Raw genomic sequence first — 125,918 nt, 5'->3', positions numbered from 1 at the left:
GCACAAGGCTGGTTCCTTCTTGTCAATCAAGTTCCACCTCAAATGACACTTGTGATCCTTTTCCTAACTACTCACTCTACATTACTCTCTTTTATTTCACATTTTCGATGTCCAACTTAAATTATTTTATTTATTGTATTTGCCTTCTGTTTTAGAATGAAGGAAAATTTTAGAATAAAACTTGTACATGCACTGATTACAACTAGGAAACAATAAATATATGAGAAAATATATCACATTCGTAACACTGGGGTGATGAGACCTGATATGTCTGATTTCCTTCACCTTTTTTTGATTTTCCAAACTTTCTGTAATGTCTTTATATTGTTTGATTAATTAGGGCACAGATAGAAAAACGTCATATGCTCTTCAGAACCCACTAGTTTCCTGGCATTTTTATGAAGAATTTCAGTTACCCTAGTCTTAATTTTCAGAAATTCTAACGACAGGTTTCATCAACAACTAACCTCAGAAAATCTCTTGGTTGAAAAAACATTTAAAAGAGCGCTTGGTATGATAGTACTCCTAATCATAAAGGATAAACTTGCACTGTGTCATTGTTACAGCTGCCAAATCACAAAACATAACCATGATGGGTTTTCCATATGTACACATAGCTTACTTTAAGACATATCAATGATCAGATACAATTTAAAAAGTTCTTAGAATTATTAGTCCCAATGCCACACTCGAGTGCATAGTGTAAAGGGCCCATTATTTATTACCTGTAACATGGGAAAAGTTAGTTGAGAATAAAAGTCTAAGGCCCAGGAATTCTACAATTTTTATTTTTAAAGTGGTATTTACAATTTTTAAAAATTAAGCACACCACAAAAGCCTAAGGTAATCCTACCTGGTTTTAAAACAGAAAAATCACATTTCTCTATATTCCCAGTCCTCTCCTGGCTCTTTCATATGTGTGGACCTTGGCACTTCTGCCCTCTCAGAGCTCTCACAATCACCCTCCATGATTTAATTGAGAGTTTCACCTATTTTTCAGCCACCTAGCCTCATCTTGATGGATAACTTCATTCACTTTTTCCACGAATAGTTATGTCATGCCTGTATGTTGTAGGTCCTGGGCAGAAACAAGGCATTCTTCCCCTCTTGAAACTTACAATTTACTGGGAGGAACAAGCAAAAACAAGTGAACAAATAAAATAAATTAAAAGCTGGTAAGTTCTAGGGGGGAAACAAATAGGATTTCTTGCTAAAATTGTCAGGGAAGGTCCTTCTGAAAAGGTAAATTGAGATTTGAAGCATGAGGAGTCAGCCTAGGATAGGAAAAAACAGAGTTTATTTGAGGGTTATTATGACTGGAACATCATAATCAAGAAGTTAAGTAGCACAAAATAAGATGAGTGTGGTTAGAAGATGACAGATCAAGCACAACATTTACAGGTTGTTTTTTATTTAAAGTGAAACTTGAGGGAATTCCCTGGTGGTCCAGTGGTTAAGACTCCGCACTTTCACTGCAAGGGTGTGGGTTCAATCCCTGGTCGGGGAACTAAGATCCTGCAAGCCACATGGTGGCCAAGAAAAAAAAAAGTTACATTAAAATTCTAAAAAATAAATGAATAAAGTGCAATTTGAAACAGCTGAAAGGTTTTAATCTGAAAAGTGACATATCTTATTTGCTTTTATTTTTGCTTTACTCTTTCCCTTTATTTACCAGTTTTCAAAATAATGAGTAGGTTCCTTAGCATCAAAAAGATATAAACTTTATAATCAGTTTGTTGATATTCACAAAACAACTGGCAGAGATTTTGATTGGGATTGTGTTGAATCTATAGATTAAGTTGAAAAGAACGGACATCTTGAGTCTTCTTGATGATATTGGGTCTTCCTGTCCATGAATGTGAAATATTTCTCCATTTATTTAGATCTTTCATTTCTTTCATCAGAGTTTTGTAGTTTTCCTTATATATAGATCTTGAACATACTTTGTTAAATTTATACCTAAGTATTTCTTTTGGTGTTAATGTACATGGCATTGTGTTTTTAATTTCAAACTCATTGCTGGTATATAAGAAAGCAGTTGACTTTTGTATAATAACCTTGTATCCTGCAACTTCACTAAAATCACGAATCAGTTTCAAGAGTTTTAAAAATGATTTTTGGGATTTTCTACATAAGTTATCATCTAGTATCCTTCAAAGGTTGTTTTTTTTTATATATATATCATTGTTAGTTTTACCTTAATCTGTTTCAATCTCTTGCAATTATTATTTTTACCAGTATATGATTATACCATGTGGGGCCAGTGGGCATCTTTTCCCACTGATTCTTGAATCCTTTTGACATGTTCTCAGTAGTCTTAGATGGCTTCACTGTTATCTTACAGCGAGATGTTCCAGGCTAGTCTTTCACATTTCTTGCCCCAGACTTGTAAGCAGCTTATTCTCCAAGGAGCCCTGATTCCTTTTATTGGTAGTTAATAGATTACCACACCACCTCCTAACCAGTTTCTCCAATTCCACTCAACTTGCTTTTATTCCATCCTCTATTTAAAAGCAAGGATGTTAAATAAATAAATAAATAAATAAAAGCAAGGATGATTTTAAAATCACACCCAGAATTGTGACTTCTAAATACCATTTCCCAATAAAAGGTTCCTTGGAGAAAAGAAAGACTCAAGAACAACTTCTGTATTTCAGGCGAAGACTGATGGGAAATATCGGTATCAGAATAATGAATATGCTGGGAAAGATTTGAGGGTACTATTAAATCACTATTTCAAAATGTCGGTGGTCTAGGGCTTCCCTGGTGGAGCAATGGTTAAGAATCCGCCTGCCAATGCAGGGGACATGGGTTTGAGCCCTGGTCCGGGAAGATCCCATGTGCCACGGAGCAACTAAGCCGTGCACCACAACTAAGTTGTGTGCCACAACTACTGAGCCTGCACGCCTAGAGTCTGTGCTCCACAACAAGAGAAGCCACTGAAATGAGAAGCCCGTGCACTGCAACGAAGAGTAGCCCCCACTCGATGCAACTAGAGAAAGCCAGTGCCCAGCAACAAAGACCCAACTCAGCCATAAATAAATAAATAAATAAATGATAAATAAATAAATAAGTAATTTTAAAAAAAGGTCAGTGGTCTAAATTTTATTTTAAAGATATTGTATAAACAGTGTTTCAAAAAATCCCATACACTTAGTAAGTGTTTACATTTCTTTGTATACTCTTCCAGTCCTTGTTGACTAAATCTACAATTTAAAAGTTGCAAGCAATATGTTCATTTTGCTTTATGGCCTGCATTTTTTTCATGTAAATAATTTGAAACCTCATCACTTTAAAAGATACTCAATTATGTTAACAGATAGCAATTCATTTAATAATTTTCTTATTTGGGGTTGAATTGCTTCTGATTTTTTATTGTTGTGTCTCAGTTAAGACTCTGGTTATAAGCAACAAAAAAGTGATTGAAGTTACTTGAAGTTGAAAGGGTTATTACAAAGATAGAGGGGTGTATCGTGGAGTCAAAGGGAAAAAATTCAGTTTGGGCATCTGGAAGAAGCCAGAAATTTGTCAGTCCATCCTTTATTTATCTCCATGTTTCTTGGTGAATCTGCTTCATTCTTCTTCTCTTACCCTGATTATCTTTCCTCATAGGGGAATAGAGTTATCCCATGGCCTGGTTCACTTTACCACACTGACCATCCACTACAGAGACTGACCTGCAGTTTTGCATTCCAGTTCCATATGCTAGCTTGCATTAAATCTGTTCCTGGTTGAATTGTAGATCAGGAGGTGGGATTATCCACTACACACATGGGGTGGGAAATGGGAGGAGTTCCTAGAGAAGAGGGATTATGGGTTGGACTGACCCCTAAAAGATATCACAACCTTTGAAGGATATGAATAATGCTGCTATGAACGAGTTTGTGGAAGTTACATTTTTATTTGTCCTTGGAGTATGTTCTTCAAAGTGGACTTACTGGGCCTCAGAGTGGGAACAGTCAATTACTTATCCTTAGACAATGTGACCTGGGCCATGCTGATGACAGAAGAGGAAATAAGGGTGCTGGGAAATAGTGGTCTGGCGACTCTCAAGAAGATCTTCCTTATCTTCGTGATATGGCTTTTAAGCCACTGCCTGTCCCACCCTCAGTAAGCACTAGAATGAATAAATTCTCTTCACATTCCTTTATTGGGGGGTGGGTCAGTAGAATTCATTGAACAAAAGAAATGAGAGGACGATAGGACAATACAATCCAATGCTCATGTAGTAACATCACATTCTTAAAGGGAGTCAAGAAGTCGCAAAATAATTTCTTCTCACAAATAAATCTATCCTTTCATCTTTCCCATTGGTCCCATTTTCCAGCCCTTTTCACATTTTTCACTTTGCTACCCTCTCTCTACTTTCTCCCCTCAAACTGAAGATCTGAACGCTTTCCCTCCAGAACACGGTACTAAGAAATACTTATTGGCTTAAACTATCAATTCCTCTGAGTAAATGATAAATTTTGAGAATATTGATTACCTAAGTACTTTACATTTTTCACATTTTTAACAAAATTACATTTTTTTTTTTTTAGTTGGGGTCAGAATTTTAATCTACTTTTGGATTCCTTACTTCATGAATTTGGAAACTGGAGTGGAGCCAGTGCAAGATTGCAGGAGGTGGGGGGAAGCATAGACTACAGAGAACCAGGATGGAGGACGTCCCAGGGTGACGCTGTCTTGGCTGACCTGGCTTAGTGGACCGTGAAGGGGCCACACACGGGAGCAAGCAGAGTGGGGACTCTGAATGACCAAGAGGGAATGACAAAATGGGGCCTCTGGGCAGGCAAATAGCTACTGAAACCAAGGGTCCTGAGTTGGCAAGAAGGCAGAGCTTGGAGTCCAAGTGTCCAGATAAGGGTCCAAGGAGTGGATGGAAAGCATGTCCAGCTCAAGGGGCCGGAAGGATAAGCAGAGAGGTTTGATTCCATACACTGGCATTGAGGGAAGTTTTTGCCATATGTTTTCAATACATTATAATGCCTCAAACTACCTTTTTCTTCACTCTATTGTAATGTTCCCGTGTTGCTTACTTAAAATTACACAGTTCACAAGGGCACTGTCAGAACATGATTCTTGATTCCAAGTCAGGAGTCTCCTCTGCCTTGGTTTTAAATGCAAGTGACGAAGAGGGCTGACATAGCCTGGCAGGTGTGTTCTCCTCCACAGCAAGGTGAGACTCTGCAGGTGCCATTGGCTGGGGCTGCAGCCCAGGAAGGGGCAGTGCCCCTGGAAGTTCCCTCAGTTCCTAAAGAAATTCTTCCACGGGTGCAATGGGGAGGGATGGGGCCCTTCATTATTTTACACACTCCCACATCATTTTAAGGGTATAAAGGAAATGGCAGCTGGCTTCTGAGTTTGCAGGGAAAAGTGCTAAAGGCAAATAAGCAGCTGGGACATTGTCTTGAAGTTCGTGGAATGAACTAGGCATTGATGTGTAATAGAGGGCCTAATAACTGTTCCGGGAACATTCCACCAGCACGTTAGAGAGATGGTTGGCCATTTGTTTTTTAAAATTCCAAGAACAGCAAAAGCCACTCTAGCAGTTTTAGGGGAATGCTGTGGGCAAAAATTACAAGAGAGGAGGGGGAAGGGGAGTGCATGCGGGCCATTAAGAAGCTGTCTGTTAGGGTAGTTTTAATTTAAAACAATATAAACATCCATTGTACTATAAAACAAATATTTTTGCAACATTTCCATCCCTACCTCCTTACATTGCTTTTTTCAGACTTTGTTAGAATGTAGGATGGGAAAATAATGTGAAGATCAGATAGAATATGGCTTGATCCCCTTCATCAGTATTGAGGGAAGTATTTGGCATGTGTTTTCAACACATTATAATTCCCGAAAATTGCCTCTTTTCTTCATTCTATTGTAATTTCCCTCATGTTGCTTTATTTTAAATTGTACTATTCATAAAAGATCAAGGCTTGCTCCAATGAATATGCTCAAATTTCTCACTCGACATAGAATCGCGTGTGTTTCTGTCTTCGTTAGTGACTAACCCCCCGAATACTTAATTCTTTTTTTTTTTTTTTTTTGTTGCGGTACGCAGGCCTCTCACTGCTGTGGCCTCTCCCGTTGCGGAGCACAGGCTCCGGACGCGCAGGCTCAGCGGCCATGGCTCACGGGCCCAGCCGCTCCGCGGCACGTGGGATCTTCCCGGACCGGGGCACGAACCCGTGTCCCCTGCATCGGCAGGCGGACTCTCAACCACTGCGCCACTAGAGAATCCCCTTAATTCTTAATAAATATTAAGTGGTTTATTTCCCTTTATGTTCTTGGCTAGAAATTACATAATCAGGCATACTCTCAAATTTTGCACCTTTTTGGATAATGTGCTTTTTGTGATAACAAATTAAAATAAATTTATATTCAAATGCTTCCTTCAATTCAAAATAGAAAGGAAGGGATTCTAGGATCTTCAAAACACTAGAGAAATGTGATGCTACAATGGAGTTGTGTCAAATGAAACCCTAAGAATAAACTGAGGAATGTTCTTCGGACCATAACCTCCGGAAGTGGAAGGAGAACTTTTAAAAAAGAGGAATACCTCAAAGGAGATATTATTAACCTTTTTAACAATCATTTCAATTACTTCAGGTTATGTACCATAACCTGAATCCATCAAAATGAACATAGTGGACTCTGATTTAACTAGATGGGACTACAATCTTTCAAAGCAATGAACTTCAACTTGTATTTAGTAGGATTTTTTTTTTTTTATTATGCTACTGACCTACTTTCAGATGTGGACTCTCAAATCCCAGGCCCCTAGGAGAGTAGGAAGAAAAGTTACTTGCTTATATTCTACAATTTATTACACTAATTTATGGTCCTTCAAGTCTGGGCAGGGGATGGGCTGTTCTTGTTTTATAGAAGAACCTTTTTGTCCTTCATTGGGGACATTTCCAGCAATTTAACAATTGACTCTAATAGAATCTTATGAATAAAACTAATGAAAACATGAAGAAATGAACTGTAGAGGCCAAACATACAGTGGCTTATTGTTCACTCTCTGGAGAATAGAAATACCTTCCCTCACAAGGTTCAATGGTGCAAACAGGAACTAACACTTGGGTTTCAATGAACAAGGCATTCAGGGTCAGGAGGAGGCCAGTACTGCTGACCTGAATCTGATCAGTAAGAATAAACTCCATCAACAGGTACAAGCAAAGAGGGAAACGTGTTTCAGCTTTTGCTGTGTTCAGATGATTTTTTTTTTTTTTTTTTTTTGCGGTACGCGGGCCTCTCACTGTGTGGCCTCTCCCGTTGCGGAGCACAGGCTCCGGACGCGCAGGCTCAGCGGCCGTGGCTCACGGGCCCAGCCGCTCCGTGGCACGTGGGATCCTCCCGGACCGGGGCACGAACCTGTGTACCCTGCATCGGCAGGCGGACTCTCAACCACTGCGCCACCAGGGAAGACCCAGATGACTTTTATAGTTGTTTTAAGAGAGAAACAAGTTACAGATCTAATTCTCTGTCGTTTGACCCATCTCCATGCTTTTTTTGAAGGGGGTACATACAATAAGTAGTGTTTTCTCTGTCACCAAGGTTAATCCTTAATTTGCCTATTCTCTTGGATCTTGGGGAGTAGATGGGAAATATGGGAAGGGAGAGTTGGTCCAAATGAAATACCTAGATGGTTTTTAATTACCAAATTCTTCATCGTACCAAGACTCTTATTAGAGTTGCCATCACAGAGAGACACAGGGCAAATCACCCCCCTGCCTTGGGTCTCAGTGTTCTCATCTATAAAGTGAGGGGTGCATGGGATCAGTGTTTCCCCAAGTGTGCTACCCATGGCACTGGTTATAGAGGAGATGATTTTAGATGGTATGTGGATAATTGCTTGAAGTTACGTATTTATTTACTAGCTTATAAAAACCTGTGATGTTTGTGAATATTACTGCTTAGAAGTAAAGTAGGTATTAAGTTTTTTTAAAAGCCAGAAAACATAAAGAAAAATATTAAGTAAATGCTATGAGGATATGCCATAAAATAGTGACATGTTATTCTTGAATGAGTAACATCTGGAAAATACTACACTGGATAATCCCCAAGGTATGTTTTAGCTCTGAGTCTAAAATGTCTATAATTGTTAAGCCCTTGTTCCAAAACTTGCTCACATTAACCATACTAGAGGAGCCAAAATTAAATAAAACAGACGCAGGTTACACAGCAGAAGTGGAAAGGAAGAAAAGCAAAGTGCTTAGATAATTCTTAGATTTGAGACTCACTGAAGAATTAAAACTGGATATGTTTCCTTTTATTTTGACATGGGATTTTAATGTAACTGTCTAAACAACTTCATGCAACACTCTCATGAAAGCCTTTAAAAAGACCCCATCTTGAATTATAATTCTGTAAATGTGCCCCAAATGTTTATATTATGATCAACACTGGTGCTCTAAAAGAGTCACAGATTCTGTTGTGGTTGCCCTTTAACTGCTTCCTGGAATGGAAAGATAATAACATGCATACCGACTTCATTTACTGAATGCCCAGCAACGGCCTTGCACTTTATACACTTTATCTTATGTAATCCTTACAACAACCCTACAAAAGAAGTATTATTTCCCTTATTTTCAGGTTAAGAAACTGCAGCTCTTTGAGCTGCCTAACTTGCTAACTATCTTACCCAAGGGCTCAGAGCTAGTCTGAGGTGAGAATTTTAAACAGTGCTACCCAGGTCTGTCTCATTTCCAGGCACACACTTTTTCTACAACATAAAAGCTTTATGTTAGAGTTTTAAAGATACGTCTCTCTCCCTCTCTCTTTCTCCACATGTGAAGTAAATAGGCCTTCAGACTTGACCAAGGAAAGCTTGTGGAAGAACTCACATTCTTGAAGAGTAGATCAGAGACTTAGGCTGAAGTAGCAAGTATCGGGTAGGTCATTTCAAAGAAATGTGATCCTCAGATGTAGAAAACAAACTTATGGTTACAAGAGGGGAAAGGGGAGGGGATGGGATAGATTGGGAGATCGGGATTGACATATACACACTACTATACATAAAATAGATAACTAATAAGGACCTCCTGTATAGCACAGGGAACTCTACTCAATAGTCTGTAATGACCTATATGGGAAAAGAATCTTAAAAAGAGTGGATGTATGCATATGTACAAATGGTTCACTTTGCAGTACAGCAGAAAATAACATAACATTGTAAATCAACTATACACCAATAAAATTTTTTTAAGAGAGAAAAGAAAATGATGGTGATCCTTGAGATCTGCCATCTCCGTCTTTATGGTTTCCGCCACATTCTGGGTCATTGGATGGAGACTCTCCTTCCTCTCTGAGCCTCTGTAGATAACCAGCCCTGCCCCTCAGCACTCACACCTGCCGTGAAAGCTGGCATCTTTCATGGCTGCAGTAGTTTTTCTTCCCCCGTGTCTTATCTGTCCATATCCCAGGGACAAGCCTATTCTCTCCCTGCCTCTCCACCAGCTGATAACCTTCAGCAGAAAGTGACCACACTGTCATACAAAGTCACCCCTTGACTTTCCTCCCCTTTTGTCCTCAAGGAGTCCTCTTTGGAATGCTCTAAGAACTCTAAGGAAGACCAATTATCCGTTCCTTTTTCTTCGAGAATTCTCTCTGTCACCCCAAAACAATGTGGGATCATATGGCAACCCTATTTTTACTCTTTTAAGGAACCTCCATACTGTTCTCCACAGTGGCTACACCAATTTACATTCCCACCAACAGTGTAGGAGAGTTCCCTTTTCTCCACACCCTCTCCAGCATTTATTGTTTGTAGACTTTTTGATGATGGCCATTCTCACTGGTGTGAAGTGATACCTCATTGTAGTTTTGATCTGCATTTCTCTAATAATTAGCAATGTTGAACATCTTTTCATGTGCCTCTTGGCCATCTGTATGTCTTCTTTGGAGAAATGTCTATTTAGGTCTTCTGCCCATTTTTTAATTGGGTTGTTTGTTTTGATGATATTAAGCCACATGAGCTGTTTGTAAATTTTGGAGACTAATCCCTTGTCAGTCACATTGTTTGCAAATATTTACTCCCATTCTGTGGGTTGCCTTTTCGTTTTCTATCTGGAGAGAAACATGGTCCAAAAGGATACATGCACCCCAGTGCTCGTTGCAGCACTGTTTACAATAGCCAAGATATGGACGCAACATAAATGTCCATCCACAGAGGAATGGATGAAGAAGATGTGGTACATATATACAATGGAATATTCTCAGCCATTAAAAAGAATGAAATAATGCCATTTGCAGCAACATAGATGGACCTAGGGATTGTCATACTGAGTGAAGTAAGTCAGAGAAAGAGAAATATCATATAATATTGCTTTTATGCAGAATCTAAAAAAAAAATGAACTTATCTACAAAACAGAAACAGGCTCACAGACTTAGAGAATGAACTTATGGTTACTGGGGGGAAGGGTGGGAGGGATGGATAGTTAGGGAGTTTGGGATTGACATGTACACACTGCTATATTTAAAATAGATAACCAACAAGGACCTACTGTATAGCACAGGGAACTCTGCTCAATATTATGTAACAACCTTAACAGGAAAAGAATTTGAAAAAGAATAGATACATGTATATGTATAATTGCAAAAAAATATCTTACAATCCTAGGGGGAAAAAAATCACTGAATTGAACACTTTAAAATGGGGGAATTTTATGGCATGTGAATTATATCTCAATAAAGCTGTTATTTTTTTAAAAAAAAACAACAATGTGGGAAGATCTGAAGTTAGAAATTGTGTCCCCTTTATCGTTCTGGGAAAAGTTCTTACATAAGTTAACTTAATTTTTTTAACTATGGTAAAGAAGTATCTTATCAAGTGGGGAAATAAAACTGAAAACATTTACACTACTTGGAAAGCAGTCATAGTCATAAAGGTGCTAAGGAGAGAAGGAAGCTCCCTCTGAGCCTACTTTGTTTAAAACACAAAGCCTTCAGTTACAGGCAGCTGACAGGTGCCCGTGCCCTGAGCAGTTGCTCAAGGGCAAAGAACCCAGCAAAGAAAATATGGATGTAAGCCCTCAGTTTAATCCAATTGTCTCTGCTATCAGCACCTTTCCCACTCAAGGCGAAGTCCTAAAGGAGGCCGTGTCTTCAGGAGACCTCTCTAAGGCCTGACCAACCCACCTATTGGTCTCGTCTGTGAGACTGCCAGATTTGCAGGTCAAAAATGGCCAAATATAAGCAATTCCAACCTATGCCTTTCCTTCCTACCTGGGGAGGTGGCCGCTTTGGCTCGTACCTGGTCTCTACCTCATTCCCTTCCAAGGGATATCTCTCCTGGATTGTTCCTTTGCAGGCCAGCGCCACATCCAGACACCATCTTTAGCTCGAACTGAACTGATCCCTGCACTTGGCCTGGGCAGGAGCTCTGCACTGCGGCCCCTGTCTCTGCCCAGCTTGCTTGGGAGAGGGTTTGAACTTAACAAGGACCATATCCTGAGAAAAGTAGGGGACAGGATGTTCCTCAGAGAACTCCCACTACTGGATAGGCTCCGAGCTCCAGAGCCCACTTAGTACACACATACACCCCAAAACACAGAACCCCTCACCCTTACTACAGAGAGAGCACACTGACATTTTCTACCTTAATTTTTTCTATTTCATTTTTTTAAATGCCGGTAAGCACCCACTAAGTTTATTCTGTGCCCCACGAATGGGTCATGACCTACTTTTAGAAAAATACTCAGAGAAGGAAGGCCTTCTGGATAAATTCTTTGAATACAAATGAAAACCCATAAAAAGGGGCACCGCTGGAGGCTTGCTTTCCTGAGTGCCATGACCTAGCCCTTCTGGTCCTGCCCCACTCCTTTTGTCGCTCTGACTCAGGGTTTCCTGATCAAGGGGGCTCAATAGCTGCTTTGGGAACCTTGACCTTCCCTGCTCATGCCTCCACTCCCCAGCTCTGAGCCAGGCTTCCTGTCCGGAGTTTCTTGCCCCTTGAAAATGTGTGCATGGCCATGACATGAAATTGAAGCTTCAGAGAGTCGTCCATCTGTCATTTTAATGATTCCATGTTTTAATCCAATTTTGAAAATTCAAGCTGTAATTGGTACAGTTTTTCTTAACAAACACACACACACAAACAAGGAAGCCCAAGTACTAACATCATAACTGTCAATTGTGAAAGAGATTGAGAAATGGCAAAATTACACTTCCAAAGTATCTTTTTCAACATCTGTTCTATTCTCCAAGATTTAAAAAATCAGAATTTTTCTTCATAGCTTTTATTATAGACTGTGTTATTTATTGGTGGTTATTTGATTAATCACGATCTCCTCCACGAGTCCAAGTTCAATGAAATCAGAAACTATTTAGCTCACACCCCAGTACCTACCCCAATGCTTCCTTTATAGCAGGTTTCAATAAATATTTGCTGAATTAATAAATGAATGTTTCTTTTAAGAAGACTTCGGTAAGATTTCTTTCTCTACAAAGGCTTTGAAATTTCTCTCATGTCTTATAAACTGGGATATCTAATGTGAATTTGTCACAGAATCAAAAAATACATGCACGGCCCTACAGGTTCGAGTTATCCTTATACTCCCAATTGGGGCATCATCCTCCCAAAGCAAACTCATCAGGATCAAATGCCAAACAAAACTTTCTGATAATGATAGCCGCATCTATCGCACACCTCATGATAACTCTAGGAGGTGAGTACTGTTATTATCCCCATTATACAGAAGAGGAAACTGAGGCTCAGAAGGGCTTCATCTAGGTCTCTAGATTCTAAGCCATTTTGCTTTTATACCACCCTTTTATGTAACATCTTATCTTTTTTTTTAAGTGTTTTTTCTCTCCATCCTTCCGAGAACCTTTTGTGCAAAGGGAGCATTAAAAGATGTCATGGAAAAGGAATGAGCTTTAAAATCAGGTTATTAAAGAGAATTGTAATGTCATAATGGAGTGGCTTCTTAAAGATGCTTACACACATTCTGAAGATGCCATTTGAAAAAAATTTGTCTTTTCTTAATGCAAGTAAATGACCCACCTTTCAAATAATATCATTACTGCCTGACCTTAGGTTATATTCTTTCAAATATAAACGGATGTCACAGTAACTGAGAGGAGAAGTAGCTGGCTCTAAAATAAAACACATTTAAAAATAAGGAATAAGAAATAATAATTTGACTACAGTGTGGAAAAAGGTGCTTTAAACAGTTTTGTAAAGTTAAAAGAGGGAGATTTTATTTATCTAGAAGTCTACCTTGGAGCATGGGAAAACTTCTTGAGGTAAATTTTAATCTGAAAGCTCTATGCCTCTCACCTTGTCAGTTTCCTCTAATTGAGTGGATAGATGTGTAAAAGGTGTTAAATGGGGCTCAGAGGAGCAGGGTATAAGTTTTCTGAATTTTACAAAAGCAGTGGCAATTCTTATTACTTTTCTCCAGGTTATTTGTATTTCGAAAAGACACATATCCTGACACTGTTTTGTCTCTCATAATTGATAATAGTAGTGGCTTGCTTTAAGAATTTGGCCAGCAACAAACCCTGTGACCATCCAAAGATCCCAACAAATGCTTAGTAAACAAAAGCTGAAGTTGAGATTGACCTCAGCGAGCACTGGGCTGAGAGGTCAGCGAAGATTGATCCAGGTTTCTTCTGCCGCTTCTCTTCCCTTGCTCCATCCCACCTTCGACCTCAGGAACTAAATTGAGGTTTTTCTGCTGGCTCATGGCAGGAAGGTGCCAATAATGGAGTAACAAAATATTAGCTGATAACATTAAGGCAACTGCTCCCCTGGATTTCCGCCCAAATCCAGTACAGCTGGGGTTTGGACAGCTGCCAGGGAAGCCATGGTGGTCCAGCCACCCAGAGAAACAAACCCCCGGAATCATGTTTAGGTTCAAAAATCACAGTGGGAAATGAGGCAGATAAATAACGCGGCCTTGATAGCCAGTTCTGATCTTGTTACTTAGAAGAAGTTAGGGAAATAAAATGAAAAATGGATTTTAGAGTGATGGGTTGGTTATCTGGTAATATTGAAGGAACAGTGGAAAAAGAATTGCACACGCTAATGAAGAATACCTGTTACTGACTCTCCCACACTGCCTCTCTGCGTGGCTTGGGGACCTGGGGAGTGCGCGTCTGCCCAAAAATATATACCTGTTGAACAGAAACTACAGAAACCTGAGTTCCTTTCTTTCCATGTCACATGAAATAGATTTTTTTCATTCTTTTAGAAAACTATAATAAAATAGCAATATAAACATTATAATTTTTTAAAAACCATGTAAATATCATAACTTGAACAAAACTTCATTTTTGCATGTTACCTCCCACATGAATAGTTCAAATATAGTTACACTCATAGTGTATTTATACAGAAATATTATGCAGAGATATTTAACAGCAAATAAATCCAACCACTTGAATAAAAACCTGTTCTTTGATCTGTTGACTGAAATTTACTACAGACATTGCCAAATCTTTTACTTCACAAGTTCTGCCTAAGTTCTTCTATTCCTCTTTCCTTCCAGGAATGAAGGATCCTGCGGGACCTTAGACATTTTGCTTGACTTTTGAACTTGTGCTGTCCGTGGAATTTTAGTTTGTAACCCAAACTTTATACACAGCTGGACTAAACAGAGCATTTAAAACCAATGATCTTTGGGCTGTCCCAACTTTCCATGTGGCTTCAGCTTCTGCCACTTCATTAAAATTTCTCCTCTTGAAATGAATGATCAACTCCACCTTCTCAAAATACTCTCCTGACTTCACATCCTCCTGGTGTCCCTCCTACTTCTCCAGCCACCCTTTCTCAGGTTTCTTTGATGACTTCTCCTCTTTAATTTAATTTAATTTAATTTTTAATTTTTATTTTATATTGGAGTCTAGTTGATTAACAATGTTGTGTTACTTTCAGGTGTACAGCAAAGTGATTTAGTTATACGTATACATGTGTCTATTATTTTTCAAACGCTTTTTCCATTTAGGTTATTACAGAGTATTGAGCAGCGTTCCCTGTGCTGTACAGTAGGTCCTTGTTGGTTATCCATTTTAAATATAGCAGTGTGTACATGTCAATCTCAAACTCCCAATCTGTCTCTCTCTCTCTCCTCCTCTTTAAATGCTGGAGTTTTCCAGGGTTCAGTCTGGAGCCCTAATTTCATCAATATCCTCTCCCCAGGGCAGGTCATCTATTTCCATGATTTAAATACTTCTCCAAGCCCCTCCTTTAAGCTCATATATCCCATACATTCACCTGACTTATCAAACTGCCTCCTTGCCTTTTCCCTTGTTTAACTGAAGATTGAAGATGCTGGTGGAGACAACCACAGAAGAATCTTAGAGCATGACCGTACTTTAGAATTCAGAACTCTCCTCACCGGCACCTCCGACTCAGTGTCTCCCAAATAAAACTCTTGACTCAACCCAATGCCCACCTCAGAATGTTCCCTCTTCTGGTTTCCCTTCATCTCATTGAGTTGTACCATCCTCCATCCAGTTGCTAAATCGGAAAGGCCCTGTCACACTCCCTCCCTCCCTCCCTCTTTCTCCCACTTTCAATGAATCCTGCCATTTCTCCTTCCTTGATTATTTCTCATCTTCAGCAGTTTCTCTCCACCTATAAGTCATTCTCCACTCTTTCCTGGATCACTGCAGTAGTGTACTAACTGACTTCCCTGTTCCCACTCTTGCTTCCTGCCAAAAGATAGCCAGAGTAATTTCTTAAAAACACAAATTGAATCATGATACACTATCGTTTGACAACCTTAAATGAATTACATTTCCAATAAAATCTTGACTTCTTTCATGGCCTATGTGATCTGGCCTCCTCCCTTTTCCTATCTTGTCCCACCTGTTCCCTTGCTCTCAGCCTCACTGAAGTCCTTTCTCTAATTGAATATGCCAATCCCTTTCCTGCTTCAAGGCCCTGTACTTACTCTTCCTTCTGCTCAGGACCCTGCTCCCCCACTCTGCTTGTCTACCTTCTGTTCATTCTTCAAGCCTCAGCTTCAGTATGACCTCCTCCGAGAGGCCTCCCTCTACCTTAATAGACACACACACACACACGCACACACACACACACACACACACACACACCATTAGTATCCCATTGCATCTTTTCATTTATACCATATTTAATTGTGCATTTTCTCTTTATCTGTTTATTGACCATCAACTGCTTCTGCCACTTATGTTTTCACTAGTTGATCGAATATTAATATTTGTTGAATGAATAATTTACAAAATGTGAACACAAGATAATTGGCTTTAAGAAGGAGGGGAAGACGATTTAAACTTTCAAAAAATTTTGAAAATTTCCGTTGTTTGGAATCTAGGTTTATAATCATTTGACACTTTAAGCCAATAAAATAATTTTAAGTAACAGTGCTGTCCATAAATTGACCTACAAGGCAAGAAAGGCATTGATTTGTATATTTGTTGGGAATGTCTAACTGAAGATCAAGAATACTGTTGGAAATAATCACAGAAGAGTCAGTCAAAGAACATGACCATCCTTAAGGATTCAGAACTTCCCTCTACTAGTGTTTACGGGAAGAGATAATGTCAAGAAAGGGGTTAGCCAAGGCTGCTCTTGTTCGATTATCCGTCACCATAAAGAAGTCATTTGATCTGACAAAATGAGTGACAAGAAGGTTTTCTCATCATGGTTATCATCACAGGTTCAGATAAAACATTCAAACATCTAAGATTCTCTCAGAGTTAGGGATCCTTTCCTGGTTTGTGAAGAATGCATGTTCTAAAAACATCTGTTTTGAATTCCTTCCATTTTGATAAATTGGCAAGCAGTTTAAAAGATCACGTAGCATGAATTAGCCAGTCTATTCAAATACTTTGTAAGAAAGGAGTCTTTGGTCAGTGACGTTATGGAACTAGAGAGCAAGTTACCTGTACACTGTTCTTTTATTTAATAAAGATAAGTGTGCAAATTTTTGATCGCCCACCATGAGAGGAGAAATGGACAGGAATATTCACTGCTTGAATGAATTAGGTGTCTATAGTAATAGCAGTATATTAGCATGTATCTACTGATGAAGGAAGGAAATAGTTCAGGTACAAAATCAAGGCTGGGGAGAGGTGGGCTGAGAGGCCAGGCGGGCCCTCCTAGAGCCTCTCAGCTTTTCCTTTATTTATTTTTTAACTTATTGGAGTCTAGTCGATTTACAATGTTGCATTAGTTTCAGGTACATAGCAAAATGAATCAGTTATACATTTACAAATATCCACTTTTTTTTTTAGTTTCTTTTCCCATAGGTCATTACAGAGTACTGAGTAGAGTTCCCTGTGCTATACAGTAAGTCCTTATTAGTTATCTACTATATATATAGTAGTGTGTATATGTCAATCCCAATCTCCTAATTCATCCCTTCCCCACCTCACCCCTGCCCCCCGGTAACCATAAGTTTGTTTTCTACACCTGTGACTCTATTCTGTTTTGTAAATAAGTTCGTTTGTACCATTTTTTTTTTAGATTCCACATATAAGTGATATCATATGATATTTGTCTTTTTCAGCTTTTCCTTTAAATGGAATAATCCCCACAGCAGAAGTGGCACATGTGCCTGTGGTGCATGTAAGTCTACCACCCCAGGGAGCAAAGATGCCCACACCAAGAGCAGAAGCTGAGCAGAGCCTACACAGAGCAGGTGCAACAGCAAACACCAAGGATTTCTGAGCAGGATAGGAGATTTGTTTTAAGGTAGCACTAAAACTAGAAGTCGTAAACATCCTCTTTACTTCTCTGAGAGCTTACGGGGACAGCTCAGCACAGAGCAAAGAATCAGCTGAGAGGGAGGGCGGAGGGAGAATTTCCTGGATAACAGGGGGCCGCCGCAGTACGTGAGCCCCGGGAGGAAACACTTGCCTCTGCTCCCCACGTAGACTTACTGGCCCAAGGCAGAGACATGGCTGACGAAGGCTCTGTTCTTAAAAGGAGCACTTCAGGCAACTGCAGATGGAGACGGGAAATTAATGAAACGCCTTCGTGCACGGAAATAACCATTCTGATGACGACAAGCATGGTTAAAGAACATCATGAAGTCTAGTAGGGGATTACTTAATGAAAACATCCAGGGCAAGAAAAGGAGAAGATGCTGACAGGCCAACACAGACACAGTGACCTCAGTGAAATCCCCTGTGAGGAGGGATTAAAAGTTAACTCTCGAACTGTTCGGAATATTTTTATAGGTTTAGTACATACACATTTTGGTTGGGTCAACTATTTGGGTCAACCATTGGGTTAACTAGTTACCTCTATATTGTCAGTTGCCAGAGTATAGATTCAACAAATCTCTACTTATTTGAGGGTCTTTATAAAGACCTGAATTTTTTAAAAAATCGGAGGCTTTGTTAAAGAAAGAAAGCTGTCCTCCATGAAGCCAATTTTAATTGCAATCAAGGTTCCAGAGTGGGCAGACCAGGTCAGCAGCATCCCTTAGAGAACAGGGGTGGGAGGGGACGTTTTCCTGCCAAGGTGGGTTTTACTCCACACTTGCAGGAGTGGATGTTAATGGAACATGGGTGCTTCTGATCCTAAAGGGAGAGGTTGAAGAAGTAAGGAAAAGGACCAATGGCAGGTCCTTCTTACTTTGCCATCTCCTTGACTTTTGTCTTTCATCCTTCCAAAGACTGTGTTGGTCCACTAGGCTGCAGTCTCCCAAGGCCACTGGTGGCCATTGCTGGGGACGGCACCAAAGGTATTATGCCATTCATTTCCGAGGAGTGATGACTGAACCGAGAGTTAGGAAACGCGATTTGAGTTCATGATCTGTCTCAGCAACAAGCTGAGTGACCCTGCTCAACTCTCCTGATCCTTTCGCATCACTTCATGGTCTATTCCTGCTGACAACATTCTCCCCCTCAGATTGAGAACCTTCTCTGGATCGACTCTACCTGCCCACATGTTCTTTGGCTCATCGCTTCCTGAACTCACCCCAGAGAAGCTCTCAGTGGGTCGTCTTTCCAAGAAAGTCTCTTTCAGCTGCAAAGGATCTGAGACTTTTCTCTGCTCCATATATGTTCCCTGTCCCCTCCCCTCATACCTACCTATCAAAGTCAGATCCAGAACTCACCCGCAAAGATCCTCAGAGCCTTTCAGAATATTTCCTCTGTCCTCCGGAGTTATTTATGTGTCCCTCTCCTGCCCCTCCTTCATTGTGGGTTCCTCAAAGGGGAGATCAGCTCTTCTTTGCCACAGCCTGTAACAGTTTGCTTTGCTGAGTCTGTCAAATTGCTTTGAACAAAATAATTCTAAGCTTTTATTAAATAAATATCACTGGGATAAATGTAAAAGAACTTCTGTTTAGGTTATTTAATATACACACAGCACATTCTCTTAAGTGTTTTTAAAAATTTCTTTGTTGAAGGACCTACTGTATAGCATAGGCAACTATACTCAATATTTTGTAATAATCTATATGTGAAAAGAATCTGGAAAATTCTTTGGAAATCTGGAAAATTCTGGATCACTTTGCTGTACACCTGAAACTAATACAACATTGTAAATCAACTATACTTCAATAAAAATTCCTTTGTTGAGATATAATTCATATACTATACAATTCACTCATTTAAAGTGTACAATTCAATGTTTTTAGTATATTTACAGGGTTGTGCAATCATCACCACAATCTAATTTTAGAACACTTTTGTCTCTCCAAAAAGTAACGCTGTACCCATTAACTATCACTCCTGCTCTCCCCTCCACTCAGTCCCTGGCAACTACTAATTGACTTTCTGTCTCTATAGATTTTCCTATTCTGGACATTTTATGTAAATGAAATCATGTAATATGTGGTGTTTTATGATCTAAGCTTTATGCTGTTGAAACATTCAGAGATTTCTCTTTTTAAAAGCTTGGCTCCTTTAAATAAACCTCTGGCAAAATCCACCCTAGAAGGCAGAAATCATGAATCAGGCAGGAAGAACACCGAGTGACCTTTCTAAGGGTACTTGTATTTTCACAGCGAATAGCAATGCCATCACACAAATAAATGACTCTTACTTAAGGGGAAAACACTTTCAGCAAATGTAAAACACATCACAAGAGCAGTTGTCCTCTCCCAAGGCTGACTCTCACCTCTGGAATCCTCTGATCCTCCAGCATACCCTGACTGGAGAAAGTGTCAAGTTTTTGAGCAGGGCCAAAACTTCACTATATACCTTCTCACTAATAGGACGAAGTACAGTTTTTCAATAATCCATGAAAAGTTTCCTGAGAATGTAACCCATCCTCTTAGGGAAATAAGAGTAAATCTTTATTGCCAATTTCATGGATCTTAAGATGCACATTTTTTCACATTTCAAGGTTCTTTCAGTTGGGATGCACCTTACAGTTGCTGCTGGTCTGGTGGCGGCCGTGAAGGAGTACTTGTCGCTGCTGGCACAAGTACAGACCTGTCACAGCTGTTCGTGGGGCATTTCAACTGAGATATGTGCCTGGTTGTCACTACCTGTGCTGCGTCCCCAGGCCACTTACAATGTCTTCAGAAATTTACTCTATGATTTGACTGACGTTCTACATAAACAGGGCTCCCGACCACACAGAGGATGACGTTACGTGAAGAAAACACAGATATTGTTGACTGAGGATGAAAAGTGATTCAGAAGACAGACTCTGCATGCAAAAAGTTTTAGGAACACCCCAACCTGCTATTTTTCTTTTTATTTGTGCACAAGAGTGTTGTGTGACTTTTTGAAAACCCTGAGTATGTCTGAAAGAGCATTTTCAAACTGACTTTTTAAAGCTTGTGTCCGAGTTTAATTAGCAGGTATTTGTTTCTTGCTTAGTGGTACCTAAAATAAGGATACATTTTACGATCTGAAATCCTGCATCTTAAATTCCATCTATCCCTGCTGTGTTAGACCATTCCCTGCCCTTTGTGAACGAGGGAAGAGGCTGAGAAACGGAGCCGAATTCTCAGCGAGCCAGGGGGCTAGAAAAGCGAGTCTTTCATAAGGAACTCCGGAGGTTGCTTCTCATGCCCCCGTGCTTGTACAGAGAGCAACAGCCACAAAGATCTGCTAGACACAAGCAAGCCAGTATGCACAAGGTCCAAATGGGATTTAGTTTTCAGAGTGCTGGCTGGCAGCCTGGAGATGCTCTGTAAGCTCCCGGAATCCTCCAGAGGATTGCAGAACTCCATGAACTGTAGGCTGACATCATCCCTGTCTGGGCAAAGGCAGGACCAGCAGCCACCCAAGAACGGGCTTTCAGAATCCCTAATGAATTAATCACCATACAGCAGAGCAGGAGAGGAGCTAGCTCATGCTGTCACCCCGCCTCGCCCAGAGGTTCCACCTCCCAGTCACCAATTAACTTTACTGTCGCACCTGCCTCTCGTGCCAAGCTCTCCCATAAAGGCATGTATCACCTTCTGTTCTGCTTTTCTTACTAAGTGTGATTCAGAAACCAACAGTATCATTTTAAAAGGCACTTTCAGCCGATCCAACGACGCTCCCAGGCACCTTTACACGGAATGAGTGAGCTCCTCCGCATTTCCTTCTGTGGCTTTATTCACGATGCTGGACCAGAAGCTCGCTGCTAACTGGGGCCAACTTGTTGCTAACTTGTTTCTGTGCTGGGCACTATTTTGAGGGTTTTGTACATATTACCTCATCTAATTCTCACGAGAATCCTGTGAGGCAAATACTGTTAGTACACACGTCACAGATGAGGAAACTGAGGCACGGGGAAGTTAAGAAACTTTTCCAGGGCCACCTGGCTCCAGACAGAAGGGATGAGGGTTTGAACCCAGGCAAGTGGCTCCAGAGTCCATGCTTCTAACCACCATTACGCTTGGCCACGAAGAAAGATGATCAGATTCCTCACTTTGCCTTTTTGTAAGTAAGGAATGTGAAGCTTAGCTAGTCCTGTGGCTTCACACCTTTAAAATCTGTCTTACTTAGAACTCAATATATATAAAGGATCCAATCAGAGATGCCCTGCTTGAAGTGGGGGCAAGGATCTGTAGGCAATGCCCCTGTCTGGCCATCCTGCCACCCCTGAGGTAGCCTTGGGCATTTCCTGGGACCCCAGGGGCTTCTGGAAAACCTCTACCTAAAGGCCTCTGCTTATTGACAAGTTACCCAAGATCTCAGGGAAGCACCTAACTTCCCCAGGCGGCAAAGCTTGTCTCAGGCAGACCGTGGGCTGGGCCCCCCTCTCCTGCCCAGCTCCTGGCTCACTGGCCCGGCCCCAGCACGCTGCCTCTGCATGTCCGTTAGAGCTGGCCACGCTGCGCTTAACGAGGACAAACAAATGTGCTCTTCGCATCGAGTTCAAGTGGGAACGATGTGACCATCCTGCTCCTGGTTAGTAATCCTTTCTCTGGAAAGATCTAGGGGAGATGCTGCAGAGATTTAAACATAAACTCCCAGACAACAGCAGCGGGTTCGCAGGGCAGTCCCCCAAACCGGGGCGGCGGGGTGTTTCTGCTTTTGACCTCATCTCAGTTAGACTCATCTTCAAGGGAATTTCTTCTCCGCCTATTACCATTGTTTCTTCCCAGATATTGTTTGGAAGTCTCTCCTCCTAACCTATCCCTAATAAGAGAGGGGACAGAAATCCGAAACCACCGGAGACATTGTGAAGGGCTGGTTCCTGTTGGTAGCATCTCTTTTTCTGGGAACTATAAACCCCCAACTTCTTCTGTATGGATCACTTGGTATTTGCAGGGAGCCCACAAAGCGTCATTGTTTTTGAAAGCGTTGCCGCTTGAAAATGAATCTGTGTCCTTTCCTTGAAAATGAATCTGGGTCTTTCCTTCGCAGCAGGCGCTATCAAGACCTTTCCCGAGGGCTCAACCCAGGCAGATGGAATCATTGGCTATGAAGTAATAGTAACATACAATTACCACTCTGTATTTTTAAGTTCATAGAGGAATGATTCTTTGATTGCAACACTTTCCTTTGTGTTCACTGAACGTTTGTCACCTGACCTGGTCATATAAAAACTTTTTCAGAACTCAATCACATGCATAAAAAACCTTGGCAACCCTGCATCCCTTTCTGGCCTTCTCTGATACTGTTTCGATAACTTCAACAGTGTGATACATTTACGTAGGACAGAAGAAAAGAAAAAGGAATTCAGTTTTTGCTCAATACAGATTTTAAAAATTCCATTTTCCTCTCTGAATAGATACATTATGTTTAGTCAAACGCAACCACAGTATTACATTCTGCATCTTGAGGCCTCTTTAGATATGTCTGTCTTCATCTTTCGTACGTGCAGCCAAGTTACTTATGCTCACACTTGATTTCTCTCTGGAAAGAATGCCATATTAATCATTAAGAAATATGAATTCCCTCTCATTCTGGCTTGAGATCAGGGAGCTTTCAGCCATAACTTGGAAAATCGTGGGGAAAGTAAGCTGCTCAGTTATGAAAGACATTATTAATGTTGGAGGATAATCCCTGTGCTTTATGTCAGGGTGGCTATCTCCTTGGCCCTCACTCAAACCTTAAGTCAGTAATCTGGGGTCGAGAATGAGCAGTGGGTAAACATTTTTTTTTGTCCAGATGCAACCAAGTGTAAAAGAAAAAACCCCATATTTTTCAGAAGATATTCTACTAACAATAAATGCTATTAAAATTGACTCATTGCTTCCAGTCATTTTTAATGCAACTGCTCTTCAGTGGAGCTTTTTCAATATACAGACATGATGCAGTTTCCACGCAAGACTTAACTAGGTTGGAATCTTTTGGGATGTGACCCAAGCAGTGTGTCAAAAAAGCTTCACAAGGACTTCCCTGGTGGTCCAGTGGTTAAGACTCCGTGTTTCCTCTGCAGGGGGCGCAGGCTCCATCCCTGATTGGGGAACTAAGATCCCACATGCCTCGCAGCATGGCCAAAAAAACGCCCCCAAAAAACAACAAAAAAATTGTAAATCAACTACACTTCTTTAAAAAAACAAAAAGCTTCACAATTTTTTTTCTTTTTTTTCGCTGTGCCTACCCTAATTGGCTAAGAGCAACTTCTCTCAAATGGTTTATTTTTGTATTGAAAAATTTTTAAATGTGTAATTTACGACATGATGACTATAACACTGCTGTGTGATATATAAGAAAGCTGTTAAGCAAGTAAATCCTATGAGTTCTCACCACAAGGAGAAATTTTTTTTCCCTTCTTCTGTCTTTTCTTTTTTAGTGTATCTATATGAGAAGATGGATGTTAGCCAAACCTATGGTGGTAATCGTTTCACAATATATGTAAATCAAACCATCATGCTGTATACCTTAAACTTATCCAGTGATGCATGTCAATTATTTCTCAATAAAACTGGAAAAAACATTTAAAGCCCTCCTGGAACTTTTTGCAATGTTTTATTGATTTCACTGATGGCAAAATTAATTTTGCCGGTTAAAATACCACAAGTCCAGAAGATGATTTGAAGGGTAAAGTTGACAGCAAATGATACGTGGGGCTAGGCAGATGGGATGGAAAGTTTGGGGAGTTCACCAAGTTTCAGTTTGAAGGAAGCACCGTTTGTGGGGATTAAAAATTCTTGCCATCTGCTGCTGACCCTGTGCAAGACTTGATGCCAAGCCAGCAGCAGACCGGTGCCTCCTCACCACCAAATACTGGCGCGGCCACTGTCACTAACAGGAAGTCTTAAGTATAGAGGTCGAGCACCAAGCAGACTCAGCAGGGCCTCTTACCTGCGTAGGTGTCCCCTTTCCTGGAGAGGATCCCTGAAGCCTTGGGGTCCACTGACCATCCATGGAGTGGACCTTCCAAAGCTGCCCTCCCCATAGCATGAGAGGTGCAAGGATAAGAAATAGTTAAACAAAGTATAAAAGGTAGACTAGAATGTACCAAGTTTAGGTTAATATATTGTAATTTCATATCTCTGAAGTCATTTTACACAAAGCACATTTTCTCCTGGGTAAAATGACACCCTTTCAAAATGGCAAAACCTAAAATAAGGAGGAATCACAATAGGCTAAATCTACTCTGAGTTATGGTTTTCTGTGTGCAGATGCCTGTCGTGAGCATCTTGTAAAAATCAACCACTATGACTGTTCATGCCCAGGCTCTGCAGATTTTACAAATACATGGTAACGCAGCCGCCTCTCGAAGGGCAGGCTCCAGCCTGATGTTTGCACAGCCAGCAGAAATAATTTCTTGCAGGAGATAGAATGTCATTGTTTAGCAATATTCCATCAAAGGAAGCTGCACCCTCAGCCACGCATGCTGTCTATTTCAGAGGACATGGTTTCCCTCCCCCCACTGCTTCCCTTCAAGTTACTAGGCAGCCAGCAGGTAATCAATGCCTTTTATGCAGGATGGCAGAGGAGATTCTGTAGGTCTCTATATTGGAAATATTTATCATGTGAGGCAGACATGAGGTTTAAAAAACTAACACGTGTTGTATTTTCTTGTTTATCCAAGTTAATCGCCTTCAATACAGAAATGTTGAAAAATACGAAAAAAAATCATTCTTAATTCAATCATTCAAAGATAACCATACTAATATCTTAGTGTTCTTTGCAGCCTCTTACACAATCGGCATTACAGTCTATATTCAGTTAGTAGCCTGCTTTCTCATCTAATATTATATTGCGCACTCTGGACATTTAGTTGCTCCTTTTTTTGTAAAATTTTTTATGAAAAAATTTTCAGTGAATCTCCTTGTGTGTAATTTTCTGTCTATGTTTCTGATTATTTCCTTAAGGTAGATTCCTAGAAGTGGGATTTCTAGATCAAATGATAGAAATGAACATCATGGCATTTAAACAAAGATTTTCTAGGTTAACTGGAAAACACACCACTGTGTTTATTTGTTGTGTGCGACTGTTTCTGGATCAGGAGAAACACCTGCCATCAGCTCTTCGCATTCCAACCCTTTTTTGATGCTGAGTTAAGGTTAAGGTTAGGGTTAAGGTTAGGGTAGGAGGTTTGTTGCTTCCTCTAGAGAACAGTTGATTGAATGGCAGGACCCAGCTAATTAGCGTCTGTTAGTCCCTTCAGACTTCTCATGAACGATATAAATGGGATCCCTTGCTCTGTGCACTCCAGTAGGATCAACAGATGAGAGACTGGCCACAACTGGAGGGTGAAAGGACAAACAATTTGCATCTTTATCCCCGAGGCTGCCCCCTGAAGAATTGCTGCAGGTTGGCTGCATCCTCTTTTTTATCTTATCTGCATTTTTAAAAATTGTGATAATAAAAAACACATAACATTTACAGTTTTAACCATTTTTTTAACATCTTTATTGGAGTATAATTGCTTTACAATTGTGTGTTAGTTTCTGCTTTATAACAAAGTGAATCAGTTATACATATACATATGTCCCCATATCTCTTCCCTCTTGCATCTCCCTCACTCCCACCCTCCCTATCCCACCCCTCTAGGTGGTCACAAAGCACCGAACTTATCTCCCTGTGCTATGCGGCTGCCTCCCACTAGCTATCTATTTTACATTTGGTAGTGTATATATGTCCATGCCACTCTCTCACTTTGTCCCACCTTACCCTTCTCCCTCCCCATATCCTCAAGTCCATTCTCTAGTAGGTCTGCATCTTTATTCCCATCTTGCTCCTAGGTTCTTCTGACCATTTTTTATTCTTTTTGTTTTTCAGATTCCATACATATGTGTTAGCATACAGTATTTGTTTTTCTCTTTCTAACTTACTTCACTCTGTATGACAGTCTCTAGGTCCATCCACCTCACTACAAATAACTCAGTTTCGTTCCTTTTTATGGCTGAGTAATATTCCATTGTATATATGTGCCACATCTTCTTTATCCATTCATCTGTTGATGGACACTTAGGTTGCTTCCATGTCCTGGCTATTGTAAGTAGTACTGCAATGAACATTGTGGTACATGACGCTTTTTGAATTATGGTTTTCTCAGGGTATATGCCCAGTAGTGGGATTGCTGGGTCGTATGGTAGTTCTATTTTTATTTTTTTAAGGAACCTCCATACTGTTGTCCTTAGTGGCTGTATCAATTTACATTCCCACCAACAGTGCAAGAGGGTTCCCTTTTCTCCACACCCTCTCCAGCATTTATTGTTTGTAGATTTTTTGATGATGGCCATTCTGACCAGTGTGAGGTGTTATCTCACTGTAGTTTTGATTTGCATTTCTCTAATGATGAATGATGTTGAGGATCCTTTCATGTGTTTGTTGGCAATCTGTATATCTTCTTTGGAGAAATGTCTATTTAGGTCTTCTGTCCATTTTTGGATTGGGTTGTCTGTTTTTTTGATATTGAGTTGCACGAGTTGCTTGTATATTTTGGAGATTAATCCTTTGTCAGTTGCTTCATTTGCAAATATTTTCTCCTATTCTGAGGGTTGTCTTTTGGTTGTTTATGGTTTCCTTTGCTGTGCAAAAGGTTTTAAGTTTCATTAGGTCCCATTTGTTTATTTTTGTTTTTATTTCCATTTCTCTAGGAGGTGGTTCAAAAAGGATCTTGCTGTGATTTACGTCATAGAGTGTTCTGCCTATGTTTTCCTCTAAGAGTTTGATGGTGTCTGGCCTTACATTTAGGTCTTTAATCCATTTTGAGTTTATTTTTGTGTATGGTGTTAGGAAGTGTTCTAATTTCATTCTTTTACATGTAGCTGTCCAGTTTTCCCAGCACCACTTATTGAAGAGGCTGTCTTTCTCCATTGTATATCCTTGCCTCCTTTATCAAAAATAAGGTGACCATATGTGCGTGGGTTTATCTCTGGGCTTTCTATCCTGTTCCATTGATCTATTTTTCTGTTTTTGTGCCAGTACCATACTGTCTTGATTACTGTAGCTTTGTAGTATAGTCTGAACTCAGGGAACCTGATTCCTCCACCTCCGTTTTTCTTTCTCAAGATTGCTTTGGCTATTCGGGGTCTTTTGTGTTTCCATACAAATTGTGAAATTTTCTGTTCTAGTTCTGTGAAAAATACCATTGGTAGTTTGATAGGGATTGCATTGAATCTGTAGGTTGCTTTGGGTAGTAGAGTCATTTTCACAATGTTGATTCTTCCAATCCAAGAACATGGTATATCTCTCCATCTATTTGTATCATCTTTAATTTCTTTCATCAGTGTCTTATAGTTTTCTGCATACAGGTCTTTTGTCTCCTTAGGTAGGTTTATTCCTAGATATTTTATTCTTTTTGTTGCAATGGTAAATGGGAGTGTTTTTTTAAATTTCATTTTCAGATTTTTCATCATTAATGTATAAGAATGCAAGAGATTTCTGTGCATTAATTTTGTACCCTGCTACTTTACCAAATTCATTGATTAGCTCTAGTAGTTTTCTGGTTACATCTTTAGGATTCTCTATGTATATTTGTCATCTGCAAACAGTGACAGCTTTACTTCTTCTTTTCCAATTTGGATTCCTTTTATTTCTTTTTCTTGTCTGATTGCTGTGGCTACAACTTCCAAAACTATGTTGAATAAGAGTGGTGAGAGTTGGCAACCTTGTCTTTTTCCTGATCTTAGTGAAAATGCTTTCAGTTTTTCACCATTGAGGACGATGTTGGCTGTGGGTTTGTCATATATGGTCTTTATTATGTTGAAGAAAGTTCCCTCTATGCCTACTTTCTGCAGGGTTTTTTATCATAAATGGGTGTTGAATTTTGTCAAAAGCTTTCTCTGTATCTATTGAGATGATCATATGGTTTTTCTCCTTCAATTTGTTAATATGGTGTATCACGTTGATTGATTTGCGTATATTGAAGAATCCTTGCATTCCTGGGATAAACCTCACTTGATCATAGTGTATGATCCTTTTAATGTGCTGTTGGATTCTGTTTGCTAGTATTTTGTTGAGGATTTTTGCATCTATGTTCATCAGTGATATTGGCCTGTAGTTTTCTTTCTTTGTGACATCTTTGTCTGGTTTTGGTATGAGAGTGATGGTGGCCTCGTAGAATGAGTTTGGGAGTGTTCCTCCCTCTGCTATATTTTGGAAGAGTTTGAGAAGGTTGGGTGTTAGCTCTTCTCTAAACGTTTGATAGAATTTCCCTGTGAAGCCATCTGGTCCTGGGCTTTTGTTTGTTGGAAGATTTTTAATCACAGTTTCAATTTCAGTGCTTAGTTTTAACCATTTTTAGTTGCACAATTCAGTGGTATTAAGTACATTCACAGTGCAATCATCACTACTATCCATTTCAAGAAATTTTTCATCACCCCAAACAGAAATTCCAGACCCATTAAACAACAGCTCTTCACCCTCCCGGCCCCCCACCCCAGCTCCTGGTAATCTCTATTCTACTTTTAGTGTCTATGAATTTTCTTCCTCTAGGAAGTTCTTATAAGGAGAATCATTCAATGTTTGTCCTTTTGTGTCTGGCTTATTTCACACAGCAAATTGTTCTCAAGGTTTGTGCATGCCATAGCATGTATCAGAATTTCATTCCTTTTTAAGGCTGAATAATATTCCATTGTCTGGATATACCACATTTTGTTGATCCACTCATCTGTTGGTGGACATTTGAGTTGTTTCCACCTTTCGGCTGTAGTGAATAATGCTTCTATGAACATGGCTGTACAATGTCTGCATCTTTTTTCAAGGCTATACATCCTGTCCAGTAGTCCTGTCCATACAGCTATCCTCTGCTAGTTCCAATAACACTCCCTTTCCCTTGGCCCTTTGGGCTTAGGGTGGTGAGGGGTCCCTACTCTTGCTAGTCTTGGGGCTCTGCACCATGCCTTGTGGGCTTCCCTATACCCTAGCCATGCTTTGGTAATTCTCCCTTGATTAATCTTTCTTCGAGTTACCCAGTTTGAGTGTGACATCTATTCCCGGCCAGATCTGACTTTCACTAAACTTTTGCTACAAACTCTCTCCACTTTAGTCCTGAAACAACTGAACACCCCTCAAAGAATTCCTGGGCATATGACTGCTCAATACTGACAAGCACCTGGACATTTAAAATAACACTGATGTCCAGGCTCCTTTCCACTTCAATCAATTCAAAAAATCTAGTTCTAGGACCTGGAAAATCTTCATTTTAAAGAAGTATTGCAGTGATTCTAATGCTGTTGGTCCAAAGTCCAACATGAACCCCCAGCAACTGGGACCAATGGTTTGTAGCCCTGAATCAATGCAGTTCTAGGTCCACTTTAGGAACTTAGGCCAGCATTTCTGAACCACTATAGCCAAAGTATATGGAAGTGAAGATATTTGAAAATTAATCACATTTCATTCACGTGCACTTTCTAAATTAACTTTGTTTTATATTGGGCTGCCTTCCAAATGGTCAGCTTTTAGGAAGGAAGAACAGAATGGTTTTCATACCCAGAAATTGTCTTCTAAGCTGCCAACATCTTGTCCACTTTTCTCCAGGGGCTGTCTCCTTGCACCTTAATCTTTTTACATTCAAGATTCTGTAGCAGCCATAAAGGGCTAAGATTGACAAACTACCAGCATCCAACCTTCACACTTCCAAAAGCTGCTTAATTCTCAATATTCCTCGCAGTATATTTCTCAAGGTATACAAATCCAGCTGTCCTGAAGCGTAAGGTTAAAAGCCACACCAGACAGCTACAACTACGTTACCAGTTCCCCCGGCCCTCCTGGCAAACAATAGCTGCAAAGTTAAATGATGCTCAGAGAGAAGTCGGGGCTGAAAGGCAGCTCAGAAAACAGGCCTTATCTACCCCAATGTTTTGCCAAAGACAATGACAAATTCAGAGTCTTGAATAAGTTATATATTCTTTGCTTATGACTTCATTTTCATTCTCAATCCTTTGAGGTGGTAGTTTCGGGCAATTCATTTAACTTCCCTCATTTTCAATTTCTTCATCTACCAAAAAGAGAGAAAAAATATTTTTCTGTACTAAAAAGCATCTAAGGTCTCAGCAAATTAAAAATTATTCAGTTTGCAGTTCCATATTACACAGGAGGAAATGCGGTGCAGAGGAGTTTAAATGATAGCTCTAAATTCAAACCGCTCTATAGTAGCAGGGTTAAGCTTCAAATCCAGACCTACTCGTGTTTTGCTTTGTTTTGTTTGGTTTTTGATGTCCAAATTTCATTTTATTTTTAATAATAGGTAGGTATTACATTTACATTTAAAAAATCCCATTTTGAAAAATAACTTTAGGAATAGAGTGCTAGTTTGAATTTTATGTTGATATAAACAATGTACAAGGATCTCTTTACATGAGGGCCTTCCCATTTTGATCACTGCCTTAGCCTTCCTCTGGGTCCTAACAGTATAACCACTTTTTGTTTGTTTTGTATTGGTTACTAATGTATGAAAGTAGATTTCTGCTCTACTTTTTTTGAATTTGGTCTCAAATTTAAATGCCCCACTTTCTTTTGCCTAAGTGAATACACGATCAATTCCTTTTTCCTGCCCAAATTAGTCTCTTTTAAAGCATGATCCAGAGAAGGGATAGAGGAAATGTTTAAGTATGATTTGGTTAAGGTTGTCTTCTGGGTAGCTTTTGGCAAAATTAAGAGCCTTTTTATATTCAGAAACTTGATGGTAAGCCCTGCCGGTTCTTGCTTAGTTGATGGGCCAAAACGAAGCCAGTCAGAGGTGCAGAGGAATTTAATTAGCTATAAAACAGAACAAAAACAAAAAAGAGTGAGAAATCAAGCAAACAAGAACAGGATGCTGTGAGTGCTAGCCTCCCCCTCTGGCTGGTGAGACAGTGGGAGCGTGGTTGAGTTGGTTAGTGCGGCCCTGAGGTTTTAAAAGATGAAATACCTCCAACCTTAAGTGAGCTGGACAGGAGCTAAGTGCAAGGGAGGTGTGAAAAACAACGAGGAGGCCCATGTCTGGTTCACTGTGGCATTCGGTTCAGGTTAGACACCAAAATAGCCTGCAGTCCCGTGCACAGCACCAGTGGCCAGATGTGAATGCTCTGCGGGGCTGAAAAACGGTCCTTTCTGGGGGCGGATGACTTTTTCCAACTTATCTGCACACCTTTTTTTCCCCTTCATCTTTGAGATAAGAATTTGAATCACTAAGTTTCTTTGCTGCTCCTTAACTCAAAAAACCAATAACTTTCATTTTCTAAGCATCTTTCTAGATTCTGCAGGAGGCTGCCCTATAACTGACTCAGTGCTTTCCTAATATCCTATGAACTGTTGATAAATTGAGATTTTAATGTTTTGTATTTCAATGTGACAACATTTGGGAATATCCTAGTTGTCTTTTGAAGAACTTGATCCAAAACACTATCATAATCTCTATAGCAAGCTGCTTTTTTGAACCAGAAGTAGTTAAAGATAGATAACTTCATTTTCAGTACATAACATACAACTTCTCTTTACTTCAAAATCAGAAATAGGTTTCTACTAGGGGGAAAAAAAAACCCTCTCTTTCTCATCAGGCAGTGGTTTAAGAAAGCGTTCTGCAGATTTTCCCAAAGCAAAAACCATACTTTCACTTCTGCAGTGAGCACAGCCTTTGACCAGCACTGAGATGTCACTAAATTTGCAATAATTTTCAAACACGCCACACCCTGGCATCGAGTTAACAGTTGGAGTCATTGGCAGAGGCAGAAATCAGACGCCAGTTTTTGGCAGTAAGGAATGGGTAGAATAAAGCACGTAGGACAGCTTGCTGGAAGCCAGGTGTTGTTTCAGTGCAGTGTCATTGTCAGTTTCATTTCCTAAGGGTTTGGGGCTGATTGGACAGCACAGTGAGCCCGCTGTGATCACAACACCTTCACGTTGCCATGAATACCTGAAATAAGAAACAAATGTTCCTTATACTCTTCGGTAGATTCTTTAAAGGAATGTCATTTTGATTGTAGCAAGGAGTAAATAAATGGCTAGTAGAGGTACGAGTGAGTCTGTATTGACAGGTTATGCAGGAGGAAGTGACAGTTCTGATGGCCAGAACCTGCCCCCTGCATTGAACAGGGGATGTAAGGGACACTCGCACGTTTTGGCCCTGGACTGGCAGGTCTCAGGGTGTGATGCCAGGTTTGCTGTGTTGTGTCAGGACAGGGGTCTTGTTGAGAGCACAGGGTAAGACCGTATCCCCGTGGGTGAAGAGAGAAATTTTCCTGGCATGGAGTGGGGAGGGGGCGGGGATTGGTCATTCCCAGGGAAGGAGGCTGGTCCTCGGGAAGGAGCTAGAAGTGGGAGGGCAGGGCATGCGGACAGGAAGGGCAACCCCTTCCTCTCAGGGCCTCTCCCTGGCCTAGGGCCAGGATTTAGACAGAATTCTGCACCGTGGAGGCCACTTGGGGGCAGGGTGTCGAGGCTCATGCTGGGCTCCAGTGGATATCGGAGCACATTGTTACTCTCTGCGGCTTTCGTTTAGGCTTGCATTAATGACTTTAGCTCGGTTGTGGCTGTGGCTGCGAGGAGTTAAAGGTAGGGTGGTTCATCTTCTCCTGGGTCAAGGGGGAGCCTGTGTTACAAGGGGGTACTCCAGTCTCAAGTGGGACAGTCCCAAAAGGATGGTGAGCATGGGAAGCAGAAGATGGCATCTGGCCACCAGCCCCGGTGGTGCTGTTTCCTCTGCTGCCCACCTTGGAAGCAGTTTACATGGTAGTTACCCATCGGACCCTTGAGCAAGACTTTGTGGGTTTATGTCTCTGTCTGTTGCTTATTGGTTGCTGACCTTGGGCAAGTTAGCCTCCTCTTGGCCTCAATTTCATTGTCTGTGAAGGGGGGATGCAACAGGTTGGTTGTAAGGATTAAATGAGTTTATTGGGTAACATGTAAATACTACTTAGGTGTTAGCTTTTCTTGTAAGATTAAGGATACTGGTGGATTTCCTTATAACAAGGTTTCTCAGGATCACTGGTGAAATGCGTGAGCAGCTACAGAAGGCAAGGCCAGCGGTTAAGGGGATATGGGAAGACGATCGAAGAAGAGGACGATGTGGCCGTCACATGGCAATGAACAGGAAATGGTTTAAAAGGATACCCTGCACTGTCACCTGCAGGAGAAGTAGTCATGGCACCCCTGTTTCTGCCCAGTGCAGGGGTTGGGGGGGAGAAGGACAGGGGTGAGGCTTCAGCCTAGACTTAGGGTCCTTGATGGTAACAAAAGGAGTTGATGCAAGGAAATCAACCCCCCCCCCCCGGCCAGTCCCCGCCATGAGATGAAAACTCTATATTTTATGACACAGTCTTAAGCACAGACTCCAAACATATTTGGTGTAGCCGCTCACGGAGGAGCTGATGAAAACCCTCAGTCATAAGGGGAGTCTGTTTCGCTCTGGTCTGCTGGCTGCTTCTCGTGACACGTAAGGTCTGCTGATCCCCCGCTGGATGAGTTTCCCAGGGCTGCCATAACAAATGATCACAAACTGAGTGTGGCATAGAACAAAAGAAGGGTGTTCTCTCACAGTTCGGGAGGTTGGAAGTCCCAGATCAAGGGGTTGCCAGAGCCGATTCCTTCTGGAGTCAACAGTTAAGGTTCAGGATGAGCTCAGCGACCCCCTCCGAGCCTCCAGCTGCCGACGGAACTTTCCACAGGGCCAGACTGTGACAGTAATAGGGTGCCTCTGGTGAGCTCAGGGTTTGCACAGAACAGCACGAGGGCAAATGCTGGAGGCAGGGTGTTGGGTGAAAAACCTTATCCACGTCTGTTTGTGCAGCTCTCTCCACACCAAACTGCTAAGCCTCCATCAGGGGGTTGCTCCGTCTCCTCAGGGCACAGGTGGCCACAGAGAAGGACAGGTCCTCTGCGCATAGCCCCAGCCCAAGCTCCTGAAGTCTGGCCTGGATCCTGGCATGAAGGATGACCCGTTATTAGATGCAACCGAGAAGGACATTCCAAGCCACTTTATTTTCAAATGGGCAAGAGCAAATCAACAGCCTTTCCTCTTCATCTGGCAGGGTATTTTCTTCATGCAGCAGTACTTAGCAACGGCTTCATCCGTCCTGATTAGAGCTGCTATTAGTGAAATGATTCCTCAGCACCATGAGTCAGCTCAGATCCTGACAACTGTAACCATTCCAGATGGTGAGAACATCAGCGACGATAACGGTCCTACCTGTCAGTGTCTGCGGTACATTATTCTCGGAACCACGGAGACAGACGCAAGCTTGTAGCCTGCAGAGATTTACAAGGTGTGGCTGCAAAGTCACAACACCGATTGCACTAGCCACAGGTGGAAATCAGTATTTTTTTTTGGTTTTTTTTCAGAGTCACAGCTCACCAGAGGGGCCTGAGCACAGCACCAACTGTGAGAATCAGAGAACAAAAAGACTCGTGCGACCCAGCAAAATGCCAAGGAAGAAGTAAGAAACAGGTGCTCAGACTGTCTCGGGGACCGTACTGGGGACAGGAAGGCTGTTTCTGGGCTTCTTTCCTACTGTCACCTCAATAGACTAGCAGATCTTCGAGGAAAACACAGGCGTCCAATACGTACGTCTTTCGGTGTGAAGAAAAAAAGGCCCCACTGCTGTTGCTCACGGGGGCAGCAAAAAGCCCAACATCCTGGCATATCGGTTTTTCAGGGGAAGATATGCTGAGTCAAAGAGAAAGAAAATCAGTTTTTAGAATGCATGCAAATGACTTCACGAAGCTGTTTGAGTGAAGCAGGTCCCACCTCCCCGTCCCCACCCCCCCACCCGAATATCTGGTTTCTTTGGAGAGCTGTGAGCGTGTACTAAGCACAGCTAAATTCACTTTAACAATTTTCAGGCTTACGTTGTAAAACATAGTCCTGGGCGAAGCCCCATCATCGCTACGGCAGAGCCAAGCGTTCGTTTCACAATCGGTTGTTTAAAGTCAATAATAGATCAAGCGAGCAACTGCTAAAGAGATGATGCGTTGGCTTCATTCCGTGTTGTTACAGAGCCCAGCATCCGGAGTTAATATACACACGGAGATGTTGGCAGACGCCTCCTTTTGGTAATAATCTTCATTTTTATGAATGGCTCATTTATTTTTTATATGTTCCTCTTTAGCCCTGCCCTCATTTCTCCCCTCTGTACCAAGCCCGGCTCCCAGGACTCAAAGGTAGAAGAGGAGACATAGCTCCATCTGCATTTTAATGGAGACAGTGAGCAGGCTGCTGCTGACTGCAGCTCCACAGCAGTGAAAAACAATGAGGAAAAAAATCAGGAAAACGAACGTGAAATTGGTCTCAGAAGCGCCAGTCAGCTGGTTATTTCCTGAACCTACACCCTGCGCATCTTTGTAGGTGTTCGCTTCAAATCCAGTGGGTGACTCATCGTTACAGCGCGTTCTCTCCCAGCTGCTCACCTCCTGCAGGGGGAAACTTTATATGCACAAGGCGTTTTATCTTTTTCTTCTAATCACCCGAAGACTAAAGGAGCATAGTTACTCGGTCAGAAAAAAAAGTACAGCCCTCAAAGGAAAATGCATTAGACCTTTGCCTTGAAGGTGATTGGGGCCGGGTGTAGAGGGGCTCGCAGTGGCTCCAGCTTTTCTTGCAATTGCCTGTGTGTTTATATCAGAGCCCCCAAGGGTCTGTTCATGGCTGTTGAGCTGTCCTGTATTTTTTCTGCCCACCAGGCTCTCTGCTTTCCCCAGATTTCTGAATGTTTACCGCCAAGGAGGGCATGAGGCTGCCCTCTGTTATTCTCCAGAGCACGGATTTCTCTTTGACTGGTCCCCCCCACCTCTGCACAGCCCTCCTGCAGACCAAAGATGCAGATGGGCAAATTGAGAAAGGGATGGCTAAGCAGCTCTCTGGGGTCATGAGCTACAGCCAAGGGAGAGTTGAGACTCCTCAAAACATACAAGAAGTGGTAGGGCCAAGGGTAGGACTTTGGCTGCAGAGTCGGACTGCCCTGCCTGGAATCCTGGGTCTTCTGCTTAGTAGCTGTGTGACCCTCAGTCTCTAGAAAGTGAACACAATCATAGTTCCTCTCGCAGGGGGTTGCTGAGAGGCTTAAATGACTTAGTGCAGGTAGATCACTTAGACTGTCACCTGGCACAAAGTGAGTTCTAGCCACGGTTGTTATTTCAACTATTGTATTAAGCAGTTCCCACTTTAAATGCCCCAGAGCGCCCAATGGCGCCCATCACCCTAGATCAGCAATAAGAAGACCTCGTCGGGGGAAATGAAGCCTCTCCCCCCCGCCTCTCAGAGCCTTCGTGAAGGGAGCTGGTCTCTGAAGGTGATTGCTCCTGGGTGCTGATGGAGCCGTGCTTGTGTTTTCCTCCGGGTGAAAAACTGAAAAGATCTCCTCTCCCAGGACTCACGGTTGGTCATGCCTCACTTGTGTTGGTATCTCATCAAGTCCTGGGGGGCTCACTTGACACTGTGGGGTGCTGTCAAAGCAGACCTGCAGCCGGAGCACTCACACTTTGAAGCAGTGTGGGAACAGTTGGATAATGTAAAAGGCAGCCTCTGATCAGGCCTCCCCATCGTATGGTGGGGATGGGAGCGCCCGGGTGCTCAGGGCAGAAAAAGATCAGCGCAAACAGCTCGGCCCTGGAACCGTAACACCTGCCCTACAGACCGCTCTTCTCAGGGCTAACAGGCTCCTCTCTTCCCTTCTCTTTCTCTTCCTCCTCTTCTTCTTCTTCAAGAATTTATTTGAAATATGTTTCCGAGGAAGACCCAGCATATTGAGGTGGTATCCAATATGATGTCACAGTGGATTTCACAGTGTGGTCCTCAGGTTCCTGCTGGAAAATGATCTGGTGTGCTCATTAAAGCTGCTGAGGGGCTTCCCTGGTGGCGCAGTGGTTGAGAGTCCGCCTGCCGATGCAGGGGACGCGGGTTCGTGCCCCGGTCCGGGAAGATCCCACATGCCGCGGAGCAGCTGGGCCCGTGAGCCATGGCCACTGAGCCTGCGCGTCCAGAGCCTGTGCTCCGCAACGGGAGAGGCCACAGCAGTGAGAGGCCCGCGTACCGCAAAAAAAAAAAAAAAAAAAAAAAAAAGCTGCTGATTCCCAGGACTATGAATTTTTAAGAAACTGCTCAGATGCTTTTTATGCACAGTTTAGTGTGAGAACTGGTGACTTGGAAGTGGTTTAATCTAGTGTCTTGATATTGCAGATGGGGAAACTGAGGCCAGGGAAGGGAAGCAGCTGTCCCAAAGTCACCCAGCTAGCTAGTGGTAGTTGCAGAAGTCCGTAGGAGAGGAAACACGGGAGTGTTCTCACCGCAGAGAGGACGTCAGGCTCTCCGGATGAGAGACCTTCCCAGACAAGCAAATACAGAGTTCTGTTTCCTCTCCAGCTGGCATCCAGTCCTGGCCACATCCATAGGAGACTTATTGCCATATTTTACAACAGACGTAAATTCTGTGTTTCCAAATAAAACTCAAATCCAGTATATGCCCAATGAAAATAAATTAATTTTAATGAGGATCTCACAGTGTTTATGGATTTTGCATGTTTCATTTAGTAGTTTTATGCTATTTTTCCTTGAGTGTTGATATTGAATTGATGAAGTGTTTTTTTTTTAAGATAGGAAAGAAAAGACCATAAATATAACTGTATTTCCCAGCCTTTTATATTAGACAAGAAGTACTAATGCTAACACAAAACTATGTAAAGTAGCAAAGAGTAGATCATGACGGAGTTGGGAAATGTCAGGGATAAAGGGGGAAGGTGGGGAAAGCATAGCTACGATACAGGTGTCTGTATCTTACCTCCAAGTCATGATGCTTTAGAGACTCGTGCGTTTGTCATCAAATTGGAAGTAATTCAAGGCCAGAGTCTGTGACTGTTGTCTTCTTTATACTGTCCTGCAACACTAAGCTCAGCCTCATGGAAACACTCAAAATATGTTGCCCGATGAATGGAAGAGGGAGTTGAGGTGAAGGTGAAATAGTGGGAGAGGAGATATGTGAAGGTGAGAAAGGAAAATGAAATCAAGGCGTGGAGAAAGCCTGTATAGGATTGGTGTGTTTGGAAGGGGATCGGTGTCACAGAGAAGAGTGGCATGGTTTGGCAGGCAGGCCACAATGAGTCCAAGGAAGCAGAGATGCTAGTAGGACAGATGCGGAGAACTGGAGTGATGGAATTTAAGGCTGAGGCCCATGAGAAGCTACCTATCCAGCTTTACATTGAAAGCATCTCAGATGGCTGGCTGGCTGGCTGGCTGTTCTCATTTCATTCATTCATGTTTTATTTATTCACCAATTCATTCAATGACTCCAAAAAAGATTTGTTGCTTTCTAATAATACCAATAATAATGACTACCAATTGTGGACTGCCTACTGTGTGCCATTCCCCCTTCACACAGCAGAGGAGCTGGGGCTCAGAGAAGCTGGGTGACTAGCCCAAGGTCACACAGCTGGGATTCAAATCCAAGCCTGCTCCCTGCCAGCTCTCCTCTGAGTCACTATAAAGTTGTTTAAAGTGAGCCCTTATTCAGGCAGGTTCAGGTGCAGCTGCTAGGAACTCTTCCCGCTGACTCTTCCTCACTTCTGCCCAGCTCTGCCTCCTACTTGCTGTGTGATGTTGGCCAAGTCCCTTCGTCTCTAGGGGTCGTCTCTTCATCAGCAAAATGCGGGGACTGACTAGGTGATTCCCAAACTTCCTTGTTGCTCTAGCATTCCATGCGTCTGTTACTGGACCCTCATGCATCTCAGCTGGGCAAACATTTATGAAACCTCACATTCCTCTCATGACCTCCATGGTCTCCTCTAGGCTGTTGCTTTGTGTGGTAGAATCAGCCCTCATGCACCTGATACACATTATTCTTAGTAGAAGAATCCTTGACTTTCTTCAATGTACCAGTGCGCGCATCTCAAAGGCTACATTCCCAGCTTTACTTAAAGCAAGAGGCACCTCTTGCCTAAGCTTTGGCCAATGAGATGGAAGTGGGTCGGGCTTTCAGGGGAGTCCATTTCACCTCCCTCTTCTTCCTTCCTGCTGCCAGAAAGACAGCTTTGATGACTGGAGCCCCAGCAGCCACCCGGGGACAAAGGCAACTCTGAGGATTGAATGGTGGCACAGGAAAGAGAGGGAGACTGTGGGCTCAGGGGACCATGACCCACCAGACCAGCCCTGGACTTCCGACCTCCAGACTTCTTTTAGGAGAGAGAAAAGTAAGCCTTTACAAATTTAAGTCTCTGTCTTTAGATTTTATTTTGCTCTATGCTCGCAAACTCTCACAGATATACCTACAAACTCTTCATTCTTTCTCTCTTTCCCTCTAGCTGTAATATTTCCCTTAAGTTGTAGTGTTAAATTTGCTACATCCTGCTGGACAAATTCATGACCTGCTGGCCCCTACAAATCAATATGTACAATGCCGGATTCATAATCATCCCTAGAAACTTTTTCTCCTGTTCCCTTTTGCGGTAAGTGGCAGGGCCACTTTTTCTGCCACTAGTGTTCAAAAGCCTCCATTCCTCTTAATCAGTTATCAAATCCTGTAGTTTCTCCACTCATTGATCTAATGTTTTGAGGGCATATTATCTCAAGAGATGCTTGGCACTGGGGTACGATGGTAAGCCAAACAGATATTAATCTATTCTCGTGATGCTTACGATCAAGGGCAAACATTTATCTGTTCTCATGACGCTTATGATCAAGGCAGGCATCAGTTGGAAAAATAAAACACAAACAAGCAAGTGTTACACACACAGAAAAAGGTGCTGAGGACACACAGTGAGGGCCAGGGAAGGCTTCGACTGAGCTGAAACCCAAAGGATGAGTGGGACCTTGGGTATGGGGGCCCAAGGAAGGAAGGGCAGAGGACAGTCCATGAGCTGAAAGAAGGCTGTTGACTGAAGCACCAGGAGCCTTGAGGTATCCAAGAGGCAAAGGCAGGGTGCAGGCATATCAATGACTTTTTTTTTTTTCGGTACGCGGACCTCTCACTGTCGTGGCCTCTCCCGTTGCGGAGCACGGGCTCCGGACGCGCAGGCTCAGCGGCCATGGCTCACGGGCCCAGCTGCTCCGCGGCACGTGGGATCTTCCCGGACCAGGGTACGAACCCGTGTCCCCTGCATCGGCAGGCAGACTCTCAACCACTGCGCCACCAGGGAAGCCCTGCCAGCATTTATTAAACACCCATTGTGTCTAAGTTATTACATATTCCAAAGGCTACCTGTATGATAATGTATGAGATGTATAATAATACACTGAAGTTGCAAAAAGTACTTTTAAACGAAAATGAAAAATAATTTGATAAATAGAAAAGAGGACTTTACTAGGACATTTTAAAAATTATGGAATTAGTATAGATATCACTGCCTGATAGGTAAAATTGTGTGATGTTAATTTAGCAAGTTAGTAGTCATAAATTCAAAGTCATAGTTTGCTATGTATTGATTAAAATGTTATAGTACAGACATAATCTTGGCACTGCCCTGCAGTAAACAAATGTATCCTGTGGAGATTCAATATCTCATGTGTAAATATTATTAGATCTATATTTAATGTATCAAAACTTATTATAGATTTTCATATTCACTGCTATTACATTTTAATAAACTTTTTTTTTTTTAGTTTGGAATAAACTTCAATTTCCAGAAAAGTTGCAAAGATAGTACAAAGAGTTTCCATATGTACTTCATCTAGTGATAGTACCATAATCATGATATATTTATCAAACCAAGAAATTATCATTGACTGCAATGTCATTTTCTTGAATGACCATCTGTAAAAACCTCCTGTCCTTCAAGATTCTGCTCCAAGTCAACTCTTCCCCTGAGGTGTTGCCGGCTTTCCCATCCCAAAGCCATCTTTGCTCCTGTGTCTCTGAGCTCTGTACCTGCTCCTTACCAGGAACTTGTCACTCTCTGCATTTGAGCACAAGGCTTATCACCCAAAACACCTTGATGGGAGGATCCTAGCTTCTCTTCTGCACCCAACAGGTCTCACTGTGCCCCATTGAGAGCAAGGGGCTCAGCAAATGGCAACTGAAGGAACAGATGAATGAAACTCAAATAAGCTTGCAAACAGCATCCAGGGTCACACTTCGCAAACTTTCTCTGAAGTCAAGAAAAATGGCACATCTGCACGGCGACCCTGGTGAGATGCAGGCTGATTTCGGAAACAGATGATCTGGGTTCAAATCCCAGCTCTACCACATACTACCTGTATGACCATGAGCATTTTACCTCACCTCTCTGTGCCTCAGTTGCCTCATCTGTAAAATGGGGATAATAATATACCTATCTGGTGAGGTAAGTGAGTTAACTCACATGGACACTTAGGAAAGTGCCTATTACAGAGGAATTACTCAATAAAATCTTCATCATCACCCTGTCACGATGACTTAGAAGGACTCTCCCTTTGTGAGAAATGCCTTCTGTGACCCAGTGACCTACAAAATGGCACCTGGGGACAGAGCCCTGGGCAGCACGACTCCCCACAAGCTGTTCATCGGGGGCGCCTCCCAGCAACTCTGTAACTTGACGAAATAAACCTGGCAGGTCTTTCATCTTGTTTCATAGACTTCCAGTTTGTGCTGTTTCAGCCTGTGGACTGAACTCCTGAAGGGCAGAGACCATAAGAGCACCAGCCAGTACTATACAATCGTTAACACACACCAGGCACTCACTGTTCAGAGCATTCACCAAAAAAATCTCATGAGGCAACTAGGACACAGAGAGGTCAGGTGACCTGTCCAGGGGCACACAGCCAGCATGTCAACCCAGGTCATCTGGCTCCAGGGGCTCTGGGCTTTACCAGGCCCCTCCACCTCCCCTCTGCGTCTCTAACACCTGGAGCATAATAGGCACTCAATACATGTTTGCTGAATGAAGGAATCCCAGTGGAAGGGAAGCCTTCCAGTATTTTCTCTATACAGGATTTCTGACTGGCTTACTCTCTCACTGACCCTTTTTTTAAACTCTCCAATAGCAGCTGGAGAGTGAGCCTGCCATTTTCAGGAAACCCTGCTCGGCTGCTCGAGGGAGTCACCCGCGATCGCCCCACCAAGGTCCACCCCCAGCCCTCTTCTCACTTCCTCTTTCTTAGAAAGAGGATTTTAACTGGAGTTTATTTTCAATAACTTTTTACTCTATCAAAGTTGTGTGTATTCATTGTGGAAACTTTGGCTGCTGCAAAAGTGCATGAGAAAGAGAATTTTTTTTTTTTTTTTTTTTTGGCAGTATGCGGGCCTCTCACTGTCGTGGCCTCTCTCGTTGCGGAGCACAGGCTCCGGACGCGCAGACTCAGCGGCCATGGCTCACGGGCCCAGCCGCTCCGCGGCATGTGGGATCTTCCCGGACCGGGGCACGAACCCGCGTCGCCTGCATCGGCAGGCGGACTCTCAACCACTGCGCCACCAGGGAAGCCCGAGAAAGAGAATTTTAAATGGAGAATATTTTTGCTCTTTATTCAAAATCTTCTTCAATGTTAAATGATCCTTAGGGCAAGAAAATGAAAAGAACCCTAGTGATTAGATATTATGCATTATGGGGAGAGAACATCTTTCCTGGTCTGCCTCAGTCTTGTTTAGCTTCTCAGGGTCCTGACGATCGCCTTAGCCTCCCCTGCTCCTGTCCTGAACAGTAACTTCATCCACAGGGTCTATACAGAGTTCCAGAAAATGCCCTGCTTCTCCCATAGTCTCCAAGGAGAGAGAGGCGAACTGCCTGGCTTACAGGAGAGCATGTAGAAAAATCTATATATTCTGCCTTATGGAGCAAGTTTTTGAAGGTCTCTTACCTTTTTCTTTTTTTCAGTATCCTTTTTCCTACCTACAAAAAAATGGTCCTGGTCATGTACACCTAAATATAGTCAGTCAGCTTTGCAACTAAGTTTCAAAAGACATTTATGCAGCAAGAATATCAGACCTAAAATTAGGATTTTTCTATGTTTTGGTTCCTAATAGTTCTGCCTTGGTTAATGAAAACTTACCCACTCTGTTCTTTTTTTTAAAAAACTTATACTACAAAGGTAATAGATATTTACTGCAGAACATTTAGAAAAGACTTTAAATGCACAAAGAAGGATGTGAAAAGCATCGGTAAATCCACCATCCTGAGAACCTGGATGGTTCTGGAGCTCTGACTCTCTGCATGGATAAATGAGTGGAATGGAAAAGAAAAGCATACCTAGTAGTAAATAACTGTATACTTGGCTGGGCCCGGATGCCCTTCATCTGGTTGCCACGCTCTGATTCCCCTTGGAAACTGTTTCCCCCGCATCCTCTTCTCCTCCACCAACCAACTAACCAATCAACCAACTAGTCAACCACCCACCTACCCATCCACCCATCCACCCAAGCAACCAGTGCATGCACACACATGCACAGACTTCAGCTTGTGGCCAGAGAAAGAAATGTCCATCGCAGTCAGTCCCAATCCCCATTTTCACGGGGTTAGACATAAAACCCAGATGGTCTAAAATACTTCCTTCTGGGGGACTTTTCTTAATTTGATGCAAGGAAAGAGATTCCCTTCTACTCTGATGGACAAGATGGAAAGATGAGCTCCCTGGAGCTACTAGCTGCAATCGTTATAGCCCTGTGGAGAAAGTTGGTCTCAGAATGAAGGATAGAGAGAAAACTGGAAGCCTGGTTGTGTTGCAGTCCCCGGGCTGGCGTCCCTCTTTCCAGACACTCCTGGCACTGGCTGTCTTCCTGCCTTTCCCCAGTTTGGGTCCAGGAGTCCCTAAGTTTCTTGGTCTGGGCCAGTTTGAGTGGGACATTTTCTTACTGGAAACAACAGTCTTGTTTAAACAAACACACCAACATTTAAGAAAAAAATAAATTAGGAGAAGTATGTTTATTAAGGGTAATTTTTTTGTTTATTCAAAGGAAAGCATTGGGCCTTGCCCTGTCCACACCTCATGTCACCGCTCTGGATCTGGCCAGAGACATAGGTGGCCTGCCCCCTCCCTCAGGTGGCCCTGTCAGCTCTGACAGGAGTCGGGTATGAGCCCTGTGCTGTGGGGACACTAATCCTAGCCCAGGGTCTGCTGTTCATGCTGTCTCCCTGGAGCTGGTGTCCCTCACCTGACAGGGAGGGTGTGCAACTCTGGCGAAGAGAAAGCATTAGCTCTTCGGTGTCTTTCCCGCCCTCCCACCATTAGGCCAGGCTGACCACCACTCCCTGTGCATCCAGGGGCCAATAGAGGCAGGCTGTGGACATCTCGGCTCCACTGTGGAATCACCCAGAGCCCCTCATCCCACTCCCATCCCTTTCTAGCCCACTTCTAACTCCTGCCTCTAATCTGTGTCCCAGGCTTTGACTCCTCTCCTGCCTTTTTTTTTTTTTTTTTTTTGCGGTATGCGGGCCTCTCACTGTTGTGGCCTCGCCCGTTGCGGAGCACAGGCTCCAGACGCGCAGGCTCAGCGGCCATGGCTCACGGGCCCAGCCGCTCCGCGGCACGTGGGATCTTCCCGGACCGGGGCACGAACCCGCGTCCCCTGCATCGGCAGGCGGACTCTCAACCACTGCGCCACCAGGGAAGCCCTCTCCTGCCCTTTTTTGATCTTCACAACGAATCCTGGTTTCTCCTGTTTAACCAGAGAACTCCCTAAGAATTTTTTCTCACATTCTCCCCCAACCCCCAGCCCGCTAAGTTCTCCTTGCTCACTTCCCAGCCCCACTGAGAACACAAATCCTGACATTAATCCCTGTGGCTGCTTCCTCAGGTATATCTATCCCAACTCCCTGAAGATGGAAGTTGGGTCGTATAAGCACAGAGGAAGAATGGAGGTCCATCTGGAATGAACAGGGGCGGGGATACATTCACACCAGGTAAAAAGTCATCAGTCACCACTTGGAACGAGATGGAGACATTTCTGTCCAGATTCATGGAAGTGTGAAATGAATGGGTCTCCTACTTTACTATCTCGCCCCGTCAACTGGCTTGGCTGCCTTCACCGACATCCGGCGCTGGCTGGAGAACATCTCGGCAAGAACGTATAGCACCTCTTATCTAGTTAATCTGTCTTCCTGCCCAGAGAAGAAACAACCCATATCTTGTGCTTGTATCATCACCTTAAATAGATTATTTACTCTTTGATTAATAAAACCTGTATTTCTTTTCTCCATGGACCCTCCAGAGGGCAAAGAAGAGAAGCCCAGAGCTGAGGCAGAAAGAACTGTGGAGAGGATCTTAATGATCTGCTGGGCTCCTTCCCCAGGATTCCTTCACCCTCCAAATTGGGGCCACTTTATCTCCTCCAGCTCCACTTGCTTGTTCAATTATGATTGTTCTCTGCCTCCTTCCAGAATAGATTTAAGGTAGCTAAAAATAAAACACACATACAATAGGACAATTTCAAACAAAGATAAAAAGTGATATCAGAATCCGCTAGATGGAAGGTGAGAAAAAACAAACTGGGAAACTTGGAGAGAAAATGGTGATGGAAATTGAGTAATTCTTTGGGTTCTGCTCTCTCTGCTGATAAAGACTGACTAGGTACCAGAGTAAGGGTAGTACAGTGACGCTTAGCTCAGTAGGCGATTGGTTTTTGCATGATTATTGAGCATCTACTAGTGCAAAACACCGTTTGGGATACACTTGCCTGAGAGTCTTATCCTCAAGGTGTTCACAACCAATCCGGTCCCGTCATAACCTTATGTACTGACAATAGTCATAAACTTCTATGTGTCTGACCCACCCACAATCTGTTCTGTGCCACAGCTCATGCCTCATGAAGTGGGTGAAACCAGTTCTACCACCTACCAAAAATTATTGGACCAGGGATGTATGTCTAAGGCAAAGACAGCCATAGGGGCACTGGCTTCAAGAGATGTCATATATTCCTGAGGACACTTGATGTGAGACCACCTAACATATTTCCTCTGTAATGCTTAGGGCTACACCAATTTGGGCAGATCGTATTTTCCAAAGATGCCTACAGCATATCTCTTATCTCACTTGTCTTCTCACAATGTGACCTTGGCAACCCTCCCACTGAGGGGTAGAGTGTATGTCCTCTCCACCTTGAACTCTTTACTGTCTCAGAGTATGACAGAAGTGATGGAATGTGACTTCTGAGTCCAGCTTAGTTGCGGCATGCACGTGGGATCTAGTTCCCTGAACAGGGATCGAGCGTGGGCCCCCTGCATTGGGAGTGTGGAGTCTTAACCACTGCACGGCCAGGGAAGTCCCGATGCTTGGCTATTCTGAAAGCCAGGATGACTGTGACTGTGAAAGAGGTGATATTTCATGCTATTTTAAATTCTTTCAAATTCTAACATCAACACCCATTCTTAAATTGATTTTATTTGTTTAGTTTTGGCTGCATTGGGTCTGCTTTGCTGCGCGCAGGCATTCTCTAGTTGCGGCGAGCAGGGGCTACTCTTTGTTGCAGTGCGCAGGCTTCTCATTGTGGTGGCTTCTCTTGTTGTGGAGCACGGGCTGTGGCACGCGGGCTTCAGTAGTTGTGGCACGTGGGCTCAGAAGTTGTGGCTCACAGGCTTAGTTGCTCTGCGAAATGTGGGATCTTCCCAGACCAGGGCTTGAACCCATGTCCCGGGCATTGGCAGGCAGATTCTTAACCACTCCGCCACCAGGGAAGCGCCCAACACCCGTTCCTGAGAGTATCTGGGCACGTCTCTCCATTGCAACCTTCAAGAGCATACCTGCTATCCTGCTGACCTCAGCTTCAGCAAGTGGGAACTTCATTTTTTTTCCCAGATGACCAAACCCTTACTAGTACCTGGGTCCAGAAACTAGGCTTTTTCCTTTTCACCCCTATTCTAAGACCTGGCCTTTTTTCTCAGCATGATACACCATTTCCACTGGCTCTGGGGTCTTGCCTTTACTGCCATGCTGCAGCTTCTGTTATTTATCTCAGGCAGTGCCCATCTTCAGGCCTCCTTGACAATGATTAACACCTTCTGAAACATTTTCCTATTGCTTATAGTGGGGGGAGGCAGTGTCAAACAGCGGTCTAAAGAATGTGCTTTGCAGTTGGGGAGACCTGAAAAGTATACTGTGAGCATTAAAATGAGATGACATATTGTTTATCACCTATGGCCAGGATTGCTACTCCATCAAATGCCCAATATTCTTTCACTGCTTTGTGAAACAGAACTCTCACTGTTGGGTGTGATAGGTTCCAACCATAGAGACTACAGTTCCCTGCTGCCTTCCAGATGCGTTGGCCAACGAGATGCAGGCCGAGTTGTTTCATTGGGCTGGTGGGGAAAAGTGGCTGACCTAGTTTGGAGCCTCACCCTCGCCCTGGTTCCCTCACTCCCCTTCTTGTGAATATCATGCTGGAGCTGGGGCAACCATCTTCGATCACATGGTGACCCCGTGGATGGAAGCTCAGAACTGATGGACATGGGGGAGTGTCAGCAGAAGCCCGGGTCCCAGATGACCATGGAGTTACGATACCAACTTACCTCTCTACTCCTTCATGTGTGAGAGAAAAACCATCTTGTCAAAAACAATTTTATTAGAGGCTGAACTTAATCCATATCTGATACACATAATAAATGCTAGTCGAAATTATTGTTCTCTCTAAGCATCATTTCCCTAACTCTGTGAAACTGTGGAAACTGTGTGCTCTTTGGGGCCAAGTCATCTCCAGGCAGATCGGTCCCATCACTTCAGTTGCTCGGTCATTCAAGTTAAAATAAGAAGGAAATCCACACTGCAGCAGACTCTAGAGGCCTATCGATGCCATAACTGACCAGGTTTACTTTATTTATTTATTTAAACAGTTGGTACTGTTTAAAATATATATATATATATATATATTCTTTTAATTTGACTGCACCGGGTCTTAGTTGCAGCACGCAGGATCATTGTTGCCACATGTGGGATCTTTAGTTGCGGCATGTGAACTCTTAGTTGCGGCATGTGGGATCTAGTTCCTTGACCAGGGATCGACCCCGGGCCCCCTGCATTGGGAGTGTTGTCTCTTAGCAACTGGACCACCAGAGAAGTACCTGACTAGTTTTACTTTAATTGGGACCATGAGGAGGAATCTTTCTGCTCATCATTTGTCAATGTACTGACTAGTTTTTGTGACCTGCAAGAATGCATCCCCATTCAAAGAAGTCTTCGTGTTTTCTACGTCATGAACTTGCCAGTCGGCCTTGCTGTAATTGTTACAATGTCAAGGTGTGGAAAATGAGATTAGAATTAAAGGCATGAAGAAAAGTGAGTAATCAGGAAAAAGAGAAGGTTTTATCTCTAAGATTTTTCCATTTTTACTAAAAATATTCTTAAAAATTACATTCCCATAGACAATTAAAATTTTATTCCTCAACTTAAAAACACTTTGTAAGAAAGAAAAAGACAAGAATGGGTAATAATACCTTTTTGATATGCAGATAATCCAATTAATTTTTCGTCTCGACCATTTTGCATAAAGCATGTTCAATTTCATGAGAATTTTTTGCATTGATATTGCTTCATTTATTTTAAAGACGTATATGGATCAAAAGAGTACAACTATGAAGGTAACAATCCTTTTTAATAGTCATGGAAGTTAAGTTAAAAGGATTTTCCTTTAGAAAGATGCATAATTCACCTCTTTATACTAAGTCATCAACATTTTAGTAAACAAATATCTTATTTTCAAATAAACATTTATTCTAAATATTGGTATACATTAATTACCTGCATATTAACGTAGAAGGTATTCTTTTCTCTTATCTTGTAGAGCTTTTTTTTTTTTTTTTTTTTTTTTTGCGGTACGCGGGCCTCTCACCGCTGCGGCCTCTCCCGTTGCGGAGCACAGGCTCCGGACATGCAGGCCCAGCGGCCATGGCTCACGGGCCCAGCCGCTCCGCGGCATGTGGGATCTTCCCGGACCGGGGCACGAACCCGCGTCCCCCGCATCGGCAGGCGGACTCCCAACCACTGCGCCACCAGGGAAGCGCCTTGTAGAGCTTTTACAATTAAATTTAGAAATGCTTTTCAGTCTATCACTGCTGAATGAGCAATTTGGCGTATAAACATATACCAAAAACCGTGCAGCTGAGAATAGAATAATATATATATATATATATATATATATATACATGTATACCTGACATTTATGAAGCCATAAGTCATAAAGAAAAAAATATTATTATATATATCATTCTCAGCATGCAAGGTAGGAGAAAAAACCTGAAACCTTCAATCACTCTTAAAACTTTGATAGTTTTGCAAATCAGTTGCAGTCATCAGCAATGGGACCACTTCTTGTATGAGGCTTACAAGGTAGAATTTATACGTTGGTGGGACAAAAGCCAAGTGATAAATATGACATCTGATGATGTTAGTGACCTCCTGAGGAAATACTTTACGTTGCTTGAAAATTGAGAACATCTAACACAGTATGTTTTTTACATTAATCTCACTTTTAACTTTAAAAGCAAGATATACACATACTAAATTATTGCTGATCTATCAGATTGTTTTTTAACTTGTTGAATCACTACAATTCTTGTTCTTTCTGAAAGCTGACATTTATTAAACATGCAGTTTTCCCATGTTCCTTATGTTATTTATAATTTCAGGGGTTTCACCTAAGTCAGACTAATACAGTGATTACTCTCAACTGATCTTCTTTTCTTTTTTTAACATCTTTGTTGGAGTATAACTGCTTTACAATGTTGTGTTAGTTTCTGCTGTATAAAAAAGTGAATGAGCTATACGTATACATATATCCCCATATCTCCTTCCTCTTGCGTCTCCATCCCACACTCCCTATCCAACCCCTTTATGTGGTCACAAAGCACCAAGCTTATCTCCCTGTGCTATGCGGCTGCTTCCCCCAGCTATCTATTTTATATTTGGTAGTATATATAAGTACATGCCACTCTCTCACTTCGTCATACCTTACGCTTCCCCCTTCCCGTGTCCTCAAGCCCATTCTCCACATCTGCGTCTTTATTCCTGTCCTGCCCCTAGGTTCTTCAGAACCATTTTTTTTTTTTTTTGGTTCCATATGTGTTAGCATACAGCATTTATTTTTCTCTTTCTGACTTACTTCACTCTGTATGACAGCCTCTAGGTCCATCCACCTCACTACAAATAACTCAATTTTGTTTCTTTTTATGGCTGTAATATAATATTGTATATATATACATATTATATATACAATGTTCCATTTATATATGTGCCACATCTTCTTTATCCATTCATCTGTCGATGGATACTTAGGTTGCTTCCATGTCCTGGCTATTGTAAACAGAGCTGCAATGAACATTGAGGTACATGACTCTGAATTATGGTTTTCTCAGGGTATATACCCAGTAGTGGGATTGCTGGGTCGTATGGTAGTTCTATTTTTGGTTTTTTAAGGAATCTCCATATTGTTCTCCATAGTGGCTTTTACATTGGTAAAAGTTGGTGGCTTTTACATTCCCACCAACAGTGCAAGAGGGTTCCCTTTTCTCCACACCCTCTCCAGCATTTACTGTTTTTGGAGTTTTTGATGATGGCCGTTCTGACTGGTGTGAGGTGCTACCTCATTGTAGTTTTAATTTGCATTTCTCTAATGATTAGTGATGTTGAGCATCCTTTCATGTGTTTGTTGGCAATCTGTATATCTTCTTTAGAGAAATGTCTATTTGGGTCTTCTGCCCATTTTTGGATTGGGTTGTTTGTTTTTTTGATATTGAGTTGCATAAGTTGCTTGTATGTTTTGGAGATTAATCCTTTGTCAGTTGCTTCATTTGCAAATATTTTCTACCATTCTGAGGGTTGTCTTTTGGTCTTGTTTATGGTTTCCTTTGCTGTGCAAAAGGTTTTAAGTTTCATTAGGTCCCATTTGTTTATTTTTGTTTTTATTTCCATTTCTCTAGGAGGTGGGTCAAAAGGGACCTTGCTGTGATTTATGTCATAGAGTGTTCTGCCTATGTTTTCCTCTAAGATGTTATAGTGTCTGGCTTTACATTTAGGTCTTTAATCCATTTTGAGTTTATTTTTGTGTATTGTGTTAGGGAGTGTTCTAATTTCATTCTTTTACATGTAGCTGTCCGGTTTTCCCAGCACCACTTATTGAAGAAGCTGTCTTTTCTCCACTGTATATCCTTGCCTCCTTTATCAAAAATAAGGTGACCATATGTGCGTGGGTTTATCTCTGGGCTTTCTATCCTGTTCCATTGATCTATTTTTCTGTTTTTGTGCCAGTACCATACTGTCTTGATTACTGTAGCTTTGTAGTATAGTCCAAAGTCATGGAGCCTGACTCCTCCAGCTCTGTTTTTCTTTCTCAAGATTGCTTTGGCTCTTTGGGGTCTTCTGTGTTTCCACACAAATTGTGAAAATTTTTGGTCTACTTCTGTGAAAAATGCCATTGGTAGTTTAATAAGGATTGCATTAAATCTGTAGATTACTTTGGGTAGTAAAGTCATTTTCATAATGTTGATTCTTCCAATCCAAGATCATGGTATATATCTCCATCTGTTGGTATCATCTTTAATTCCTTTCATCAGTGTCTTATAGTTTTCTGCATACAGGTCTTTTGTCTCCTTAGGTAGGTTTATTCCTAGGTATTTTATTCTTTTTGTTGCAATGGTAAATGGGGGTGTTTCCTTAAATTCTCTTTCAGATTTTTCATCATTAGTGTATAAGTATGCAAGAGATTTCTGTGCATTAATTTTGTACCCTGCTACTTTACCAAATTCATTGATTAGCTCTAGTAGTTTTCTGGTTACATCTTTAGGATTCTCTATGTATAGTATCATGTCATCTGCAAACTGTGACAGCTTTATTTCTTCTTTTCTGATTTGGATTCCTTTTACTTCTCTGATTGCTGTGTGTAAAACTTCCAAAACTGTGTTGAATAATAGTGGTGAGAGTGGACAACCTGGTCTTGTTCCTGATCTTAGTGGAAATGTTTTCAGTTTTTCACCATTGAGAATGATGTTGGCCGTGGGTTTGTCGTATATGGCCTTTATTATGTTGAGGAAAGTTCCCTCTATGCCTACTTTCTGGAGGGTTTTTTAACATAAGTGGGTGTTGAATTTTGTCAAAAGCTTTTCCTGCATCTATGGAGATGGTCATATGGTTTTTCTCCTTCAATCTGTTAATATAGTTTATCACATTGATTGATTTGCGTATATTAAAGAATCCTTGCATTCCTGGGATAAACCCCACTTGATCATGGTATATGACCCTTTAAATGTGCTTTTGGATTTTGTTTGCTAGTATTTTGTTGAGGATTTTTGCATCAATGTTCATCAGTGATATTGGCCTGTAGTTTTCTTTCTTTGTGACATCTTTGTCTGGTTTTGGTATCCGAGTGATGGTGGCCTCATAGAATGAAATTGGGAGTGTTCCTTCCTCTGATTTATTTTGGAAGAGTTTGAGAAGGATAGGTGTTAGCTTCTCTAAATGTTTGATCAAATTCTCCTGTGAAGCCATCTCGTCCTGTGCTTTTGTTTGTTGGAAGATTTTTAATCACAGTCTCAATTTCAGTACTTGTGATTGGTCTGTTCATATTTTCTATTTCTTCCTGGTTCAGTCTCTGAAGATTGTACTTTTCTAAGAATTTGTCCATTTCTTCCAGGTTGTCCATTTTATTGGCATAGAGTTGCTTGTAGTAATCTCTCATGATCCTTTGTATTTCTGCAGTGTCAGTTGTTACTTCTCCTTTTTCCATTCTAATTCTATTGATCTGAGTCTTCTTCCTTTTTTTCTTGATGAGTCTGGCTAATGGTTTATCAACTTTGTTTATCTTCTCAAATAACCAGCTTTTAGTTTTAGCGATCTTTGCTATCATTTCCTTCATTTCTGTTTCATTTATTTCTGATCTGATCTTTCTGATTTCTTTCCTTCTGCTAACTTTTTGTTGTTGTTGTTGTTGTTCTTTCTCTAATTGCTTTAGGTGTAAGGTTAGGTTGTTTATTTGAGATGTTTCTTATTTCTTGAGGTAGGATTGTGTTGCTATAAACTTCCCTCTTAGAACTGCTTTTCCTGTATCCCATAGGTTTGGGGTCATCATGTTTTCATTGTCATTTGTTTCTAGGTATTTTTTGATTTCCTCTTTGATTTCTTCAGTGATCTCTTGGTTATTAAGTAGTGTATTGTTTAGCCTCCTCGTGTTTGTATTTTTACAGACTTTTTCCAGTAACTGATATCTAGTCTCATAGCATTGTGGTTGGAAAAGATACTTGATACGATTTCAATATTCTTAAATTTACCAAGGCTTGATTTATGATCCAAGAGATAATCTATCCTGGAGAATGTTCCATGAGCACTTGAGAAGAAAGTGTATTCTGTTGTTTTTGGATGGAATGTCCTATAAATATCAATTAAGTCCATCTTGTTTCATGTATCATTTAAAGCTTGTGTTTCCTTATTTATTTTCATTTTGGATGATCTGTCCATTGGTGAAAGTGGGGTGTTAAACTCCCCTACTATGATTGTGTTACTGTCGATTTCCCCTTTCATGGCTGTTAGCATTTGCCATAGGTATTGAGGTGCTCCTACGTTGGGTGCATAAATATTTACAATTGTTATATCTTCTTCTTGGATTGATCCCTTGATCATTATGTAGTGTCCTTCTTTGTCTCTTTTAATAGTCTTTATTTTAAAGTCTATTTTGTCTGATATGAGAACTGCTACTCCAGCTTTCTTTTGATTTCCATTTGCACAGAATATCTTTTTCCATCTCCTCACATTCAGTCTGTATGTGTCCCTAGGTCTGAAGTGGGTCTCTTGTAGACAGCATCTATATAGGTCTTGTTTTTGTATCCATTCAGCCAGTCTACATCTTTTGGCTGGAGCATTTAATCCATCTACGTTTAAGGTAGTTATCAATATGTATGCTCCTATTACCATTTCCTTAACTGTTTTGGGTTTGTTATTGTAGGTCTTTTCCTTCTCTTCTGTTTCCTGCCTAGAGAAGTTCCTTTAGCATTTGTTATAAAGCTGGCTTGTGGTGCTGAATTCTCTTAGCTTTTGCTTGCCTGTAAAGCTGTTAATTTCTCTGTCAGATCTGAATGAGATCCTTGCTGTGTAGAGTAATCTTGGTTGTAGGATTTTCCCTTTCATCACTTTAAATATGTCCTGCCACTCCCTTCTGGCTTTCACCGTTTCTGCTGAAAGATCAGTTATTAATCTTATGGAGATTCCCTTGTATGTTATTCGTTGTTTTTCCCTTGCTGTTTTTAATATGTTTTCTTTGTATTTAAGTTTTGATAGTTTGATTAGTATGTGTCTTGGCATGTTTCTCCTTGGATTTATCCTCTATGGGACTCTCTGTGCTTCCTAGACTTGACTACTTCTTTCCCCATATTAGGAAAGTTTTCAACTATAGTCTCTTCAAATATTTTCTGAGTCCCTTTCTTTTTCTCTTCTTCTTCTGGCACCCCTATAATTCGAATGTTGGGGCATTTAATGTTGTCCCAGAGGTCTCTAAGACTGTCCTCAATTCTTTTCATTCTTTTTTCTTTATTCTGCTCTGTGGTATTTATCCACTATTTTATCTTCCAGGTCACTTATCCGTTCTTCTGCCTCAGTTATTCTGCTATTGATTCCTTCTAGAGAATTTTAAATTTCATTTATTGTGCTGTTCATGATTGCTTGTTTACTCTTTAGTTCTACTAGGTCCTTGTTAAATGTTTCTTGTATAATCTCCATTCTATTTCCAAGATTTTGTATCATCTTTACTATCATTACTCTGAATCCTTTTTCAGGTACACTGCCTATTTCCTCTTCATTTTGGGGTCTGGTGGGTTTTACTTTGCTTCTTCATCTGCTGTGTATTTCTCTGTCTTCTCATTTTGCTTAACTTACTGTGTTTGGGGTTTCCTTTTCACAGCCTGCAGGTTCCCATTGTTTTTGGTGTCTGTCCCCAGTGGCTAAGGTTGGTTCAGTGGGTTGTACAGGCTTCCTGGTGGAGGGGACTGGTGCCTGTGTTCCGGTGGATGAGGCTGGATCTTGTCTTTCTGGTGGAGAGGACCGCATCTGGTGGTGTGTTTTGGGGTGTCTGTGAACTTATTATGTTTTTAGGCAGCCTCTCTGATAATGGGTATGGTTTTGTTCCTGTCTCACTAGTTGTTTGGCATAGGGTGTCCAGCACTCTAGATTCCTGGTTGTTGGGTGGAGCTGGGTCTTAACGTTGAGATGGAGATCTCTGGGAGACCTTTTGCCATTTGATATTACATGGAGCTGGGAGGTCTCTTGTGGATCAACGTCTAGTACTCAGCTCTCCCACCTCAGAGGCACAGGCCTGACACCCGGCCGGAGCACCAAAACCCTGTCAGCCACACGGCTCAGAAGAAAAGGGAGAAAAAAAGAAAGAAAAAAATAAAATAAAAAGAAATAAACTTATTAATTTTTTAATTATTAAAAATAAAAAAAATTTAAAGTAATTTTAAAAAAAGAAAGAAAAAGAAGATAGCAACCAGACCCAAAAAAAAAAAAATCCACCACCAATGATAACAAGCACTAAAAATTATACTAAAAAATAAATAAATGGACAGACAGAACCCTAGGACAAATGGTAAAAGCAAATCTATACAGACAAAATCACACAAAGAAGCATACATATACACACTCACAAAAAGAGAAAAAGTTAAAAAATATATATCTATATATTAAATAAAAAAAGAAGAGAGTAACCAAATCAATAAACAAATCTACCAATGATAATAAACTCTAAATACTAAACTAAGATAAACATAAACCCAGAAACCAGTCAGTCACATACAGCAAACCCCAAGTCTACAGTTGCTCCTGAAGTCCACTGCCTCAGTTTTGGGATGATTCGTTGTCTATTCAGGTATTCCACAGATGTAGGGTACATCAAGGTGATTGTGGAGATTTAATCTGCTACTTCTGAGGCTGCTGGGAGAGATTTCCCTTTCTCTTCTTTGTTTGCACAGCTCCTGGGGTTCAGCTTTGGCTTGGCCCCGCCCCTGTGTGTAGGTCACATGAGGGCGTCTGTTCTTCGCTCAGACAGGATGGGGTTAAAGGAGCAGCTGATTCGGGGTCTCTGGCTCACTCAGGCCGGGGGGAGGGAGGGGGTATGGATGTGGGGCGAGCCTGCAGCGGCCGAGGCCAACATGATGCTGCATCAGCCTTGAGGTGCGCCATGTGTTCTCCCGGGGAAGTTGTCCCTGGATCACGGGACCCTGGCAGTGGCGGGCTGCACAGGCTCCAGGGAGGGGAGGTGTGGAGAGTGACCTGTGCTCGCACACAGGCTTCTTGGCGGTGGCAGCAGCAGCCTTAGCGTCTCATGCCCGTCTCTGGGGTCCACGCTGATAGCCACGGCTCGTGCCCGTCTCTGGAGCTCCTTTAGACTGTTCTCTGAATCCCCTCTCCTCACGCACCAGGAAACAAAGAGGGAAGAACAAGTCTCTTGCCTCTTTGGCAGATCCAGACTTTTCCCCGTACTCCCTCATAGCTAGCTGTGGTGCACTAACCCCCTTCAGGCTGTGTTCACACCGCCAACCCCAGTCCTCTCCCTGCACTCCGACCTCTCCCTGAAGCCTGAGCCTCAGCTCCCAGCCCTGCCCCTCCCCGGCGGTTGAACAGACAAGCCTCTCGGGCTGGTGAGTGCCGGTCGGCACCGATCCTCAATGCGGGAATCTCTCTGCTTTGCCCTCCGCACCCCTGTTGCTGTGCTCTCCTCCGCGGCTCTGAAGCTTCCCCCCTCCGCCACCCGCAGTCTCCGCCCACGAAGGGGCTCCTAGTGTGTGGAAACCTTTCCTCCTCCACAGCTCCCTCCCACTGGTGCAGGTCCCGTCCCTATCCTTTTGTTTCTGTTTTTTCGTTTTTCTTTTGCCCTACCCAGGTACGTGGGGAGTTTCTTGCCTTTGGGGAAGTCTGAGGTGTTCTTCCAGCGTTCAGTAGGTGTTCTGTAGGAGTCGTTCCACATGTAGATGTATTTCTGATGTATCTGTGGGGAGGAAGGTGATCTCTATGTCTTACTCGTCCGCTGTCTTGAATGTTCAGTCAACTGATCTTTACACTGGAAAAGATGTCACCTACTGTTTGTAGTATCTAGAGATCATTATCTTATTCCTTTCCATGCAGACCAAAGAAGTGAAAAATGTGATGAATAGGCTTTTTGTAAAAGTCTAGTTATTTATTTATAACCTACCAAAGGTCAATGATAATAATATGATGGCAATGAAGGAGGATGACTAACTGAGCCTTCTGCACCTGGAGACCAATTGGCACAGGACCCCATCCACCTTTGGTTGTCTTAAGCAGTTCAACATATATTTCTAATCTTGTACAGCAATGAGATTAAAGTCCTTATGTTACTGTAAGTACTTTGGTTTAAGAATTTAACTTCTTAAAATATCATTTCAGAAAGGGCTTAGAGTATCCATAGAGGTGATTTAAAAAGTTTTATTTTATATAATTGTATGGATTGCTGTCTCATGAATATGACGTATTATTTAGAAAAGATAAGAGGGCAAAAAACAATACAAACCCCACCAGATATCTACAAAAGGACTAAGAGGAAAATAAAATTTGGCTACTAGACAAGACAGTATCAAGGCAAGGTGAAAGAGCTGTTCAAAAAAATAAATAATTCAGGCAATTGGGTGTTTGGTTTTAGCAATTATTAATAACCAATTTGACTACTTCCACACCATACTAATATACGGTGACCTTTTGGTTATTGTAAGAGCAAAGAAATGTAATCTATGAATGAAGCTACTCTGGACCACCTATTGTAGATATTAAATAGACAGGCCAGAATTCATCCTGAGTGTGAAAAAGCAGCATGTGTAAATTTAATTCAGTAGAAAATGTCAGTGTTTTCCTCACAGTGAGAATTTCAGCCATGTCTTCCCAGTGTGAGCCATGTCTTATTGCTCTACTATATTCAGAATATGTACTAATTCTGACAGAAGTTGAAACTAATATGTACACTTTATGTTTACTCAACATAAGGGCCTTCTTACAGAGATGGTGAAAACTGATAGTTTAAACAACCAAAACAAATAAATAGACAAAAGTATTTTTTAAAGCACCCGTTTACATTGCTAGAGCTACAGGGGTGATCAGAAGTATCTGTCACCCCATGGATGTCAAGATTGATCCATGCTGTGTGTTCGCTGTTTGGATGACAATGATCTTCCCAGAGAGAGGAGTCACATCGCTGAGTTAAGACTGAGATTTTCACATATTTATTACAACAAGTTTCCTGAGGAGTTCAACAAGGCAATGTTGCTAACTTAGCTTACTTAATATGTACAAAAATACGATAAAATTTACACATTTGAAAATATTCTAAAGTCAGATTTTTCTCTGACTGGCTACCCAATTAGGGCAAATTATTAAGATTTTTACTAACAGTAATCTGAAACATAAAAATTAAGATTAGGTTTAAATACAATTCTTGGAATGATCATAATCTATGATGCCTCTTGACTGGACAGTAATAAAAAGATACAGAGCACTGAACTTTGGCTGTTTTGACTCATACTAATGTCATATATCTTGCCAGAGTAAACTCTTTTTTTAAAGTGCTTCGCACATGATGCAACTATAGAGGTTAGTACATTTTTCAGATATAAACACAATGACATACTGCTGAAGCTTGCTTCTTCTGGAATTTGAAGTCATTTCAAATACCGAATGAGAATATATGTACCATATCATAAAATATCACTTCATCAAAGTGAGACTCCAAGACCTCCTATCCTTCTCTGAACCGCTAAAGTCCATTATTTGATAGGGTTGGATGACGCTTACGGGCCTAAAAGTTCAGCAAAAATCTTAGCTACCTAGAGAAAGAAGAGACTCTTTACAGAGTCAAAATGTGGATGAGAAACAAGGTAACAAAACAGCCAGAAACGATGATTTGGAAAGTAGCGATTTTGGCATAAATATGTTGAGAGTCACTATGGACCACAAGTTGAATATGAATATGCAAAACAGCAAGGAAAACAAAACTGCCATATCAGGATGTGCTAAAGAGAATACAACAGACAGCTCTGTTGTGCTCCTGTACCATGAAGACTGTCTTTTGCCAAAGCTCTTTGCAACCCCGGGATGGCATAAGAGCAGTGGTTAAACACAGCCAGATAGTTCTATCTTTCACTGCGGTGGAAAGACCTCCCTGGCTTGGAATTCTGCCTTTAAAATTGTGGGCATAGTTCAGAGGCAAGTGCTGGTTAAAGGGATTCTGAAAAAAAGGACTGTTTTCGTTATGCATTAAGGCAGCCTTTCAAACACAAGACCCCAAATAACAGCAGCAAATATTTGGTGAACCTCAACCCCTCCTCCGTTTATATGCGGGGAGTAAGATACAGTTCTCATTCTTGGTTTCTTTCCTGGAATAAAACATTAGGTGCCGTGGAAGAGCTGAGGGCTCCTAATTTGCTAGATTGCTTTAAAGGTCAGAATTGGAAAATTAAGGATTAAATGGTGATTGATTTTACGTGAGTGGGAGTGATAACTAGGCCCTTCTGCATTTTGCACCATTGCTTCTAGCAGGAGGATGTCAACAAATATCACGTAGAATGTCATCTCTGATGACCGGTGGTGGCCTCCTGGGAGCTGCGTTGAGGACACGAGCCCTGGTCAGGCTGGCAGGAAAGATCCTGAGTATGAGGAAGGGTACCTGCCTCGGGCACAGACAGAGCCTATTGCTGGTCTGTTTGTTCCAAAAACCTTAACGATCTCAGAGACACAGAAGGTGGCAGAGGCGGCCCAGCTGAACACATCTATCCATACATCACACGCGAGGGAGTTGTGGTGAGGGCAGGGATGAGCTGTGGGGAAATGTGAACAAGCAGCTGATTTTCTCTGAGAAGGAAAACAGGTGCTCTTTCACTGAGAATTCCATTCCTCCCTCACCTGGCCAACTCAGGGTCAACACGTCCCCAAACAGCATCCCTTCAGGACTGTGGGCTCTCACACTGTGTCTCATGGCAGGTGGAAATGAGCTTACCCACCCCCTGGGATGGGGTCCACATTGAAACACTTGCTTTGTTTGCTGTCTATTCCATGACATAACTCACCTTGAGCAAAGTTCCCACTGAATGGAATTGACCTATCAGAGAACTTAACTCATGAGAGGAAATTATCCAAAGCTAGCTAGGTCGCAAGGTGACCCAGAAGGAAACCATAGACAGCTTCCTGATTTGTACCCTGAGGAATGAAGCAGAAAGGTAACAAGGGCTTGAGAGCGTGGCCAGGGTGATGGTACAGTCATCTAGAGGTTGGCTGGGCGGAGGAAACACCCACTGATAAGCGCTGACTGCATCTTATGGTTCCTCCACCCTCAGCGATGGATGGCAGCCACGCCTTTGCCCAGCACTTCTCAGTCGAGCATTCTTCCAAGTACAGGTGATGCACTGGGCGTTGGAAGAGTGGGCGCTGGAAGCAACAGCAAAAGGTTCTTGTGTTTACATTGATTTGAAATTAATTAAATTCGGATCCTCTTCATCCTCTGCTGGCAGGCCCAGCAGGCTCCCTCCGGGGCTGCTTTCTCTTGGAAAACATTAGCACCATTCAGTTTCAGGATTCATTGTCACTGCAAAAAACAGAACAATAGTATATTTCCAAGAAGCTACTGAGAGCTGGTCACTCGGCTATGGAGGTGACTCAGGATAACATAGCAGTCAGGGAGCCGACGGTGTCCAGATTACAATTTCTGAAACAAAGGTCAGTTCAGTTTGGATTTTATATCTGAACCCTGAGGAGGAAATCTAGGAAAGCCAAGAAATAATCCCTAGCTCTAGTTGTAATATCTTCCCCAGGGCTGATGTGGAGAGAACCAGATGGGGCCGGGGTTCCCCCTTTAAAGAAATCGGATCCCATTCTCTATGGATAGAAGCCAAACCGCCTTTTCTTTTTCCTTAAAAAAAAAAATTTCGATATGTTATTTTCTCTCAAGGGTTTGTGGTCCTGGCATGTTTTCAAAAGCCCATTTTTTTCCCAGGCACAGAGGATCTGGAAGTGCCTTCTCAGTGTCATTTAGAATTCAATCATCAGGCATCTTCAGGTGTGAGTAGACATAAGTTATGGACATGGTGTGTGGACATAACCATGCTAGCGGGCTAATTTCTGCTTTTGTTTCTCACTTGGCTCTCTCAGCCACAGGTCTGGCTCTATAGCTCTTTCCCAGTGAGACCATGTCTCCACCCAAGTCTCGTGGAAAGCAGACTACTTGACCTCCCGCACCTCCACCCGCTTTTTAAAAATTTTGTGTCCTTTCACCCAAATTCTAGCATGTCTCCACTTGAAGTGACCTGTGTTTCCAAGGAAGTGCCCGAATGACGATCATCAACAGGACCTGGTGTCTCCTTAGCTCAGAGGCTTGTAGAGGCTGCAATAGACCATGTTTTTCTGACTCCTACTTCAGTTCTCGCCTGCTCAGTGACACACCAGGTGTTTCCAAAAGGTCTCTGAAACAACTTGATAGATGATAGAGAGCCAGCTAGCTAGCTAGATGATAGAGAGCCAGCTAGCTAGCTAGATGATAGAGAGCCAGCTAGCTAGCTAGATGATAGAGAGCTAGCTAGCTAGCTAGATGATAGAGAGCTAGCTAGATAGCTAGATGATAGACAGCCAGCTAGCTAGATGATAGAGAGCCAGCTAGCTAGCTAGACGATAGAGTGCTAGCTAGCTAGATGATAGAGAGCTAGCTAGCTAGCTAGATGATACAGAGCTAGCTAGCTAGCTAGATGATAAAGAGCTAGCTAGATAGCTAGATGATAGAGAGCCAGCTAGCTAGCTAGCCAGCTAGCTAGATGATAAAGAGCTAGCTAGCTAGATGATAGAGAGCCAGCTAGCTAGCTAGATGATAGAGAGCCAGCTAGCTAGCTAGATGATAGAGAGCCAGCTAGCTAGCTAGATGATAGAGAGCCAGCTAGCTAGCTAGATGATAGAGAGCCAGCTAGCTAGCTAGATGATAGAGAGCCAGCTAGCTAGCTAGATGATAGAGAGCCAGCTAGCTAGCTAGATGATACAGAGCTAGCTAGCTAGCTAGATGATAAAGAGCTAGCTAGATAGCTAGATGATAGAGAGCCAGCCAGCTAGATGATAGAGAGCCAGCTAGCTAGCTTGATGATAGAGTGCTAGCTAGCTAGCTAGATGATAAAGAGCTAGCTAGATAGCTAGATGATAGACAGCCAGCTAGCTAGATGATAGAGAGCCAGCTAGCTAGCTAGATGATATAGTGCTAGCTAGCTAGATGATAGAGAGCTAGCTAGCTAACTAGATGATAGAGAGCTAGCTAGCTAGCTAGATGATAGAGAGCTAGCTAGCTAGCTAGCTAGCTAGATCTAGCCAAGAAAGAGGAGGAGAGACATTGTGTATGTGTTTGTGTGTCTGTGTCTGTGTTGTGAAGACAGGGGGAAGAAGCTGTGACCAGGAAGGCTGACCAATGGGAAAGAAAGGGGAAAGCAGACATGGACAAAAGGACAACTTCTATAGGAAAACTTATTTAATGGAAACCTGACTGCAAATGAAGACATTCTTTATCTGAAGAACGAACGTAACAACCCGTTTCATAAGTCACACTGAACAGCTCTTAAACTGGGCAAGGAGGCTTCCTTTCTTGGAAATTGGGTGGTAGCAAGATAATATTTCTGAGATCCAGGAGTTCATCTCTATGGAGCATAAGTCCCTGAAGTGCATGTTTTCCTTCTGTGGCCTTATCTTGACATTTCAGCTACTCTAAGCAGACCAAAATACAAGGCTGTACAGCAATGGACACAATCCCTCGTTTGTCCACAACATTAATCTGTGTCCAGCAGTTAAAATAGAAGTGATTTTTAAAGTTAATTATTATAAGACCAATCCATATTCATTGTTGAAAAAATACAAAATACAAATAAGCCAAATAAAAATACTAACAACCTCACTACAGTTAACATTTTGGTATTTATTCTTCCAAACTTTTTTCTGTGATAATGATATATATTCTTTTTGTACAAAAATGGAATTATGTTATGCATATTGTTCTGTAATCTGCTTTTCTCACTCTCATTCATATATAGACTTCTTTTCTGGCTAATAAATATACCATATCTTTTTAATTGGCTATAGAGCACACCATTGTCTCACATTGTCTCACCAAGAACATTATTTTTAGGCATATCCTTATTGTTAAACATTTAAGCTATTTCCAACTTATAATTTTTATTTATTATAAAAATTGCTACATTTTTGCATGCTTCCAGTTGTTACCTTTGCATAAATATCTAGAAGAGGAATTGCTAGGTTAAAATGTATAAAATTTTAAAGCTTGACCAGCCCATTGTCCAATTACCCCCCTTCCCTAGAAATTTACCTTCTCTTGACACTTTCCTTTAGGGAAATATCCTTTCCCCAACATTCTTTTTTTTTTTTTTTTTTTTTTATTGGAGTATAATTGCTTTACAATGGTATGTTAGTTTCAGCTTCACAACAAAATGAATCAGTTATATATATATACATATATTCCCATATCTCTTCCCGCTTGCGTCTCCCTCCCTCCCACCCTCCCTATCCCACCCCTCCAGGCGGTCACAAAGCACCGAGCTGATCTCCCTGTGCTATGCGGCTGCTTCCCACTAGCTATCTACCTTACGTTTGGTAGTGTATATATGTCCATGCCTCTTTATCGCTTTGTCATCGTTTACCCTTCCCCCTCCCCATAGCCTCAAGTCCATTCTCTAGTAAGTCTGTGTCTTTATTCCTGTTTCACCCCTAGGTTTTTCATGACATTTTTTTTTTTTAAATTCCATACATATGTGTTAGCATACGGTATTTGTCTCTCTCTTTCTGACTTACTTCACTCTGTATGACAGACTCTAGGTCTATCCACCTCATTACAAATAGCTCAATTTCGTCTCTTTTTATGGCTGAGTAATATTCCATTGTATATATGTGCCACATCTTCTTTATCCATTCATCCGATGATGGACACTTAGGTTGTTTCCATCTCTGGGCTATTGTAAATAGAGCTGCAATGAACATTTTGGTACATGACTCTTTTTGAATTATGGTTTTCTCAGGGTATATGCCCAGTAGTGGGATTGCTGGGTCATATGGTAGTTCTATTTGTAGCTTTTTAAGGAACCTCCATACTGTTCTCCACAGTGGCTGTATCAATTTACATTCCCACCAACAGTGTAAGAGGGTTCCCTTTTCTCCACACCCTCTCCAGCATTTATTGTTTCTAGATTTTTTGATGATGGCCATTCTGACTGGTGTGAGATGATATCTCATTGTAGTTTTGATTTGCATTTCTCTCATGATTAGTGATGTTGAGCATTCTTTCATGTGTTTGTTGGCACTCTGTATATCTTCTTTGGAGAAATGTCTATTTAGGTCTTCTGCCCATTTTTGGATTGGGTTGTTTGTTTTTTTGTTATTAAGCTGCATGAGCTGCTTATAAATTTTGGAGATCAATCCTTTGTCAGTTGCTTCATTTGCAAATATTTTCTCCCATTCTGAGGGTTGTCTTTTGGTCTTCTTTATGGTCTCCTTTGCTGCGCAAAAGCTTTTAAGTTTCATTAGGTCCCATTTGTTTACTCTTGTTTTTATTTCCATTTCTCTAGGAGGTGGGTCAAAAAGGACCTTGCTGTGATTTATGTCATAGAGTGTTCTGCCTATGTTTTCCTCTAAGAGTTTGATAGTTTCTGGCCTTACATTTAGGTCTTTAATCCATTTTGAGCTTATTTTTGTGTACGGTGTTAGGGAGTGATCTAATTTCATACTTTTACATGTAGCTGTCCAGTTTTCCCAGCACCACTTATTGAATAGGCTGTCCTTTCTCCACTGTACATTTCTGCCTCCTTTGTCAAAGATAAGGTGACCATATGTGCGTGGGTTTATCTCTGGGCTTTCTATCCTGTTCCATTGATCTATCTTTCTGTTTTTGTGCCAGTACCATACCGTCTTGATAACTGTAGCTTTGTAGTATAGTCTGAAGTCTGGGAGCCTGATTCCTCCAGTTCCTTCTTTCGTTCTCAAGATTGCTTTGGCTATTCGGGGTCTTTTGTGTTTCCATACAAATTGCAAAATTTTTTGTTCTAGTTCTGTGAAAAATGCCAGTGGTAGTTTGATAGGGATTGCATTGAATCTATAGATTGCTTTCGGTAGTAGAGTCATTTTCACAATGTTGATTCTTCCAATCCAAGAACATGGTATATCTCTCCATCTATTTGTATCATCTTTAATTTCTTTCATCAGGGTCTTATAATTTTCTGCATACAGATCTTTTGTCTCCTTAGGTAGGTTTATTCCTAGATATTTTATTCTTTTTGTTGCAATGGTAAATGGGAGTGTTTTCTTGATTTCACTTTCAGATTTTTCATCATTAGTATATAGGAATGCCAGAGATTTCTGTGCATTAATTTTGTATCCTGCCACTTTACCAAATTCATTGATTAGCTCTAGTAGTTTTCTGGTAGCATCTTTAGGGTTCTCTATGTACAGGATCATGTCATCTGCAAACAGTGACAGCTTTACTTCTTCTTTTCCGATTTGGATTCCTTTTATTTCCTTTTCTTCTCTGACTGCTGTGGCTAAAACTTCCAAAACTATGTTGAATAAGAGTGGTGAGAGTGGGCAACCTTGTCTTGTTCCTGATCTTAGTGGAAATGCTTTCAGTTTTTCACCATTGAGGATGATGTTTGCTGTGGGCTTGTCATATATGGCCTTTATTATGTTGAGGAAAGTTCCCTCTATGCCTACTTTCTGCAGGGTTTTTATCATAAATGGGTGTTGAATTTTGTCAAAAGCTTTCTCTGCATCTATTGAGATGATCATATGGTTTTTCTCCTTCAGTTTGTTAATATGGTTTATCACATTGATAGATTTGCGTATATTGAAGAATCCTTGCATTCCTGGAATAAACCCCACTTGATCATGGTGTATGATCTTTTTAATGTGCTGTTGGATTCTGTTTGCTAGTATTTTGTTGAGGATTTTTGCATCTATGTTCATCAGTGATATTGGCCTGTAGTTTTCTTTCTTTGTGACATCCTTGTTTGGTTTTGGTATCAAGGTGATGGTGGCCTCGTAGAAGGAGTTTGGGAGTGTTCCTCCCTCTGCTATATTTTGGAAGAGTTTGAGAAGGATAGGTGTTAGCTCTTCTCTAAATGTTTGATAGAATTCGCCTGTGAAGCCATCTGGTCCTGGGCTTTTCTTTGTTGGAAGATTTTTAATCACAGTTTCAATTTCAGTGCTTGTGATTGGTCTGTTCATATTTTCTATTTCTTCCTGATTCAGTCTTGGCAGGTTGTGCCTTTCTAAGAATTTGTCCATTTCTTCCAGATTGTCCATTTTATTGGCATAGAGTTGCTTGTAGTAATCTCTCATGATCTCTTTTATTTCTGCAGTGTCAGTTGTTACCTCTCCTTTTTCATTTCTAATTCTATTGATTTGGGTCTTCTCCCTTTTTTTCTTGATGAGTCTGGCTAGTGGTTTATCTATTTTGTTTATCTTCTCAAAGAACCAGCTTTTAGTTTTATTGATCTTTGCTATTGTTTCCTTCATTTCTTTTTCATTTATTTCTGATCTGATTTTTATGATTTCTTTCCTACTGCTAGCTTTGGGGTTTTTTTGTTCTTCTTTCTCTAATTGCTTGAGGTGCAAGGTTAGGTTGTTTATTCGAGATGCTTCCTGCTTCTTAAGGTGGGCTTGTATTGCTATAAACTTCCCCCTTAGAACTGCTTTTGCTGCATCCCACAGGTTTTGGGTCGTTGTGTCTCCATTGTCATTTGTTTCTAGGTATTTTTTGATTTCCTCTTTGATTTCTTCAGTGATCACTTCATTATTAAGTAGTGTATTGTTTAGCCTCCATGTGTTTGTATTTTTTACAGATCTTTTCCTGTAATTGATATCTAGTCTCATGGCATTGTGGTCAGAAAAGATACTTGATACAATTTCAATTTTCTTAAATTTACCAAGGCTTGATTTGTGACCCAAGATATGATCTATCCTGGAGAATGTTCCATGAGCACTTGAGAAAAATGTGTATTCTGTTGTTTTTGGATGGAATGTCCTATAAATATCAATTAACTCCATCTCGTTTAATGTATCATTTAAAGCTTGTGTTTCCTTATTTATTTTCATTTTGGATGATCTGTCCATTGGTGAAAGTGGGGTGTTAAAGTCCCCTACTATGAATGTGTTACTGTCGATTTCCCCTTTTATGGTTGTCAGTATTTGCCTTATGTATTGAGGTGCACCTATGTTGGGTGCATAAATATTTACAATTGTTATATCTTCCTCTTGGATTGATCCCTTGATCATTATGTAGTGTCCTTCTTTGTCTCTTCTAATAGTCTTTGTTTTAAAGTCTATTTTGTCTGATATGAGAATTGCTACTCCAGCTTTCTTTTGGTTTCCACTTGCATGAAATACCTTTTTCCATCCCCTTACTTTCAGTCTGTATGTGTCTCTAGGTCTGAAGTGGGTCTCTTGTAGACAGCAAATATATGGGTCTTGTTTTTGTATCCATTCAGCCAATCTGTGTCTTTTGGTGGGAGCATTTAGTCCATTTACATTTAAGGTAATTATCGATATGTGTGTTCCTATTCCCATTTTCTTCATTGTTTTGGGTTTGTTATTGTAGGTCCTTTCCTTCTTTTGTGTTTCTTGCCTAGAGAAGTTCCTTTAGCAGTTGTTGTAGAGCTGGTTTGGTGGTGCTGAACTCTCTCAGCTTTTGCTTGTCTGTAAAGGTTTTAATTTCTCCATCAAATCTGAATGAGATCCTTGCTGGGTAGAGTAATCTTGGTTGCAGGTTTTTCTCCTTCAACACTTTCAATATGTCCTGCCACTCCCTTCTGGCTTGCAGAGTTTCTGCTGAAAGATCAGCTGTTAACCTTATGGGGATTCCCTTGTGTGTTATTTGTTGTTTTTCCCTTGCTGCTTTTAATATGTTTTCTTTGTATTTAATTTTTGACAGTTTGATTAATATGTGTCTTGGCGTATTTCTCCTTGGATTTATCCTGTATGGGACTCTCTGTGCTTCCTGGACTTGATTAACTATTTCCTTTCCCATATTAGGGAAGTTTTCAACTATAATCTCTTCAAATATTTTCTCAGTCCCTTTCTTTTTCTCTTCTTCTTCTGGAACCCCTATAATTCGAATGTTGGTGCGTTTAATGTTGTCCCAGAGGTCTCTGAGACTGTCCTCAGTTCTTTTCATTCTTTTTTCTTTATTCTGCTCTGCAGTAGTTATTTCCACTATTTTATCTTCCAGGTCACTTATCCGTTCTTCTGCCTCAGTTATTCTGCTATTGATCCCATCTAGAGTACTTTTAATTTCATTTATTGTGTTGTTCATCGTTGCTTGTTTCATCTTTAGTTCTTCTAGGTCCTTGTTAACTGATTCTTGCAATTTGTCCATTCTATTGTCCATTCTATCTCCAAGATTTCGGATCAACCTTACTATCATTATTCTGAATTCTTTTTCAGGTAGACTGCCTATTTCCTCTTCATTTGTTAGGTCTGGTGGGTTTTTATCTTGCTCCTTCATCTGCTGTGTGTTTTTCTGTCTTTTCATTTTGCTTATCTTACTGTGTTTGGGGTCTCCTTTTTTTTTTTTTGCAGGCTGAAGGTTCGTAGTTCCTGTTGTTTTTTGTGTCTGTCCCCAGTGGCTAAGGTTGGTTCAGTGGGTTGTGTAGGCTTCCTGGTGGAGGGGACTAGTGCCTGTGTTCTGGTGTATGAGGCTGGATCCTGTCTTTCTGGTGGGCAGGTCCACGTCTGGTGGTGTGTTTTGGGGTGTCTGTAGACTTATTATGATTTTGGGCAGCCTCTCTGCTAATGGGTGGGGTTGTGTTCCTGTCTTGCTAGTTGTTTGGCATAGGATGTCCAGCACTGTAGCTTGCTGGTCGTTGAGTGAAGCTGGGTGCTGGCGTTGAGATGGAGATATCTCGGAGATTTTTGCTGTTTGATATTATGTGCAGCTGGGAGGCCTCTTGTGGACCAGTGTCCTGAAGTTGGCTCTCCCACCTCAGAGGCACAGCACTGAGTCCTGGCTGCAGCACCAAGAGCCTTTCATCCACAGGGCTCCTTAATTTGGGATGATTCGTTGTCTATTCAGGTATTCCACAGATGCAGGGTATATCAAGTTGATTGTGGAGCTTTAATCCGCTGCTTCTGAGGCTGCTGGAAGAGATTTCCCTTTCTCTTCTTTGTTCTCACAGTTCCCAGGGGCTCAGCTTTGGATTTGGCCCCGCCTGTGCTTGTAGGTCGCCGGAGGGCGTCTGTTCTTTGCTCAGACAGGACGGGGTTAAAGGAGCCGCTGATTCGGAGGCTCTGGCTCACCCAGGCCGGGGGGTAGGGAGGGTCACGGAGTGCAGGGCGGGCCTGCAGCGGCAGAGGACTGCGTGACGCTGCAGCCTGAGGCACGCCGTGCGCTCTCCCGGGGGAGCCGTCCCCGGATCCCGGGACCCCGGCAGCGGCGGGCTGCACAGGCTCCCCGGAAGGGCGTGTGGCTAGTGACCTGCGCTCGCACACAGGCCTCCTGGCGGCGGCAGCAGCGGCCTTAGCGTCCCATGTCCGTCTCTGGGCTCCGCACTCTTAGCCGCGGCTCGCGCCCGTCTCCGGAGCTCTCCCAAGCAGCGTTCCCAATCCCCCCTCCTCGTGCACCAGGAAACAAAGAGGGACGTAAAAGTCTCTTGCCTCTTCGGCAGGTCCAGACCCCTCCCCAGACTCTCTCCCGGCCATCCGCGGCGCACCAACGCCCTGCAGGCTGTGTTCACGCCGCCAACCTGGCGCTCCGACAAAAGCCGGAGCCTCAGCTCCCAGTCCCGCCCGCCCCGGCGGGCGAGCAGACAAGCCTCTCGGCTGGTGAGTGCCGGTCGGCCCGATCCTCTGCGCTGGAATCTCTCCGCTTTGCCCTCCGCACCCCTGTTGCTGTGCTCTCCTCCGCGGCTCCCAAGCTCCCCCACTTCGCCTCCCGAAGTCTCCACCCGCGAAGGGGCTCCTAGTGTGTGGACACTTTTCCTCCTTCACAGCTCTCTCCCGCTGGTGCAGGACCCGTCCCTATTCTTTTGTCTCTGTTTAGTTTTTTCTTTTGCCCTAACCAGGTACGTGGGGGGTTCCTTGCCTTTTGGGAGGTCTGAGGTCTTCTGCCAGCATTCAGTAGGTGCTCCGTAGGAGTTGTTCCACGCGTAGATGTATTTCTGGTGTATCTGTGGAGAGGAAGGTGATCTCCGCGTCTTACTCTTCCGCCATCTTCCCGGAACTCCTCTCCCCAACATTCTAATACTGGATATTATTATTTTTAGCTTTTGTAAATTCAATAGGTGAAAATAATCTAATATTTACCTTAATATATTCTTGGGTTACTTTTTTTTGTTACTAGGAAGACTAAAGTTTTTTTCAAAGCTCTGTTGGTAATTTTAATTTCTTCTTTTGCCAAACTGCTTATTAATATTCTTTGCCCATATGGGACATTATCTTTTTATTGATTTATGTATTAATAATAATTCCTTGTTCATCATACATATCGCATATACTTTCCCCCAATTTGTCATTTTCCTCCTAATTTTATATTGTGTTTTTGGAAGTATAAAAAATTTGAGTTTTTAATGTAGTTAAGTCTATCCTTTTCTGATATGGTTTCTGACTGTGTGTCATGTTTTCAACCAGACCTCACCTTACAGTTATAATATTTATCTTTAATTTTTCTGGATTTTCTTTCTTTCTTTTTCACATATAAACTTATCCGGAGTCTATTTTACTCTAAAGTGTGAGGTCGAGTTCTAAATTTTCCCTCCCAATGTTAGTCAGTTGTTTTAAGACTATTTACTGAATAATCCACTTGCTATGAATTGCTACTTTTATAATATATTAAATGTTTACATATACTTGAGGCTGTTTTGAATATACTGTTCTATGCCAGTAATACTTATTTGGTTCTGGGTATACACAGTTTTAATTATTGGAGCATGTTCCCTGCAAATCCACCTCCCCACACACAATTGTTCTTTTTCCTTCTTTTAGAATTACCCTATCTGTGCACAATTATTCTCCCAGATGAAATGCTCATTGGGATCTTTAAAAGACTAAGTTGAATTTAAAAGGATAATTTTCACACTGTTGAGTCTTTCATTCAGAAACACAGTACGTCTCTCTCCATTTGTTTATATCTTTGATGTCCCTCCATAAAAATTGGAACAATTTCTTTTTATATTATCCATACATTTTTGGATTAAGTTTTTGCCTAGGTATTTCTCTTCTTGGGCTGCTTCTATGGTTGAGCCAAATGCTGGCGTGTGCTCATGGTGGCTTTTTGAGCCCAGGGTCAGGTGGGCAGAGCTTAAATCAGGGCTCAGCCACTTTCTCGCTGTGTGACCTTGAGCAAGTTAACATTTCTTAGCCCATCTCATCTGCAAAACATGCATAATAATACCACGTGCCTTAGAAGGCAGTTGGAAAAAAATCAATGAGAAAATGTAGGCGAAGCTCTATGCCACGGGCCCGACCTCCAGACACATGAACGGGCATTCTGATTTTGCTAGATTCTATGCTAGTAAATGTTCAGTTAAACACAAGCTTGAACATTGCTTCAAATATCCACAGCCTTTAAGAAACCATCTTCCAAAACAAACTTTCAGTTTCTGAGGACAGTGTAACCTCAATGCGGTTTGTTTAGAACGCTCTACAAACATTATGAAGGCTTAGAGTGTGACACTGCCCACCAACCAGAACCCATTCATTTAAAGCATCAAAGAGCACAGGACCTCATGCATGATACGTGTGGAACTTATGTGCATATAGATCTGGCCACTGACAACGTGCCAGGCCCGCCACACCAGAGACAGTCCCAGTGTGGGTACAAGTTGCTTCAGCAGTGGGTCAGCAGGTCATTCCTAGTGTCGCAACTCTCACACGCGATTTTCACCGGTGGTGTGATGGCCAACGTGCCTGTTAGTAAGTCAGCAACCCGGGACCTGGCTCCCCACCCATGCCCGAGCCTGGAGGCATTATTCTCCCTCACGCTCGTTCCTTTATTGAGTTAGATGTGTTCCCTGCTATCTTTGTGGCTATTTATCATCTCTGTGAAATGATCGAATCAGCCCTGATGTTTCCAGCTCTGGCAAATGCTAGAATTCCCTGTTAAAAATATCTTGGCAAACTGCCACAGAATTGCAACAAATAAAATCAGTGATCCCGCTTCAAACCTCTGTTGTTTGCCTTGATGTTAATTCGTAAGGCTTTGGTCACTTATCTGTGACAGCAGCACGAGTGAGTGATTTTTCTCAGAGGGTTATATGTAGATATTTTAAGAATGTGGGGTAGCTTTCCAAAAAGCTGTATAGTAACAAGCCTCCAAACTGTAAAAAACCAATTGAATTGATTAAAAAGCATCATCTGATGATTTTTAAGAAAGCATTTAAGTGGAACGCCACCAGTTAAATGAGGAGGTGCAATTGTAACACGTGGTTTCATAACCGCCCCTTGGTTGCAGTCAGGATCAGATAAGCCATCTTTGTCCTTCTGACCAGTTTACCTTGTAACAATCCCTCTTTCTGACCACAGCTAATGTTGCCTGCCTCCCAAGATGTAATAAACCTATGCTAAACCTTTCTCTAATGATGATGCTCTCTAACTTGGTTTGGGGAGGAGTGCAAAGTTCAGTTTAGCACAAAGTCACGGAACAGTTAGATCATGCTCTCTTCCGCGTCATCAATAGAACGTCCCTTCTCCTTCCCGTAAGAGGCCTGCCCAGGTGGAATTATAGAGACGAGAATCTGGCTGCCATCAGAGCCAGGCCCAGAATTGGTCCAAGACACATAGATCATGCCCACGGTGTAGACACAATCTGGGCTAGTATTCAAACGAGGCTGTGGTGTATTGAATTTAGTGCATCTTCTCTCACCCACCACAGACAGGCATAGACACACACATATACACACACCCCTACATGTTAACCATGTCATTTGAGGTTAGCATCCTGCAGGATTATAAACTGTTACTTTGTATCCCTCATGATACTTAGCTCGGATTTGAGGGAAATCAGTTGGCACTTAATATACTTAATATTTAATACTTGTTGACTTTTAAATGACTAGAGGGACTGGAGAGAAAAAGAGGAAGGAAACTCATAAAGTAATTGGAAGCGGCCACAGAGATTTACTGGAGTGGAGAGGCCAGAACAGTTCACACAAAACTGCTGTTTTCTTGCAATTCATGGTTCAGTCTTGTCAATGTCTGCACTGCATCAGCCACCGAAGACTTTCATAGTTGGCCTCATGGTGGATGGCTTTCTTGCTACTAAGGGTTCTTTTTAAAAGTTTCTAATTTGTCTTTTCATTTATGGAATATCTCTTTTATTTTAACTAATTAGTCAAAGAAAAGGAAAATCCAATTTTAAACTCTTCTCTAGATTGAGCTTCATCAAAAACTTGCTGTGCAAACTTGGACAAATCACTTAACCTCTCTGATTTCCAGGTTTACTCAGATGGATTGTTTCATTTTTAGCTGGTTGTCTTGGCATGATGTGGACAATGCCAGGCAAATATTAGGCACTCAATAAGTATATTTGAAAAATTACACTGACGATCATACTTTCTCCAAAAAAACACAAAGAGAAGGGAAGAAACGGAGAAATTCAAAAAATTCTCTATTAAGCTAACCTGCATTTTCCTGAAAAATACTAAAGTGATACATTTTTATAATATTATTGAGCTCAGACATGAATCATAAAATGAACAATGGAGGGCTTCCCTGGTGGCGCATTAGTTGAGAATCTGTCTGCTGATGCAGGGGACATGGGTTCGAGCCCTGGTCTGGGAGGATCCCACATGCCGCGGAGCAATTAGGCCCGTGAGCCACAGTTACTGAGCCTGCGCGTCTGGAGCCTGTGCTCCGCAACAAGAGATGCCACAATAGTGAGAGGCCCGCGCACCGCGATGAAGAGTGGCCCCCGCTTGTCACAACCAGAGAAAGCCCTCGCACAGAAACCAAGACCCAACACAGCCAAAAATAAATAAATTAATAAAAATACATTGGTGTCTGAGTCTCACACCCGAGATTCTTAAAAAAATAAAAAAGAACAATGGAATTATTACAAAAGCAGAACAGGTATACTGTTACTTACCTTCTTTGACTTGGTTAATTTCCTAGGTAGTAGTAGCTAGGTATCTGGTATCTAGAATAAGTGTCTTATTATTGTTGTTATTACTGTACTTTCAAATTTATAAATTAACTTGGATGAAATCTAATTCTCCCCCAATCTTTCCCAATGCTGTTACTCAACATAAAATCATCACTGTGGCCAACAGGCATAAAGGGAAAGAAGATGTGCGCTTGGCTAATATTTGCAATTCCTTTTCTGTGGTCATTCACCTAAGCTTGCAGAGGCAGAAACACCACGCTTTCAGGAAATTGTCTAGTTATAAAGGCCTCAGGAAGAAGGAAGAGACTGCCCAGACTGTAAGCACCAAGATGAAAGGAATTCCATCTTGTTTTTGCCACTGTCGAGTGGCATTAGAGAAGGTATTGTAAGGATGGGGGTAGACAATAAGGGAGTGAATTCTTTCAAGACAATTTAAACAATAATAAAACCAACTCAATGGATCTGTTTTTTGTTATCAACACACGCTGGCAAGGCTGAACAATGTCGGTGATGAAATTCTCTTCAACTCTAGGGCAGACCTCAGCTCCACCCTGCCCACCCCTTGGACACTGTTCCACTGACACTGTTCCCAGTACCCCATACGTTGCCTGGCACATAACATGTACGAATTATACGGAAAAATGCTAAGGTGGGAAATAAGGATATAGAATTCCTCTTCCCCCACCATTCCTTTGCTGTCTTTTCCCACTGATTTTTTTGAAAACATGAAAACCATACTTTAAACTTCCCATGGTACTTTGCACATCCCTGGCCCTTATTAAAATCCTGTGCTAAATTTCAGATTCCACAGCTCAAGGAAAATGTCCACTCAGTGAGGACAAGGCAAAGTAAGGAGAAACTGCTGGCTAATGGGATGTGTGGGAAAAGTCCGGAAAGACCTGAGATTATGGACCTGAACAAGAGAAGGTGAAGGGTTGAAGTCTGCACACGATGTAGTGCATTAAGTGTAGGATGGTGACCAGATCACCTCGTTTTTCCCAGGATCAGAGTGGACTTTATGGATAACAAAGGCTCTATGTCACAGTGTCCTTCTAGCATCAAGAAGTAAATGGATTCCAGAAGTCTTAGTTCCCCATCCTCCTGCTAGTCCAAGCAGGATGGGGAAGTGTGTTTTCCACAAAGTTCAATCTGCAGTGACTGTTATATACTTTCTGAAGCATTAGAGTCACCCGTATACTGCTTAGACGGTAGAGGAAGGATGATTCACAGAGGTCAAAACCACTGGGGAACTTTGGACGTAATGATGTGTCAAAATAGGTTAACCGATTGTAACGAAGGTCCCGCTCTGGTGGGGGGTGTCAACAGCGGGGAGGGTTGTGCATGTGGGAGCCAGGGGTATGGGGGACTTCTATGTACTTTCTGCTCGATTTTGCTGTGAATCTAAAACTGCTCTAAAATAGAAAATCTTTAAAAATAAAAAAAAAGTCAGTTGGAGAGGATGGGGAGAATTATTGCCAGAGCATAAAAGAATTCATTTCATTTGTGTAGTGCTTTAAAACTTACAAAGTTTTTTTCTCTCTTGGGATCCTGTGAAACTAGAAGGACAGGTGGCATTATATCCATTTTACAAGATGAGGAAACTGAAGCTTACAGAGTTAAAGTGACTTGTCTTAGTACAAAGAATAAATGATCATCCAAGTCGGGTCTTGAAACCAGTCTTCTGATTCTAAGCCCAGTGACCATTGCACTCACCACCTGGATCTCTAATGATTCACAAGCTTTCAGAAAAAAAATCTTCTATCTGTCCTGGATTCAAGGTTCAAAGTAAATGTTTCATCAATTATCAACGTAATTAAGACAATAAGAGAAAGAAATGTAAATAAAATCACGACAGAAAAGATTATCCAAACTACAAGATAATCCAAACTACGTACCCTTTCAAAAATTCCGGACGGCTGAGAGGACTATTCTGAAATCACCAGCATATTACCTCGCCGGTAATGGATGGGGAACCTAAAGGCTCCAGATCACTACTAGGGGATGAAACAAATTCATAATTTCTCAGGATTGGTAAGCGCCAAAAAGAAGTCCCCAGGGAAACCAGGAGCAAAAAGAATGCTCCACATACTAGATGTGCCTGGACCTTAGGACACAGGCTCATTCACCCAAAAGGCAATAAGTTTATGTATATCAATTCTAACTTTTTATAATAATTAAAAATAACTAATACTTATTGAGAGTTAATTTTGTACCAAGATTTGTTCTAAGTGCTTTGTACTTTTCTGAGTTTTTAGTGAATAAAAATTAAATTTGCTCTGCAATATCATGATACCCTTTGAAGTAATCAGACAGTGTCATCAGCACCAAAGACTGGGGACTTGCCACTCTTGTTTCTATAACACTGGTCCTGGCTTCATCAAGAGGGAATGAGGTGACAGCTTGACAGTTGTCCTGTGAATTAAAACCAGACCAACAGAGGAATGTAGACATTCCCTTTAAAATCAATAATTTAGCATGAAGCAGCTCTCCGAACAGGTTAAGGCTTTTTGCCTTAGAAGCGGAAATGTGGTAGAGCTTACTTCAGAGACCAGCCTCTCGGTATTTCAAAAACATGATTTCTAAGACGCTTTTAGCACCATACAATTCTCTAACGTTAAGCTTCTTCTATGTTGCCAATAATTTCAAGGAACAAGAGGCAGGTATATAAAAACCAATGACATCTCACATCTTTTGAGGGTGCACATCAGAGATGCAGTAAGAAGATATTTATAAGGTTTTGGGGGGTGATCTGAGCCCTAAACTGGACACACATAGATGTTCATTTTTAGGTAAAAATGCAAAGGAAATAATTCCTTCGTAATGTCCTCTGTGATACTCCCACGAGCATTCTTTTTTTTCTTTCATCTTCTTGTTAATGTCTGATATCTCCTTTAAATAGGATAGACTCTTTTCTGAACCAGTGGTGAATTCTAACATGCAAGTACCCGCAGAGGTAACAATGACTGACATCTACAATAAGGTGCATATCCTGCATCAGAGCGGAGGCTCACCTCAGTAAGATTATGGTGGCACGACTTCTCAGGTAAGGCTTAGGGGAGGAAGCAGAACAAGGGTCTGGAAGACAGATATCTGACTGCCCCAATCACTGTCTAATAATCAGTCTTTCCTTGCATCGCTCTGGCTTCAGGAACTGCTTATGACAAGTGACTGCGCTCTGGAAACATTTAAGGGGACTTAAGGTGCAGGGCCTCTGGGTAACTTGGAAGGAGAGACGGTGGGTGGTCTTTATCCTGCTTTGAAAATGTCTTCTGTTTATTCCGACAGAAGTGTAATATCTCAGTTACAGGCTCAGTCAAGTTCCCTACTCGTCGGTCATCTCGGAGTCACCCCATCAGCAATTCTGTGCCCCCCAAAGCACAGCAGTGCTCTGTGGAGCAAGTCCCTGACTTACTGAATCATCAATCCTATTTCCTGCGAGCATGTCCCAGGTCCTGACCAAAGGATTCTCTGATCAAAAACACCCAGACACGGTAATTTCTATCCTCACAAAAGATAATATAATTTAAACAAGACTGTGGAAGGCTAAAGGACGCACAGGCCCCAGTGCGCTAAAATTTTCTATTAAGCAGAGCCACCTAGTGGTAGAATGAAGTATGGGTTTTTAAAAAATTCTCATTTAATTTCTCTCATATAACAATCCAATTCAGGCGGGGTTTTCTTTCGTTTTGTTTATGTTCATTTTACTCACTCTTGTTTACAGTTACCCCTTTGAGATTGTCACCTCCATCTGTTTTCCTTACCAAACATCTACTCATCCAAGGTCAACAAACCTACAGTTTGTCATAATCAGAACGTTTAGGACTAAAACAGAAGCCGACTCAACAGTGTCTCTTTAGAAGGGCAAAAAAATGTCACTACTAATTTATTTCTAAAGATAAAGAGTCACTAGGATATTTAATTTGTACCTTTCTATTTTCCATAACTCACACTTTCGTTTCTCCATACACCCATGAAAACTGTCACATAAAATTTATAGGCACAGGGACTTTCCTGGTGGTCCAGTGGTAAAGAATCCACCTTCCAATGCAGGGGACATGGGTTCCATCCCTGGTCAGGGAACTAAGATCCCACATGTCGCGGGGTAGCTAAGCCCGCACGCCACAACTACTGAGCTGGCGCCCTGAACTACAGAAGAGAAAACCCGCACACCACAACTAGAGAGAAGCCCGCGTACCACAACAAAGAGCCCGTGTGCCAGCAACTAAGACCCGATGCTGCCAAAAATAATAAAATAAATAAATGAATAATAAAGAAATCTTAAAAAGAAATTTATAGGCACAGAGAAGGTGAGCAAAAGTCCTCAACTGTGGTCTCCAATCTCCCCCTCCCAACCATATATAATCTGTGGTAGAAATTAGAAGTACCTTGGGTTGCTGTGGTTTGGTTCCTTTTCTTCCTCTAAAGTAGGTAAACACTCATAGTTGGCTAGGACAGAATAAAAGCAAGCTCATTGTTAGTCACTAAAATTCTGTTTTTTATCTACAAAACTCGTGCAGTTGAGTATCACATTTCTCTGATCTGTATGGTTAGTTGTGCAGAAATGGCCTCACCAGGGAGTTTCAGAGGTTAAAAGATTAATGACGGCAAGGCTCTTGAAATGGAAAAAGCACTAACAGCACAGATACAAGACTTCAACGTGCCTCTGGCCCCGTTGGAAAGGGCACAATTCATCACTGCTTGGTTATTCAGTCCCTGAGGAACACCACTGGGGCTCCAAAGGCTAGAATCTGCATGGATCAGAGTAGACACAGGAATAAAACGGCTTCACCCAAGGTCCTGATGTGTCTGCAGAATGATTTCAGTCTGGAGGCACAACAGGAAAGAAGCAGGTAAAGTGGGGAACAGTCGACCTTGTTAAAGTCATCAGAATTCTCTCCTATTACACGACTGCTGTTTCCAAGGGGGAGAGAAATCCACTGGATCTATCACCTATGTGTCAAAGCCACTCTCTGCTTTAGCTGTCAAATGGAAATGCCTTCTTCCAGATTTCTGGTTTTAGTGAGTGTAACAGGATCATGATTTTATATTACAATTATCTGAGTCACAAAAGGAAATACACCAAAATATTAAGAGAGATTGGTTCTGGGTGGTAGAACACTTTTTTTTTTTTTTTTTTTTTGCATTTTCCAAATTCTACTGTGTACGTATATTATTTTTATAAACTAAAAACAACAAAATGAAACTACTTTAAGGACTATCTCAATGACCCACTCCATCCTCAAATGCTTTACAGAACCATTCTTCCCTAAATATTGGACTATGAAAAACTGTTCAAAATTGTACAATTTCGTTAAATGGTTCTCATCTTCTGGAAAGCTCATCTTGATGAGCCTCTGGTACAAAAATTCTAACACCAAGCCTCTGGATTTGAGAACTCCATTGTAGATTGTTGAATCTGACAGCTCCCAGGGTATTTGCTTTAAGACAAATGTTAAAAATACAAGTGATAGGATAATATAAATAGTAGATTGTAGTAGTTTAGCATGAGCATTAAAATAATTTATTGATTTTTTAAAGGAATCAAAAATAGAAAAAACAGCTGTCATCATTTTTACATCTAAATGTTGATTTAATGAAAAGTAAGGGACATATACTACAATTACTGCCAGATATCAATTGGAAACTAAGTTATAATTGGATATTTATATTACTATCTCTATTAGTGCTGTCCAGTAGAACTTTCTACAGTGAAGGGAGTGTTCTAGATTTGCACTGTCTGATATAATAGCTGTTAGCCACAGGTGGCTACTGAGCCCTCAAAATGTGGCTGGAATGAGTAAGGAACAAAATTTTAAATTTCATTTAATTTTTTAAATTTTAAGTTAAATAGACATATATGGCTAGTGCCTACTAGACAGACAGATCTATGTAAACCATATTTGATAAAGTTTTATATTTATATACAGATTAACATCACAGATCTCTAGATTCTATAATATATCAGATAATGCCAGATGGTAACTTTTTCCAGATAGTTTGGTTTCAAGAGATTTCCTTGCTCGAAAATAAGATCATTTTCAAGAAGAAAAAGACCATTTGAAAAACTTGTGCAAAAATACAAAAGAGGGCTTCCCTGGTGGCGCGGTGGTTGAGAGTCTGCCTGCCGATGCAGGGGACACGGGTTCGTGCCCCGGTCCGGGAAGATCCCACATGCCGCGGAGAGGCTGGGCCCGTGAGCCATGACCACTGAGCCTGCGCGTCTGGAGCCTGTGCTCCGCAACGGGAGAGGCCACAACAGTGAGAGGCCCGCGTACCGCAAAAAAAAAAAAAAAAAAAAAAAAAAAATACAAAAGAGTAGCAACCATTGATGCAATAATTAAACTGCATATTTAAGGATGGTCAGACACCCTGCTTACTTTGTGCATGTGCCAGATGTAATGTGGGTGGGCTCACAGGGTCCCTCTAGGACTCATGGCATAGTTACAAATTGGGGGCAGCCTTCTCTTACCACAGAGCACAAAAAAACCCACCTTAGGTTATTCCACACCACATACCATTTCTATTCATGCTGTTCATCCACTTATCAAGCTCTTCCATTTCTATTTCCATCACAGAGGGTGTGTCTTCCTCAAAAATAGGGCTGGAGAGAGAAAATAAAGAGCTTGTTGGAAAAAACAAAACCAAAACCAAAACCAACATGTGTGATGTGCTGAATTTCGTTTGAGGAGCGCCTAGGATGTTGACCGTTGGCTGTGAGGAAGACGAACTTGATTCAGTGTCTTACACTCCAGGGTAGGCTGGGGGTTTGCCCTATTCAAGAGGACCAAACTCTAATAGGAAAAAAGGCAAAAACGAAAATAAACCGTCATCCATTACTGATGATGGGCTGAAAGGCAGCCCAGGAGACTCTGCTCCTCCGGAAGGTACCAAGCCCGAGACTCCCCCGGGGAGTTGCCACATTTAGCATTTTAGCCTTGCTCAATTTCACTTCCCTTTCTTTGGGGTTTTGATCAGTGCTCCAGGTCCAGAGGCCACGGTCAACAGCCTACTTTCATCACCTCGCCCTTCCATTCCCAGGCTTTCCTGCCTTGAAGAAATGGAGCCCTTGTGCTAAAAAATCCACCGTCCTCCCTAGCCGGGGCTCAGCGCGCAGTTCAGGGGAGAAGCCCAGGTTAATGTAGGTGGGGTTGGGGGAGGGGACCACCTGCTCTGACCGCGTCGCTGCGTAGGCGCCACCCTGCAGAGGAAGCCAGGCTAGTGTCCAAATAACCGGGGGGTGGGGGGTTGGGGGGGTGGCAGAGGTGGTGGTGACATCGCCCCAGGCCACTCCTCTGGGTGTCATCCTCTCTTCCTCTCTTTCCTCCACCCCCTCCCACCACCTCCATTCCTCTTCTCACCCCCTCTCCCCACCACGCACTGCTTCTCAACATACAAACCTCAGGCTTCTACCAGGGCTCCCCTCCCTTAATAACCAGCTAAAGTCTCTTCCCTGGAGATAAAATTTTTAATCAGAATAAATGAACGGATGTCCTTGAAATACACCCAGCGTCAGCATACTCAACCAACAATGCATTTGGAATCAGTAGCAGTCAGAAAAAAAGTTCTTTTCTGAACAAAGGACGTTGCCCTCCTCTCAGATCTCCCCTGGGGTGAGGTGTGGGCACTCGGGCACATCCTCTTGGGGCTGGGGAAGCCAAAGGTCCCCGGAAGGGGTGTCAAACCCAAAACTCTTGAAAACCCGGCTCTCTAGTCTGTTCATCCCCCGACATCCTGGCCCATCCCGAGCTGGACTGGAGGCAGTGGGGAACTTACAGTTTCATGTTTTCACTTCCCAGGTCATCTAAAAGAGAGTAAATATAAAAGTCATGTTAACTTTCAGTGTGTGTAACAACTTTTTATTTCCAACAGCTGAAATCTCCTCTACAAAGAGAGGAAATTACTTCAAGTAGATAATGTTTTGAAAGGAGCAGTAGTTAACCTCTATGTCAAACAAGGGCAGACTGCTATATTGAAATGAGGTCCCATCCACGTGAAATCTGTTCTTTTAGATCTGGTGGCCCTCTGAGAGCGCTCACTTCACAGTGGATGTCCATCCCTCTTGACTATTTTTATCCATAGGAAGAGGAAAACAGTGGTAAGATGGAGAAAGGAGGAGTTGAAAAGAGGGCTTGTTCCTGGGCCCCCAGATGTGCCAGTTCAAACCACTGCTGTCTCATCTCCTTGCAACACACTGTCCCTTTGTCCCAGAGTAGGACGTGGGTTATCAATCACCGGCTCCCCCTGGAACTCTCCTCTCGCCCTGCTCTTTGTGTGGGTGGATCTCTCACAACCTTCTGGTCTCAGTGAAACCAAGTCCCCCCTAAAACAGAAGGTCCCCTACCAAGTTTATGATTAATCTCTCTATCCAAATCTTCATTCCCCTTCTTGTTCCCTCTGACCTCAGTCCTGTGCTAAATAAACACTAACCAACCAGAGTCAGATGACTAAAACTGCTGTTATCGATAACATCATTAATGTACTAAAATTGCTGTTGTAGATCTCATCATTAAAGCACAAACTCAGGTTGTTTCTCCAGGGCAAGTGGTGCTCACAGACCCCCAGCCATGGACCACCTCGTCAGAGAATTGTAAACCAGAAACGTCCTGACTCCCAGAATCACGATTAAGAAATGTCACAGAGGGCTTCCCTGGTGGCGCAGTGGTTGAGAGTCCGCCTGACGATGCAGGGGACACGGGTTTGTGCCCCGGTCCGGGAGGATCCCACATGCCGCGGAGAGGCTGGGCCCGTGAGCCATGGCCACTGAGCCTGCGCGTCCGGAGCCTGTGCTCCGCAACGGGAGAGGCCACAACAGTGAGAGGCCCGCGTACCACAAAAAAAAAAAAAAAAAGAAAGAAAGAAAAAGAAATGTCACAAGACGATGATTAATCGCAGCTTCTTTGTTCTTCTTTAAAAACACCCCTAACTCAGTGATCAAGTTGGACTGGATCTGAGGCTTGTCTCCCACCCCCTTGCTTGGCGCCCTGCAATAAATCCTTCCTTTGCTGCAAACTCTGGCTTCCTTTGCTCTTTCAGAGCCTGGCTTCCTGCACCCTGGGCACTCGAGCCCTTTTCCCAGTTACATCAGCTTATACTCTTTCCTCAGAGAGGCCTCCCCTACCTCCTCTGTCTGAAGTAAGGCCCATCTTTCCTACTGCTTCCCAGCTCAGATCCTCGTGTGCTACTCCATAGTGTCTGCCACAATTTGTCATTGATCAGTTTCTCTGTTTAACTCTTTTTTGTCTGTCACTCCCACTAGACCATAGCTGCCAAAGGGCGGGGATCATGTCTGCCTTGTTCATGGTGACATCCCCCAGCCCTACCCCATCTAGTTTGCACGGTACCTGACAAACACCCCGTAAATATTTATAGAATAAATGAATAGGTCTTAATCTGGATTGTCCAGCCCTGGGGTTAAATTTGTGCCCAATGTTTTGGATTTAACATTCTCATAATAGTGAAACTTCCAACAAGCCTGCTTTTTGTTGCTGTTAGTTGAAGTGAGTCAGGTAACAGTTTGCAAAATGGCTTGAATGCTGACCAGACTCCAGATGAACACGGGCAAGAATTAGAGCCCAGGGCTCAGACTCTGTTTTGTTTGGCAGTGGAACCAATGCACCCAGAGAAACGAGGCAATGATGGCCAGCGAGTGGATAGCACAGCCCCACTGCACCTTCTATGTTGTGAAAACCACTGGGAAGCAAACCGCTTTGTAGAGGTCCACTGAATAGTCAAATGGTCTCGATCCTTAGCCATCAGAGGCCTCCTTTGTCTGGGAGGCAGAGGTGCAGATCCTCAGCGAGGGAACACAACCAGCAGGCACCTGGAACTGAGCTCCTGGCAGCCGGGAGCTGCTGTAATTTCCTGTGGGTTGGCAAGCTTTAATGGCACAGCTAACCCAGGAAAGTTGGGCACAGATGTCAGTTTCATGCCATCACTGCTTCCCTTCGAGGGGCTGTAGGTTGTGTCCTCCTGCCTCTCGGTAGGAATCTGAAGCTTCCTGCAGGTGCCTGACTCCTCAGACACTTCAGTTGGGGAAAGGGGAGTATGTTCATCTCATTTTATATCCATGCATTTTTCATCTAAAATGTACAGGCTATTCCTTAAGGGATTTTACTATAAATAAAGCCCCTATACAGCTGAACCTCCCTACAGGTGACCCATAAAAATGCCCCTGTTTTGTCCCTCCCGCCTTCCCCTCCCTCTTTCCCTGCTTAATAACCCCTTACAGCCCCACCGTGGGGGGGGGGGGATTTATCTTTCTAATCTGGGTGCCCGCAGGCTTCGCGGTGAGTCAAAGCTAGCCCTGCATGCGGATGACAGAAAAGTTTAAAAACCCATTACAATAGTGCTCCAGATGCACCAAACGCGAAGCTCCTGTAATCAGTATTCAAAGAGAGCAAAAAGCCTCCTGTGGCCTCGTCTCCCCTGCGCCACGGCCATTACCCCTGCCCCAGTCGCCATGGCAACGGGAAAACATCTGGGAGAGCGCCCAGGAGCCGAGCATTAAGCTGGGAGGGAGACCAATTACCCGTCCTCAGCGATCAGGCCCTGCCCGCTCCACTCCACCTGGCTTCTGTCTCTTTATTAATAGCCACCTACTCCTTCTGCACCGGGAGGCAGACGCAGGTCTCACACAACCCACGACCCGCACTTGATTCCATTTTCCCTCCCACAGCCCTGCCACTTCCTGTCGGCCTCCACACTCCCTCCGCCTCCTTCAGTTCCCCCCTGACACCCACTTAGCCCCACGAAGCCCCCTGCCGGCTAGACTCCCGGGTGCACTTGACGGTAGGATTGCAGGGAAGAGGTGGGGACGGGGGACCCAGCAGGACACCGGCTCTCTTATCTGGTCTCTGTGCTGAACAGTGAGCAAGAGAGTCTTTCTGGAGCTTGAGCCCAGCCACGTGTCCTGTAGTTAAAACCTGTTTAAAGGGATGCTTTACTGCCAGCTGTTTCCCCTGCAGCTCTTTCCCAGAGATGCAGCACATCAGGACACCTAATAAATGTTAAATAATAACAACTGCAAATCTAATGCCTGCAAGTCTAGGGAAAAGGACAATAGCACATTAAGTCACTACACAGCCTTCCCTTTCCTGGACAAGGAACGGACAGGCCCAAAGAAAAAAGGTAATTTCCAAACAGGTGAAGTGTTCTTTCTACAAATATTGGCCAAGTGCTCCCCAGTTGTCAAATTTAAAGACATTTCTTGGTGTGGAAGAATAGAGCAGGCTCTATTCACCTGAGGACAGAAACAACGTGTCTATTCCTAACCTGAGACATCACCCATGCCCTCCCACAAAACATTCCTTTGGGAACTTTCCAAGCAAAATGCTGGTCTGACGCAGTATGACAGTTTTATTTTTCCTGGAAAAATAAATTAAAAATATATTTAAATCAAATTCCGTTAATTTAAATATATTCTCCTTTTATTGACTTGCGTTATAATGCTAAATATGAATGGGGGGACTTCAGTGGGCAGTGGTTGTGAACATTTTCTCTGTCAGTCTGTCTGAAGAGAGAGTCATCAGTTAACCATCTGAATCTATATTAAAGGAGTGGCAAGTAAAAGAAAATATTCCAATAAAGCGCTCCTTACCAAAAACTTTGGTGATAAGCAGTTGCTTTGAAATTCTAAGTTTTCCATTTGTGTTTTCTTAAAGTGAGGCATATTTAAAGTAAAAACGATATGCCAATTTGTATTAAGAATAATGTGCAAATTTACTTTTACCTCTGAGAATAAGTGTTCTCTGAAAAACGTTCTAACATTCTTTCATCAACTCATTCCTGCAACACATTTATTGAGCAGCTAATATATGTGTTGGGCTAGGCATTCTGTTAGATAAAAGGGATAATAATAATTAGCTGACACAATATGCTGGGTACTGTTTTTTCTAAGTGCTTTAAACAGATGAATCCACTTAATTCACGCAACAACTCTATGAGGTAGGTGCTGAGTTTGCCCATTTGACAGATGAGGAAACTGAAGCAGAGGTCATAGAGCTAGGAAAGGCAAAAGCCAACTAGGCAGAGTATTCCAAAGTCTGTCCTTGCCACACTATTCAACAAGATAAATAAGACAAGTTCTTAGTTCTCTCGGACCTTAAAGAGAACATAACCTCGTAAGAAAGAGAGACCAAAAAAAGGCAAGTCACCAACTTATGCCAGTGTAAATACTGTGCACAATAAGTGTGAACAGTCAAGAGGTGGTGATTAATTTTGCCTGGGGTGTGATTACTCAGCTCTTCGTAAAATCTTTAGAACTGGGCATTGAAGAAGGGGGTGGCAGTTTGCCAAGCAACAAAGAAGGAAATTCCAGACAGAAGACATAGCATCAGTCAGGCATGGAGGCATCAGGAAAGGGAACAGCAAATACTGCCTGGACCGTGTCTGAGGTCAGTTCTCACTTGTGAATGGCTTTTGAATTTTGAGATTCTCCAAATAAAATTCAGTGAAAAGTCCCTTTCTGGATTTAGAGCCTCAGAGCATGACCATTTGACTAGTCAACCCCGACCTCTCCCTGACCCCATGACTACATTAGGTAAGATCAGCTACAGGTTAGGGTTTGGGCAGGAAATTCTTACTTTCCCTACTTAAAAAAAAAAACGGGTCCAGGCAGCTCTGTTTGCTTTTTCTCTTTCTCTAGCTTACAAAGGAGCTCCCACGTGATGACTGTTATTAGGTCACCCTGAAATTGCAAGCAGTGGAGAAACATATGTATATCTTCTACTTTCTTGGAATCTATTACCCTGCCATGAAAAGTAATGCTCTTCTCTGCTTCCTTCCCGACTCGCATTTGCCCTACCTGCTGGCATAATGGAAAATGACCATTTACAGCTCCACGAGAGCTTAAAGCCTCTCCTGGTACTAGGATGGTGAGGGGGCCCGCAGGCCAAGGGCATGATCTCAAAGCCCGAGGTGCCCTGTTAGTGGATGTGAAGTACACAGAGTGAGTTTTGTATGCACATATAAATATGTATCTTATCACCCTTGAGTGACTTTTGGAATCCCTAAAGGCTTCAACTTGAAAATCTAATTGGGGCTTCCCTGGTGGCACAGTGGTTGAGAGTCCGCCTGCTGACGCAGGGAACACGGGTTTGTGCCCCGGTCCGGGAGGATCCCACATGCCGAGGAGCGACTGGGCCCGTGAGCCACAGCCGCTGAGCCTGCGCGTCCAGAGCCTGTGCTCCGCAACGGGAGAGGGCACAACAGTGAGAGGCCCGCGTACCACAAAAACAAACAAACAAACAAAAAAATCTAATTGGAGTCACTTTTACCGGCACAAGCCAAAAGAAACCAAGTCTGCTTTGGACTCAGAACTATCCCGACACCTAGTATTTGATAGTCCTGGCATTGGAAGTGAATCCTCTCAGAGTGTATCTCTGACCCTGGGGATGTTCTATCAGATTAGTTTTCCATTGATGATAGTTATCTTTAGCCAATCAGGGATTTCATTCTAAAAGTTAGCATAGATTTAATAGGAATAAGAATCATGCTTCACCCAGGCCTTTTCAAGATTAAATGGGGATGGGGCATAGGGCAGAAAACAGTATCTGTGACAAAGCACAGATGGAAGAATCCTCTTCTTGTGGCGGTGAGCCCAAGGACTCCAGCCTTCCCACCCTGTCCGCAATCTGACCCACATCTTCACCAGCCTAACTGTTTCCTCCAATGGTCGGGAAATGTTACGTTGACCTATTGGCCAAAATTACACAGGGCCCTCATCTAGATTAGATACAGAGATGGCAGCTGTGTATTTTAATTTTCAATTTAGGCTGAAAGCATTCTCTCTCTCTCTTTTTTTTTAAATAGGAAGGAATATGACATTTATAAACTCTGGAAAACTTCATTGAAACAAGTCATTCATCACGTATTATTTTACGTAGTTGCTTCACTTAAAAACCTCTCGGTTTCTTTTCCCGCACCATCCCAACTCCAGGCAGGTGTTAGGATAATACTTACTTGTCTGTAAAGCACTCTGAGATCCTCGGCTAGAAGGCTCTGTGTGGAAGCAAAAAGTATTGTGTTTTATCATTTATTCATTAACATATGAGGCAGTTGTCTGGAAATGGGAACAGGCAAAATATTTACCTTGTTTATTCCTTTTTCTTTTACGGTATATTACAAAGAGTATCACGGGTAAAAGTAGGACGGCCAATAAAAGCACTGGGATCAACCCCATTAATATAAACTGTAATTGGCCTGCATCTTCACTAATAAGGGTAGGACTCATACTGACAGGGAATATTTCTGTGGTCACCGCAGCAAATATGCTCGGAACTGTAGCCTCTTCATCACTGCTTCCCAATTCTGTTGACAGTTCTGTTTCTTCCATTTCTGTGGGAACACACACAAAATTGAGATTGTCATGGAGACAAAGTTAATATGGTATGTTTTCAATGATTTGAAATTTATCCGACATGCATCCAGTGATAAACTTGATCCGCTGGCTTTGGTCTTCCAGTTCAGTGTGACACAGAATACTATTGATCGAACATAAATGGAGCTCAACCTGGGAGTATATTGAACGTGGATCAGAGCCCAGAGATAAACCTCCCACAAAGGCTGGCAGTTTAGACGCACTTAAGCCAAGGGCGTTGAGAAGCTTTGTTGTGTCAAGGGCGATATTCCAGGTTATCCTATAGGGTATTTTAATAACATTTCTGAATAAATCTAAATTCCCTTTTACTGAGAGTTAAGCGCTTGCCACGTAACACTTTTAGGTAAAAGGATTGCACTATGTCCTAATTTTTTTTTTTTTAATAAAAGTTTACCTACCAATGGAAAAGAATTCTTTGAAATCAGGGTGACTGATCAGATGTCAGTGTAGGCCTCAGTTCTGCAGAGAACTAAGTCGTCTCTGAAATGATCCTACAGAAATCCTCCTGGACTCTAAATAAAAATATAATGTGTATCTCGTTTGTACAGTGAAATTCTCAAGGGGAATTTCCCTTAGAAACTAAGGAAATTACACCAATATTTAAATTTATTGAATAACATGCATCTTTAGAACTTTCCCTATTAATAAGCTATATGCATGTTTATTCTGTTGGGACTTCAGATTGCGTTCGGAAACATCCATGGTTCATCACAGGATAGGAAAAGACTAGTAGCTAGATGATTATTTGAAAAATCTTTCCTCACCCGGCTCTGTAGTGACCATGGTCAGGAGAGCCCAGGTTTTCTTCCCATCGTGGTACAGTGTTGCCTATCATTCAGGTGGGGTCCAATGAGAAAACCAGCATATGAGCTGAGGCTACAGACAACTTATCCAATGGGATAATTTATGTGAAAGTTCTTTCTAAGGTGAAAGTTACTCTGCAAAGGAAGATGTCCACTTCCTGAAGCCATGTTCAGGCACATTAGGCCACCACCCAGAGGGTGACCGACTGGGCATGGCAGGGTCAATTCAGTCCTTAGCTCTCCACATGACTGCATGACAATGATTTAAAAAGTATTCTTTTGATCACAGTCTAACTTTTCAGTTATAGAAACACTTCAATTTCTCCGAAGGCCAGGGGATCCACTTGGTAATCATATCTGTCAATGCCACCCCAAACCCTCAGAATCAATTACAAACTGCAGAGTCTAAGTAACTGGTGTTCTTCTCGTGTATATACTGAAAGCAGGATTAAAAAATATCTACCACTTATTGACCTCTGCCTTCAGGGTTAAGTGACTTTGCCCTATATTTATGTCTTTGAAATAAGGTAAGTCAATGACGTATTCACACATTTGTTAAAAGCTTTGATGTATCACATATCACTCTGGACCAGGAAAAGATATTTGTCCACCAGGACAATCTCCTCCTTAAAATCACCCTGCTTGCAGAACTACTGGGACCAAACAGCATTCTTCACTGGTAACCCAGGCCAGCAAAGACTGGATACATTTGGGGGGGACAGGTGGGCAGTGGGAGTAGTAGCACACACACAAATGCAGTTGGTGACAATGGCCCTATTCCTTGAAGTCAGTGCTGATGGACCTTCCTCCAATAACCAGACCTCCTTTTTATTTCTTCTGTTTATTTACTTCTGCTACTGCTATAGCTGCTGCTATGATTTCAAGTTACCTTTTCAGATAACTTACTAAGAGCCAAGCCCTGTGCTCTGCCTTGTACCCAGATTATCTCATTTTGTCCCCACCATTTTTTCAGATAGAAACCGGGCAGGGAGCTTATACAACTAGCACACAACCACAAAGCTATCACAGGGGAGTGAAGATTTAAACCCAGGAGGGATGATTGCAGAACCTGAGCTTGGAACCTCACACAATATTTTCCTTCCCATCAGACAGGAATGGAATGATTATGAATCATGAAGTGGTAACCAAGAGAGGGAAACTTGTGTTCTTGCCCCTCAGCCTACAGGAAGGTGGATTTCTGGCACAAAGGCAATGAGGGGCTCTCATTGGACTCTTGCTAAGCTCCTCAGCCCAGGCAGCTGTGAGCAGAGCTGCCCAGAACAACAGGATCTTTCCAGCCTCTCCACGGAAGGCGAACAATTTCCCAGTAGAATACTCAGAGCTCTGAGTCACACTTGACCTGTTGCCCCAGAAGAGGAGAAAATGGGAAAGGAAATAAGCTAGCAAGAATAATGAGGGTGTTTGGACAATCAGGCATGAAAGAGAAATGGAGAGAAGCACACAGATGGTCCTGGGTTGTGCACATTTATTTCTCAGCACAAGGGACAATGCTGGTCACAGGTGGCTCTTAGTGGCATTTTGGAGTGAAAAGGACTGGAAATTTTCTCCACAATATCCCTCTTACACACACCATAACATATGTTTTCCATGTTAACCATCATTTACTCTCTCTGATTCTCTAGTGACTATTTAAATAAATGAGAGTCAAGGGTTCTCTGTGTGTGTTTTATTTTTCTTTATTCTGCAAGCCTTCATCTCCAGACGCTCCTGTGACATCCTTCCTCACATCCCTCCGTTCCCAAACAAGACCATAATAGCTCCAAATAACAAATAACAGTCATTTATCAGATGCTGATAGTACATGCTAGGTACTAAGATAAACATGCACCATCTAACTATCTTCACAACAAGTTCATTGTTCACAGTACAAATAAAGAAACTGAGTCTCAAATGTCTCGCCCTGTGGTACAACCCTGATATTTACACTGTCGGCTCTACTGATACACAGAGTTCTTTTTAAATTTTATTGAAGTACAGTTGATTTGCAATGTTGTTCATTTCTGCTGTACAGCAAAGTGACTCAGATATAGATAGATATATAGATAGATAGATATATAGATATACACACACACATATAATATATATATATTCTTTTCATATTCTTTTCCATTATGGTTTATCACAGGATATTCAGTATAGTTCCTTGTGCTATACAGTGACCTGGGAAGAGCCTCTCTCGCCTCCAACCCTCCCTTTCCTTTTGTTGTTTATCCATCCTATATATAATAGTTTGCATCTGCTAATCCCAAGATCCCAATACTTCCCTCCCCCACTCTCCTCCCCCTTGGCAACCACAGGTCTGTTCTCTATGTCTTTGAGTCTGTTTCTGTTTTGTAGATAAGTCCATCTGTGCCGTATTTTCGATTCCACATATAAGTGATATCATGTGATATTTGTCTTTTTCTGACTTATTTCGCTTAATATGATAATCTCTACGTCCGTCTATGTTGCTGCAAATGGCATTTCATTCTTTTTTATGGCTGAGTAGTATTCCATTGTATATATATGCCGCATCGTCTTTATCTATTCATCTGTTGATGGACGTTGAGGTTGCTTCCACATCTTGGCTATTGTGAATAGTGCTGCTGTGAACATAGGCGTGCATGTGATATGTAGGGTTTTGAAGCTGCGTTCCCTTGAGCATAGGTGCCAGTGACAGTGAGGGTTCTAGTCACTTAGTGGTTATGGAAATTTGGGCTCAATGTTCTAATCTGTACAACTAAGGAATGAGACCCAAGATCCCATCTATTTCCACATCTCTGTGTTGATTCTAAAGCGTTTATCTTGTTTTTAATTAGACTTTTTGAACAGGCACTACACACATGGCACTAAGCTCAGAGAGGACATTTCACTACACCCTTTCCCCAGCCACTCAGTTTTCCTCCCCAGAGGTAACCACTGTTTCTGCCAGAAAACTCTCTGCATGTACAAGTGTAAGTATCATTTCCTGTTTCCTTTTTTAACACAAACGGTAGCAAAATTTATATATTGTACTGACTCTTGTTATTTTCACTTAAAATTAGATCTTGAAGATTATTCCTTGTCTGTATACAGAGAGCTGCCTTTTCCTTCCATTATTTGTATATATCACAACCTATTCCTATTGATGGGGACTTAGGTTATTTCTTTTGTATTTATAGGTTATTTCTTTTGTGTTTCCCATGATGCTGCCACAGTGGCCCCTGCACACCTGTCAGCTTGCACATCTGCAGTGTATCTCCAGACTAGGGAGAGGAGGTTGGGTGCAGCACCAAACTGCTCTTGGGGGTTCTGCCCTCACAACTGCTCCAAGACAACTCCAGCCAGTCCCTGCGCAATGAGAATTGGCAGAAACTGAGTTGGAGAAGGGCTGGGTACGCAGAGGGTCTGTGATGGAAAAGTTGAAAATGTTGGGGATCAGCCCAAGAGTCTGTGCCAAGAGCATCAAATGTCATCAAAGGGTGAGCCGGAAAACCAGGGCGGGCCAGGCATCTCTAACCAGGAGTGAGTCGCCAGGGGGACAGGAATCCCAGCTGTGAAAATGCTGTGTGTTCCACAAAGGCCCACGCTCATGCCTGGCGTTGGTAGTTTGCTATTTCCTCCGTCCTCTGCCCACTCTGTTTCCCCATCTCTAGACTGATCTATTCTCTGTTGCCCAGGAGACTAATCTTTCCGGTATAACTTCTTCATTTTGTCTTCTTATCTAAATGTGGACATATTTCATGGAAAAAGGGGTGCAGCCAGGGGTTGGGGGGTGGTAAAACTGAAGAAGCTGCAGAAATAGAAAGAGGACCAAGTGTGAGAGTGGAGAGATGGGCGGCAGCCAGAGAAGTGCACAAGAGAAGAAGCAGAAGAAAGAAGGAGGACCATTGTCGAAAGCAGAAGGGCTGTGTGAAGGGCAGTGGGCGTGGCTTTGAACCCCGCCTGCACTGGTGTAGGGGCTTGAGGGCGGGTCTGCCGGGACCTCTCTTCCCTCCAGGGGCCTTAGTCACGCTCTCTCCAGTGACCCCACTGCAAACCTCCCGGGATTCTCCCTTTCACTCTCTCTCTCTCTGCTCAGATAATGGAGCATTAATAGCAGATAATGGGAGTGGTCATGTGAGTGATGAAATTAAGCTGCAATACTTCCCTTTACTTTTAATCCTAAAATGGCCAGATAATTAACTGCACAGTGTAGAGAGTCACTTAGAATCGACTATTGACCATATATCCATGCAAACACAGCTGGGATGCGTATTTCACACATCTGGTGGGGACCCTGGGAGGCATCCTCATAAGTGGGAAAAGAGGGAAAATGCTTGAGGTGAGCCTGGCAGCCCAGCAACTGGGTGGGCACCTCGCCCCTTTGTCACCACTCCGAGCATCGTCCCCCAGTGGAAGTGACTCTGTTTCTCGGTGAAGCAAACTAGCTGACTTCTCCTTTTGAAAATGGAACAAATGTGCGACCAAGCTCTAGTCCTTAAAGTTAAAATAAAAGTCTTATATAGCAACTGCAAGGTTGCCACACTGATATTACAATGTAAAATAAAACAATGAGGAGAGAATGTGATTAAACTCAGAATATCGGGAAGCATGTTGGGCCTCAATCAGACGCTCCATTCTTTCACTTGTTATGTCGACTCCATACACAGACTGTTGAAGCTATCTTATAATTCAGGCAGTGAAACGAAGAAAACACGGCAGGCGTCAGGTATTCAAATGCTGTCCTGCTCGGTGGAGAAACTGGATTTAATATGGATTTCAAGATGCTCAAGAAACCAAACCCAAGAAGCCTGCCCACTTTCCATTCCCCCGTACCTCTGTCTACAGCAAAGAGATTCATGTTAGAAGGAAGAGATCAAACCAAACCAAGAAGTCCTCCAGTGCTTTTCAGCCTTGGCCGTACATTAGAGTCACCTGGGGCCCTTTCCAGCCTCCCAATGCCCAGGGCACACACCCAAACCATTACATCCGAATACCTGGGGTGAACCCAGGCCTCAGTATCTTTCACAGAGTCCAGTGTGCAGCCAAGGCTGAGAACCAGGGCTCCAGACCCTGCCCGCTCCTGGCCCTCCCCTGTCTACCCCTCTTTCTCTCTGTTCCTTCTTGGTGAACTGGAGGAGAATCAGGCCAGGGATTTGGATCCCAGCTCCCAGCAGCTGCCCACTCTATCACAAGAACACAATCGTTTAAAAATCATCACTGAAGGGGCTTCCCTGGTGGCGCAGTGGTTGAGAGTCCGCCTGCCGATGCAGGGGACACAGGTTCGTGCCCTGGTCCAGGAAGATCCCACATGCCGCGGAGCGGCTGGACCCGTGAGCCATGGCCGCTGAGCCTGCGCGTCCGGAGCCTGTGCTCCGCAACGGGAGAGGCTGCAACAGTGAGAGGCCCGCGTACCGCAAAAAAAAAAAAATCATCACTGAAGTCTTGAACCCCTGAGAGCCTCTGGCCGGGATATATTGAGAGACAGCTGTGACAATCGTGCCTTATTATTCAAATAAGTTTGAATAAGGGACTTATTAATAACAGAGATTGTGCTGGAACTTAAAAACCACGTCTCCAGCAAAGGTCACTGCTGGCAGAGAGGCTTGGAGGTCTGAACCAGCAGTCCACCCACACTGGTGTGTTCCAGAATCATAGGGAGGGCTCATCCCACACACATGGCTGGGCGCCACCCCCAGAGCTTCTGATTTAGCAGGTCTGGGATGAGGCCAAGAACTTTCACTTCTAACAAAATGCTGATGTTGCTGGTCTGGGGGCCATACCTGGAGAACCATGGGTTTGAGTGGCCCAAACAATCTCATGGAGTTGTGTTTAATTATCAGTCATACCTATTGCTGTTCACGACACTTACTGTGCACCAGCATCATCTGGTATTTTAAGCTCCACCCAGATCAGTTACTTGAGGACATCGGAGGTTGTGGCCCTGAGCAACGGAATGTTTTTAAAGCTCCCTAGATGAGTCCATTAAGTATTTATGCTGGGTTGAAAATTACTGAGTTAAATCATAATTCAATTGACTTTAATTTGCTGTTATTCATGAAGATAGTCCTATTAGCTTTAAAGATGACTGGGGAATCCTACACAGAAAGAAGCCTTTGGGAGCAAAATTAATAAGGTGTATTTTGGCATTGAAATTGGAAGGAAAGAGTAAAACTGTCACTATTTGCAGATCACATGACACTTTATATAGAAAACCCTAAAGTCTCCACCCCCAGACTATTAGAACTAATAAATGAATTCAGCAAAGTTGCAGGATACAAGATTAATATACAGAAATCTGTTACATTTCTATACATTAATAATGAACTATCAGAAAGAGAAAGTTTTTAAAAATGCTGTTTAAAATTGCATCAGAAAGAAGAAAATACCTCAGAATAGACTTAACCAAGGAGGTGAAAGACCTATACTCTGAAAACTATAACACATTGATGAAGGAAATTGAAGATGATACAAAGAAATGGAAAGATATCCCATGCTCTTGGATTGGAAGAATCAATACTGCCTAAAGCAATCTACAGGTTTAATGCAATCCCTCTCAAAATACCCATGACATTTTTCACAGAACTAGAACAACTAATCCTACAATTCATATGGAACCATAAAAGACCCAGAATTGCCAAAGCAATCCTGAAGAGAAAGAACAATGCTGGAAGCATAACCCTCCCAGACTTCAGACTATACTACAAAGCCAGAATAATAGAAACACGGTATTGGAACAAAAACAGACACGTAGATCAGTGGAAGAGAATAGAGAGCCTAGCAATAAACCCAAGCACCTATGGTCAATCAATCTAAGAGGAGACAGGAATATACAATGGAGAAAAGACAGTCTCTTCAATAAATGGTGCTGGGAAAACTGGACAGCTACACGTAAAAGAATAAAATTAAAACATCCCCTCACATCATATACAAAAGTAAAGTCAAAATGGTTTAAAGACCTAAATGTAAGACCTGAAACCATAAAAGTCCTAGGAGAGAACACAGGCAGAATACTGTTTGACATAAATTGTAGCAATATATTTTTAGATCTGTCTCCTAATACAAAAGAAATAAAAGCAAAAATAAACAAATGGGACCTAATTACAAAAAGCTTTTGCACAGCAAAGGAAACCATCTACAAAACGAAAACACAACCTACGGAATGGGAGAAAATATTTGAAAATGATAGGATGACAAGTGGTTAATATCCAAAATACATAAACAGCTCATACAACTCAATATCGAAAAACAAATAACCCAGTCCAAAAATGGGCAGAGGACCTGAACAGACATTTTTCCAAAGAAGACATAGACATGGCCAACAGGCACATGAAAAGATGCTCAGTATCACTATTAGAGAAATGCAAATCAAAATCACAATGAGATATCACCTCACACCTGTCAGATGGCCATCATCAAAAAGTCTACAAATAACAAATGTTGAAGAGGGTGTAGAGAAAAGGGAACCCTCCTACACTATTGGTGAGAATGCAAATTGGTACAGTCACTGTGGAAAACAGTCTGGAGGTTCCTCAAAAAACTAAAAATAGGGCTTCCCTGGTGGCGCAGTGGTTGAGAGTGCGCCTGCCGATGCAGGGGACACGGGTTCGTGCCCCAGTCCGGGAGGATCCCACATGCCGCAGAGTGGCTGGGCCCATGAGCCATGGCCACTGAGCCTGCGCGTCCGGAGCCTGCGCTCCGCAATGGGAGAGGCCACAACAGTGAGAGGTCCGCGTACCGCAAAAAAAAAAAAAAAAAAAAAATCTAAAAACAGAACTACCACATGATCCAGCAAGTCCACTCCTGGGTATGTATCCAGAAAAAATGAAAATCCTAATTCAAAAAGATACATGTACCCCAATCTTCACAGCAGCACTATTTACAATAGCCAAGATAGGGAAGCAACCCAAGTGTCCATCAACAGATAAATGGATAAAGAAGATGTGGTAAATATTGGGGGGGGCCAAAAGTTTCATTCAGTTTTTTCCTCAAGATGGCTCCAGCAGCACTTGGTTGTCTTTAACTTCATTCAAAACAGTTTTGTTAGATTGTATAGTGACAGCTGTCATATCAGCATGCATTTTAAAAAAGACTTACCAAAATTGGTGAATTTTTGTGTAGTCATTTTAATATTGAAGATGGAAGAAAAAAAGCAACATTTTCAGCATATTATGCTTTATTATTTCAAGAAAGGGAAAAACGCAACTGAAACACACAAAAAGATTTGTGCGGTGTATGCAGAAAGTGCTGTGACTGATCAAACGTGTCAAAAGTGGTTTGCAAAGTTTCATGCCAGAGATTTGTTGCTGGACGATGCTCCACAGTTGGGTAGACCAGCTGAAGTTGATAGTGATCAAATCAAAACAATGATTAACAACAATCAACATTATACCACGCAGGAGATAGCTGATATACTCAAAATATCCAAATCAAGCATTGAAAATCATTTGCACCAGCTTGGTTATGTGAATTCCTTTGATGTTTGGGTTCCACATAAGTTAACCGAAGAAAACCTTCTTGACCATATTTCCGCATGCGATTCTCTACTGAAAAGTAATGAAAACATTCTGTTTTTAAAACAAATTGTGATGGGCGATGAAAAGTGGATACTGAACAATAACGTGGAACGGAAGAGATCGTGGGGCAAGCGAAATGAACCACCATGAACCACACCAAAGGCCAATCTTCATCCAAAGAAGGTGATGTTGTGTGTATAGAGGGACTGGAAGGGAGTCCTCTATTATGAACTCCTTCTGGAAAACCAAATGATTAATTCCAGTAAGTGCTACTCCCAATTAGACCAACTGAAAGCAGCACTCGATGAAAAGCGTCCAGAATTAGTCAACAGAAAAGGCAAAATCTTCCATCAGGATAATGCAAGACCGCACGTTTGTTTGATGACCAGGTGAAAACTGTTACAGCTTGGCTGGGAAGTTCTGATTCATCCACCTATTCATCAGACATTGCACCTTCGAATTTCCATTTATTTCAGTCTTTACAAAATTCTTTGAATGGAAAAAATTTCAATTCCCTGAAAGACTGTAAAAGGCACCAGGAACAGTTCTTTGCTCAAAAAGATAAAAAGTTTTGGGAAGATGGAATTATGAAATTGCCTGAAAAATGGCAGAAAGTAGTGGAACAAAAGGATGAATACATTGTTTAATAAAGTTCTTGGTGAAAATAAAAAATGTGTCTTTTATTTTTACTTAAAATACTGAAGACAGTTTTTGGCCCACCCAATATATACAATGGAATACTACTCAGCCATAAAAAAGAATGAAATTCTGCCATTTGCAGCAACATGGAATCACCTAGACAATATTATGCTTAGTGAATATAAGTCAGACAAAGACAAATACTGTATGAGATCACTTATATGTGGAATCTAAAAAATAATACAAATGAATCTATATGAAAAACAGAAACAGACTCACAGATACAGAAAACAAACTAGTGGTTACCAGCGAGGCGAAGGAAGGGGGGAGGGGCAAATTAGGGATATGGGACTAGGAGATGAAAACCACTATGTATAAAACAGATAAGCAGCAAAGATATATTGTACAACATGGGGAATTATAGCCATTATCTTGTAATAACTTGTAATGGAGAATAATTATAAAAATACTGAATCATTATGCTGTACACCTGAAACTAATATAATAATGTAAATCAACTATACTTTAACAACAACAACAACAAAAATAGGTGCATGTACCTGTCAAGCAGTCTATCTCTTCAACTCTGACATTTTTTTTTTTGCGATATGTGGGCCTCTCACTGTTGTAGCCTCTCCCGTTGCGGAGCACAGGCTCCGGACGCACAGGCTCAGCGGCCATGGCTCACGGGCCCAGCCGCTCCGCGGCATGTGGGATCTTCCCGGACCGGGGCACGAACCCGGTCCGCTGCATCGGCAGGTGGACGCTCAACCACTGCGCCACCAGGGAAGCCCTGACATCTTTTTACAAAAATCAGTTGTTCAGTATCTGTGACATCTGATTGTGATGTGGCCAGGGGTAAAACGGGAATACAACAGGAACAAACAAACCAGACTCCCCAGGCCCAAGCTGGGCTGCAGGAGGATGACGGTGCTGATGCAGGGGGTACTAACGCCGAGTGAATGGACCACCTCCTCGGTGCTGGGGTGCTGGCGTGGACCAGACGGTGCCACTGGGACACCATCCTGCATAAGGCACAGGGGGAGCTCTGAAGGGTTCTGCCCTTTCTCTAGTTTACTTGGTTTTGAAACAGTACTATGAGCTGTTAATTACCTGAAATGATTTCCTCCTTGTACTATTTGCTTATTGTCTGTGTCCTCCTTTGTTCTGCTCTGTCTCTATCTCCAGCCCCGGGAACCGTGTCTGCTGTATGGTTGCTGTTCACTGAACAGCTATTTAGGAAAAAGGCCAGATGAGCCGGAGGTGAAGTGCTAGACAGGCCTCTCGCCTTTTTATCAAGAGACTGATATCTTCCTCCCTCAATCAACCTAACCCCCTTCCAGGAACACACACAGTGTGTTCTTAGTCACAGAGAGAAAAGGGATCTACGGTGGTTGTCTCAAAAACTTGTCTGAATTTTAAAGAAAACACTGGGAAATGAGAGGAATTGTTTAGTGAAAAGATAAGAATCTCTAATGATGAAATTTCACGTTTCTAGCTTTTTGGGTTTTCTTTTTGTTTGCTGGTTTTGGTTTTGGTTTTGGAATCAGGTGTGTCACAGGGTTCCTCACGTGTATAGTCCAGGCACCTGAACTCTCTCTGGGGTGCAGGACTAGTGGGGGTGGACTGTTATTTCCTCTGTAAGCTCTGTTGTACTAGGCATCTGACCATCTTTATTAAGTGAATATGTTCACTTAGTATGTTTTTTCTGACATTATAAATAGTTGGGTGAACAGGCTCAGTGCAAAATCAGCGAAGGTTAGTGGCAGATTGTAAGCACCGAAGGGCAGCCTAGGTAAAGTAGTGCCTGTGTTTCGTACACCCTTTCCCTTCAGCCATCAGACGACGAAAGGTGGCAATGCCTTATGTAGAAGATCATTAAGAAATGCCTCTTTTGCTTATTTTGAGCAGGGTCATCTGATAAAAGGCTTTCATACAATAGTCTGCTCTGGAAAGCACCTGTGAAGCACCATTGTGTTTTACCCCATTGCCTTGAGAAGCACCCTGCAATTGCAATTTACTATCAGATTACAACATGCCTATCATATGATATCACTCATATGTGGAATCTAATTTTTAAAAATGATACAAACAAACTTATTTACAAAACAGAAACAGACATACAGATATTGAAAATAAACTTATGGTTACCAAAGGTGAAACGTGGTGGGGAGGGAGAAATCAGGAGATTGGGATTAACATACACACACTACTATATATGAAGTAGATAACCAACAAGGACCTACTGTATAGCACAGGGAACTCTACACAATACTCTGTAATAACATATATGGGAAAAGAATCTTAAAAAGACTGGATATATGTTTATGTATAACTGAATCACTTTGCTGTACACCTGAAACTGACACAACATTTTAAATCAACTATACGCCAATAACATTAAAAAAAAAGAAAGGAAAGGAAAACATGTCCCACCATGGAGGCCCACATGCTCAGATGCATTTTTCATTTTATACTTTTTATTTGGTGTATTTTTCAGAGAAAGCTTGCTTGTTTCGAAGCAGACTTGCCCAGACCCTAAGGCTGTCTCTGGTTTGAAGTTACTCACCTGGAGAAACTGCATTTTTGACCATCTGAGTACCTTTTCAAACACTGGAATCCTATCCTGGCCTGTCAGTACCTCGCAGTTTTAAGAAATGTATATATTTTTATGACACAGAATACACTTTTAACATTTAAAATTTCTTCCTACCATCAGTGGGATGATAGATACAAAAGTACTTTATTTTTTTTAATTTTTATTTTATATTGGAGTATAGTTGATTTACAGTGTTGTGTTAGTTTCAGGTGTAGAGCAAAGTGGTTCAGTTATACATACATATACCTCTATTCTTTTTCAGATTCTTTCCCATATAGGTTATTACAGAGTATTGAGTACAGTTCCCTGTGCTATACACTAGGTCCTTGTTGATTATTTTATATATAGTAGTGTGAAAAATACTTTAAGATGAAAAAAGAAAGATTATTAAGTGATAGAAAAGTATTCAGGTTAGTAATGATAATTACTACTTTTATTATATTTCTAACTCTCTTTTGAAGCCAATTTCAAAATTACAATGTAAAAGAGTAACGTGAAAACAAATGTTCCTCGACCTGCCCTGCCCTCCCTGGCTGCTGTGTCAGCCTCCCTCTGGGTGGATAAATGAGGGGAACTCTGGTGCAGGTCACACAGGTCTCTGTGCTGGCCTGGCCTCCTTGCTCAGGTCAGCACAAGCTCAGTGTTACCAGAAGCCACTGCAGGAGAGACAAACCAAAACCTAAATGGTAGATGCATGCTTGCGATCATTAGAGAAGAGGAAGGCAGGGGAAGGAGATATGAGGGCCCAGGAGCTGCAGGAGGGAAGGGGGGAGGGTATAACCAAAAGTTCTCCATGCCAGCCTTTGGGGCAGCAGAGGGCCAGAGTGTGTTTGCTGTTGGAAGTTGTCTTACAGGAGGCTCAAGAAGGAAGCAAGTTCGTGAGGTCTTCCAAGTGGCATCTGAGTGGAGAAAACGGTGGATGGGATTTTCTAGGGTCAGCAAAGCCACTTAGCAGGTCTCTAAGGCTGGCCTGGCTTGTGATCCGATTCTACCTCCAAAGAGAATCAATCCTGCCCTTGCATCCAAGATCCTTGCCCATCCATCTAAGTCCTCACAATTTCAGTATCGCAGCTTGAGCTTCTGGGCTATTCTCACTCTCTTTTGTCAACCTCTTTTCTGCATTTATTAATACAATCCCATGACTTTTTTCCCAGTTAGTTTTTTAAAAATTTATTTATTCATTCATTTGTTTTATTTTTGTCTGTGTTGGGTATGGTTGCTGCCCATGGGCTTTCTCTAGTTGCGGTGAGCTGAGCGGGGGCTACTCTTGTTTGCAGTGTGTGGGCTTCTCACTGCAGTGGCTTTCCTTGTTGCGGAGCACGGGCTCTAGGCGCATGGACTTCAGTAGTCGTGATGCACAGACTCAGCTGCTCTGTGGCACATGGGATCTTCGCGGACCAGGGATCGAACCCATGTCCCCTGCATTGGCAGGCGGATTCTTAACCACTGTGCCACCATGGAAGTCCCTCTCATTTAGTTTTTGATGTCACAAATTACATGAATAGATTCTCTAAAGTTGATCCATTCTTGGATTCCTAGTATTAGTCTACTTTATCACCAGGGGTTGGTTTGTTTGTTTATTTTTTAGTGATAATTCCTTGATATTTGAATGACTGATCTAGGACTCAACTTAGATATTCTAATATTTGTTAACTGGCTACATAGCCAAAATGTGTCTGGTCTTAGTGAGGCACCAATACAGCAATGGTCTTTGCCTGCCAAAAGATCATCATAATCATAAATAGAGTTACTAGATAAAATACAGGACACCTGTTAAATTTGAATATCAGGTAAACAACAAATAATGTTTTAGTATAAATGTGTCCCATGCAATATTTTATGTATACTTACATTAAATTGCATGGGATGTACAATAGTTATACTAAAAAATTTTTGTTTATTGGAAATTTACATTTATCTGAGTGTTTTATATTATTTGCTAAATCTGGCCAACTGAATCATAGACAAATAAATAAGCATAATTTTTAGAAAAGAATAAATGATGTTAAAATTAATAAACAGTGTTGTCAGGGGAAAAAAATGTCAACAAACCCTCCTAACAAGTAGACTCCTGTTTCTGAATGCCACAGTGGGGTGGGGAAATAAGAAATAATAAAGATTGTTTTAATTCATATAAAATAAAGAAACATAGAAAACAATTCAGATTGCACCAAAAAAACTAGATTCGTTGGTTTTGTTTTAAGGAAGCAAACGCAAAACACCACAACCCATGAGATCCTGCTGGGGTGGATAGCTCTCCTTTCCAACCACCTCCTCTAATTTCTCGGGAAATGCTTCTATGCTGTCTTAGGCACCAGAGGCAGACTTTTCTATTCTTTTTATGTTACATAACTTTTTTTTTCAAGTTTTCAAATCAGCTCTTACTGGCTTGAAATTTCATGTCTATGAAACTAATATTCCCCTTTTTTTTTTCAAAAATACTTCCCCAGGGACTTCCCTGGTGGTTCAGTGGTAAGGACTCTGTGCTTCCATCGCAGGGGGCACATGTTCGATCCCTGGTCGGGGAACTAAGATCCAGCATGCCGCGGGGCACGGCCAAATGAATAAATACAAAAATAAATATGTAAAAAAAAAAAAAAGTACTTCCCCAAAATGTCTGCAACTACCTGGCTTTTCTGCGAATTGTCATGCTGCTCAATGCCTATCTACTGGGTCTGAACTTCCTCTATATTCTGAGAGGGAGATGGACAGAAGGCTCTCTCGGAACTACTCATAGGTACAGCCATGTAGCTTTCTCTACAGGAGAGGGAGCTATAGCTGTTCCCTGTTTGGTTTGAGGAGGCAGAACTGAACTATTCACACACAAAATGATTTGGGAGACTTTTAACATTTCAGAACAAAATAAAACTGGATTAACGAAAAGTCATATTTATCCAGGTATCACCACAGTTTCATTGCATTATTGAAATGATTATAATTTTGTCACAAACACAAGTAAGTCTTGGGCTATAGAATAAATTTCATGTCATTCATTCCTTTAGTCAGTGAGTTGTGTGCCTGTCATGTACCAGGAACTATTCTAGAGACGTAAGGGTGAATGAGACCAGGCCCCAACCTCCCTGGGAAGTGACTGGTAAGTAGGGACAATGGCATACAAATCAATAATTACATTACAGTTTCATAAAAGCCATAATATGTTTGGGCACAGAGCATCATGAGGATATGGGAGGGGAAGGCATTCATTGCATCTGGGGTGGAGGATTCAGGAGAACTTCCCAGAGGAGGTGACCACTGAGTTGAATCTCAGGAGTTCGTCAAGCAACGATGGCAAGGAAGGCACTGCAGCTGAAGCACAGCTATAGAAAGCTCCGTGGCCCGACAGAGGTTGGCACATTCAAGTACTTATATCATAGGATGCATGGTGGGAAGTGTCTAGTAGGAAAGGAACACAGCACAAGCTTACAAGGGGCCTCGTAATGAGGCTGAGGGGGCTGGAATCTATCCGAAGGAAATGAAAAACCACTGAAGGGGTGAAAACAAGAGAAAAATAATCACAGTTTTGTTAGCGAACCATCACTCTGGAGGTTATGTGAAATTGGGTTGGAGAAGAGACTAAAGGCAAAGAGACTAGTTAAGAAGTTAATGAAGTAACCTAGGTGAGAGCTAAGAAGGGCCTAAACCAGTAGGGAGCAGAGAAAGAGTTCCGTTTTGGCCAAGCTGAGCCCAGGGCTCCTGGGACGTCTCCAAGGAAGACTGATGATGAATATGTAGGGCTGGAGCCAAACAGACATCCCTGATTGGAGTGATTTGGGGAACCATCAGCCTAGGAGGGAGATAAAAACGATGAAAGTGTGTCACGACCCTGAGATGATGTAAGGAGTGAGAAAAGAAAAGATAAATACAAAAGGAACAGGTGGAAGAGAAAGATTCATAACTCCAAACGGGAAAGGAACAATCAGAGTCCTAGGAGATCAAGAAGAAAATGGCCTCATAAGACCCAAGGAAGAGGAGGGTTTCAATAATTGATTATGTTAAGTGCTACAGAGAAAAACAGAAGATAAAGATGGAAATGGGTCCTTCGGGTTCGGCTATTAGAAGGCACTGGTGACCCAGACAGAGCAATTTGAGTGCGGTGCTTGACATGGCAGCCAGATCGCAGGGGGTTGAGAAGTGAACGGAGAGTGAAAATGAAGATGTGTTGGCTGTCTTTCAAAGAGACTGGGAGTTATAGAAAAGAAAGAGGGAGGAGAGCTCGCGGGGACTCAGGAGAGCTGGAAAAGAGCTACAGGCTCTCTCACTTTTCATTATGAACGTATACCTACCAAAGGGAATAGAGACGAATGTAACAAATAACAGGGGACCCACCCTAATTATCTTCTATTTCCCCATAATGACTGGAGCAGAGGTTGGCAAACTTTTTCCTAACAGGCCAGAGAGTAACTGTTTTAGAGCTTGTGGGCCAAGAGGCAAAATACAGGCTATTATCTGTTTTTATATAACCATTAAAAATATAAAAACCACTCTTAGCTCAAGCGTTGGAAAAAAGCAGGAAGCTGGCTGAGTTTGGCCCATGATTCTTGGGTTTGCTGACCCTGGACCACCATGTATTTTTCTGAAAGAAACATAACATTGTAAACACAGCTGAAGCCCTCCTTCCCCCAATCTCTTTCAAGTTACCCGCTCTCCTCAATTAACACGGATCAGTCCCACACTTTCCAAATACACCCGTGTCCCTAAGCAATAGAAGCAGAATTTGGAGTGTTTTAAAAACTTTAAATAAATGTAATTATTCTGTAATTATTAATCTTCCACTGGTTTTTTGGTCAACATTACATTTGAGACTGATTTATCTTAATACATTTGGCTGTAGTTCATTAAGTGTACCTGCTCTATGATATCTCATTCTGTGACTATACCAAGTTTCATGGATTTTTCTTTTGTTAATAGATATTTAGATTGTTTCTATTTTTACAAACAATGCTACAATCCACATCCTTGGCCATGACCCTTTGCGGTTGTACATTTGTGAGTGATCTGACAGTGAACTGTTGTAGTTGTAGGGTATGGACATCTCCAGTTGACTAAATATTTCCAGATTGTTCTCCAGAATGGTTGTATCGAAAAAAATTCCTTTTCCAATAACCTCATATAGTTAGTAACCTGAAAAATTCGCCCAGTATGCAGCACCTAGAAATACTGGATGAAATAGAAGAAACAACTTCTTAAATGTATAAAGAAATAACAAAAAAGCAAGGAAATCCCAAGGGCCCAGAAAATATGGAGAAAGAAAAAAAAAACTTGTAGAGGAAATTTAAATTCAGAGCCATACCTACCCACCTATGGGGACTTGCCCGAATCCCACAGGATATGAGAAGCTATATAGTACTCTCAGGCATTCCTGTCCACCTACTGGGTCAAAAGTGAAAGCTAAAACACCAGTTCATGGCTTTAAAAAAGAAAGAAAGAAAAACGAAAAGCAGCTGCAGTGATTCTGGCAAAGTTCAAAGTCAGCTGCACTTCCCCCAGGCTGACCTCACCATCATCCTGACACTGTGGACCCCTGACCCACGGCCTGGTTTTGAATTTGGTTTTGTCTACTTCGTTCTCCTTGGCAGTCACTTTGGTCTCTTTGGTCACCTGCTTCTGGTTACCAGCTTGCCTCTGCTGGCCTGCACCTCTAATGAGGTTTTGGTACCTCACACAGCTCTTGGAGGCTGGTCCCTGAGGTCTCCCTCTCCCCAACCCGAGGCTGGGGTTTAAGCCTGAGGTCCAAGCACCCGCTCTCCTCAAGCCCAGAGCACACCCCTATCTGAGTTTCTTCCAAACCCTAGTTTGTGGTGACAGGACTGAGGCTGCCCTGGGAAAGTATTTACAGTAGCTTGGTGACAGGATCAGAAAATCTGGGGTTCTGTTAAATAGGGTGGGCCAAGCTCTGTGTGCTGGGTTTTGCCCTAATTCCCCCAAGATTTTCATCATGATGGGAGGTGACAGATACAAGAAGCAACAAGATTCGATCTACATAAACTTCAGATAAAAATTATCAAATAGTGAATAGTATGTTTAAAGACATAGAAGAAGGAATAAATAAGGAAAAATAAAACCAAGACTCTCTCTATATATTGTACAATATTCTAGGATTTTCTAGAAATGAAAAATATGGTAACTTAAATACAAAGCCCAATGCATGGGTTCAGCAGCAGGAGACACTAGAGGACTGCATGGATCTGCCCTCCCATGGGCGGTGCCTAGTTCCTGTTTCTCCACATCTTTGCCAACAGTTGAGGGTGGTGCAAACTATATACACAGGTAGGCAAATTGCAGGTTGCACTGTTTCTTTACAGAACTGAGCCTATCCCAGCCAAAGTCCTGCCCTCTCCTGGTTTCCTGGGTCAGCCTTTTAGACACAGAAGAACTTTAAGCCTTAATAAAACCCTCTCTGCTTGTTTGTTTTTTTTCTTTTCTTTTTGGCCCTGAGGGCTGTTTGGTCCTTGGGGTCAGTTCTTAGCAGGGCTCTCCCACGGCAGTGACTCTGCCTGACAGAAGGCTGGGCTTTCTCTCCCTGGTTCCCACACCCCAAAGCCTCTTACCCAGTGACTTCAACATTCTGTTTTTCCTGCTTCTGGTCTTAACTATGCTAATCCCCAGATTCTCTGTTGCTCACTCTGTACCTTTCAGCCTCTCCCTTCCCCTCCACAGGCCAAAGTTTAACCCAACTCCACTATCCCTTTTCCTGTCAGCCAGTCTCTGACCCAATCAAACAAATACAGCTCCTTTATGAACATGTGATAAACTTACAGCCCAGCCAAGAGTTTGTGTGATACACCTACACAGTCAGGAAGGCACCAGAGACATACTTTTCCAAACCTAAAACTAGACACAGAACCTGAAAACCCAGAGGTAATACAGTGTATTGTTAGAGCGTGGACTCCTGAGGCTGAATCTTACTTAGATCCACTACTTAGCTGTGTGACCTTGGGCAAGTCAGTTAACCCCTCTGTGCCTGTTTTCTCATCTGTAAAATAGGAATAATAGTAGCCACTGTATAAGATTTGTTATGAGAATTAAATGAGTTGGTCCTGTGTTCAGAACAGGCATATACTGAGCAGTATCTATGTTGGCCATCATCATTTTTACTACTTGAAATTGGGACTGTCCCAGGAAATAGCAGGTGGCAGTCACATTCACTGAAATAAGAACAGTATCAGAAAGTGCAGTTTCATCTTTGCAACCCGTATTTTCTTCTCTTCTTTCTCTTCTTCTGAAGGTTCGTCCAATAATTATATGATCCTTACTGTTCTGAAACAGCCCAGAAAAATCTCCTAGTCCCCTCTGTCAAATTCCATGTTTAGCTCTGGTCACCAAAACAGTTACAGAGGCCTTATTTCTGCCTTATGACTTTTTGCTCTTTTTTCTACAGACCGTTCTGCTTTTAGCAGCTAATAAATCCCGTGCTTTTGGTATCTGGAAGTTGCTTTTAGCTTTCTGATAGTGTTAAGCTGACACTGAGAGGGCACAGGGTAAGGAATGAGGTGGCCCTTCATTCCACAGGCAGAATGTTGCCTTGAGTCTGAACTTTCTTAGCATCCTACACTGGCCAAGACACCTAGGCCCAGAGCTTTTCTTTAATTATTCTCATCTGTTTTGTCAAAATCCCAGAAAAGCTATTTTCTCATTTCTCTCACTTCTAAGTGGATTATTTCACTTGTGATAGTAATCAGTTCTGCACCAGACTCTCTATCTACATAAAGCAAAAAAGATGCTGACTCAACCATAATGATGCTGGTCTCAGGTAACTGCAGTTATTAAATAATGTTGCCTATTTGTGGTTAATAAAGGCTTGACTTGAGATAAACCTGGATTATGCTTGCAAAGGAGAATCAGGCTGTTCAGTAGCTCGGATTCTTTTACCAAACATCTCCAAGGTATTTTTTGAAGAATTCAAAGAAATAGATACAACGGTGACACCTTTAAACGAACTCACGTCCTAAAGTCTTAGGCACCATTCGCTCAAAAGGATATACCTTATTTAATTTTACAATATATATTCAGTCCTTAATTTAGAACAGCCTTTCCCTTGGCTAATCTCAAGGTAATAAGCTTTGATTATACAGCTGCTTGCAAGTGGGCAGTTTTGCATCTTCAGGCACTGGGAATGGAGACAGGTGAGTGTGTGGGATGATTCAGATAATCCCTGTGCTCCCCTGAAATGCAGCTTTGCATCTTCCACTTCTCCTGACATCCTAACACTACCTGCTCTCAGGAGCTCATCAGTCTTTAGTGATCAGTCTCATATCCATTCTAGGACGGTTTTAGTATTTATCAGGAATAACTGAGTTCCTAATTTATGTTGACCCCTTACAAGATTTGGGGAAATCAAAGGTGAACAAAAGGGGATTTTCTTTTCCCTGGAGGTGCTCACAGCCTGGTGGGAGGCATGGACATAGACACAGTTATGATTCCAGGTGGTTGGCTGGGTTTACAGAAGTTTAGGTCTCTGGGGGCATAACAGGCAGCGTGCCAGGGAAGGGGCAGTGAGAGAGACACCAAAGAAGAGGTAACATTCAGTCTGAGCATAGGCATAGGCATAGGCATTCATTCAGTAGAAAAAAAATGGAACTTGTCATCACTTGTGGCCAGAGCCCCAGAGGCCTGGAGCATACACTCTGTACCGTGACTGAGGGGCTGCAGCTGGGGAGCAGAAGGGAGACAGAAGGAGATACCGTGGAAAGGAGGTTGCAGTGAGAGGCTAGGGGCCATAAATGAGGAGCCACTGGAGCTCTTTCAGGGGAAGAGTCACTGATCAGATACGGGTCTCAGAGGGACACCTTTCACTGAGTCCTTTGCATCTCCTGAATTGCAGACACTTTGAGTCAATCATTTTCAGATGCTCAAGAAACTACTCAGGCAGGTTAAATGTCATTCTCAGGAGCGTGTTTGAGGCAAGTGTGGTGGCTGTGAGAGTTAAAAGGGGTGAAGAGGGGTGGCTGGGCCCTGCTCCCGTGGGTGCTGAGGGACGCCCCTCAGGGAAAGGAATATGGTCCAGAGGTCCGGGCAGGGGGCGTGGTCGATCCCCTGCGGGGAGAGGGGAGACCCTGGAGTCTAAATCAGGAGAGCCGACTGTCGGTGGGTCTCACCTTCCTCCACCTCAGTTTCTTCATCTGCACCCCCAGCACAGCTGTACACTCAGTCTAGCTGCACCCCCAGTACAGCTCTACACTAGCAGCAGGCAGTGTTCACTAACAGGAACCACAGGCAACTAGCTTACTTACCCAAGGGCAAATCCACACAACTGTAAGAGGCAATGGAGGGTGATCGTACTTGTTGTCAGGGTATAAATCAATGGCTGCTCTTAGCTCATAATTATGAGATTTAATATTTTGTCTTTTCTGGTACCTTTGATTCACTACAGTCACATTACTTTTTTTTTTTTGTCACATTACTTTTTAAAACAAAGCTTCATTTGTCGCAATCGATGCAAAGAAAATCTCTCCCAAAGTAACAAGATCAAAGGAAAGCAGATGAAAGACTTAATAAATTACAGTGGATGCCTGGTAATTCCTCAGATAATTTCCTGTTTACTTTTTTTTAAATTTAATTACGGTGTTTCTTTAGTCCACTTTCCAGTAGTAAATGTCCATACCCCAGTTTTCCAGGAATTTTTGGAACCAGCAGACTTCTCAGCCCACATTATTAAAAGTAAATTCATAATTTCTCTGTTTCAGCTGATTGAAACGTTCTTTTACAGGAACTGCCAAAGAGTTGATCATTTTCTTAATATGCCCATTAAAGCCGGTAAATGACTGGGACCGGTAAATTACATCTTAGAAAACAAAGACTGCGGGAAGGGGGTCAATTCAGTGAGTGAGCTGGAGCTGGATTAGCCGGCTGCAAACGAAGCCAAGTCCCTCCTCCCTCCTTCCCCCCAAAAAAGACAGTTCGACTTTTCTCCACTTTTTTCACAGGAAGGCTTAGTTTTTTCTGGGTGTTACCCTCCCCGGCAGAGTTCTGTAGCCTCGGCACGAGACAAGAGTTCATTATCCTCCTCGCCTGGAGTGGAAAGCCTAGGGGTGCTTACCCTGCGCCTGGCGGGTGGGGAGGAACGCGATGACCAGGGCGAAGATGAGGGCGGCGCGGCGAGCCTCGGGATACGCGCGCCCCGGCATCGTGATGCTGCGCGCAGTTTCAGCCCCGCAGAAACGTAAACGTTTCCTGTTTCCTGCTTGTTTGGGTCGGTGCTGACTTGAAGCAGAGGTGTTTGCCTGTTTTTTAGGAAGTGATGTAATTCGGCAGGAGCCTGTCAGACCAGCAAGAATTGCCAAAGAGAAGTTGCTCTTCAAGCACTGATTTAGTTAACACGCCTCTCAAGCCCTTTTCTGTCCCAGCCCCGCATGGGCCTCCGTCTTTTGACATTGTCCCCGTGGAAGCAGTGTCCGTTGCTCAGATGTCATTCAGAATCTGGGACTGGGGCTCCGTTCTCGATTTGTGATTTTATTGATCCTCAGACTCCAGGTCAGCCTCCGGGGCTGCCTGGAGTCTAGAGCAGCGCTCTCCGGTAGAACTTGCTGACATGATGGAAATGTTCTGAAGCTGAGAGGTCCAATACAGTAGCCATTAGCCACATAGGCTGCTGAGTACTCGAAATAGGGCTAGTGAGAAGTGAATTGTTAGTTTTTTTAATGTAAATTTAAGTAACTCCATGTGGCTAGTGGCTACCATATTGGACACCAGACAGTAGGGACACCTGTGCTGTCAGGAAATGGCCATCCCACTTCTCTCTGGCCGGGCACATGCTCCTCCTTGGGCCCTGAATGCCCTGCCCCCCACAGCTCATCAGAAGGGAAAGGACGATGCTACACCCATGCCTGAAGGGTGTGCTCTTCTTCTCCAGAGAGAAATCATCTTTTTAGGTTTGGTTGGTTTATCTTTTTTCATTATAAAGACTTTATTTTTTAGAGCAGTTTTCAGTTCACAGCAAAATTAAGAGGAAAGCACAGAGATTTTCCATGTACCCCCAGTCCCCAAACATGCACAGCCTCCCCCATTATCAATACCCCCTGCAGAGTGGTACATTTGTTACCATGGATAAACTTACATGGATACATCATAACCACCCCAAGTCCACAGTCCACATTAGAATTCACTCTTGGCGTTGTATATGCTGTGGGTTTGGACAAAGGTATAGTAATGATAGGTATCATCATTATAGTATTATACTGAGTAGTTTCCCTGCCCTAAAACTCCTCTGTGCTCCACCCGTTCATGCAGCCCTCACCACCACCACTGCTGACAACTACTGATCTTTTTACTGTCACCACAGTTTTGCCTTTTCCAAAATGACAGATAGTTAGACTCATGAAGTACGTAGCCTTTTCGGACTGGCTTCTTTCACTTAGTGAAATGCATTTAAGTTTCCTCCATGTCTCTTCCTGGCTTAAGAGCTCATTTCTTTTTAGTGCTGAATAATATTCCATTGTCTGGATGGACCACAGTTTATTTATCCATTCACCTACTGAAGGACATCGAGGTTGCTTCCATGTTTTGGCGATGAGGAACAAAGCTGCTAAAAGCATCCGTGTACGGCTATTTGTGTAGACATACATTTTCAACTCCTTTGGGAAAATACCAAGGAGCTCGATTGCTGGATCTATGATAAGAGATAAATGATCTTTTAAGGGGCCTATTTCCAAAGCAGAATATGTTCTCAGGGGGGAAAAAATTCTGTATTTTACCTTTCTTCCTTCTTGAATGACTATTTTCTCAGAGGTTGTTAACAACAAACAAAATAGAACTGAGTTGGATTAGAATGGGGGTGGAACTCCTATCCAACTGAAACAATACAGGAAGGAGGTGATAGTTCATAGCAGTGTTTGGGGCGATTAGAGTAGGTTAGGTTTTCTGTGTCCTATTGAAGTCCCCTTGGTTTAGGTCTAGGTCCTAAACACTGCAGGATGGAATTTCATCATAAATGTTGAGTATTTATCTCACAAATATCATAAGACCATTTTGAGAAATAAAGTTTATAGAAAAACCACAAAAAAAGAATGGAATTTCATAATCATGTTTGTTATGGTGCCAAGAGAGACAGGCAGACAGAGAGAGGCATCAGACACCCATCTCATCTCTAACCCTTTGCCGGCAGCCTATCGTGAGTCACCAGCTTCTGGTCCATACCATCTTCACTGATCCAACTGCTGTGAGCGCACGAGGTGACCGGATTCTTCAGCCCCTGACATGGCCATTAATTTTTTGTTTAGTGAATTTACTGCTCTTCACTGTCATTAGTCACCGCTTCTCTCAGTTCTTATCCACAGAAATAGGTTGAGGATTCACGTACTAATCTGTGTTAATGGATTCACAGTCTGCATTTCGATATTTTAAACTCGCAGTTAAGTCAATTCCTGATAAAATATGCTTTTGCGCTCTAGGTGACAATACAGAACAAACAGCAGAAGAAAAGAGTTCAAAACTGGATGATCGATTTGAAAACAATGGAGGAAGCCCTGTTAATCAGACTATCGATGAGCAAATGAAAAGACCACTGGCTCCAAGACCCTCTAGTGCTAAGTTTGAGGGCGATCACCCCTGCACTAGCAGGCATTTCTCCCGCTGCAACGCATGCGTGCCAGAGAGAAGACCCAGGGCTTGGGAGATCTCTTCATTTTGCCATTTACGCTCTATTAAAACAATCTTGGATCCCAGGCTTGAGGCATGTGTTTGGCAACAGCAAGGTGTGAGCCTTGGTTTCTTTGATTTCTCTTTGATTTTAAAATACAGCTTGCTGGAGGCTTTGCAGAGTCAGGTGTCTGCAGCTGGAGCACAGACCTCCGTGGAGCCCACACCCTGCCAGCCAGTGTCTCAGTCTCTCTAAGGGTACCCGGTGTTGCTTCTGAGCAGGCAACACTACATCACTTAGAATGATGTGCAAAATAAGCCGCAGAGAAACCCTGCATCACCCTGTACTTTTCTCTTGACTCCTGTGCGCTCTAAGACCCTTCGAGTGATAAGCTGATCTCCAGGGGAAGAAAATTACCATCATTGATCAGAAAATTGTGGCACCTCCGTGATCTCTTTGCTGCAGTTAAATCCCAGGGTGACGGTGCACTAGGTAAAGGGCTGTTTACCTTTGTTTGTTCTAATTTTACCCACCATTCGTTTTGGCAGTGGCCACCTGGCCTCAGATTAAATCCTGATACACTCGTGGCAGGAAGTCAGGGCCCCAGTCACAGCTGTGAGGCAGCGGGGAGCCTCAGAGAGAATGGCAGGCACACGGGCCAGGGGTGAGGTCAGCGGTGCCTGCCTTCGGCTCTCAGTGCAGGTAGGAGGAGGGGAGGTAAGGAGGTAGGGTGCCTAGGAGGTGCCCTGAGGCCCCCTCCTGCTCAGGAGGGCAGGAAGAGAAGCCCGTTATTGGTTGGAGGTGCTCTTTACGACTTTCACACAAGAGCCTGGCTTTTACAATCAACTCTCATCCAATTCCTCCTCCCTTCCCTTCTGCCCCTCCTCAGCCCTAAAGGAAGAGGGACTCCAAGGGAACAGCCCAGAAGTGATAAGATCTTGCAGGGAGTGCACCTGCCCCTATTTCCCCCTCTAGCTGCCAACCTCGCCACGTCCAACACACAGGCACACCCCCTACACATGCTTACACACACTCACGGACGCTGTGGAAATACAGGAAGGCCAACCAAATGACGGCAAAGGCCATTTATCGAGAGCTTGCTACAGCAAGGGAGTCGGCCACCGTGACTTGCATTACGCAGAAACTCAAAGTCTAGCAGAGGAGTGGGAAAGCTCTACAGTGGAAAAAAGGGGAGGCTTCAGTGCCCTGATGGGAGCCGTTGGCATGGGGAGCTAGAAGCCAGTTCTAGTGACTGGTTCCAGTGGCTGGTTAGGCGTTACATATCTGGCTTCTCCTAAATTAGGAGCAGAGGAATAATTAGGGGCCACTCTTACTGGGATTGTTGCTCAGTTTCTTGGACCAGTTGCTAGAGGTAAGGTCTGAGTTCTGTTTTCATGTATATATATATGCTCTGGCCGTGGTCTGTATACAGTCTCTCAACACCCACCCACACGAACACTCACATACTCATCAAGGTACATGCACGCCCACGTGCACACACACAAGCTCACACTTGCACACACTTTCTGGGGCTCCTTTCTCTGTCTAAATGCTAGCTGGTAGTAATTAAAGACTCTGAACTGTTTGCTTAACAAGGGGGTAGGCCCTCAGACAATGTAATAGTAACATCAGGTGGGGCCTGTAGATCACTCTAAAGCCAGCTAGGAGGGTACAGGTTAAGGTCCCAGGGTCTAAAGGAGTGCCCAGAGAGATGAGTGGGCAGGGCAAAGGCTGGGGCAGGACTCCAGAGCATTCAGGGAATCCCAGCCAGGAGAGGGCCTGACAGCACTTCCACTGTGTCTTAGGCAGCTGGGCTGCCATGCAGAATACCATAGACTGGGCAGCTTAAACAACAGACACATTTTCTCATAGTTCAGAGGCTGAAATTCCAAGATCAGAGGCCAGAACATCGAGTCCTGGTGAGGACCCCCTTCCTGATCTGTAGACGGCTGCCTTCTTACTGGGTCCTCACACAGCACTGAGACAGAGCGAGCTCTCTGGCATATCTTCTCACAAGGACACTAATGTCGTCGTAAGGGCCTCACCGTAACAACCCCATCTAATCCTAATCACCCCCCCAAAGACCCTGTCTCCAAATACCACCATATGGGAGGTTAGGGCTTCCAATCTGAATTTGCTGGGACATGAGCATTCAGTCTTTAGCACACTGCCTTTGAAGCTGGGAGTCCACACTGCCAGGTTCATCTTGACCAGCCCCTGTGACTCATCAGAACCCTCAGTGGCTCCGTCCCTGCATCCTGGCTGCTGACCCTGGTCACTCACCCTTCAGCTGGTCACTCCGAGAAGCTGTTGCAGAATTTGGGGAATTCCAGCAGCTTCAGCCTGGACCTCCTCTGTTACTGAGTCTAAGGTCATACTGCTGGCTGCGCGACAGGCCAATAATCGAGAGACGAGTTGTTGGGGCAAGGAATAATGACTTTATTTGGAAAGCCAGCAGACCGAGAGATGGTGGACTCATACCCCAAGGAACCATCTTGCCTGAGTTAGAATTCAGCCTCCTTTTATACTAGAAGGGGAGGGAGTAAAGTCAAACACTTCCTGGTTCCCATCAGCCTCCAGAGGGGAACGTGTTCATTTCTTCCTTCCTGAAGCCATTCACTGGTGGGCCTGGTCAGGATGTTTCCTGTGAGCCAAACAAAGGTATTTTAGCTTGATGCTCATTACCTGGGAGGCAGGATTCCCGGAGATGGGCCATTATGTATAATTTAAGCTTACAGGCAACATCCCTTTTGTGATTAACTTGCAATAGAATACAAAAGATTCTTCCCTATTACACCTCCACGACAGAGTCTTCAGGGCCTAAGCAGATGGTCTGGTCACCAAAAACGAAACTGAGAAGGTTTGAAGTTAGGAGCTGAAGTGGCGCGTGGACTCTGGTCTGGAGGGTCCTGTGGGGAGCGCCTGAGGAGAAGCTGGCTGGTCTGGAGATTCAGGGCCCTCCTCAGTGATCGGCAAGCCCCTGCGGGCAGGGGGCTTCTCTGTCTGGTTCTCCAGTCTAGCCACAGCATTTAGGACAGCGTATGTCTTATTCTGTTTTTTTTTTTTTTCGGTACGCAGGCCTCTCACTGTTGTGGCCTCTCCCGTTGTGGAGCACAGGCTCTGGACACGCAGGCTCAGTGGCCATGGCTCACAGGCCCAGGCGCTCCGTGGCATGTGGGATCTTCCCGGACCGGGGCATGAACCCGTGTCCCCTGCATCGACAGGCGGACTCTCAACCACTGCACCACCAGGGAAGCCCTGGTTTGTTTTTTTGAATGAATGAGTAGGCAGATAAAAAATTCCCTTTACAGCAGTATTTTTTAGGTGGGCTGGGGGTGGGGGCACCTACCCCAGAATTATTCGGGGAGTTTGTTCAAATGCGTAGCCTTGGACCCCACCCCAGCACTACTGAGTCTGAGTCACTGTAGCTGAGCTCCAGAACTCTGCATTTTTAATGATGCTTGGGGGCATTTTCACACACGATAAAAACTAGAGAATCACTATACTGGCGTTTCATTTTTGGTTCCTAGAAAGTCATGTCCCCTTTGTCACACAGTAAGAAATAAATAGCACGATGTATTTTCGTTTTTGTCTTGTTTGCCAAAAAACCTGGAACTAGAAGTAAAGCTTGGGTGTGGAACTTTCATTAGCCCAGGTTTCCTTACCACATCTATGGACATTCCTTTCCCTGGCTAACTCTCATCCTTCAGGACTTAGTCTAGGAGACATCTCCACCAGGGAACCTTCTCAGAAGCCTCCCCCTGCTCCCAGCTGGCCTAAGGGGCCTTCCCCCACCTCATCCCACAACACACATCAGAACGTACCAAGAAGATCCGGTTGGTCAGTCTCCCCACCTGACTGCCCTGGTGGCCTCCCACACCTGTTAAAAGGAGTTAAACTTCCTTCCACTGCTGTTTCAGTTTTGATCAAATCATATCTTGATAGCTTTTCTTTCTAAGTCCCTTCAAGTATTTTTGAAGTAGGACATACATCACTAATAAATACAGAGTATCTATATCAAACCCCACTTGAGAATGATAAATGCAGATGAGTGACCTCAACGCTTGTACTTTTATTTCTTTTTCTGTTTAATTTGACTTTCCAGATTCACAGTTGATGATGTACTGGCCAACTAAGTCCTCAACACCAATAAAACTGGAAAATACAAAGGCACGAAGATTTGGGGGAAATAGTAAATTATAACGGAGTAAAGAAAGACACCACGAGGAACAACTCCAGTGCCAAGGTATGTGGGTCATGTCAAAAATAAGCAAAAACTGGGAGGATTTGAATCAAGTGGGAGAGAGTAGGGGAGGCTGGGAGGTAATTGTTTTTAAATTAAAATAATATATTTTTAAATTACAAAAACAGTACATGTTTATTGTGGAACTTTTTTTTTTATAAATTTATCTATTTGGGTCTTCGTTAATGCGTGCGGGCTTTCTCTAGTTGCGGCAAGTGGGGGTTACGCTTCGTTGCAGTGCGTGCGCTTCTCATTGCGGTGGCTTCTTTTGTTGCTGAGCACGCAGGCTTCAGTAGTTGTGGCACAAGGGCTCAGTAGTTGTGGCTCGTGGGCTCTAGAGCGCAGGCTCAGTAGTTGTGGCGCACGGACTTAGTTGCCCCGCAGCATGTGGGATCTTCCCGGATCAGGGCTCAAACCCATGTCCCCTGCATTAGCAGGCAGATTCTTAACCACTACGCCAGCAGGGAAGTCCCTATTGTGGGACAATTTTAAATGCATATAAGCAAAACAAATGTATTTCATGTTTAAATCCTTTAGATCTTTTTCCATAGATATTAGCTAGCAGTATCACTTCTACTTCCACTTGCAACACTAGCCATTCATGTCGTTATCCTGCCAACAGACTGTAGGTACAAACTCGGGTATGGAAAAATGGTAATTTGCTCTATTTTTCTATTATAGCGTCAATTTCAAATTTCAGTTCTGGTCGTGGTAAACTGAATACAGTCACAGATACAACCCGTCATCTCTCTCCCTCCATCCTCCAGCTTTCTCTGAGATTGCCTTGGGAATGCCAGAGCTGGTAGGGAGGGCTGTCTCCTTCCTTGGGCCTTTAGAAGATCACAAGTGATTGACTCTTTATCTTTGCATTTTAGCTGAGTTCTCCTTTTCCTAGACCAAATAGTAGCCTAATTTGCTAGTTATGGGGTCCTTAGGCAAGTGTGTAAATGGAGTCCAGAGCCCCCCCCGGTCCACATATTTTTTTAATTTCATCTAGTATCCTGCCACCATGTTCATGATAATTTCAATAACAGTGAAACTAACTCCCCTGGAGGAAGGATGGATGTGGTGGGACACTGGCTCCACTGGACTGAGAATCCCAAGTTCAAGGCCCCAGTCTTAGTTCTTTCATGAACTAGATTCTCTGGCCTCATTTGCTTTGTCTGTGAAAAGTGGGGTTGACTAGTTGATTGCTAAAGCCCATATTCTATGAGTCTATGAGGTTCTTTTGAGAGCATGCTCATTTAAAAGTTCTTAGTGGAGGGCTTCCCTGGTGGCGCGATGGTTGGGAGTTCGCCTGCCGATGCAGGCGGTCCGGGAAGATCCCACATGCCACGGAGCGGCTGGGCCCGTGAGCCATGGCTGCTGAGCCTGCGCGTCCGGAGCCTGTGCTCCGCAAGGGGAGAGACCACAACAGTGAGAGGCCCGCGTACTGCAAAAAAAAAAAAAAAAAAAAAAAAAAGCTCCACCCTCATAACCTAATTACCTCCCAAAAGGTCCCATCTCCAAATAAAAATAAATAAATACATAAATAAATAAAAGTTCTTAGTGGAGAAGTAGACCTCAACTTCTAAAGACAGGACCTGCAACAAACAACCCAGCCCATTCTCAAGCTTGTCCTTCATCCGTGAGCTCCAGAAAGGTAGGCAGGTATTTACAGCAACGTTGCAGCCCTGGGCTGAATGAGAGAGGAGGGCGGAGGACCTCCAGAATTGCCAGACAGCTGAGTAAGATGAAGTTGAAATGGAGCAGCTATTAACGTGGGGGTTGGAGCAGCATGACAATTGTGGATCTGGGGCAGGAGGAAGGAAATAAACAGGCAAGTAACACCGAAAAGAAAGATGATGTGTTTCCTTCACTGTTTGTGAAGCAGCAGGCGCAAAGCTTATCTGAAGGTGGGGACAAACGTCTTCAAGTCTCTACAGTGATGATCATTTCAGCTACAACCAGGCAGGGGCACTGGCACTGGTGTCTCAGCACCCACGGGTCCGCAACAACTCCACTACATGCAAAGAGGTCACTTACTTCTAGATCTCACACTCGAGGAGAATGGCAATCCCTTATAGCTGATTAGATAGGAATGACAGGAATTTCATCCATGCCCTGTAACTCGGCAGTTTCTCCCACTCTTGTAGGCAACATTTACTGCCCCGCCTTCTCGATCTTGACCCAGGCCACGTATGACTTGCTCTGACCAAAAAAATACGGGTGGAAGAGACAGTGTGGGTAAATTCTTTGAGAGCTATCACACAGTCTGGCTCGCCGTCTTGTGTTCCCGGGATCTTGCATTTCTGTGATCTGAGATCCTGAGCCCCGTAATGCAAAACAGACCTCAGCAGGATCAGCAATGCGGAATCTGGTCCAGCTCAGCCCCGGTCAGCCAGATCTCAACTGACTGACAGATCCACGAACATAAATGTTTATGGTTGTGAGCTCTGGAGAGATTTAGGCTTGTTTTCACATAGCATCAGTGCAGCCATAGCTGACTAATATAGCTCGTAAGATTCTTCATTCACAAGTTGCAGACCTGAATAGAAAATGTCAGAGAGGAAAATAAGAGCTGCTTTTGGAGAAGTCGTGAAAGCACTGAGAAATGTGGCTGTCACATCATCCTGTAAACAGTAAAGATAAGGCTTGTGGAGATAGAGCTGTTTACACTTAACTCGCCACTGTCATCTTCCTGCTGGCCACCTGTGGGGGCCAGTGTTCAGTCCAGAGCCAGCAAATGTACATGGCTGAGTCGTGCTGTGCAATATACATGGCTGAGTTGTGCTGTGCAATATACATGGCTGAGTCACGGCTGAGCTATCATCCATGGCCTTCCTGGATCTCTGGGTCCCTGGACAATTGTGCTGGAAACACTGTTCATGGCAGTATTTATTGGAGAGGAAGTATACTGATAGCATCCGCAGCATGTTAGCTGTACTCGTGACCTTTATCACATTATATTTGGATTATATAATTTTTTTTTTTTTTTTTTTTTTTTTGCGGTACGCGGGCCTCTCACTGTTGTGGCCTCTCCCGTTGCGGAGCACAGGCTCCGGACACACAGGCTTAGCGGCCATGGCTCATGGGCCCAGCCACTCCGCGGCATGTGGGACCTTCCCGGACCGGGGCACGAACCCGTGTCCCCTGCATCGGCAGGCGGACTCTCAACCACTGTGCCACCAGGGAGGCCCTGGATTATATAATTTAGACAATCTCTTTCTGCCCTGATGGACCATGTGCTTCTGGAGAGCAGGATCCATGTCTGAATCAACTTGATGACTTCCGTCTCCTCAAAACTCTGCCCCACAAGACAGCCTAAAACTACTGCATGTTGAATGAACAGAGGAATTAGAGGAAGAATCTAAAAATGGCCCTTATTCAAATGGGATTTTTAAAACTCTCTTCTTTGCCCTTGGGCACCTGCATTTGTAAACAGTCATGAGTTACTGAATCAGAAACATCTCCCAGCCAGGAATTTAATCCGAGAGCCTTTTCAAAGGAGCACAGTCCCTGGAATGAGCCCCAATAACACCCTGCCTAATTCTCCTCCTCTGGTGTAGCTATTTTTTGCCATTGCATAAACCTGTCTGTCCTCTCTCTTCAGGCTCCTTTGCAAAACGTGTTGCTTCTTTAAAAAAAAAAAAGAGAGAATGGAATGGAGGTCTTCATGTGTGGGTTAGGGTGTGAATAACTGAAGGGGTTCGCCAGGCCTCGTTGGGCTACCCAGTGGTTCCGGCGCATGTGGCTGCTCCTGTGGGGCTTTGGCAGGAGTGGACTCTATTGTTGATACCTGCAGAGCACTAGTAAAACCTCCTCTTTGACCATCTTTAGGGATGGAGAATTATTCTGGCCAGACACAGAATAAGAGAAAACTCATCGTCATCATATACAAACATTAGCATGTTGAAAAAGCAGTGAGAAAAAAATATGTTTGCATCTGGATAGAAAACTGGAGGATAAGATCCACCAGGAATTAACAGTTATCTCTGGAGAGGGACAGTGAAATCCGGGCGGGAGGGGGCAGGAGGAGGGGGAGGGGAAATCAAGGGGACAGATCTCCTTTAATACACTTTGGTACTATTGGAAACAATGTAATACATGTATTACCTTCTTAACATTAACAAACAGAGCAAAACAGATGTGTGAGGAGAAAAAGAGACCCACATGATGGAATGACTTTTAGGCCTGCAGGTAGGTTGGAAAAAACTTGGATTTTTAAGAGAAATTGTGTGTCAAAAGTAGAATTGTCTAGTAAACGAAGATGGAAGGATGAGTTAGAAAAGAGGAAGTGTTTTTGAGTTCAGTGTCCAGAAAATGCAGTTTTCTTCTGGGAGATTCTGTGGACAGAATCCAGAGAAGCTACTAAGTCTGCACATGGATAACTGCAAAAACATCTTTATAAAAGGTTGGCAGAGAGTGGGAGAAGGCGTCGGACATGGAATTTTTAAAAGCCTTGTTTATGGGATGATGAGAAAAGACTGTGAATGGGGCTAGAGGGAACAGTTTAGGGGGAGACATGGAAGGGTGACCAGAATACAACTCTAAGGACTTCCCTGGTGGTCCAGTGGTTAAGATTCCATGCTTCCAATGCCGGGGACATGGGTTCAGTCCCTGGTCAGGGACGTTCCACATGCCATGTGGTATGGTAAAAACAAAAACAAAAACAAAACAAAACAAAAGAACACAACTCTAAAAATTCATACTATACCAGGGGTTCTCACCAGGGGCACTTTCTCCCCAGGGACATTTGGAAATGTCTAGAAACATTTTTGGTGATGCTACTGGCACCTAGTAAGGAGACATCCTGTAACACACAGGCCAGCACCACCACCAAAGGGACTGTCCAGCCACCCAAGATGTCAATAGCACTGAGGCTGAGAACCCCTGTACTAGACTAAAGTGAACATTGAGATTGAGACGTGAACACTTCACCCTGGGTGTGCTTTACAGCTTACAAGGTGTTTTCACACCCATTTACTCCTCATCTCAAACCCCGAGGGAAGCAGGGCAGGCATCCTTATTTCCCTGAGGCAGCTGAGGAACGGAAAGTCTGGGACCGACCCAAGGTCATAGAGCTTGGAATCCAGGTACTGGGCCTGGGCTCCATATTGGTCCGACTTTCTCGTGGAACCCACATGACACACCGAAGTCCTCTTGGAACCAAATGGTTGAGTGAATATGTGCTATACTCCAGGAAAGGGGCTGCCATTGAAGCACAAAGTAGGAATGTCCCAATTCCAGGGTGTAGTGATCAGAAGAAACTGATGGAAAATTATTCAAGTGTCAGTGAAACAGCTACAGAGTTTTCTCCTTAGTAGTGGCTCTTAGTCACGTTTGTTGTACACCCGCAAAAGGAATTTTTGATATACGGAGATCTGAAAGTGCTCGGCTAGCTCAGGGAAGCGCAATCTCACATGGTCAGAAAGTGGGGTGTATCAAGAGACGTGGTGGGCAATAAGGTTTGAGAGGAAGCTAGGACGAGGGCTGGAGACGGAGTGAGGAATGGAATTGGATTCTGTCGGTGACAAGTAACCCTGGACGTTGTTAAGGGCAGTGGTGACACGACTTGACTGGTATTTAGTAAGCCTGCTCCACGAAGAACATTGTCTTTTAAAGAACATTTATTGTTCCTGCCCATATGACAAAACAGGTTGCTTTTGAAATCATTGCATTTGTTGTTGGTGGGTTTTCATTGAGGACTGGGTGCTTTGCTGCAATTTGGATGAAACCACTTTCTGAGAGATTGGAGGCAGATGAAAATAGCATCTTGCACAGCTGTCTGTCTGGGTGCCTTTTTAAGTACATAGTAAGTGAAGTCATAGCACAAATACTCACATGACTAACCATCATCTGAACTAACCCAAATGGGTTTATTACTCCAATTCTAAATTCAAATGCACCAAAATAGGCTCCGGTGTGTTCCCAGGGTATGTAGTGTCATTTACACGTGCTAACTCTGGAATGGAGATCATCATACTCAAAGGCATTAGAAAAGAGAGCCCTTATTTACTTACTTATGGCACTATGCTGGCTACTACACCAAATAAATTGCTGTCTTTGCCTTTTAATTGCTTCCAATTCATATGTTAATACAACATTTATATATTTCTCAGGGGATACATTCTCACTGTAGAAACATTAGAAAATGCAGATAAGTAGATGGCAGAAAATGCATCACCCACTATTTCTTTCTAGAGTTTTTTTCAAATTAATAAAGATAAGTTATCATTTTTTTCAAAGTATAATTCTGAAATCACACTTGTGTTTTCCTGTTTAAAAATTAAATCTTGGGACTTCCCTGGTGTCCAGTGGTTAAGAATCCGCCTGCCAGTGCAGGGGACATGAGTTCGAGCCCTGGTCTGGGAAGATCCCACATGCCGCGGAGCAACTAAGCCCGTGTGCCACAACTACTGAGCCTGCGTGCCACAACTACTGGAGCCCGTGCGCCTAGAGCCCGTGCTCTGCAATAAGGAAAGCCACGGCAATGAGAAGCCTGCGCACTGCAATGAAGACCCAGCAGCCATCAATAAATAAATAAACAAATTTGTTTTTTAAAAAATTAAAATCTTCCATTTAAGTAAGTACATAAACCTAATCTATCCTCCAGGTAATTCTTTTTCTTCTTGGTGAGGTTTATGCCAATGTGATAACCTCTCTGGGAGTATAATTTCATGTACAAAAGTATTTGCCCTTAAAAAAACTACAACGTTGCCTCATGAATTGTTTTTATTTTTAACTAGTTAATTTAACATTTCTAAATATTCTTAGTCTTTCAGAAATTATGACATTGTGGATTATTTGTTCCTATAGAGCACATTTTTGTTTCAGCCCTGATAATTCAATTTTCATTTCTTTTCCCCAAAACAGGTTAAAAATCATTGCTGATTCTAAAAGAGAGACTTTGATTCAATTTTACTTCGTTCTTTAAACCTGCGGTGGGGGAATCAGTGTGTGTCACTCATTCACAGCTCTCGAGGACACGGAGGCACAGTTAGTACCGTGAGGGTATCACAGCAGTGACTGAAGATTCTAGTTCTAGAGTTGTTTTCTAAGTCATCCTTTTAAACATGCAAGGCGTGGTGCCTTTCACTCCTTAACTTCCTCTTACAGTTTCAGGGAAGATATTTTATTGTCTTGAGGTTGTCACTCTCATTGTCACTCTAGGGGGCCCTTGATCCAACGCTGTCCAGTGACCCGTAAGGTAGTGGGCCTGAGGGCTTTTGCCCTGTAAAGGTGATCACAAGCTAATCAAACTTTGCTCCTCTGAAATGAGGACTAAATGATTTGTGGCCCTTTGGCCAGTAGGTAGTGAAAGGAGAAGGCAGAATTCACAAGCAGAGAAAGAGAGGCCTATGCAGGAGACCACGTGGGTCAGAGAAGCTGGAGGCAAGGAGAGGATGGAGGAGCTGTGAGTGGTCCATCCACAGGCATCCTTATAATAAACCGCCTTTCTCTTTAAGGGGATCACATGCCTTGTTTTTGTTTTGAACAATCAAAAGTGCTCCATGCTTATTTTCATTC

General features: G+C 42.7%; 1 protein-coding gene across 1 annotated transcript; it reads right to left on the bottom strand.

The window, feature by feature from the left end:
- Positions 1 to 61,125: 61,125 nt before the first annotated feature.
- Positions 61,126 to 111,716, bottom strand: TMEM154 (transmembrane protein 154; the record flags this gene model as incomplete). Its single annotated transcript, XM_082838206.1, has 7 exons — positions 61,126 to 61,161; positions 79,083 to 79,143; positions 81,213 to 81,298; positions 82,471 to 82,498; positions 88,657 to 88,695; positions 88,786 to 89,031; positions 111,629 to 111,716. 7 exons carry the CDS (start codon positions 111,714 to 111,716, stop codon positions 61,146 to 61,148), a joined length of 564 nt encoding a protein of 187 aa, XP_082694332.1. The 3' UTR covers positions 61,126 to 61,145.
- Between the last annotated feature and the right edge of the window lie 14,202 nt (positions 111,717 to 125,918).

The sequence above is a fragment of the Leucopleurus acutus genome, assembly GCF_964270905.1.
Source record: "Leucopleurus acutus genome assembly, chromosome: 4".
In the NCBI taxonomy this organism is placed as follows: domain Eukaryota; kingdom Metazoa; phylum Chordata; class Mammalia; order Artiodactyla; family Delphinidae; genus Leucopleurus; species Leucopleurus acutus.
Note: the sequence above shows the minus strand (reverse complement) of the source record. Positions and strands in the feature narration are given on the sequence as shown.